Source organism: Protopterus annectens, chromosome 1.part1 (genome assembly GCF_019279795.1).
Source record: "Protopterus annectens isolate FY-2018-M chromosome 1.part1, PAN1.0, whole genome shotgun sequence".
In the NCBI taxonomy this organism is placed as follows: domain Eukaryota; kingdom Metazoa; phylum Chordata; order Ceratodontiformes; family Protopteridae; genus Protopterus; species Protopterus annectens.
The window spans coordinates 221,213,991-221,358,169 of record NC_056726.1 but is presented as its reverse complement, the minus strand read 5'-3'; positions in this window follow the sequence as shown (position 1 = coordinate 221,358,169).

Here is a 144,179-nt window from a genome sequence, read left to right as displayed (position 1 = left end):
GAGTCTGTTCCTTGTTATTTAAAAAATGCAAAGTGTATTGCATATTTAATTTCCTAGAGAATTTTTTAATATCAATAATAGTGTTAGTGACATTTGCCCTAGAAGTGGGAATAAAATTTAGACCATACTTCAACACATCTAATTCACAGTCTGAAAAACAATGATTTGTCAAATTAATGATATTAAACTGGTCAAAAGTCCCAACTAAGTTTCGTCGGTGGAAGAACTGGACCCCAGAAAGGTCCGACTGCGAGTCAGAACCGTGTTCCTGTTGCTTTGGCCTCCTCTTTTGTTTAAAAAAGTAGAAGCTGGAATAGAGGCGCTTTTGATGTTTCCTTCGGTGTTATTATTAATTCTGACCTTAGGTCGAACCGACCCTTCAGTAATGGTTGGTTGGCCATTGACATCACCATCAATGTTGTCTGGTTCAATGACTATTTCTTCATTGAACAAATCTTCAGCAACAGAAGAGTCTGTAACTGACTCTTTGATCAAACGCTTGTGATGTTCATTACCGTTAAAATTATTGTCAGTTCGCCTAGTTTGACATACCACACTTTCACTATTAGACCCATTGGTATACATTTCCCTGGAATTAGTAGTTGAGCGACTAAAGGCTCGGGTCATTCGCTGATCAGGAAAAGAATGATTGTTAGTGTCACCTGTTGACGCTTTAAAGTTATTCTTATTGGCAAAATTGTCATATGCCACTCCGCTATCATAAGCAGTAATGTCGCGGGTTAATTTAACCCGTTTGCGACTAATAACCTCGGCGGTATGTTGGTCCAATTCTTTATGCAAAACAGTGAACAATTCACCAGCCTTAACCTCACCCAAAAGATCTTTGAGTTCACTCTCTAGTTGAATGATCTCTGTTTTAAGTTCCCCCATTTTGGTAATGTTATTTTCAACAAGCAAGCCTAAAAAATCCAAGCCAACAGTGTTGAAAAAGTTTGTTAAAGTCCTAAAAAATGGCGAAACTCTGGTTACCCCATTCGGGCACTTGAAAAATCTAAGGCCTTTGGGAACAATCCCCAATTCAATACAATGTTTAAAATAACTGTTTTCCAAATCAAGGGAACGATGTCTCTTTAACAGTCTAACAAGTAACTGGCGCTTGTTGCTAATGTCTGTATAATTTACATCTCTTCTTGTTTTACCTGAATCACCAAACGGATTCTGTATCCCGTTGAGAAAAACTTGTACTGTTCTATGACCAGAATGATCAACCAAGGAAGACTTTTCTCGTGAACGAGACGCCGCAGCCTGGCAATGATCCCTCTCACGTTTGTCTTCAGCTTCGATAACAGTATTCAGTTCAACAAAAGATGTGTTCGGACTAGATTGATCTTCCGAACGTTGTTTCGTCATTGAAGAACGTTCACTCTGGTTGGTTCTCTCCATCAAAGTCTTCAAGGAACTCTTGATGTCCAGTAAGGTAGTCATTAGCAATTCACTTAAAGTAATGTTCGCCGAATTCGGCGTAGAATGTACAGTCAAATCAAATAGTTCCTCATCTCTCACCTCAGACATGGCCAGACAAAACCAAGTAAAAAATACGCCAAAAAGTGACTAAAACAATAAAAGCAGCCAAAGTGAAAGATGGAATACTAGGTAAACGTGATAGCATTTTTAAACCTATTATTGATTTCCCTGGTTCAATTAACAGTGAACCGAACCAGAGAACTATTGGGGGTGGTTATAACATTAACACCCTGTGTTCTTTAGACACCAGTTCTGATAATTTTTTGATCAGACAGATCATTAGTGATAACTGGAAAATTATTAACGGGAATGAAGAGATAAAAAGGACCTTAGGTGAGGGTCCCAGTTTTGTCTTCAGGAACCGTCATAATTTGAAGGGAATTTTGGAGAACAGGACACCACACGTACCTATGATGATTACCAACAAGGTAGGCATGCATGCCTGCCATTGTTGTAACATGTGTCGATTTATTTCAGAAGGTCCTTATATTAAAATTGACACTCTTGACAATACTTTTAAGGTACCCTGTTATGCTGATTGTAAAACCAAGGGGGTGGTTTACATTAGTTTATGTTCAGGTTGTCCTGCATACTATGTTGGCATGACCACTGCTGTCTTAACACCAGAATTAGAGAACATCTTTACAGCATTAGGATGAAAGACGAAAATAATGCCCTGTATAAACATACCAAAACCTGCAATAAATACAAAAAATTTTTGTTTTCTATTTTAGAAGTTGTTCACGCTGATCTCCGGGCTGGAGATTTTAAGAATTTTCTAGAGCAGCGTGAAACTACATGGCAAATCAAACTTAAATCAGATAAGTTTCCTGGTCTAAATGATTTTATTAACATTAAATGTTTTCTTAAACATAGGAAATTACAAGTGAATAAGGGCTTGGATTCATTTGGACTTTTATGAATAGGTTTTTTTAAATCATTGATTGTTTTATTCTAATTGAGTAATTGGTTGTTAATTATTTTGTTATTTAAATGCATTGGATTGTGGTTACCCTGTATTCTGATGAAGTTTTTACGAAAGCGGGTATTAAACGTTTTGGCTACGCTATCACCGTGTGTTTCATCTTTCACTTTGGCTGCTTTTATTGTTTTATGTTTTACAAGGAAACAACTGCTGCTATAACCAAAATACAAGTATAAGCTGAAAATAACCATGACTAAAGGGAAAAATATAAGCAACAGTAAACATGTAAACTGCAAAACAAGTTTCATAAGTTTCTCAAAATGAAGCATACAAGGTAGCTCTTCACTATATACAGCATATACAATAAAGGTGGAGATGTGTAGAAGGAAAGGGGAAGTTACAGAAGAGTAGAAGAAAGATGGGAGGTGGAAAAGATGAAAACGGTTGGGGGTGGGTGGAAGTCTTCATTAGTAGAGTAACTGAGTATATTATGAAGTAAATTATAGTGTAGGGGGAAGAGAATAGATTTACGTTTGCTGTGGTTTGCAGTGCACATATAGCAGGCTTTTCAAATCAAATATTTTAAAGTTAGCAGTGGAAGACTTGGGTGAAATGGAGTTATTGTACTTTTAGTAGAAGACATTCCAAAGTGGGTGGGGTTAGTATTGAGAGACCATGGTCAGCATGATAAATTCTATTTCTTTGGGTAAGTAAGGAGGGGATTTTGTGGAATTATGATCTTAGATCCTGAATAGTATATCTCGTTGTTAATCTGCTGGCAAAAAGGGAAGCTGTGTAGATTTAGAAGTTTATAGGTCAGGGAGGTTAAGAGTAGGGTGCACTTTTGTTTAATTAGATATCATTTTGTCTTATTATTAATATTGTAGTAAAGTTCTCTTTCAGAATACAGGAAGATGTGTCTACAAATATTGTTAGCTATGGTGTGGAGGGATGTACGAATTTTCTTGGAAGCACTGGATATGACTGGAAGCCAGTACTCTAGCTTTACTATTATAATCCATTTGCCTTTGGCAACTCTGGTAACATGGGAGAGAGAAAATGAGAGATCTTTTTGGACCAGAAAAGTATTTGATGATAGAGACATGCTGCTGTCAGTTTAAGTTTTGGCCAAGCTGGCTGGTTGCTAATTTGAATGACCCATTCACTGCAGATGGTGAAAAGTTTTTGCTTGTTACAGAAAATCATAGATTTTCTTCTTTTTGGTAATGAGTATAAATTTAGACAGAGAGGAGGGACTGTCTTCTTTAAGTTCTGTTTTGATGAAAGAAGAGGAAGGCTCAGCTTTGTAGATGACCATGCCATCTGCATCTAGAATGATATTGAGTTGTGGAAGGCCCATGGCTGGGGATTAATAAATACTTTTAATCCTTGAGGTGCTCCTTTGATTAGGAGAGAGGTAATGGAGAAGAAGGATCACATTTGTACTTTAAAGTCTCTCCTTTCCAGGAACTTTTTAAACAATGAAAGAGAGTTTTGGCTGACCAAATGAAACAAAGAAGGTTAATAGTAGCTGTGGTCTATCTAGTCAAGTGCTTCTGTCTGGACAATAAAGATAGCACCTATTAAAAGTTCCTTGTTCATGTTAATAAGGACATCTTTAGTGCGGGTGATTATTGTGAGAGTGAAAATGGCTATCATGATCCTGTGGCCAGTCTTGAAGCCATGCTGATACTGAGAAATGATATTGTACTTTTTGGTATAATCTCTGAGTTGGGTGTAAACAAACTCTTCAAAGATCTTGCCTAGGGTTGGTAATAATAAAAATTGTCCTAAAGTCATGGGGCTTTCAGATTTGGGTTGCTTAGCTATGGGTTTTTAAATATCATGTTTCCACAGTGGAGGCATTGTGCTGGAGGAGAGAAAGGTTGCATAGATTATGAAGTGGAGTAAGTGTAGAATCTTTGCATGATACAATAAATAAAGGAAGAACCTTATCTGGGACATGTGTGGGGATTTCATCAATGTATTTCTCAGTTTAGTTGTTATGTTTTGATATGGAAAGGAGAGGGGTGAATGAGGGTGTTGAGCCTGAGAACTGGGACATCTTTGTATTTTTGGGAAGAAATGGCAAATTCATCCTTTAAAGCTAGTAAAGAGGTTCCAAAGGTTTTTCTAGAATGTTTATCACTGCAGTTTGAGGTGAGTGAGCAAGTTAGCTTTATGTCTTTAGGAGGAATGTTTGGAAGGTTTGTGAGGGAATAAAATTTTGTCTTCTTGGTACTGAGTACAAATTTAGACAGACAGAGGGATGGACTGGTTTTCCATTATAGGTAAACTTCATCTCCCAGTTAGAATGTATTGTTAAAATCACGTGCAAACCATCTGTTATGTATGTATCTAGACAACCATATTACTCTGAGGAAATATTCATCCTACTGACTGAGTAGAGTGGCTTTTAGGGAGGCTGCAAGGTCAATATCATCTGTATTTGGGAAAGAAGATTGCAAGTTAGTGTGTGATAATTCATGTTTTAAGGTTGCACAATGCCCTTGGGTATCTTGGGGTAGAAGATGAAAAGTTTTGGAGGGTGCTTTTTATGTATTGCTATTAGATGAAGAAAAAGAAGGCAGTGATCACTAAAGCAAGAGTGCAGCACGGTGGTATTAGGAATCAGTTAAGTAATGTTTGTTATATGAAGATCTGTAAGAATGTGTTTTCCTGTTTTGAAGGTCTCAATTTGGGTCTGGTGGGCTCCTTAATTAACTAAATAAGGTCAAGGTCACTGATGTAGTAGATTGGTTCTGAGGTGGTTGTCTTGGGGAGGATTTTATTGAAGTCACTGATGATAATTTCTTTATGATTTGTTATGTATGGAAATATTTGATAAAGTACATATTTCATTTCTGTGACATATAGTGTAGGGGAGGGAGCTTTGCTAAAGCAAGGGTTTTATTTTTATTGATGTGCAGCTATGTGATTTACCAGTCTGAGTCTTTACCATGGGAGGATGTGTTCTAGGTTAAGAGGCCATGTACCTTGCCCATGGGTGGATGTGTTCTAGGTTAAGAGGTCATGTACCTTGACCATGGGTGGTCGTGTTCTACGTTAAAGGTCATGTACTTTGATCATGGGTATTTGTGTTTTAGGTTAAGAGGTCATGCACCAAGCTGTATAGCCACCACCGTTAACTTCATTTCAGTGGAGTTTCAGAGAGGCAACTGCCCTGCAAGTGAAAGAAGATTGCTGTAAACCACAAACAGACTTAGCATACTTTGTTATTTGCTTTCAAGGGCTACAGTAGTAGGATTCCCTTCCCACCTCTCTGAATTGTACTTTATTACTGAGTTCCAGGAAGTGAACACAGCAAATAGAGTATTGCTGTTTGCCAAGACAAGTTTTGATAAAATAGGCATCACTGATTTTTTTTTTTTGCTAGTTCCAGCATTTTGCTAAATCTCTCTCTCCACTAAATAGAGGAATATCATAAAATAATGGGGTTATGAAAAATTCTCCCTATCTCCAGTGTTGCTTCATCTCTGAGTTGGTGTATTTAGCAATATGGGAGTGTATGTAGGGATGAACGTGGCTTGTTTAATGTGTTTCTTTTCATTGCAGATAATGATATGTGCCATTGATGGTCTTTTACCAGTTCAAGATCTGACAAAAATTGGATCAATATTTATTCATAGACAGAGCAATAACTGGCTGTAAGTTACAGCACTTACGTTGCAAATGCAGCCCATTGTTTTTTAATGACTGCTTAGGTAATGTCTTACGTTCATAGGTGTTTACTAGGGTAACAACCACAAGGGCCTTTTTAAGCCTAGACATGCATCCCAAATCTCTGGCAAGTTCTGATACCCTTGATAAGTGTAAGCATGGGCCCAGGAGATGAACCATTTACAGGTTACCTGTGTCAATTAGAGATATAGGTGCCAAACCAGGGATGAATTTACGATTTCCCATCCAATTATCCAAGTTGCACTTGGATTGTGTTAGGGAGGAACTCTGCTTAACATGGATGGGGAGCCTGTTCCATAGATGGGGTAGTCTCTGGGATACATACCTGTCTTTCCAGCAGGTTCTATTTATACCACAGGCAAGGTTTATGCCTTTTGAATGGGTAAATCTGGTGCTGTTTGTTTTTGTGAATATGCAGGAGGTCCATCAAAATGGGATCTGACAATGCCCTGTATGCCAGACATAGATCTCCCCTCAAAAGTGTGTAGGAGACAGAATACAGGGACAGGCCCTTGATACGGTCTGCATAGGACATATTACTTATGCCCTGTATTCTTTTAGTGAGGAACCTCTGTGGACATTCCAATTGTTGGATATGCCTGGTTAGGTATATACCAAAGGTGGCACTGTATGCAATGATGGGAGAGGAGCAATTGCAGACCCTGGGAACTGTCGCCCCATTGGCCTGATGAGTCTGATATGCAATGCTATGGAATACATCATCATGGACCTAATAAACAAGGATATAGGGAATCTCCAAACGCTGGATCCCACACAGTTTGGTTTTGTGAAGGGTAGATCATGCCTGCTCAACCTGGTTGACTTCTTTGAGTCAGTCACCAGAGCTGTGGATGAAGGCAAGGTGGTTCATACAGCCTACCTTGTTCTGGCCAAGGCCTTTGATACCATTTCCCACTAAGGAATCATGGAGGAACTCACTAAGCTAGGCATCGGCCCCCATATCACTAGGTGGGTTGCAAACTGTCTCACAGATGGAACCCACCGTGTGAGAGTGGGTGACTCCAAGTCAGACTGCTGAACAGTCACGAGTGGAGTCCCATGGGGTTCGGTCCTGTGTCCTCTCCTGTTTCATAACTACTTCTCTGCGGTCCAGGCCAACACAAAGGGACTTTGGCTGACAGAGTTTGCAGACAATTGCAAGTTTGGAGCTATTATTGATTGATGTTGACATCCTGCAGAAAGACCTCACTTAGACCAACGACTGGTGTCAGAACCATGGCCTTAAACTCAATGCCAAAAATGTGTCATCATCCCTTTTGGAAAAAACAAATTTCCATGAATTACCAAATCAATGGTAATCCACTGAACACAGAAGATGTTATAAGAGATCTGGGAACACAGGTTGACAGCAACTTCTCTTTTGACCACCGCATTGCCACTGTGGTCAGAAAGTCCTTCTATTTGACACATCTCATTACTAAGGATTTGCATCCAGGAAGAAAGAGGTCATTGTCTCCCTTTACTCTTCCCTCATTAGGCCAATCATCAAGTACAGTGCCCCATTCATCGTGTACCTCACTAGACACCTGCAACAACTGGAGAGGCCGCAAAACTACCTCACAAAGAGGATCCTAGGCCTTAAACACTTGTCCTGTATGGGCAGACTCAAAAAACTCCAACTATTCTTTGTCTCATATCACCTACTTAGAGGCAATCTCTGCTTGACTTACAAATCCATAGGTTCATAGGTTCATAGGTTTATACTAGGCTATCTGCCCTAAGGCATTTATAAGCCTAGCCCAAATTATTGTGGCTTACACCACCCCTTATATGAAAAAATACTGTGCCCATTAGTTTGTTGTGCCTCTGTCCAGCAGTGACACAGAGATGATTCCTGGGGTAAACCTACGATCTCCCATCCACAGGTCTAGATTTCTCTTGAACAGAGTCAGCGAGGTGCTCTGCCTCACATGGACCGGGATTTTATTCCACAGCATAGGGAGTCTCTGAGTGATAAATCTATCCCTCCAGCACGTCCTATTTATATCCGTGCTAAGGTTTAAGTTGCTTGCTCTAGTGGTTTTGGTGGATTTGGATTTTTTGAGGTGGAGCATGTCCATTAATTCCGGGTTGGACATGGCCTTGTATGTCAGGCACATGTCACCTCTGAGCAGATGGTATGCGACTGAATAGAGCTGGAGTTTTTTCAATCTGGCAGCATATGACAGATTTTGGAGTCCCTTTATCCTTTTGGTGAGGAACTTTTGGCGTCTCTCCAATTGCTGCAGATGTCGGGTGAGATACATCCCAAATGGGGCATTGTACTCGATCATTGGTCTGATAAGTGAAGAGTACAGGGGAACAATGACCTCACTAGATCTGGATGTGAATCCCTTCATGATCAGGTGGGCAATGTAGAAGGTCTTTCTAACCACTTTAGCAATGTGAGTGTCAAAAGAAAGGCCACTGTCAACCTGGGTCCCCAGGTCCCTGATAACCTCTTCTGTGCTTAGTGGATTGCCACCTATATGGTAGCTTGGGGTTACCTTGTTTTTCCCGAAGGGTATGACTATACATTTTTGGCGTTTAACTTCAGGCCATGGCTCTGGCACCAGCTATCTGTTTCCGTGAGTCCCTTCTGAAGGATATCCGTGTCCGATGCACTTTCCACTATGGCGCCCAGTTTGCAGTCATCTGCAAACTTTGTCAGCCAAAGTCCTCCCATGTTGGCCTGTACTTCTGAGAAGTAGATGCCAAACAATAGGGGCCAAGGACCGAGCCCTGTGGGACACCACTTGTGACTGGCTTGGAGTCTGACACAGCGCCAGCAACTCTAACCCTGTGGGTTCTGTCCTTAAGCCAGTTTGCAACCCATCTTGTGACATATGGGTTTACATTTAAGCTGGTAAGTTTTTCTACAATACCCGAGTGGGGTATTGTGTCGAAAGCCTTTGCAAGGTCAAGGTAGGCTGTATGGACTGCCTTTCCTCATCAATGGCCTTGGTGACTGTTTCAAGAAGTCAACCAAGTTCAAAAGGCATGATCTTCCCTTGACAAAGCCAAACTGGGTCGGGTCCAATGTCTGCAAGTCCCTATATCTTTGTTTATGAGCTCCATTATGATCCTCTCCATAGCTTTGCAGACTAAACTTGTTAAGCTTATGGGGCGGTAATTACCAGGGTCCGTAGAGGCACCGCCTTTGTGGAGTGGGACCACAGTTGCCGTCACGCCACTCCTTGGGCACGTATCCTGTGGTAAGGCTAAGATTAAACAGCTGCCTTATGTGCGGGTTTAATTCCTCATTTAGCTCGTGTAGCACACAGCCGGGGACACCATCCGTCCCATTGATGCTGTGTTTTTAGCTTTAGAGAGCAGCTTTCACCTGCGCATTTGAGATGTCCGGGAGGCTACACTCGGCTGGGATAGTTATCTCTCCTTTAGGGCGCGAGAGGCGCGTGAAGTTTGCCCTGCACCTGTCTGCCACTATCTTGGCAATGTCTGTGGGTTCAGTGATTTTGTATCATTTTGGACTAATTCTGAGCATATCTGGGAGTTTCCACCCAGGTTCCTAACATAGCTGAAAAAGGCCTTATGATTGCCCTTTGAATCCATGGCAATTTTTCTCTCAAAATTGGCCTTAGTTGATTTTATGAGTGCTCGTATTTTTTACTAATAATGATCAGGGTGACTTCCCTTTTATGGATTTTGTTCTATCATGTAATAGCTTTCTCCTCTTATTGTAAAGTTTGTTAATGGCGGGGCGGCACCAGACTGGACGTTGCCCTTTGTGGAAAGAGTCTTGGTTTTATTTGGGATTGCCTGATCCATGCAGTCCTGGAGGTGTTCATAGAAGGCATTTGTAAGGGCTTCCAGCTTGGGTTGTGGTTTCCTCTGGCTCAGGGGCCTTGAAGGATACCACACCAGTCTTGAGTAGTGTGAAGTTTGCTTTAGAGAAGTTCTTCACTATGGTCTTTTGCTTGGGGTGGGGCGGATGTGGATTTCCAGTGAGATTAGTTTATGATCAGATCTCACCAATGAGGGATATACTTCCGTGTGGAGCATTTTGTCCCCATGTTTGTGACAATGAGATCTAGTATATTTTCTCCTCTCGTGGGAACAGTGACTAGCTGTTCCATGGCATTTGAATTTATGAACTCCAGGAACCGTTGGGCTAGAAAGTTAGGGCTTGAGTAATGTTCCCAGTCTATATTCGGGTAGTTGAAGTCACCCAATATGATGGTGTTTGGAGATACATTTATGCCCTCCAGTGTCTTCAGGAAGACTGTGTGGGGTTCCTGAGTTTGAGAGGGTGGCCTGTAGCATGCTACAATTTGTATAGCAGTTTTGCCTATGGTTAGTTGCACCTGGATGGTTTCCGAAGCTTCGTGCATTGCCACCAACCTAGAGGTGTGAGTATCCTTTATGAATATGGATACACCCCCTCCTTTTGTGGTGTGGTCTGGGTTTTGGGGCCGGAACGCATGATATGAGGTAAAACCTAATAGTGCCGGGGTGCTCTCAGGAGCCTTGAACCAGGTTTCAGTTACAGCACAGACATCAATGTTCTCCATACTGAGAAGGGCCTCGAGTGCGTGCATTTTGAGATTTAGACTTCTGGCATTGAGCAGCATTACCCTCAGTTTCTTCCCATTTTTGTTTTCTAGGGTGGTAGGTTTAGAATTTGAGCCTTGCCTAAAAAGGCACTATGGGGGTGGCAAGAGCCTTAGCCAATATCCGAATCCCAGGGTGACAGGTGCAAGCCGTCCCTTGCGAAGCAGCGTGGCTTGTCAAGCATGTCATCCCAGGCAGACAGACACTAGATCCCCTTTGAATGACACCAGACATTAAGCCAATTGTTAAAGCTGATCATCTTGTCTCTATATTGTGGCATCATTCTTGGTGAAGGAAGGATACTGCTCAGGGTTAGGGTCATACCTGCCTGGGCTACATAATCAGAGAGCTCCTCTATGTCTTTTTCATGTAGTCCAGGGAGGTACGTCTCAGGTCGTTCACACCAGCATGGACAATGACTGTGTCATATTTGTACTTGCCATGGAGTGACCCGAGTGCTTGTGTTATGTGGCGGATTCTAGCGCCCGATAGGCAGCTTACTGTGACCCTCTCCTTGTTCAGCCTGGTGAGTGGGACATCAGTGTGTCTGACTATGGAGTCACCTATGACAAGTATGTTTGGTGTTGTATTTGGCCTTAAGGGCTGTGACTGCTTTGCACACTGCTTTTGTGGTTTATGTGTTGCTTGTGGGGTGTCTTGAGGTAGCAGTTGTTTGGGTGTCTGCTTTGGAGGCCTCTGCTGTTTAGGTAAATTTTTACTCAGAGCCTCCGAGTATGTCTTTGTGTGTTTATGTGTTTGATTCAGTGGAGTGGTAGCATTATGTGAGGCTGGTTTTGTGGTGTGTGTAGTTGCCTTCTCCTCCTGTCTGGTCTTGCCAGTCCTGAGTTGAGAGAGCTCAGCCTCCAGTTTGGCTAAATAGCTGCATCTCTCAAGTATTTGTGTTATGTGGGAGGAGGAGAGGGTTGTCTGTGTACATGAGGCAGTTATAACATTGCCTCAAGATTCCCAGATTCACCAGCTGGACCGAGAGGAGATTGACAACTGACCTTTGGACATGCTAGAATAATATTGGGAAATCCTTAATTGAAAACAAGGGCCAGTGGGGAGTGAGGGTGTAGTGCTTTTAATTTTTAGTGCTGACTTATATAATTGCTTTAGTGAGCAAGTGCCAGGTAACTTGAGTGCAATGTGTTACAAGTAACTAAATGCAAAAACGACAAACAGTAACTTTCTTTCAAGTGAAACAAGGAAATAAGTACAGTAAGCAATGCAGATATCACTAGTGATCCACAGAAGCGCTGAGAAGTTGCGTATTAGGTGGAATTAGCTTCCAGGGAAATAACAAGCAAACAAACAACAAGCATATAAACAAAGCTAGATTCAGTAGGCCTGGATCTAGTCTATGCTAGAGCAAACAAGGTGAACCAATTTCAGTAAGATAACTTACCCAGCTCTGTTAGAAATGCTACATCTAAAGAAATCCCAATGTCTTCACACCACACACTCCAGAGACCTCAACCTCATTACCACAATCAACAGAACATGCTGGCGGGACAGGTTCATAACCCAGAAACTGCCCATGCTATGGAATAGACTTGCCATACATGTCAAACAGAGCACCTCACTGCCCCTCTTCAAGAGAAATCTTGATGAATGGATGGGAAATGAAGGGTTCACCCTGGGGATTCCTCCAGTGGCTCTGCTTGACAGAGGCACTGAGAACTGGGTTCGGGTGGCACAATACCAGGGTAATCCCATTGGCTGGGCTTGTAGGGGCTCCAGGGCCATTAGCCTAGTACACACCTATGAACCTATGAACTTATGAACTGCAAATTCCCCCCTGGCTTAGCACCTGTGATCCCCATGGATTGGGGCAACAAGTGTCCCAACATATCCTGCTCAATTCCCTCCTGTGGGTTGCTCATACACAAAACAAAAGAGCCAAAAAACTACTATGGGAATGAAAGGCTAGGCTTCTCAAGATCATTATAGATCAATAGCCTAGTAAGTACTTATAAACCTTATAAACCTTATGATAGGTCTGACAAATGCCAAATACAGTGGAACAAAGACTTCCTTTGACTTTGATGCCATACCTTTGTTTATAAGTTGAGCAACGTAGGATGATTTCCTTACCACTGTTGACACATGATAATCAAAGGATAGATTACTATCTATATATGTCCTCAAGTCCTTGACTACTGGGTCATCTCTAAGGGGTGTGTTGTCAGTATGATAGTTACCAGAAATGGATAACTTACCAAAGGATACTATTATGCATTTCATAGCATTTAGTTTTAGTCAATGGCTCTGTCACCAGTTGTTTGTCAGATCTTCCTGGAGAACATTTGCATCAGTGTGTGATTCAATGATAGGTGCTAACTTGCAATCATCTGTAAATTTAGTCATCCAGAGATCACTGACATTGGCCTTAACTTCTGAGAAGTAAATGCCGAAAATGAGTGGTCCAAGGACTGATTCTTGAGGCACCCCACTTGTGACTGGCTCTTTGTAGAGGTGGACTCCCCAATTCTGACTTTCTGGGTTTTGTCTGTGAGCCAGTTGGTTATCCACTGTGTGACATATGGGTTTGTACCTAACATCTTGAGGTTGTCAACAATGCCTGAGTGGGGTATTGTGTCAAATGCCTTGGCCGGGACAAGGTAGGCAGTGCAAATAATTTTGCCCTCATCCATTGCTTTGGTGACCTTCTCAAAGAGGTCCACCAGGTTGAGTAGGCATGATCTGCCCTTGATGAAACCAAACTAGGCTGGGTCCAGTGTCTGGAGGTTTACTATATCTCTATTGATCATCGCCATGATAATTCTTTCCATGGCTTTAAATATAAAACTAGTGAGACATATGGGTCTGTAGTGTCCAGAGTCTGTAGATGGACCACCTTTGTGCAGAGGGATGACTGTTGCCTTACTTCATTCATGAGGCACAAAGCCTGTTTGGAGGCTACAGTTAAATAGTAATTCCAGAGGCACTGATAGGTCATATTTCATACTATTTCGAAGGCATCCTGGGATATTGTCTGGGCCCATTGATGCAGTGTTCTTGGTCTTAGAGAGCATTAAGGACCTGTTCTCTACTAATAGTAGGAGGAGTTATATTTGATGATATTTCCTGAGGGAAGTTTGAGGGGGAGAGAGGGGTAAAATTGGAGCTAAATTTATCAGCAAGGAGGTTTGCTATATCTTCTGGCTCAGTATAGGTGCTTCCATTTACAATGAGCTCTGCACACAATTGTGTATTGCCTTTGAGGTTGTGGACATAGCTAAAGAATGCTTTGTGGTTGTCCTTGGCATAGGAGGCCAAACATGTCAAATTTGGGTTTGGTAGACTTTATTTGTCCTCTGAGTTGTTTGTTTAGTTTGATAAGAGTGTTTTTATCTTTCTGGGTACTGCACCTCCTAATTTTTGCCATGTTTTTCTTCTTCCTGTTATACATCTGACTGATTTTGTGATTCTACCAGGGTGGCTTGTTTTTTGAGTTAGTTCTGTCCTTCTTCCTGGTGTGTACAGCTACCTCTATCAGCTATTAACATGCTTGTATAGGGTTTCCGTGAACAGTTCTGCATAGGCAGAAGCATTCTCAGGGTTTATGGGAGCTTGGAATTTTACCAGGTTCTCATTTAATAGCAGGAGGTCAACCTTAGAATAGTTCCTGAATATTCCAAGTTTAGCTGGGGGTCCAAGTTTCATTTTTACTTCAAAGGAGATTATTTTGTGGTCTGACTTTACCAGGGAAGGCAATACAGTAGGGGATGTGCATCAGTCTCCCATATTAGGGCAGTATTCACGGGCCAGGGCTTTGCATTTTTATACTGGTGATCTGTGAAGGGCAGTGCTATGTGGACACACAAATCCCAGACTGTGCACATGCATATGAAGATGCAAAGGAATGGCAGTAAACATGCCCCCCTATCCCAGAAGCGCAACATTCTTAATGTGTAAGTGATAGGGAGACAGCTACTATTCTGTTAAGGGGCTTTACACATATGTGTGCGAATTCAGTTCATAAAAATGAATCTATAATGAGCTAATTTGCATACTAAGCATGTATACAGCCCCAAACATATGCTAGTAAGCAGCAGTTTTCAGGGGAATACAGATATGCAAGGGGAAATCAACTGATGCTTCTGTATACCTGGCCATTTTTACTGAAGACCAAACCACAGCCAAGAATCCTAACCTGGAAAATAACTCAAAAACCAACACAACAAGGCTTAGGAAAAAATCGAAAGTCACCTTGGTTGTGGTTTACAGTTTATTCCCTTGTGCCATCTTTTTGTTTTTTAGTTATTTTTACTGAAGAGGTCATTTGGGTAAATGTTTCATTTTGGTGTTTGTGCACACCTGGACATTTTACTGAAGGAGTTGCTTGGGTGAATGATTTATTTTGGTACTTGTGCATACCTGGACATTTTACTGAGGGAGCTGCTGGGGGAAATGTTTCATTTTGGTATTTGTGCATACCTGAACACTCATGAAGGAGATGATTGGGGAAATAATTAATTTGTGTGTTAGAGAAGTGCTTGTTGAAGTGATCGCTAGGCAAAAATAATTTATTGTATCATTTTAGGGCTTGTGCATACTTAATACAAATTAATGAATGGGTTGCTTTGGGAAATAATTCATTTGTCTCTCAAGGAAGTGCTTGTGCATACTTTGTGGATTGCAGCTCCAATATCAAAGGTGAAGAAATCTCACTTTAACAAATGATGCACGTACTACAGGGATGTCGGACTTTGAAATGCAAAACTGCTTCATTAGTATAGCATGCTTTACAATTCTCCTTTACATCTCTTTATTTTTAAGGCCTTTCACATTAGTATAAATTGATTCCTTGAATCTCACCTTTGCTATGCTTATTCATAATCATCAGGAATACCCCTATCACATTTGTGCAAGCAGCTATCAATACTGGTCTTACACTGTTACTATTGCTACTATACCAACATAAACTACAGTTCTGAATTTACTGTGTCAGCTCCTAGAATTTCTCAAAGCAAGCATCAGTGCTAATCAAATAAAATTACTAGAAACTATAAAAAGTGGAATTATATGTCAATAACAGCATTATTTGATGAAACAAACGGCAATACCATGAGTTATGCTGCATTCAAGTATTCTTTTTAATTTTTGAAGAAAGTTGTACAAAGGCAGATTTTTATCCTTAAAACATACACGTAATTAAACATTTGTCTTATTACATTATTATCACCCTCTTAAAAAAATTTTTGGAAAATTTATATCTGGTCAGCTAGAAGACATTTTGGAGAATAAGTATTACAAGATTTTAGACATGGTTTCAGATTCAGAAGTATTTTTTTCTACTTGGACAGTATTAGATATTATTAAATATTGAAACACTTGAATGGATTTATTCATGTCAGTTTAGGTCCCAGTATATCAATGTGTTTTTTTTTTTGTCTTTTAATGATTTTACTGATAAATTAAGTCTTTATGTATGTACTGTATTTATTCTGTTCTTGCAGCAAGTAAAACATACATAACATGAAATAAAGATGAAATGAACTGAGCGAGATTATAAACTTTAATGTAAACGTAGAGCAGGTATGGGTTTCTTCATAGCCTTAATAAAGACTAGAATGCAATGATGAGACAATAGCCTTGAAAAACTTCATGATCATTATGATACTCTTAAATCCAGTAAGAGTATCATTAACACAGAATCCATTTATTCTACAGCAGTTAGCAAGATTTGTAGGGTACTTGGAGTAAGAATAGTACTAAGAAAAATGAAGTCAAGGAAAGCAGCAGGATTAGATGAAGCCACAGCAGATATAATCAGGATTTTGGCTGGGTTGGGGAGAAATGGCTTCTGAGGGTACTCATAACAGCATGGTGAGAAAGGTGTACCCAGAAGGCTGATTCTTTCTACTAGTGCCAGTGTACAAGAACAAAGAGAACTGCTAATACACTTTATACAACTCTTCTGGTATCGCCTTTCCCAGTGAAGTCTGACAATAAAACTGTGACCTTCTTTAAATCCCCAAAGTTCCTACAGCAAACACCACTGAATTAAAGTGCTACAAACACACCAGCATCAAACATCTAATGACTGCACCTCCCTAGAACTTAAAATAGCAGCAAGTTTCACAAAGGAATTATACACCCGCTTCGAAAAGTGAATACAGCTAAAACTCCCTACTATAACCAAGTATTACAGGAAATTCAAAAACAAACCACCCTGGGGTCCACTGGCTTAAATAAACTTCACAACAAAAGGGAAAAAAATCCTTAAATTATTTAATAGATCCAAAACCCATCTTCTCAAGGATAATATTAATAGCAGTTTGAAACAAAACAATGGGGAACACTATCAAGTGCACTAAATGAGCCCATGAACTGAGGCTGGCCTCTGAACCGAAAGATAATTATAAATCTTTCATTAGCTATGTTAGAAAACTAGAAAAAAATACATTGCTTAGAATTTGTTCATAATGTAGCCACATATTCTGATCCAACTGAACCAATATCCTTGCAAATAAATTTAGTGCCAAATTCACCCCTATTCAAAGATCTGAAATAGCTGAATCCCTTATTCTCCTAGTTATATTTTAAGATCATTTACTTTCTCCATGGGAACTGATAATATACCTGGTTGCTTAATTAATAGTGTTAATTGTCCTTGCAGACAAACTCCTCAGAATGTTTAACTTAAGCTTTGCTACTGGTTTTGGCCATGATGAGTTCCACACAAGTGGTAATGCCCCTTTTTAAGGGTAGCCTTATAACCAACCTGTATAATTACAGACCTATCAGCCTTACAACCCTCAGCAAAGCCAGGGAATATTTTATAACTGATTTCATAACTTTTTACATCAAGAATCTTGTTGGACTTGACCCCCAATGGTTTGGTTTTGTGAAGGCTAGATACTATCCATTTAATCTGGTAATTTTTTTCAAAAAGGATGTGGAAGCTATAGATTGCATCTGTGCAGTACAAGTGGTGTATCTTGACCTGGTAAAGTCTTTTCACTGTATTCCCCATACTGGCATCATACAAAAGCTAATGCTTGAATATCGGGTCTATATTATTTACGTGAAGAAGCAGAATGTCTACTCACCTTTAGTCAACCCGTATTTGTCGAAGCTACACATAATCTAACGGCCAAATCATCAATTTCTTTCTAAGGGAAAGCAATCGGTTGGGTGTTCTTTTAAATCTGCCCTTTTCCTGACTCTAAATAGATCTTGGAGTTAATATATTTATTTAGGGGGGGGTGAGGGGGGACAGCCCCCTATGGGGGGGGGTGGGGGGCAAAGCCCCCCACTTTCATAGTGTTTGTTTTAATGTGGTGTGCGTGGTTGGGCTACTGATTTCTTTCCCTTAGAAAGAAATTGATGATTTGGCCATTCAGTGTTGTGCAGCTTTGACAAATACGGGTCAGTTTTAGGTAAGTCAACATTTTGTTTGTTTGACTATATAATATAGACCCTAAATATTAACCCATATGTGTTAAGATAGATATCAAACATGTTGAAAAACAGAACCCAAATAATGCATGTTACAGGTGCCTCATCAGAAAGTATGAAAGTGACCAACTGTGTCCCTTAGGGATGGTGCTGGGACCTCTCCTTTTTCATATATACCTCTCAGATCTTTAAACAACTGTGTCCCTTAGGAACGGTGCTGGGACCTCTCTTTTTTTAGTATTTACTTTTCAGATCGTCAAGAAGAAAGCACTTACAAACTGTGCAAATTATTACAAACTGAGTATTGTTCTTAATTTATCCTTTGGACCAATCCCCTTTAAAATCAACTCTTCCTAGTAAGCTCTTGGTGCCCTAAAATAGGCTCAAACTAAATGCTAAAAAGTGTGCTATCAGTATTTTTTGGTAGACAGCCCCCTCCCTCATCTAACTTTCTAGTCAACACACCTCTAAAAAACTTAAATGTAGTTAGGGTAGCAGGTACTTGGGTTGATATCTTCCTCTGTTTTGACCACCATTTAACAACAGCTGACAGGAAGACTTTTTATTTAGCCCAGCCAATTGCCAAAAGAATATCATTACAGTCTAAGGTGGCAGTCACTCCCATATACTCAGCTTTGATCAGGCCAGTTATCGAATTCAGCACCCCCTTTCAGATGTATTTCACTAAACATATCAAACAATTAGAAAGACTCCAAAGGTCCGAAACCAAAAGAATCATAGGCCTAATGTCTCTGAACTAGCAAGATAGCCTGGAAACCTTATATTTTTATTTATTGTCTTATAGACATTCAAAGAAAGATTTTTGTCTCTCTTACAGTGTTATTGGAGACCCAATTTTTCCTGTACCACCTGTTTCTCTGCAAGTCCACTGTCTCTACCTGTACTTGAACCAGGAATGTAAATCTTCAACAACAAATAGAATATGATATAGGGAGAGGTTTCTTTCTTAGCACCTCCCAAATCTCTGGACTAAATTTTCCCTGCATGTTAAATGGTGCAACTCACTATCAGCCACATAAACTAGATGACTAGATGCTTCACTATCATCCACATAAACTAGATGACTAGATGCCTCACTATCAGCCACATAAACTAGATCACTAGATGCCTCACAATCAGCCACATAAACTAGATGACTAGATGCCTCACTGTCAGCCACATAAACTAGATGACTAGGTGCCTCACTATCAGCCACATAAACTAGATGAGTATTTACAAATTGAAAAGATTGATCAGCATGGCCCTCTTGGACAAAGGAGGTGTTTGAGCAATATAACTGTATCAAACTGCTGTCACACTGCAAGAGCATGCTGGATAGAGTGACTGATAAATGAATATGCAGAGTAGTAAAAAGAAAGATGGTGGATGAGCAGTCCAGATTCTGATCAGGATGCAGCTCGACTGGTCCAGTGTTTACAGTGAGACAGAAAGTGAAGAAGAAGCTAGATATGAGGAAATAGTTCAACTGGACAAGGTCCCAAGAAAGATGATTTGGTGCCATCCTGCAATGGTTTGAAGTCCTGAAAACATTGGTAGAATTAGTGTAGGCTATGTACAAGGACTCAATGACACAGGTATGAGCAGTGTTTGGTCACACAAAGTGGTTCCCATTAAAAATGGAGTTGAATCAGGTTTCTGTTCTCTACCCACTGCTGTTCATTAAAAATGGAGTTGAATCAAGTTTCTGTTCTCTACCCACTGCTGTTCATTCTGGTGATGGACTAGATTATCAAACAGGTTTGAAGGGACAGATCAACAAAGCTGCTGTCTGCAGATGATGCAGCATTATAAGCAGATATGAACAGGAACTTCAGCAAATAATAGAGGAATGAATGCAAAACTGAAGGCACATAGGGTGATACTGCACACAGACAAGATAATTGTCATGATAGCAAATGAAGGAAATAAGAAGCTGAAATTTGAGATAGAAGATAAATAGTGCAACAGGTTAACAGCCTCAACTATCTTAGAGGGGGGAGCCATGATAAGGGAAGCCTGAATAAGAAGGTCAAAGCTAGAATCAGAGATGGCCCCACCAACTAACACAAATTATCAGGGGTAATGTGTGTGAAAGAAGAATGTCAAAGAAGCTGAAAAGTAAAGTGTACCAAACAGTGGTGCAATCCGTACTTCTGTGTTGTACAGAAATCTGGGCAGTGAATACACAAGAATTGGTGAAGTCACAGGTGATGAAGATGCTGTGTCTGAGAAAGGTAGTAGGATGAACATTGTGGTACAGATGAAAAAATGATGACACCAGAGCAGAATCCAAAATCGGTCAAAGAGAACATATTATATTGGTTTGGACACATGAGCAGGAAAGCAGAAGATTTGGTGAAGAAGTTTTTGGAGAGGCAGTAAGAAGGGAAGAGACAATTAAGGCATCTAGCAAAGAACTGAATGGATTGTGTGACAGAAGACCTACAGCAGTCAGGCATGATGGCCAGAGGAAGTAGGATAGTGGCACTGAAATGAGAGAGGTGGAATCAGTTGATACAGCATTTTACCTCCATACAGAAAATGGGGAAAGAGGGGCTGCTGCTGATGATGATAAAGCTATATCCTTTATTAACAATTATCCAGAGAAGCCTAGAAGCATATAATGACTATGGATTACTTTTCTTAACTTTTAAGCATTATTTTTTATTTTTATTCATTTATGTTCATATTAGTTGTAGATATCCTCCTATATTGGAATGGGTGTAGGGCACTGGATCAACTGTGCACCTAACCTAAAAGAGTTTGGTCAAACCATTTGATTGATGCACACAGATGGTCAACAGGTGTGCAAGATAAACAATTCTCAGGTAGGGAAATTTTCTCTTTCCCTGGGGATTGTGTGATCTTGGAGTTAGTATATATAATTAATGGGGGTTGTGCAGGATGTAGGGGTGCTTGCCCCCTGGCAAAAACACTTGTATCACTCTGCAGTAATCCCTGAGGCATGCACAGAAAGTGTCGGCATTTGTAATCTTGACATTTTCATGTTAGGATTCTGTGTGACAGATCAAGGGATCCCACATATAACACCATGAACTTCAAGTATGATAGAACTTATGTTATGCTGTTCATCGGGCTTCAATAATATGGTCTCAGAAAGTCCTCATCTTCTGACAACTTGTATAGTGTGCTACATGCATTCGAAATATAAGCTATCCTAAAACACAAAATATTTCACTTGCTATATAAACACATTTGCAATTCCCTTTTCCTTGTAACAAAAGAAGTAATTTATTTCAATTTCATAAGATTATCTTACTGAGATCTGTGAGCCTCTTTTCAGCAGTTTACATGGCACAGTAGAAAAGCATTGAAATAATATTGCATTTTTATATGCTTGTATACATATTTACATATGGGATTACACTAGTTTGTATACAGGCATTTCCATCTGAATGCTATAAAAGGAGTTGCAAAGGATGCTGTTATAGCTGTAGGAAATATACATTTCAGAACAGAAAGATTAGGAGAAAGATATAGCAGGTATATTAAGTTAATTCAGTACAGAGATCTTTTGACTGAAGAATAAGAAAAGTTTATTTATGTTTTAGGTAGTCTTTATATTAGAAGTGATGAATCTAATGAAGATCGGGTAGATTAACAGTTATTACTGCATTTGCAAGTATTTGCATGAGTTTTCATAAGTGAAGAATTACGACTATTTTTGGCAGAAGTCAGAAGAATGTGAGAAAGTATTTATTCAGCATTTAACTCTTAACCAGTTCCAGGTAGCTGTCACATGACCTTTCAGTTTTTTGTAAAAGAGATTTGTGTTTGATTCCAATCAAATGTGTAGTGATATTGTGTTCAATAGGTTAGTCTCACAAGGGAGTATGTCAGGTCAACAAAGGTAGTTTCAGAGAAAGACAAAAAAATTGAAATCAGGGAACTTTACTGAATTTTGGGTTGGGAGGGTGGCCTAATGGTTAAAGTGTTTGCCTTACAAAGACAAGGTTCAGAGTTTGAGTCTCACAAGGGATAATTGGCTAGGCTTAAAATGGCTCGCAACGGCAGTTAGCTTTAACTAATCTATGAAATAACTTTCACAGACAATGGAGATTGCTTTTTCTCCACTCTTGTGTGCCCTCAGAGTTGGTATATATAATTCTGGGGGTGGGGGTTCCCCACACACGGGGAGCAGGGACCATGCAAAAAATCATTTAACGTTCACTAAAGCTGGTTTCAGTGAATTGCTTTGAATATATTTTCATTCAGTGAAACTGCATTCATTGACTCGACATGTATCCAGCTACAATAACAGATTACAGGCAGACATTATGACTATTTAATTAGACAGCACTTTGGTTTGATTTAAGGACCTTACTGGCAGTAATCATAAAATCAATAAAATTACAATCATAATAAGTGTCACCCTCAGTAAATGTACCATTTGAAAAGACAATTTCTATGGAGCTTTTCTGTGCAGGCCTCTGATAAAAAGGGGCAGCGTGCCAGATGCACTATCCCAATTAACAAATTGAATCCAACAAACAAACAATCAAATGAATAAACATCTTCAGTGATCTTGCACAAAGCTGTAGTTAGTATTATTACTGATTCAAAAATTAAAAGAAAATGTATATGGCTATACCCATACAACAAGTTTTATACTACATACTGGCCACATTTCTGTAATGATACATAAAAATTAAGTTTAAATTCAAGGATTTTACCAAGTTATGGGTTCATTTTCAGTAAATAAAGTATGAAACTGTTACCAAATGCATGCTGACTGCTAACAGTTACAGAAAATAGATCTGCAGTGTTCACATTCTTCATAATGTATAGAAATGACAATAAAAAATGTAAGCGGCTTTCTTAATATTGTTCCTTTTTTCACCTCAGTTTTTTAATGACACTGTAGCTCTGTATAGATTAACCTAACTAAAGGCTAGTTCTGTGAATAGCCATTGGTAGATATTTACTAGACTTCTATAAACTGCTCTACAAGAAAATAAATAGCTTATTGTTTGCATTGTTAAAGATTTTTGTGTAAGGTATGATTTGCTTTCCTGTTATAAATGTAATTAAATAAAATAAATATATTTCTCTCACCAGTTAGTTCTAAGCTTATGGCAGTTTAAGTTATTAAAAAGTCACATAAATACAACTTTGTTTTTGCCTGAAGAATGCAATCACTTAAAGTAAAAAATAAAATAAAAATGATATTTTTATTTAAGTAACAAAGAGAATGAAATACCTACAGTAAAAAGACTGCTTCCTATGGGAAGACGCAACAGAAATTACTGCTCATTTTTAAATTGTGTGATCTAGTTCAGACATTCAATGAATTCATCATGCTCTATTTTTACTATATATATATATATATATATATATATATATATATATATTATATATATGTGTGTGTGTTTGTGTGTGCGTGTGTATGTTTGTGTGTGTGTGTGTGTGTGTGTGTGTGTGTGTGTGTGTGTGTGTGTGTGTGTATGTTAGTGTGTGCGTATGTGTGTATATATATATATATATATATATATATACATATATATATATGCACACATAAATATATATGAAATTGTGATCTTACGGCTACAGATAAATATATGACATTTAATAAGAAATGTGGGAATTACATTAAATATTTTAGCCCAAAGGTATGTTTATGCCATTCTCTGTGCAGTATTCAGTTTCAAGAACTCCCTCACATGCATCAACAATCTAGTTTTGCAGAAGGATGTAATAATAAATAAAGGTAGCATGGTCTTGTGTATATTTATTTCACTGCTGTGATAATGCAGCTAAAGTTCAAACTTAATGGAAACTATTTTTTCTCTGAATTTATATGCTTTCCTGTCAGCATAAAATGCAAAAAAACTTAAGAAGGGCCAACTACAATGTGAAACTATAACTAATTGCCTATTTCTAAGCATGCAATAAATAACGAAATTATAGATAGCTGCTGTCATTTATATGTTAGCAATTTAACATTCAATTCGAGTCTGGCTACTGCTTTTGTCTTTTCATGCACTAGAATAACAAAACACTAGCCATTGATTGCTTATGTTAAAGCAAGGTAAAAAGCAGCTAAAAAAAAGCTACTGCTGGGTAGAGACAGAAACAAGGAAAATGCACAAAAGACAGATGTCAATACGAAGCACCTTCATGTGTTTGCTAAGCAGTTTCCAAGCAACTTTTAATGGAAGGTCAGTCACAAGCAAGGTAAAAGGATGAAGAAAAAAGATACTCTTTTCATGCAATAAAGGGATCCTGAATGCTGCCAGTCATAAGAAAAAAATGTAATGGCATTGCTAGCATGTATTTATCTTTTCCTTGAATATAAATGAAAATCCTGCATAATGGGGATTATCACTTTGAGCAAGCACCAAGCCCATCAATATTTATTCATTTCATCTCAAAGATGCTGTTTTTGATACAAAACCAAAATGATCTGCCTTTACAATAAAACATTTCATTCTGCAGCTTCAAGGACAATGGCCAGACAATAGCCAAGTTATACATTCGCTAAATTGGCAACACATTGCAAAATGCACTAGTGTAGAGGTAGTGGACACTTCGTTCCCTGCTTTATATAGTAACTCTAAAAACTATGCAGTTGATCAAATAGAAATTGGGTTTTCTATCTGTATTTCAAAATTTTATTATTCCCACTCTTAAGTACTCATTTCACATAATAATTGTACATTTTTATCTGTGTGGGTCATGCTTAGTTGCTACATTTTGGGTCTTAGAATATTCATATTAGTATGGATTGCTTTGTAAAACAGTCAGTATAGCACAAGGTGTCATGGATGTGAAATAGTAATATATTTGCCAATACATTTTGCCTTATTAACCTGGATTTGATTTCTTTGATCTCACAGGTATTCAGGGTGATACTAACCAAGTGTTCTAACCAGACCACTTTTTCCAGATTAAGATATGCAGAGGGATTTCAGCTTAGTCAGCTTGCCTAGTAAACAAATGAACAAAAATAAAGTGCTCAATTTGGTCATTGTATTTTGGTTTAGTTTGCAATGTATAAACATTACATAAACAACTTCCAAGCCGCAATACACTATAATGGTTAACTAGAATGATGTAAAATTCTAGAGTGATTTGCATAGGAATCCTACCTATGCCTGAGTTTATGTTGCTTAATGCTGAGCAAGGCACTTAATTTCCTTTCAGATTTTCAAATCACTAATACAAGAAACATTAGTTACATTCTACATACTTAGATACAGAAATAAGGAAAAACATCAGACTGCATACTTTCAAATAAAGCACTAAAAGAAGGAATGAAAAAAACAGCAGAAGGACATTCAGAAAATAATGAACAGGCATTACCTTTCTAACATGAGATCTAAACTCACATGTGCAATACAAATTGCATTTTATTAGCTACGTTATGTGGTTCTAATCTACTTTGTCATTGCATGATGATCTACATTGTGAATATACAGATCATTCATATCCATATGCTTTTTCACCTACTCATGAGTACTCACTGACTTCTGTCACAATCTCATTTGTTCTTTGCACTGTAAGCATGCATATAATTTATCTATTTATTTGTCTTTGTTTACTGGGAAAGCCTGACTGGGTAAATACCCATTTTCAGCAGGGGCCTGGGGAGAAAAGCTTCATTTGCTAACATTGCATTATACAAAGTTCCAGTTAAACAGAGAGAAGTTACATTTTTATTTACATTTATATACAAGTAGTAGTTACAGTTACACATGCTAAGATTTTACAGGGATGGAAGTTACTAAAGAGAAAGCCCATGTGCAACTTAAGGGATTGTACAGGCAGCATTTCTGTACAAAAATTGTTTTGTCATTTCAGTGAGAGTTTGAGAGTATTCTGTTAAAAAGGTATTTGAAGAATATTGTATGGTGAACAAAAAGTCTTAATCTTGTGATGAGCATGTGCAGGACCAGGATTGGTTCAGATTTTGTTTAAGCAGTGGTTTAAAACTATTAAGTTTGTCGGAGAGTTTTATTTATCTGGGGATAGACAAAATATATAATATAGATATAATACAGATAGAGACAGATTGCATTACATGATTGTGATTGCTTACATGATAAAATATTGTCTGTGATTTGGCAAAAACTTTATTTAAAACAGACAAAAATAAAATTAATCTTTAAGAGAAGATCCAAGTTATTGTCAATAATAAGCAATGTGACAAAAATATAACATAGGTAAGTGACTCTGGACAAAGTAATGTACCATATTGTAATGTAGCCTTTTATTTAGTGGGCCTGTATAGTATCAGTGAAAATTAAATAGGAAGCTTTCACTGAAGAGTAACTTAAATTATACAGTAAGTGTAATCCAAACATCTGCCAACTATAAATTTCCCAGGCTCATCTTTTTTTCTAGTATGAGCAACAACAGTGGATGAGGAAGATGTTGGATAACTTATGATCTGAATCTGTTTGGTACAATCTGCCATAAAATGAAGGTCATGGTGCAACCTATTTTCCTTGCTATAAAAGTGATTCTTGTTACTGCGTATCCAAGGAATGCTGAGATGCACATTATATTTCTGGAAGAAAAAACTGTCTTGTGTTTATATCTCCTATAATCTGACAAGAATATTTCTGCTCCAAATATTTTTGTTTATTTACTTTGTTTTTTTTTTTCATTTGGATTTTTTTTCATCAGAGTTATTGTTTTCAATCTAGGTTACTTTTAATTTATATTTGGTTTAAACATTTGGTGGATATGTAAAATGAATATTCTTGTTTTAGTGTCCTTAGATCTTTTTCATACATGTCATGCTATTATTTTTCCAGCCATCATCTTTACATTTTGGTAAGGATTGGGAGGCTAAAGAAAGTGATCTATCTATATCTATCTATACACACACACACACACACACACACACACACACACACACACACACACACATATCTATCTATCTATCTATATATATATATATATATATATATATATATATATATATATATATATATATAGATATATATATATATATATGTGTGTGTGTGTGTGTGTGTGTGTATGTGCTTGTGTGCATGTGTGTGTGTGTGAGTGTGTGTGTGTGTGTGTGTGTGTGTGTGTGTGTGTGTGTGTGTGTGTGTGTGTGTGTGTGTGTGTGTGTGTGTGTGTGTGTGTACATAGGCCTATACTGGAGTTAGGAACTAAACCTTCTATTTAAGGGGTAAAATAAAATTTCATAGCTTTACTGGAAAAGCTCACCCAGACTCTGTCACAACTTGCTGAATGAAAGGTTAGTTTTCTTTTGCTTTCTTGTGTTTTGTATTACTTCATTGCCTTCTTCTATTTTGTTTATTGCAATTTGTTTTCTTTACACTGTGTTGTACTTATATTCTGCTTTTAACTGCATATTAAAATTAGGAAATAGACCAAAACTGTGTCCCTTGTGAGTCACACAGAAATGTTCCCACCCTCTCACTCTGGTGCTGTTGTGTTCTTAAACTCAATGTCTTTCTAGTTGCCTGTCCCTTATGTTAATTTGACCACGTATCTTCTTCCCTCTCTCCTTTCATTGGCTGTTGTGAGTAAGCACAAAATTGTCATTTTGTGAAATAACTCCCCTTCAGCTATTTAGATTTATTAGCCATCCCACTGTATTCCACAGAACCAGAATACAAAGTGTCTATCCCCTTTCAATCTATCTTGCTCTTTTAAAATTAGTGGCTCTCCACTTAGACAGCTAAAGCATAAGTTACCCCCTCTTTCATTTCTAACTGCTTAGTACACACTGCAGTGCTTAGGATATTAACCCATTTTTTTATCTTACCTTTAAAATCTGCAACATCTTTTGCAAGACCACCAATTATTGGAGAGCTTGCATTCTGCATCTCAGTATTCATATTGGGATTTGTGTTTCTGTTTTCTCTTGGTGAGAGAAGGAGCACAGGGACATTATTTTCTGGAGACTGCTGATCACTGGTAAGCCTAAGAACTGATTCATAGGTGACAGGTTGGAATTTATGCTTATATTCTGCTGGTGGTGGGAGAAGGAGCAGAGTGCATTGATTCCTGACTGTGTCTGGTTGGGCAGTGAGGGCCTGTGCTTGATGTTCCGGATTGGTCTGGTTGATTTTCAAGGCATCTACCAAGAAGAGGCTACAGCAAGCCTAAAGACTCTTGCATCAACTGGGACAAGACTGTGGATCACCAAACAGGCTGTGGCCTGCTTCTCATCTTGGGAGTGGTGCTAATGTTTTGCTTCTCGTGAGAGAAGAAACAAAGGACAGTGTATCCCAACTGAGTGAAGATGTGGTGAGACCAGCAATAATAGTACCAGACAGTAGCCATTCATGCAACTCCCCTCTTTTCAACATTCTTGACAAGCTAATTCTTTGTTTTCAGTAAGTACTGATTGATTTGTTTCTAACTTCACAATATCTGCCTAAATCTTCATTCTTAAATTTTCAGGGTCTACTCATTAGTTTCCTCTCAAGTGTTTGGCAGTGCCCTGTAAAGACACAGACACCTTGAGTGACATTTTTCTTCTAAAAGCATGATTGAAATTTCACCAGTACCTAGTTGCACACAAGACAACTAGTTTGCAGTAGCAAGCACTGTCCTCAAAGTGGCAAATCAAATACTCCTGACATTGGTTTGTATTCTCACTCCAACTGTTTAATCAATAGAAAAGGGTCTGTTGCCATAGATATGAACTTTCCCACTATCTTTGTTACTGGATCTATATTACAAACGCGAAAAAAACGTATGAGCAAATATGAAGACGTCGACCTGTATTGCGCGAAGTACGGAAATCCAAAAAGTACAAAACCACGAATTCCGAAATGTCGATTTGTTTTGGTTGGCCCATCTGCGGTATAGCTCCGTAAGGTTAGTGTGCGATAGACAGGACTTTAGTGTTAGGATTTCAGTTAAGGTAAGTGTATAGATACGTAATGTATGTAAGGTTTAGTGTAGTGTTAGAAGTAGGGTTATTATAAGTGTATGTATGTGTATTGTTTATTTTGTTTGGGTGTATGCTTGTAGGGGAAGTGTGTGGTAGTTACAGACCTTAGGGTTAGGGAGGAGTCAAGGATAGTGCATAGATAGTTGTGTACGTGGGGTTTAGTGTAGTGTTGGAGGTAGGGTTTTGTTAAATGTATGTTTGTGGATTATTTATTTTGTTTGGGTGTATGTGTGTAGGGGACGTGTGCGGTAGTTACGGACCCTAGGGTTAGGGAGGCGTTAAGGACAGTGCATAGTTAGTTGTGTATATGGGGTTTAGTGTAGGGTTAGAGGTAGGGTTTTGGTGCTTTACCTTAGGTTAGAAGTAGGGTTTGGTTAGTGTATGTGTGTGGTTTATTTATTTTCTTTGGGTAGGTAGTATGCAGCAGGTGGTGGGGTTGGCCGACTATGACAGTTCGATATTTTCTTTTTCGTGGTTTAGTGCGTTTGGGATTTTCACAGTTGACGGTATAGGTGTTGATGTTTAGGTATTTGTGAATATGGTTTTTCACTTTGGTAATATAGACCCTTGTTACCAGTGTGGTGGATATTGGCATCCTTAGGCAATATAGAGGCATCCTGAGGCAACCAGTCATTTCTCATACAAACTGATATGTTATGTGAGAATTGTATTTATGCAATGTTACTGGAGGCAAAGCTCTCACATAAAAGTACTCCTAATGTCAATAAGGTTGTCAGTAGTACACATGCTGCACCCATTACACACAATGCAAAGCAGACATATAGACCCACATATGCTGAGACACTTAAATGCAACCTTGCAAAACCCCAAAGACTTCCTAGACAAAGTACACATATCATATGTCCTCAACAGCTCCAAATGCATTCGTTTAAAACATCACCCACATCAACACATACAGCCACATCTCATGGAGCCTCTACTTCTAACCCATAAGGTAAACCACCATACAATCCAACATTCTGGTCATTGGAGACTCCATAATGAGACACACTGATGTCTGTCTCACTAGGATGATTAAGGAGAAAGTCACGGTCAGTTGCTTATCAGGTGCTAGGATCTGCCACATTACACATGCACTCAGGTCACTGAACCACAATTACCAATATGACTCAGTCATAGTCCATTTGGGAGTAAATGACCTAAGGTGTACCTCCCTAGACTATATGAAGACAGACATCATGGAACTCTTGGAATATATGTCCCAGGCTAGTATGAGCCTACCACTGAGCAGCATTTTACCTTCTCCAAGGATGATGCCACAATACGGGCTAAAGATGACTGACTTTAGTAATTGGCCTAGTTTCTGATGTCATTCTAAGGAGGTGCAATTTTTGTCAGCATGAAAGGAGATGGTCAACAGACTATGCTGCTTTGCTAGGGATGCCCTGCACCTCTCCCCTCTAGGCTTTTCGAATATGAGCTAAAGCATTGTTTTCCCCCATAGTGTCTTTTTTATGCAATGCCAAACTGAAAGTAATTCCAACATAGAAAATCCAAACCAAGAAAATCTAAAGGTATTAGTGCTCAATGATAGGCATCTAAACAAAAAACTCCACTCCCTAGAAGCTCTCTTCAACCTAGAGAGTGCTGATTTCTGTGCGGTCACTGAGACATGGTTTAAAGCTATGGAGAGCACACCGACATTGCAATGTTATAATGCCTTCCACACATTTAGACCAGCTACTACACATACAAGAACTAAAGGTGGAGGTGTCTCAATTTACATCAGAAATAAATATACCATCATTTTTGTAATTACCATTAGGTGCATTTTAGAGGTCCACTTTACATGTATAAGGTCAAAGTATTATAATTGTGGGGACTTAATTATTAGTATACAACAACGTTTAGCTGCTTTTTTTCAGTAGTGGTATTTTTATACTAATCACAGCATTATGGTAAATGTATAATGATTGTGAGTTTCTTGTTTTTAAAGTCTTTTTATATGTTGGTTTGGTGTCCAAGGCTGTCTTTTATATTTATATTCATATGTAGTGTGAATATTTTTCAATGCATTTAGTTTTAGGTCAGTTTCAGTAATTTTATAATAACTGTAATGAATGAAAATATGGGTAGGAAACATTTTTATACAAGGTGCTGTTTGTCTTTAAAATGCTGAATATTTAATTGAATAATTGATGGATTGGGCGTTTTTTTCAAGGGAGATGATATGTATATAAGGGAGTGTTTTTTAATAGCATGTGTTCTGAAGAAGTCATTTATACTTTGATGAAAGCGCTTAACCTTGTCTATTGTAAAACCAATAAAAGAGTTTTGTCTCTGGCACAGTATCCAGTTTTCCTGGTGTTTCATTGCTACTTTCCGGGTGGCAATATTTGTTATACATTTGGTTGGACCCCAGGACTTTGTTCATTCTATTTGTCGTATTCCATGGATTCTATGCAGGAGACTTTCAATTCTTCCGCCTCTATCACTCGTGAAGAGGTCGACAAGATTCACTCAGAGATGGCTATTATCAAGGGCGAAATCACTCGCCTTGTGGAACTGTTGACACCTCCTTCTGTTGTGCAAACAAACCTTGTACAGCCTAGCTTCAACGTTGCAACGTCAGTCCGGTCCTCAATTGGTCATGGCAGCGACGAGGAAATCCCGAACGGGCAGAGGAGACACTCATCTCCGTTCCTGTCGAACTGCACACCGAGGAAGGAAGCAAAAGAACATACGGTTGGACACAGGAGTATCATCAACACATCTACTTTGACTGGCAATCCTGATGATGATGTCTATTTGATTTCGGGCGCGAAACCAAAACGGCAACCTCCAACTCGAACATACGCTGCGGAAGAAAAGAACAGTGGTGTTAACAACACACACAGCAAAGGTACTGTTTTTCAGCGTTCCTCTTTGGGAGGTTCAGACAATGTCAGTATGTATAATTTGGACAAATTCATGAAAATGCCTTTGGAATTCAAAGACATTAATGGTTACAACTTTGGAAACAAGCAGGAAGGAGGTGAGGGAGGTTATCCTTCACTCAAAGAACTCATTTACACTTTTGGTAACAAGTTAAGTAAAATCAAAAATATACAGGTGGAGAATATGTACCTTCATAAATGTATTGATAGCGGCATAGTCCCTATGGGTCTACGTTTTTTCAAAGAACCCTTGGGGGTTGAAATGAACGTTGAAAATATTAAAGTGTGCAATGACATGTTTAATGGGTTTGGGAAGCAGTTTATGTTGTTTATTATCGACTGTAATGACTCCAAATTGAGTTGTTTATTGCAGGAGGTTGAACATATTAACAAGCTCATACATAAGGACATGTTGTTTTCACATTGGGAAAAGCTGTATTTTAAACAATATGAATATGCTGAAAATATTTGTAAGAAGACTTTTGACAGGAAATGTAAGAAATTGCAGAGGGATATTATTCAATATGAAAAAGGGTCTGCGTATAGGTGGAATGTCAAGAATGATAAGAAAGACATTGGGGTCATATCTGACAGGAAGTATTCTACTAAATATAGGGATACCACTACAGTCCAAGGTGATGATGAATGTTTTTTAGAGGAAGAGAGGGATTATTACAATTGGCAGACTGTGAAACAGAAGGGGAGAGGGAAAAACGGATGGAGGGGACGCAGGCCCCATCCATAGTTCACCCTGAATGTTCTAATAGTCTCACCTCTCTGGTTGAAGGCGATAACCAGTTAGCATGTATATTAGACAATGGTGAAGAACATACTATTGATGGGATACTACATGTTAGTGGGGAATTGAAAATTTACAACTATAGTACATATCAAGTTCAGCCTGAGCTTTTTTCCATATTTTCCAAGGGTATGAAGTTTATACCTGATAACACTTTGGATATAACTGATACCTTAGTGGAATTTAAACTTTTTTTAAGGAAATTGAATCTAGGTTTATTTTTCAATAAGAACAATACGAACTATAAGGAAGTGGGTGAGTTAAAGAAAAAAAGTGTTTTTACCCCCCCCCCCATGTCCAAAATCTTGACATCATTTGAGAATGTGGTTAATGCTCAAATCTATGCTTTATATAACAAACACAGACGTCCAAATGTAAACTGTGATTTTGGTTGACAGGTCTTTGACGTTGTTGATTCACTATGTGAACAAAACATCAGAATTATGTCAGCAGACAAGGGTGGGGGAATAGTTCTCTATGATCAGGAGAAATATACAAATAAGATATTTGAACTATTAAATAACTCCTCACAATACGCAGCTTGATCTTTGAATGAAGTCAATATAGCCCATGGTCGTATTGATTCATATTTAGAGGAATTTATTTTGGAAAATAGGATAAATGAGGATTTATATAAGTATTTGAAGGTTGAGTTTCCTATTCTAGCCACTATCACAGGTATCCCTAAAATCCACAAAAACATCTATGACCCCCCATTTAGACCCATCATCTCCGGTAGTGCAAGCAAAGCCTTTCCTTTTGGTCGAGTGGTTCATCACAAACTGAAGCACATGTATAACATGGTTGAGCACATTATGAAAGATTCATGGGAATTCTTAGGTATTTTCAAGCAGGATATATGGAGCCCTAACCTAGTATTTGTTACTATTGATGTCCAGGAGCTATTTTCATGCATCCCCAAAGAGGATGGCATGAACAGGTTCAGTAACAGTATGAGCAGATACAGTGGTTTGGGCCAGGATGATATATCTTTACTTATGGAATTCATGGACATTGTGCTTGACCATAATTACATCTATTTCGAGGGGGAGTATTACAAACAAAAAGTAGGCGTAGCTATGGGGACAGCGTGTGCCCCCATATACGCTAACTTGGTTTTGCTTGACTGGGAGATGGAATTTGTTTTAAATTCTAATTGGATGACACAGATCAAAAGATACGTCCGTTATTTGGACGATATTTTTATTTTGTGGGAAGGTCAAGAACATGAATTGTCACTATTTATGGACTATATTAATCACACCACAGAATATCTCAAATTTACACACCAATGTGACACTGCTGGGATTAATTATTTGGATGTCTACATATATAGTGAGGGAGAGGCCTTCCAGTCCCGTATTTACAGAAAGGACACATTTAGCAATGGTTACCTGCACTTCGATAGTGCACATTCTTATAGCACGAAACGGAGTATTATAAGGGGGCAGTGTATTTGAGCTGCAAGGATGACATCAGAGAGAGAGTACATGCTTCGTGAATTGTCATACATTGGTCAGTTATTTGCAGAAAAAGGATACCCCCAAGCCATGATAAAGGACATCACCTCTTATGTAGCTAACGAATGGGGAAAAAAATACATACCCCTTATAGGTATTGGCATACCGATTAATAATCAGACTAATGGTAATAACAATAATACCAGTAACAGTGTTTTAAGAAATGAATACTCCAAGGCCTGCATAATCAAATTTGGCAGGCACACTAGTGAAGTTAAAAACATAATTACATCAAATTGGAATATATTGACTAGCGATCCGTCAACTAAGGAGAAAATACCTGACAGACCACAATTTGTGTACAAGACCGGGAACAACCTGAAAAGAATTATTGAGGTTAAAACAAGTTACTATAAGAGAAATAGAACACACAAGATAGGTACAAAAAAATGTGGTCAATGTAATTATTGTAAATATATATTGGAGGTACCTTATATTATGTTAAATAATAGTATAAGAAGTAAGGTCAAATTCTGTCATGGGAATTGTCAGACCAAACATATAATTTATCTAGGTGTCTGTCAAACATGTAAGAATTATTATGTTGGAAAAACCGACCGGTGCTTGAAAGACAGGATTTATGACCACACATATTGCATTAGGAGATGTGATACTAATAATGCTCTGTCTAGACATCTGATTAAAAATCCACAATGTATTGGCTTTAAATTTGCAATTTTGGAGGTGATTTCACCTAACCCCCGAGGGGGTAACATAAAGGCAGTTGTGGGTGAAAGGGAGATTAGATGGCAGATCAGATTAGACGCATCTACATCCCCGGGGCTTAATGAAATGATCCCTACTAAACCACTTATAAAGACCTAAAATAATTTACCTTAATATATTAGTGGTGATACACCAAATATTTTTTTGATATATTGTTATTAATTTTCAATAATATACTTCAGATCATTTTTGTAATTACCATTAGGTGCATTTTAGAGGTCCACTTTACATGTATAAGGTCAAAGTATTATAATTGTGGGGACTTAATTATTAGTATACAACAACGTTTAGCTGCTTTTTTTCAGTAGTGGTATTTTTATACTAATCACAGCATTATGGTAAATGTATAATGATTGTGAGTTTCTTGTTTTTAAAGTCTTTTTATATGTTGGTTTGGTGTCCAAGGCTGTCTTTTATATTTATATTCATATGTAGTGTGAATATTTTTCAATGCATTTAGTTTTAGGTCAGTTTTAGTAATTTTATAATAACTGTAATGAATGAAAATATGGATAGGAAACATTTTTATACAAGGTGCTGTTTGTCTTTAAAATGCTGAATATTTAATTGAATAATTGATGGATTGGGCGTTTTTTTCAAGGGAGATGATATGTATATAAGGGAGTGTTTTTTAATAGCACGTGTTCTGAAGAAGTAATTTATACTTTGATGAAAGCGCTTAACCTTGTCTATTGTAAAACCAATAAAAGAGTTTTGTCTCTGGCATAGTATCCAGTTTTCCTGGTGTTTCATTGCTACTTTCCGGGTGGCAATATTTGTTATACATTTGGTTGGACCCCAGGACTTTGTTCATTCTAAATAAATATACCTCAAGGCTGTTCAAATCACCATAGGCAAAATACAATGACACTTGGTTGCAAGTTATAGGTCTCCCTCTATGACCAAGAAACCCATACCATTTATTTAAACTTATTGGAAACACTCACCATCCAACCTAATACCATATTCATGGGTGACTTTAATTATCCCACTATTAACTGGGAAGCCTATACGCCATCAAATGTGCAGGCACAGAGATTCCTGGACTTTGTAAACACAAACTCCCTGGACCAGATTATCAATTCACCAACCAGGGGTGCAATCATACTGGATCTGGTCCTCACTAATATGGGAGAGTGCTGCACCCCTCCTTGTGTAATATCTTCCCTGGTAAGGTCAGACCACAAATGGTGTCCTTTAAAGTAAAAATAAAATCTGGACCCCTTAGCTAACTCTGGAATATTCAGGAACTACTCTGAGGCTAATGTTCTACTATTAAGTGATAACCTGGCAAAATTTTAAGCCCCCATAAACCCTGAGAACACTGCTGCCTATGCAGAGCTCTTCACCGAAACCCTGTACAAGCATGGTAATAGTGGACTAGAGGCACCTGTACCTACTAGAAAGAAGTGCAGAACTAACTCAAAAACCAAGCCACCTTGGTGGAATCACAAAATCAATAGGCTGTATAACAGAAGGAAGAAAATTATGGCAAAATTAGGAGGTGCAGCACCCAGCAGGATAAAAGCACTCTTGTCAAACTAAACAAGCAACTCAAAGGGAAAATAATGTCTACCAAAGACAAATTTAAAGTAAATTTGTCCTTCCAGCCCAAGGACAACCACAAAGCATTCTTTAGCTTTGTCCGCAACCTCAAAGGCAATATACAATTGTGTGCAGAAGTCATTGTAAATGGAACCACCTTTACTGAGCCAGAAGAAATAGCAAACTTACTGGACAACAAATTCAACTCCAACTTTACCCCTCTCTCCCCCTCAACCTTCCCTCAGGAAATAGCATCAGATTAACTCCCCTTGCTATCACTAGGGAACAGTTCCTTAATGCTCTCTTTATGGCCAAGAACACTGCATCAATGGGCCCAGAAAATATCCTAGAATGCCTTCTAAATAGTATGAAACATGACCTTTCATGCCCTCTGGAATTGCTATTTAACCATAGTCTCATGAATGGAAAACAGCAACAGTCATCCCTGAGCACAAAGGTGGGCCATTTACAGACCCTGGACATTATAGACCTACAAGTCTCACTAGTCTTATGTGCAAAGCCATGGAAATATTTATCAAGGAAATGATCAGTAATGATATAGTAAACCTCCAGACACTGGACCCAACCAGTTTGGTTTCATCAAGGACAGGTCATGCCTACTCAACCTGCTGGAATTTCTTTAAGAAAGTCACCAAAGTAATGGATGATGACAAAATGATTCACACTGCCTATCTTGACCTGGCCAAGGCAGTGGACACAGTACCCCACTCGGGTATTGTTGACAAACTCAAGAGATTAGGTGCAAACCCATATGTCACCCGGTGTATAGCCAACTGGCTCACAGACAGGACATAGGAAGTTAGAATTGGGGAGTTCACCTCTACAAAGAGGCCAGTCACACATGGAGTCCCTCAGGGATCAGTCCTTGGACCACTCCTTTTTGGCATTTACTTCTCTGAAGTCAAAGCCAATGTCAATGGTTTCTGGCTGACCAAATTTGCAGATGATTGGAAATTGGGAGCTGTCATTGAATATCACACCAACACAAATGTTCTCCATGAAGGGCTGACACAGACAAACATTTGGTGTCAGAGCCATGAACTAAAACGAAATGCCAAGAAATGCATAATAGTATCCTTCAGTAAGACATCCATCCCTGGTAACTATTATACTGACAACACACCCCTTAGAGTTAACCTAGTAGTCAGGGACTTAGGGACACTCATAGACAGTAATCTAGCATTTTACCATAATGTGCCTACAGTAGAGAGGAAATCATTCTATGTTGTGAAACTTATAAACAAAGGTATAGCATCTAGGTTCAAGGAAGTCATTGTTCCAATATATTTGTCATTCATCAGACCTGTCATTCAGTACAGTGCCCCCTTTGGTATGTACCTAACCAGGCACATTCAACAATTGGAACTTCCACAGAGGTTCCTCACTAAAAGAATACAGGGCGTAAGTAAAATGTTGTATGCAGACTGCCTCAAAGCCCTATCCCTGTATTATGTTTCCTAAGGGCTGTTGAGGGGAAATCTGTGCCTGGCATACAAGACATTGTCGGATCCCACCCTGATGGACTTACTGTATATCTGCAAAACAGCATCAGAATTACCTGCTGTAAAACGTAAACCTTGCCTGTGATATAAAGAGGACCTGCTCTATTGACAGGTATGTATCCCAGAGACTACCTCTTCTCTGGAAGAGGCTCCCCATCCTTGTGAAGCAGAGTTCTTCCTTAACCCAATTCAAGTGTAACTTATACAATTAGATGGAGAACAACAAATTCATCCCTGGTTTGGCACCTATGTCTCTAATGGACACAGGCAGCCTGTTAAAGGTTCATATCCCAGGCCCCTGCTTGTAAATGTTTTATCTCCCAAACTCCTGCTTACACTTATCAAGAGTACCTGAACTTGTCAGAGATTTGAGATGCAGGGCTAAGCTTAAAAAGGAGCTTGTGATCATTAGCTTAGTACACACCTATGAGCCTATGAACCTGTTTGATAAACTGAAACACATACCAAAATATTCACACATGCACACAAACAAATCACTATACTTATTATCCCCTGACATACTCTAACCCTATCCCAGAAACATTAGTGCACACACACACACACACACACACACACACACACACACACACACACACACACACACACACACACACACACACACACACCACTTAAATATATCCAATAGCCTAATCCATATCTTAACCCTAAAATGCTCACGTTGTCTCCAAACCACTTACAATAAATAATAAAACTAGAACTTCTGCCTCTTGACATCAGATGTACTTGGTAATGAGTGCATTCAGTATATGTAACCACCTGAACAGAACTACAAACAAATGGGTCTATATTAGAACATCGAAGTTTCACAACTTTGAATGTTCTAATATCGACCCCTATTAAACAAACGCTGAAAATAGCGAAGCTGCAGAACACCAAATTTCTTCCTATGGAAGGAATTTGGTTGGCCATTCCTGTGGCTTCACTATGTTCAGCACTGTGGTGGAAAGTTATGGGTCGGGATCAGGTAAGTGTACGATTGTGTGGACGTGAGGGTTAGGGAGTGGGGTAGGTGAGTTAGGGTTAGGACGCGGGTCAAGTAAGTGTGCGATTGTGTGGACGTGAGGGTTAGGGCGGGGTAGGTGAGTTAGGGTTAGGGCGCGGGTGAGGTGAGTATGCTATAATAACAGACCTTAGGGTTAGGGTTTGGGTTAAGGTAAGTGGATAGCTAGTGGTGTGTGTACAGCTTAGTGTAGGGTCAGATGTAGGATTTTAGGTGCGTGTGTGTGGATTGTTGTTTGTTTGGTGTGTTTGTGTTATGTGTATGTGTGTCGGAACAGCAAATTTTTCCATGGGAAAAAATTTGCTGTTCTGCATGTTCGATATTGTCAGCGTTCAATGAATAGGGGTTGATATTAGAACATTCAACGTTTTAAAAAGTCGATGTTCTAATATAGACCCCAAACAAACTGCTATTTGAAATGTCATCTTACAAATATATATTATTTATTACATATTATATATTTATAAGTCTGAATGAGGAGCTCAAGACTAGAATCAGAAGAACTGTATCCAAGTGACACAGAGGTGTAGTCTATGACAGAAAAATGCCAAAGAAGCTAAAAAGTAAGGTGTGCAAAATACTGGTGCGACCAGTACTACTGTATGGTACAGAAGCCTGGGCAGTAAAGGCTGAGCAGTTGAGAAAGCTAGAGGTGATGCAGACAAAGGGCCTGAGATGGGTGGTAGGATGGGCACTGTGGGACAGATGAAGAAATGGAAACATAAGAGCAGAAGCCAAAGTAGCTCCAGTTGCAGAAAAGATTAAACAGAACAGATTACAGTGGTTCAGGCACATGTGTAAAAAAGCAGAAGAGAATCTGGTGAAGAGGTTGTGGGACAGACAGGAAGAAAGCAAAAGGAAATGAGGGCATCTAGGAAAGAGGAGGATGGATAGTGTGAGAGAAGATCTGCGACAGGCATGAGTGTCGAAGAAATGAGTACAAAAGTCCAAAAAACTATTAAATCCAAACAGAATCCACGGAAAGGAGAATCAGCCAACAAAAAGTGATGATAAATGAAAATGAAGACTTTTATTTGACCACAAAACCAAGTAAATCAAGCGCTTTCGCCTGGTTAATACCAGGCTTTATCAAGATAAAAAGGAAACAGTGAAACAGTGTAACATGGATTTAAATGTAATACTTGTAGTCACATGATATCTTGATTAATTCATCTAATAAACAGTTAAAAAGACATTGTTCAAAAAAACATTTGAAAGAATTTTTTAAAAATATAAATTAAAAGTTTCTTATTGAATAAGAACATTACTTAATGTATAAAAATTTTTATAAAGCTGTAAATATTAAAATTAACTATAAATGTTTATAATAAATGTAATAAAATAAATATATACTTATAACACCTAATGAAGTTATTTTAAACCCATCATTTAGTTTTGGTTATAACCTAGCCTTCCATCTAAGTTGCCATATACTCAAGACGTGTCTCCCAATCCCCCCCTCCCGGCATCTTGTGTCACCTGTTCAAGTGCAACAAATTTAAGCTGCATGTTGGAACAGGCAGTAAGATGCTTATAAAAGGTGTTGGTTTCCTTCTTCTTGGAGATGTCATATACATGCTCATAAATTCTTTTTCTTAAGGGTCTCTCCGTCTTCCCAATATAAAAACTTGGACATTGGGTACATAATCCTAAATATACAACGCCTTTAGTCTCACAATTGTAATAACCATCTGAGTCAAACCTGAAATTCCTAGATGGGATATATAAGGGACTGTCGTTGAATATAAATGCACACTGTTTGCATGCTCCACACTTGTATGTACCCAGTCTACCAGAATGATGTCTATGTTCTATGTATTGTTTTCTTTCAAATAACCCTTTTAAATTAACATCTCTCCTTTTCACAAAATTGGGACACTTCTGTATTATATTCTTAAAATCTTCATGAAGTGTTAAAACAAGCCAATGTTTCAACACTGTTTGTTCCACCTGCTGGGAATCTTTAGAAAATGTGTAAATGAAACTATTATGGATATCAAATTGCTCAACCACCTGCAAACCTCTACCCAACAACGGAAAGTATTTATGTTCTCTGTTTTCAGTGACCTCTTGAGCCAATTAATTAACTAGAGAAGCAGGGTAACCTCTTTCGAAAAAAAGATTTTTTAAAAAATTCACTTCATCAAAGAAATATTCATTAGTGCTAGACATCCTGGATGCACGGATGAATTGGCCTTTAATAATGCCTTTCTTTTGTTGGAAAGGGTGGCCGCTGTCAAAATTCAGATATGAATTAGAAAAAGTGGCCTTCCTATAAAGTTTAGACTGAAAATTCTGACTATCATGGTCCTTGAGCAGCGTCACATCAAGATAATTTAATTCTTCATTACTAACGGTGTAAGTAAAAGATAGAAATTGTGTGGTGGAATTAATGTAACTCATAAAATCCAAAAGATGGCTCAGAGTCCCATCCCACAACGAACAGATGTCATCAAGGTACCATTTGCAATGCACTATGTGCTGAACCCAATGAGTAGCAAAAATAAAATTCTTTTCCCAGTGGTATAGCACAATGTTAGCGTATAGTGAGGCGCAGGATGCACCCATCGCTACACCCTTCTTTTGCCTAAAGGTTTCACCGTTGAAATATATGAAATTATTTTGGAGTACAATCTCCATAAACACAACCAACAAACTAAAGATGCTAGAACCAAAGCCAGATTGAGAAACCAGGATCTCATTAAACCAGTCTAAACCAGTGGAATGTGGAATGCTAGAAAACAAATCCACAACATCTATAGTAACCATCAGAAGACCAGGTTTATAGAAATTACATTCAATACCTCTAAGGAAATCCCAGGAATCCTTGCAAATGTAATGTAAAGTAGAGGTAAATTTTTTAGTAGTATAGTCAATAAACTTGCCCAGGGGTTCTGTAATACCACCTGCTCCTGAAACAATGGGTCTAAACTTCAAAGGGTCCAGTCCTTTGTGGGTCTTAGGTATCCCAAAGATCACCGGAGTTCTGGGTTTGTTAACATACAGGTAGTTGTATAACTTCTCATTAATTGCACCTTCCAGCAAATGGTCAAACAGTGAAAAATTAATCTTGGAATAAGCTAGGTTTACCTCATTCCTAGAGGTCAACTCATATTGTTCAGTGTCATGCAACATATTATAAAGATAGGTGTCATAAGCTACAGTGTACATCAAAACCACCCCACCTCCTTTATCGGGTTTCATTACCCTGGCACCCTCAATTCTAAGTAAAGTAATTAAATGTTGCAACTTAGGGTCTAAGTTGGTAAAAAGAGAATGGGGTTTAATAGAAAACTGTTTCCTTAAATCCCTCTCAACCAACTCCTCAAACACTTCAAGAGAGGGGTGTGTAGGGGGGTTGAAGGTACTAGCCCTTGTAAGTCCTTCTTGGACATTAGGTTGCCCTTTAAAGTACAGTGCAAGGTTTAAATGCCTAACAAATAATTTCAAATCAATCAGAACGTTAGTCAAGTTCAAAGAACGTAAAGGCACAAACTGAAAACCCTTGGTAAAAAGGTCAAAGAAATCGTTGGTCAATGTTAAGTCAGTATAATTATAAATAGTGAAATTGTCCTTCTCAACTGTATAATTGTTACCAAATATTTGCAAAGATGGAGAAATGGACTCAGGACTAGTCATAATACTGAATTCCTCTATCTGCGTATCTTGCCCCATGTCTGCTGTTGGTATGACATACCCCTCCCCCCTGGTCTGCCCAGGGGATAGTGAAAACCGTGAAAAGTACTTTTGTTCCCTTTTTGGGCTAAACGCTCGCTTCTCCTAGGTAAATCTGCAGGCGGTGTGGATACATTATGTACATTGTCAGCATCATCGACTCTGTCTGAAACCTGCCCCATATTTCTTCTAACCTTACCCGGTGTTGGATAAGCAGTTCCCTCTCTGTATTCAATGAGGTCTCATTCTAACTTTCTTATTTTACGGTTGGCAATCCTAAGACGATATTGGTCAACCTCATGAAAAATGTTGTCATAATTCTTTTTAATACTAATAAAATTATTATCATTAACCAAAGTATCATTCAATTTATTAACTTCATTCAGCAAAGAGTCAGCTTTGGCTTCATAGTCCTTAATCATGAGGTCAAGCATTTCCAAGCCTGCTCTGTCAAAGATGTCAACTAGTTTATTATATAAAGAAGAACCAGGGAGGGCGTTATTGGGAAATTTATAACAGCGTAAGCCCTTAGGAACATGCTGTACATGAACACATTTTTTCAAATCGTCAATTTCTAGTTGTGTACTTTTATATGCGTAAAGTTTGTCACTTAAATCTTCAAAGTCATGTTCAGCGTGACAACTGGAAGTAGAATTAGTGGAAAAAGTACCTTGTTTAAAAGAAAACTGTTGGCCAGTCCAAGCGCTGAAGTTAAAATTCTTTTTCGGCAAGTTCGTTTTGTTAATCAAGTTGGTTTGAACTCTACCACACTCTTCCTGCGGATCGGTACTAGCCAATAAATGAGTGTCGAAGAAGCTAGGAGAGAGGCATTGGATAGAGAGAGATGGCAACAATTAACACAACACCCTGACCCCATGTAGAAAAATTAGAAAAGGGAGGTTGATGATGATGATGATGATGATGACCTTACATATACATACATACATAGGTTTACCTTTACAACATCGCAAATAACGTGTGACTTGTCATATATCTGACTCTAAAGGTCAGAAACTGCACTTTCAAATGCTGAAAACACCGAAAGTGCTAAACAATGAATTCAACATTCCATAAATGTCGAATGTTTTCGAAACACCCGACATTTCTGTATGTCTCCAAACACCGTTATGCATGTGGGCAAGCCCACCTGCACCCCCCATGAGGGGGCTGCGCCCACACCCCATGCTAATTTAATACAGTAACTCTGAGATTGCACTATAGTGAGGAAAAGGGTACATGTTCCGATCCCCATTGTAGTGCGATCTCCACTCAGAATGCCAAATCCACATGAGCGAATGCACACTGGCATTCAGTCATTTGTGATTTTGGCAATTCATAGTTCATTATTATGAACTTTTGAAATTGTACTTTCACACATGTAGCCATCGCATATGTGCACTTCAACCTTGCAAAGGTAAACCACATACCTGTACATACATATATAATATATAGATGCATATGTGCATGTGTGTGTAAGTGTATGAATAAAAAAACAACGTAGACCAGCAGACAATGGTATACTGATAAATAATATTCTTTATTATGCCAAAAGGCACATAAAAAAGGCAAAAAGCCTACAGTTCAAAATCCAAACTGGTTTCAGCTTATAAATCAAACCTTCATCAGTGAAGAACAAAAAACATGGTCTTGATGGTACTTTATGTGCTTATACAATGTTTTTGTGTCTAGTTTTGTACAAACATCATCACTTTGAATATTTTTCTGATCTGGTCGATGTATAAGTATGTTTTATCAGTAGTGTACTGGTACAACATTAGGTAATTGTTAGCTTTAGACTTCTGTTTTTACAGTCCATTGTGTATAACTATTTAGAGTAGGTTAGGGGTGTATTTAATTATTTACTTCTATGTCTTTAAGCTATTTTATTTAATATTAGGCTTTTTCCAATGGTGGTCCATATCATTCCTTTTTGGGGGTGATATCCTTTTCCTTATTATATTACTTTTATTTTCTTGCCTGGATTTTGTAATTGGGTTATAGGGGGCTTGTACTTTGACTCTGTATTTGGAATTATAAGAGTTTGCCTTCGATCTATTTATTATTTTTTTTTTTCTTATCCAATTAACAGTATTATTATAGACTGTTGATGGGTGATTTTCTCAAAACTTTCTGGGTAGTATCAAGCACACTTTTTTGACTGATATTGTCCCATTGATCTTGGGACTCAGTATTTTGGTTGATGTTATTGATGCTACATTAAGATTTTTGTATTACTTTACTGCTATTGTCCGGCCCTAGTTGCTGTTTAGCTGTTTGACTGGATGCAGTTTATAATTTTGGAACATGAAGATAAGGTTCCTTTGATCGGTCTTTACAGTTTCCAAACAGATATTTTGTAAAGTGAGAATCATATTGATGGTCATTATCTCTTTCAATATAATATTTTGGATTTTTTATATATTTTGGATATGGATATTAATGGACTTTTACAAGGGCTTGCCTCTGATCGTAATGATTTGGCCTTTTTTCGGCTACATGATACACATCTTGAACAGGATCACTGTACTCCTACCCCTGATCAAGAATCATGTACCTCCCTCTTTTCCAAATTGGCAAGAGTATGAAACTATTACGTAGTAACGTTTGGCACTTAAGATTATTTGAGGACTATAAGGCTAAGGATATCACCGCTCAGGGCCTTAGGGTTAAGGTCCAACCATTGGTTCATAACCCGAATGAGAATTTAATGAAGGCTTGGGGTGCAGCCCAACATAAGGCCACAATGGGACTTGTTGAGGTTCTAATTAATCATTATGAGGCGACCATTGATCAGGACTTAATTGAGGTTATTAATATGTGTGAATCCATTAAGAAATTTGAGGGGCAACCTTTATTTGTGTCCCTTCTCAACAAACTTAGGGGTGAATTGTTGGTACATGAAACACAACTTAAAGAAAAGAAAAAAACACAAGTTTTTGAGAGATTTAACTGACTATTTGAGTGGGGATCCTTTTTCTAAGACATATGTTAAACATGTTAGATTTCAGAGTTCACCTCGGTCTGTTCCCAGGAGGAAGAGACCACATTCTATTTTGAAACAATCAGGGTGACAGTATGATACTTCAGTTGAGGATTCTTCCTCTGCTGTTGAATCTGATGTACAGGGCACCGCAGATTCACCCACACCCAAGAGAAATAACAGCACCCCTTTAGGCATACACAAAGGGGGGGGGGGGCATAAGCATGGTGCAAGACATGGAGGGCCTGTTGCGCATGTTTGCCCAGAAGTAAACAATTGTAATGTGTTCAATATTTCTTCTCACATCTTCTCATCTACGCAGATTAATATTCTCAATAAAGGGCTGTCTTTTATTCCTGGTTTCTTTGTTCCTGAGGACAATTTTGCTAATAATATTCTTTCCTTTTGTAGGCTTTTGAATTTAAGACTTTTCTTTCAGGACAAACCTACTATTGGCTCTCATGAGGATTTTTGCTACCATAAATCTACATTTTCACCACCTATGAACCCTAATGTTTTGCTTTTTCAGAGAAGTGTGTTTAGGGATTTACATTTTGATGGCAGGGAACACCAAGTGGGCCATAATAATGTCTCAAAGATTGAATTTAAATGTATATAGGAGTTGGCTTCCAACCATGAATTAGTGATTTTGGCTGCTGATAAAGGAGGGGCGTTGGTTGTACAAGATTGGGCCAAATACAATAGGGAGGCATTTAGACACTTATCTGTTTGTTATTATACACATTTGCCTTTGGACCCTATGACTTCCTACAAAAAACAAATTGATAACTTTTTATCTATAGCTGAGGAAGAAGTTATTATTTCTCAGTACATCAAACAGCAATTGACTGTCTCTGACCCGGTTATGCCTTATATCTATTTTTCACCTAAAGTGCATAAAAATTTGGGCAATCCACTGGGAAGGCCTATTGTGTCTAGCCGTGGTTCATTAACTGAACCCTTATCTCAATATTTAACTAAATATTTAAAACCCTTGTTCCCACTTGTCAGATCTAGGATTCAGGATACAACCAAATTCCTACAGATTGTTTCTGATTCACAACTGGAACCTGATTGGTTATTGTGTAGCCTTGATGTATCATCACTATATACGAATATTCCCCATTGAGCTGGTATTGAGGCTTTGAAATATTTGTTGGAGTGCTCTGAACTATACACCCCAAGTTTTAACACCTTTCTACTTGAAATGACTGAACATGCCCTGACGAAAAATGTGTTTTTTGTATCAGGATACCATTTATTTACAGATTAGGAGGACAGCCATGGGTGCTTCTTTTGCCCCAATTTATGCTGATTTATTTATGGCTTTTTTAGAACTTCAAATAATCTATGACTCTAATCATAACATTTTTCTGCAGAACATGGATATATGGAGGCGGTTTTTGGATGATTGCTGGTTGGTTTGGAGGTCTGATTTTTTTGTATCTTCAGGAGTTTGTTGATTATCTTAATTCAAACAAGTGGGGTGTTCAATTTACAGTCAACTACAGTAAGAATTAAATTATTTTTTTGGATGTGTTGGTCACCAAGAATCCTGACAACACTTTAAAAACTGTGGTTCATTGGAAGTTCCCCCCAATACAACTCCTATCTCCATGCCACCAGCTATCATCCACCTCACATATGTTGAAATATACCTAAGTCTCAGTACATGAGGGTTAAATGTATTTGTTCAGATAATTCAACTTATTTAACACATCGGGATGACCTTACGGCTAGGTTCATTCAAAGGGGCTAAAAATTGGGACAAGTATTGTCTGTGAGGAATTTGGTTGATTCTATGCAGCGGGAGCAACTGTTAAATTACAAGACTGAGTCCAATAACAGTTCAGTACTGTGCTTAACTACTACTTATGGTCGGAATACCACCAGACTTATTAATAGTGTAGAACGTAACTGGAACATTCTCCTGGCTGACGAAAGATTATGTGACTTTATTAATCATAAGTGTGAGTTTTCTTTCAGGAAAGGTAGGAATTTGGGTTCCCTCTGTAATCATTATAAGAAGCGGCATTATCCCTTAGGGACTAACATTCAGAGAAAATTATTGGGTGATCATCTTAGTGGGTATTTCCCCTGTGGCCACTGTATATATTGTTGTAAGATTAACAAAACCAAGAGTTTCACTAGTTGTAATACTGGTACAGTCTATAATATTTCTGTGTTTGTTAATTGTCAGTCTGATTGGGTCAATTATTTAGCTACATGTAGTTGTTCTGCATTCTACGTGGGGCAGACATCTCGGCCTGTCAAATTTAGAATTGCAGAGCATTTAGCTGACATTAGACATTGACGTACCAATAATGCTTTATACAAACACATAAACACTCCAGTGCTCATTTTAATTTTACTATCATTGATAAGATTCAAGGCAGCAGAGGAAAGGTTTCTGGTTGGCATGATATTCTTAATAAATTAGAGAAAAGATGGATTATTAATTTGGGTGGGTTATTTCCCCCTGGTTTAAATGAATATTTGTAGTTCATCAGCTGTCTGTAATGATGATTGACAGGTGATCCCTTTATAAGGCAAGCAGACTTTTTGGTTCGTTTTTGTTTTTTGTTTTTTGTTCTTCACTGATGAAGGCTTGATTTATAACCCAAAACTGGTTTGGATTTTAAAATGTATATTATTTATCAGTATACCATTGTCTGCTGGTCTACTTTGTTTTTTTTAATTGCTTTTTGAGACCTGGCAGTTGCCTTACGTGCAGTGACTGTGTTTTGCTGTTAAGTGTGTGAATACATATACAGAAATTGATCCACTTTGATTAATTGCCTATCCTTAGATAAACATGCAACTAATCACTGGCAAGACATCTATTAACTGGAAGTTGCTCTTTCAAGTAGAAACACTGATCATGTCATATAACACTCACATAGTCACAGGCTTTTTTTCATAGATGGGGAGCCTCCCTAAATCCTCTGATGTTGGAGTAAGTGCCCTTGTTGTGCACACACAAGTACCTTCTTTATAGATATAGATATATATATATATATATATATATATATATATATATATATATATATATATATATATATATATAGACATATATATATATATATATATATATATATATATATATATATATATATATATATATATATATATATATATATATAAACTCCAAGTTCACACAAACTCAGAAAAAAGGAAAAGGTGCAAAACAACTAAAATGTCACCTTCTTTTCTCTTCTCCAAGTCCCAAACAATTGAAAGTGAAAAATTTGCTGCATGACCACATACTGAACTTTTCATTATAAAAAACATAAAAGCTGTAAGTTTCTCACATTAACCATCGGTGTGTGGTGAGGGATAGACTATCTTAGTTCTACTGAAGAGTATCTTCCCTTTGGATCAGAATTTGAAAACATAACACTTGTTGATTAATATTAGAGACTTAATAAACTTCCAACATGCCACAGGATACAAGACAAATCACAATAAAACACATTAAAAGGGAAAATTGCCACACACCAAAATAACGTTAAATGCTTCTATTATTTAATACTAGAACATTTTCAGAACAGCAATGGCATTTTCACTCAGGTTTGAATAATTTAAAACTGAAATTATACCACTTCCTCCAAATGGCATTCCTTCCCCTCATGAAAAATTAATTAAACATTGTTAAGACACACTTAATATTTAAATTCTCATTCAGTCCTTAATAAATATCTGCGGCCAAAATGTTGCCACTTTATTTCTCTTACTTCCAGAATAGTATTTATATTTCTTAAACCCAGACAGGGGTCAACTTGTTCTATCAGAAAAACTCAAACTTATGAAAATCCTTGCAGAATGCTTTGTGTTTGGTCAGTGCATTGTTTTTATCTTTATTCTAAATAGCTCGCTTGTGTTCACTAATTCTTTTATAAGATCTTCTACTAGTTTTTCCCATGTAAAAATATTCACATGAAGTGCATACAGCCAGATAAACTATGTTCCCCAATTTACTATTATAATAACAGCAAGGAAACATTTCCTGTTGATTATGTTTCAAAGTAACACTTATCCCAATATTAATAAAACTAGAAAATTTACAGTCTTCACATTTAAAATTTCCTGTAAGTTTAACCACCTCAATCTTTTTAGGAAAGTTACCTGTGTGGCTATAAAAAAGATTTCAATGTCTTTGTCTTTTTATGACAAAACTTCAGACTTAAGCCCATGATGTTACTTAAATTATAATTACCTTGGATTATTTTCCAGCTGTATGCCAATATTGACTTAAGATCATATGTGCATGTGTGTGTATGTGTTTGAATATACATACAGAAATGAATCCTCTTGGATTAATTGCCTTTCCTTACATAAACATGCAGCTAATCATTGGCAAAGTATCTATAAGTACAAGTTGCTCTTTCAAATAGCAACACTGATCATGTCATATAACACTTGCACAGTCAAAGGCCGTTTTTTCACAGGTGGTCAGCCTCCCTATATCTTCTAATGTGGGGGCAAACTCACTTGATGTAGACATATTTGTACCTACTTTCTATATGTATCAACTCCAAGTTCACACAAACTCAGAGAAAAGGAAAAAGTGCAAAACAACTATACAACTCACCTTCTTCTCTCTTTGCCAAGCCCCAAATAACGGAGAGGGAAAACACAGAATTTGCAGCACTGCCATTTCCAACATACTGAACCTTTCATTACAGGAACCATAAAAGCTGCAGGTTTTTCATATTAACCATCAGCAGGTGTTGAGAAAGACTGGATTGGCATAATGGTTAAAGTCTTTGTCTCACATATAAAAGGTGTGAAGTTCAGTCCTGGCCTCCAGCCAATGTCTGTTTGGAGTTTGTATGTTCTCCCTGTGTCTCTTCTCACCTCCAAAAAGCATATGCCTAGTTCCTAAGAAAACTAATTTGGGTCCTGTGGAGGGTTAAAGTCCCAGAAACATTGGTAGAATTAGTGCAGGCTATGTACAAGGACCCGATGATTCAAGTACAAACAGTGTTCAGTCTCACACAGGGTTTCCTAGTGGGAGTGGATGTGCATCAGGGTTCAGCTGTGAGTCCACTGCTGTTTATACTGGTGATGGATTACATTAACAAACAAGTTAGAGTGGACAGATAAACAAAGTTGCTTTATGCAGATGATGTGGCATTACAGGCAGACTCTGAGCAAGAACTTCATCAAAGGTTAGGGGAACGTAATTCAAAACTGAAGGCACATGGGATGAAACTGAGTACAGTTAAGACAGTGGTAATGGCAGCAAATTGGGGAAATCAGAAGAAGTTGAGAATTGAGATAGAAGAGTAAGAAAGTGGAATAGGTTAACAGCTCCAAGTATCTGGGAGGGGTAGTTGAGGAGAAGGGAAGTCTGAAAGTAGAGGTCAGAGCTAGAATCAGAGGGGCTGCAACCAACTGGCATGGAGTGTCAGGTGTAGTCTATGACAGAAGAATGACAAAGAAGCTGAAAAGTAAGGTGTACAAAAGAGTGGTGGGACTAGTACTACTGTATGGTATAGAAACCTGGGTAGTAAAAGCAGAGCAGCTGAGGAAGCTAGAGGTGATGGAGATGAGGTGGTCCACACAGCCTACCTGGACCTCGCAAAAGCCTTCGATACAATACCCCACTCGGGCATTATAGATAAGCTCACCAGCTTAAATATAAACCCCTATGTCACTAGATGGGTTGCAAACTGGCTCAAGCACAGAACCCACATGGTTAGAATTGCTGGAGCCATGTCAGACTCCAAACCAGTTACAAGTGGAGTCCCACAAGGCTCAGTCCTGGGACCTCTCTTGTTCGGTATATATTTCTCGAAGGTACAGGCCAACACGGAAGGACTGTGGCTGACCAAGTTTGCAAATGATTGCAAACTGGGCGCCATAATCGACTCTCCAGCCAACACAAGCATCCTCCAAAAGGGCCTCATAGAAACAGACAACTGGTGCCAGAGCCATAGCCTCAAGCTAAACGCCAAAAAGTGTATAGTCATCCCCTTTGACAAAAGCAAAGTGCCCACAAATTACTACATAGGTGGTAATCCATTAAGTACAGAAGAAGTAATTAGGGACCTGGGGACCCAAGTTGATAGCAATCTCTCATTTGACAACCACGTGGCCAAAGTGGCTAGAAAAACATTTTATACAGCCCACCTAATCATGAAGGGATTCACATCTATATCAGGGGAGGTCATCGTGCCTCTTTACTCATCCCTCATCAGGCCCATAATTGAGTACATGCCCCTTTTGGGATGTACCTTACCAGACACCTGCAGCAACTGGAAAGACCCCAAAAGTACCTCACCAAGAGGATCAAAGGGCTCAAACAGATGCAATATGCTCCCCGGTTAAAGAAACCCCAGCTCTACTCAGTGGCATACCGCCTCCTCAGTGGCGATCTGTGCCTGACGTATAAAGCCATGTCCAACCCGGCATTAATGGACATTCTGCACCTCAGAAAATCCAAATCCCATCGAGCTACGCGCTCAAGAGACTTGAACCTCAGCACTGAAATAAATAGGACATGCTGGAGGGACAGATTCATAACCCATAGGCTCCCTTCACTCTGGAATAAAATCCCAGTCCAGGTTAGGCAGAGTCCCTCATTGACTCTCTTCAAGAGGAATCTTGATGAGTGGATGGGAGATCATAGGTTTACCCCGGGTATCACTTCTGTGTCACTGTTAGACAGAGGCACATTATACTAACCTCGAAAAAGGGCATAGCAAAATTAATTTAAAATGGGTGGCGAAAGCCAAACACACTCTGGCTAGGTTTATAAATGCCCTAGGGCAGATAGCCTAGTATGAACCTATGAACCTATGAAGTGCCTGAGAAGGGTGGTAGGATGCAGACTGTGGGACAGACGAAGAAATGGGGACCTAAGGGCAGAAGCTAAAGTATCTACAATTACAGAAAAGATCAAAGAGAAAAAATGATGGTGTTTCAGGCACATGTGCAGAAAAGCAGAAAACAATCTGGTGAAGAAGATTTGGGACAGACAGGAATAAGGAAGGAAGACATGAGAGCATCCAACAAAGAAGTGGATGGATTGTGTGAGAAAAGATCTGCGAAAGTCAAGCATAAGTGTTGAAGAAGTTAGGAGTGTGGCATTGAATCAAGAGAGATGGCAATACTTAAAATGACACCTCAACCTCATGTAGAAAAACGAGAAAAGGGGGACTGATAATGATGTGTGCTGATGAAGATACAAACTGAGTAGTTCTACTGAAGAGTATCTTCTGTTTGGATTAGAATTTGACTGCACATTACTTGTTAATTAATATTAGAGAATGCACTCACTGTATATCATTACCCTGATTGAAAAATGTTCTGCTAAGGTGTAGGTTAAGCTCAGTATAACTCTATCATTTCATGGCAGCATATTAAGCTGCCATGAAACCTGGGCAAAAAAAGCAAATATCCACCATTTGTTATGCTCCATAAACCTAGCTTTGCTATTTAGTGAGCATAAAATATAAAAAAAGTAGTGTGTGTGTGTGTGTGTGTGTGTGTGTGTGTGTGTGTGTGTGTGTGTGTGTGTGTGTGTGTGTGTGTGTGTGTGTGTGTATGTGTGTGTTTATATGTAGGTGTGCACGTGCGGCATTAAATACTTGCATAACTTATATTCTGAATGTAAAATGCTTCCTGCAACAAAAATTATATATGGTACAGCAAGTTTGAAATATTAGGTAGAAGAACTATTTTTCATCAAGAAATGTAAAAAAGTATATAGTAATTAAAAAAAAACACAAAACATTTGAATAGATAGTCTATGCTTTACACATGCACAATAATGTCCTCCAGTGTGCAGGGAAGTAATGCTCTTCCAGGGGTGATGAGGCCTGACACAACCATGGGCATCTGTTAGTTGTCTGATAATGCCCACCCTGTCATTCCTTATTGCTTACTTGCTGTATCTTATTATTATTAACATTACTAGTAATCAGACCACTGTGATTCTAGCATGTGTAACTCTTGTCATAATCCAGTATCAGCTGTGGTAAACCTCTGAAATGTTCCAATGAGAAAAAATATTCATATTGCTGTCAATATGTAGCTCAAGTCGACTTCTCAGTCTCCTTATCCTCTTTACTGTCATGATGCTCAGCTTGAGCTAATAGATCATATGTGTGCAATAAGGCACGTGGGTATGTGTTTTATAAATACTACTTCAGGTGCGTTATTGATACACCTATTACAGCAAACTCCTGAGTGCTTGTAATCCATGTGCATGTACCAGTATAAGCATAATGCATATCCCACAATTTTTAGTTTAAAATTTACTATACATATATATATATATATATATATATATATATATATATATAAATGTTTTGTAGTGTTCCTCAAAACAGTGTTGCCAAACTGAAGTTCAGCTAATTAGATTTTGTTAATTGTAATGACTGTAATTCGCTGAGGTATATTTAAGTAATTTGCAGACCGATATGTTTCATCCAGTTGTCTGTACGCTATCTTATCAAGCTTCCTCTTCACAGTTTCATTTTTCTTAACAAAGGTATGTTGCAGAATCACAAATCCTCTTGAGCATTTGTGAATTTTTGATGGTCTTATATTTTTGTTTCATTGTGTCACACCCTGATCCCCAAATAATTATTTGACATGTGAGACTCAGAAAAAGGGAATGGATGTCAATGCATTTGATTCCTACAGTTAAGCTTCTGTAGAAATTTAAAGCATTTTATTTAATTAAAAGCCTTCAGCCTTATAAAACTGCACCAAAATATTCAGTGCCTCTATTATTAAATTACCCATGGCTGCATATTGTCTTTCTTCAGGTGTTTCTAAAATACTACTATCTTAAGATTGTATACTTCACATATACAATACATAGCAATTAAACAAAAGTTAAATATTTTTTTTGTAAATATTGAAAATTATTTTATGTTAACACTTGCATATAGTAGGATCATGCACTCATTACATTTTTTTCTGATTGTTGTATTTAAATGTTTTCTCTTGGATTTTTATTCCTGCTTTCATTAAACAGCGTGTACAGTATCAGCACACTGTAGATGAGATCAGTGGTCTTAGGAAAAGTAAAGGGGTGGGCAAAAGGCCAGGGCAAGTTTATATCTGGTGCCTGCTGAAGTGACAGCTCACAAAAAATGAAAAAAGTCAGACTCTTGACAGTCTGATGAGTGTTATAATGTGATTTCAGATAAACACCTGTCTTCATCTGTAAACGCGAGATAAGATATGAGCATTACAGCCTGTGGTTGTGTAATCTTTTGTCAGCAAGCAGTAATTTAAGTAGTGCATGAATTGCATACATCCTACTAATGGCAGTCTTTTATATTAAAAGGTTGCCTACTGATGTGAAAACATGAACTTTGCAAAATGGAGGTATAAAATGATGTTACTGTGAATTCTTTCATAATGAAATTACTGTCAGATACTCATTTCCAAAATTCTTTCTATTGCATATTCAAATTTGACACAAGGATCCTTACAAATATAAAAGAAGGCTTGTCCATCAATATTCTTCCACACGTTTCAAGTTCATTATCTTACTTTTACTGAAATCAGTCACCTTCTGAAACATTTTAGTCCTGACTTTGCTACATTATTCACAAATATACTGAAAGGTATTCTTATCACACGCCATGCTGTTTCATTCTTGTCAAGTTGTTTGCTTCATATTGTTGCTCATTTGTTAAGTATGCAGAAAGTATTCAACTTGTATGAGATCTTTGGAAAACAGCTTTTTTATAGTCCCACCGTTAATAACCTATCCTGGTTAAAAAGGAATCAATCAATAAATAAATGCATAAAGAGAGAAATTATGCTGCTTTAATTGACTTCGGTCTAAACAGACAGGAATACCTACAAATGAGTTAGTGTGTACAGGTTAATATTTTTTTCCAAATACTTTGATAAAAGGCATGGATTTCTAAGAATTATAAATAAGAGGTAATTTGATTTTCATTCTGTGTTGCTTGAGCTCACATATATGTTTGCAATCATGCAACATGAGTATATTTGTGCATGCAAGTGCAAGCTCACACACACACACACACACACACACACACACACACACACACACACACACACACACACACACACACCCTAAGACAGAAGCACACACACATAAGAACATGATGCTATTAACACAGCTAATGTATTTCATACAGGACACCATCTTCCCATAGGGATTAGCAAATATAAATGCTCTTAAATATTAATCAACACTCAGAGAAAGGAATCCTCCCTGGTTGCAGCTTCATACTTGACAAGAATGTTGTACAAGAGATTGCAATCACCATGTGTCATAACATTAACTACAATAAGAAACTTGACAGCACTGCCTAGAAACAAAGTCAGAGGAAACATTAAACACTACAGACATTTCAGTATCAAATGATTTAGGTGAATAAAAAGAGACGATTGCCATCATATGTAATTTAACTGCTTTATTATATGTGACATTCCATTTTATCGTACTAGAACTTCTTTAAATATTCTAGTGAAAAGAAAGACAAACATTCTTCATATGCCACAAAATATATTTGTTATCATAAGAATTATATTTATAATTGTTAGGTCTTTAGAATGTTCATCTTTTAAAGAATAACTTGAAATCTGCTTTATGTCTCATTTACCTCGTACCAGACTGATGTCCAAATGGCACCGATATAGGTAAATCACCCTTCACCTCTTTTTTTCTGTCTGGGGTTGAGTGAAATAAAATATTTTTAGATAAACTTCTATTAGCTTCTGAGGTACAAGCCCTACTCTAGTGCAGTGTTGTGGGGCTCAGGGATATGCATACCTCCAGGGCAGAAGCTGATTTTATGTGAATACATGTTCCCTGATAATGCTGGATTATAATCTGGATTCTGATCATAACCATGTTGTTATGTGTTGAAGACATGGATGTCAAGAATTCACCCTGACAGTGGAGCAAATAAAAGTTTGATGAATCTTGGCATTCAAGACAAGAATGTATAACAACTGAGGTATCACTTGAGACACTTAATCATATTTCTTTGTAGCATATGAACCTTTAATTGTTCCAATGTGCTACTACTCCCAGTTAAAAAAAAGAAAAAAAAAAACTGAACATGAAGTGTTTCTCAGCTCTCAAAGCTGTGAAATACTTAGTGCTACCATGCAGACAGTGGCCAGAAGCTAAGTATCCCTCATAAGAAAAAACTTTGAATGCTGATAAGACATTTTGTCAAACTTTTGTGTGACAGGGAAGACCATTATATCTCTTAAAGCAGTTTTAACTTCTCACCAGTGTTCTGCGATGGGTGACAAGACTACAGCTTAACAACACTGAGAGGTACTTAAACAAACTGAGAAGTATCCTTCTTATGTCAGAAAGATGATCATGAAAGCTATGTTTCTCGGGAATTCGAAGAGTAGTTGCAGTGTTCCATGTGCTGCAATGAAATTACACATGTGACTGTATGAGGCCTGAGCATATAGCAGCTAAAACTGGCATGAGATAGAATCATTCTGATGTACTGAACCACTGATGGTTAGCACTGTGCTTTCTATTAAAGGATATCTATAGACGGGCTGTAATTTGGGTAGTTATGAACTTCTGCATCCTAGTATTCTAGCTGCCAAGTAGACCAGGTGATAATGGATATAAAGGTTTCTTGTAAGTCAGCATTGTTAACTACAATGGATTTTATCCAGGGAACAATGCCAAAACTGACTGCACAAAGTCTCATTCTGAAATATCTTTGTTTCTTATTGGTTGTGCAGACATTAGGTGCATTCTTTTAACTGTCAGCACTTTTGTTATACTGTATCTCTACAAGATACAAGTGTATGCAAGTCAGAAAGATACATTACCTAGTATGCTACCTAATTTATCCCTTTGTGGGTATGCTGGTGCCAAATGACATATATGTGTAAAAGCAGCATACCAGATGGGAGTTGGATTTGCAGCTGATATATACATATACATATCTATATATCTATATCTGTCTATCTGTCTATCTATCTATCTATCTATCTATCTATCTATCTATCTATCTATCTATCTATCTATCTATCTATCTATCTATCTATCTATCTATCTATCTATCTTTATTGTTTACTGTATTATTTTTCTGTTCTACATGTTACAATCTATAATACATATTGTTTGGCATAATGCACAGTATCTGTTATAACCTGTGTTATCACACGTTGCTGGATACTATATCGTTAATTGTGACACTCAGTGAGATTGACAGGCTCCAAAACAAAGTAGTTTTAAATGACACAGTAAAGCAATTTATGTAAACAGAATTAATGTTATAAAAGTAAGTTGCACACATCCTGGGAATCCATCAGAAAAGCATGTTTTCAAATATGTAGTGTATATCCCTTCAGCTATGAATTCCCATTGGTATCCATAATGTCCTTTTCCATGAGTCCTACCCCATTTTGATGATGTTGAATTTTATTGCCCACATTCATATCATAGTGTTTATGATATGTATTTGAAGCCAGTCTGGGGGCCTCAATCAATTTTGTATGTTCATTCACAGTTTAGGCCGGAGCAGGACTGTGATCTACTGTTTGCTGTGAGCCTCATTTAGTCATTTATTTACAGTGTCACTCATAAATTTCTGCATAGGCTAGTGCCATAGTCTGTTGTGGGACTGCAGTAGTGGTTGTACTTTTTATAGCTGTATGTACCTGTGTCACGTTGCATTCCAATGCCTTTCTGTTAACCTTGCTACTGTTTTTCCCCTGTTCTTAGAGTGGGTGCTACCCCCCACTGAGACAATACACTGCACCTTTCTGAAATTCTAACCATAGGACTAGAACTCCAGTTTGATTTTTCCCCTCACCCTCCCATCTTTTTTTGTTGTGGTTTTAAAAGGCTGTATCTCTCAATTCCACCCCTTATGGTAATCTCACTTCCAAAGTAGCTCCCTTCCCTCATTTATTGCTATTGTCTGTTATGTAACCTATGTAAGTGCATTCTCACCCATTGTCTTCCATATATCCATAATACTAAGTGCCTTCCCAGCAAATGTCTATTACTACAAATTGCTGCTCATTTTCCTACAGCTCCCATCTGCTGGGTGCCCTTACCATGCACTGAGAGGGGCCCGAGTTAATCCTGCTCCAGCCTTGGCAGATAAGACATTTATTTTACTGTGTTGCACTTCTGTTAATAGTTTAGAGTACTACTGCTTTATTTTAGCTTTATTTGTTGAGTTAGCCTTTTAATCATTCTAAAGGTCCCTGATACTCCAAATTGCCTTGTAAAGGTAGTCTAAGTTGTTCTGTTGTAACATTACAATTGCAACAATCTTTTTTTGGTGTTATTACATCAAGAGGTTGGCAGTACCTTGTACAAACACAAACACCCAGAAAGTAAATTGTATCCATGAAATGTCCCTTAGAACTGAAGCCTGTAACTTAGTGTGGCTAAAACAAAGCCATTTCATAGAGACAAGCTTAGAGCAGCTAGTTAGCACATTAAACATCACTAGTATCAAATCTTAGCACAGAATATCCTAGTCCAGTGCCAAATCCCAGAGATCACACAAGGAGACCTCTGTATAACCCAGTCCATGACCTTCAGTAGCCTCCCTAAATACAGGTCTGGACTACATGGATATGCAATTTCCAAATGTCTCCATAACCAGCTTGGTAGATATGGGCATCATGAGACAATGTATCAATTGTTTCATGTTCACATACAGCCATTTCATCTATAAAGAAACAGGCAGTATGAGAGAGATGCACATGCACAATTTCACTGGAGGTAAGAATCCTGCATACAAAGAAGGTTGTCAGGAACACACACACACACACACACACACACACACACACACACACACACACACACACACACACACACACACACACACACTACATACACCACTCATAGTGTCCACCACACACACATAGAACAACTTATGCTGAAGCACTAAAAAACAATCTTCCCAAATCTCAGAGGCCTCCTAAATATATAAACAACACCTACCCTCAGCAATTTCTAAAACGCTCATCAAAAACAACAATAAATACCACACATACACCTATGCCCACTGCAAACCCAAGAGCAAAGCCCATAAGGCAAGCAGCACATTACCCAGGACTCTTCACACAGCTGCCCCACTCACCAGACTGACCAAGAAGAAGATAACAGTTACCTGGTTATCTGGAGAGAGGATCTGCCAACTTATGCAGGCTCTCAAGTCACTACACCACAGATACCAGTATGATTCTGTCATAGCCCATGTGGGCATTAATGACCTGAGATGGACTTTCCTGGACTATAATGACCTAAGACATACTTTCCTGGACTATATGAAGAGAGACATTGCTAAGCAGCATTCTACCTTCAGCAAGGATGATGCCACATTATGTACAAAAGATGATTGATTCAATAATTGGCTTAGCTTCTGATGTCTGTCTAGGGGAGATTCGATATTTGCCAACATGGGAGGACATGGTTAACAAGCCACATTGATTTGCAAAGGATGGTCTTCACGTGTCTCCACATGGCTTCTAAATATTGGCTAAAAGTTTATCCACCCTCTGAGAGCTGTTTCTAGACAATGCCAAATTGACAAGCCTACTGACATAGCAGATAAAACTCAGAGAATCCTATGGTTGTTACTGGGCAATGCTAGGAGCCTAAACAAGAAACTTCATACCCTACATGCTCTCCTCCCTCTAGAGAATATAGACATCTGTGCTATTACCAAGACATGGTTTAAATTCACAGAAAGTACTCTGGCAGTGCAAGGCTTCAGTGCCTTCCACACATTTAGACCAGCAAGTGCGCAAAAAGGGACTAAAGGCAGGGGTGTCTCGATCTGTATTACCTACAAGCATAACTCTCATTGGTTAAGCAAATGATGTCTGGAATTTATCCACGTGCACATCATCATAGACATGGTCCCATATCATATCCTAGCAAGCTATAGGTCACCCTCTATGTCCCTAGAATCACATAGCTTGTACCTAGAACTACTGAAGACATTCACCAATAAATCAAATACGCTATTCGTGGGACACTTTAACTACCCCTCTATAGACTAGGAAACATAAACTGCCTTATACTCAAAGGCACAATGATTCCTAGACTTTATTAACATAAATAGCCCTGACCAGATAGAGTGCACACCCACCAGAGGTACAAATATACTGTACATGGTACTCAGCAATATGGGAGAGTGCTGGTGACATATCTAGACAGTAATCTGGCCTTTGATCAACATGTGGCCAAGGTAGTAAGAAAATCATTCTGTCTTCTATGTCACATGACTTAAAACTAAAGGCATGAAATACAGGTTCAAGGAAGTCATAGTGCCACTTTTATTCAGCCCTTATCTGACACGTCATTGAGAATAATGCCCACTTTGGCATGTACCTGACCAGATATATGCAACAGTTGGAATGCACACAAAGGTTCATTACCAAGAGAATCCAGGGTATAACCATGGATGACCTTAATCCCTATCTCTGTACTCTATCTCCTACAGGTTACTAAGAGTCAATCTATTCCTGGCATACAAGTCATACTTGGATCCATCTCTGATGGACCTTTTGCAAATCTGCAAAACAAACAGCATCAGAACCACTAGATCCAAGGATTTAAATTTTGCTTGTGACATAAATAAGACATGCTGGCAAGACAGATATATATCTCAAAGGATCCCCATGGTCTGGAACAGGTCCCTCATCCATGTGAAGCAGAGTCCATCCTAACCCTATTTAAGCATAACCTTGACTAATGGATGGAAACTCAGAGATTCACCATGGGGCTGGATCCCATGTCTCTCATAGACATAAGGTGACAGTAATGTCCAAACTAACGTGTCTATATCAGTTAATTGACTGCTTGCAGTGTTATAAGATAATACTGAATTTTATTTTTTCTGTTTATTGTTTCATTAAATATTGTGTTAAAAATAGTACTACATTTATCTATTTATTTGTTTACTGAAAATTGGAAGCTGTCTCTCTGTCTCTCCATGTCTGCAGTTAGTTTATTCATCTCACTTCATTGTTATTCGGTGTAGAAGTCTTAGCCTAGAGGGATTCTCTGTGCCTTAAAGTCTTAGTCCCTTATCTCTGAAATTATTTCTGCTGAATAGTTGCATACTGGAGCTGTTTGGTATTCCCTACATCAGCTTTATTCCAAGTTGAGATAAGTACAAACTTGCAGTGTTATAAGATAGTACTGAATTTTATTTTTTCTGTTTATTGTTTCATTGAATATTGTGTTAAAAATAGTACTGCATTTATCTGCCTATTTATTTGTTTACCGAAAATTGGAAACTGTCTCTCTGTCTCTCCCTGTCTGCAGTTAGTTTTCCTCACCCACCCTCCCTGCTCTTGTTGTGGTATTAATCTTGGTGGCTTTGGAATTGACCGCCCCTCATGTAAAATTGTGTTTGAACACTCCTCCTGGGCCCATCTCATTTGCTCACTCAACCGAGTACAGTGAGATCATATTTTGATTTCATACACTCCTACCATTCCCATCTGTTCAGCCCTATCCCAGCTCTATCCTAGTCTAGTCTCATTAGCTTATCCTGCCTAATACAGAGAGAACATTTGAGTAGGCATACCCATTTAGGCCATAAACCTGTCTGATTGAAGACTGCTGGAACAGGGCTTGGTTCTGAGGTTTTTTACCAGTTAATTGGGTCATTTGTTCTAATCAGTTTGCTTGTTTTCTATTGTTATATATAAAAAAAACATTTTGCACTTTATCTGCTTTTAATGTATTTGTGTTTTTTCCTACTTTATTACCTTATTTTGCTTTTGCCTCTTCTTAAAAGTACCCAATTGTGTTTATTCTGCTGCATTTATTACTGCTTGTTAGTAGCCTGATTAAATTGTAATTGTTATTCTAAGTCTTTTGGCTATTGCACTTGGGCTTCAGACCAGTTGTTTTACATTGAGAAGGTTTGTGGACTGCACTGTTGTGGCAGGACAGGTAGCTTACATCCTTCTAAGTTGGGAATTGCTGATTGAAGGCTCAGTGTCTGTTATTTTAAAAGTGTATTAGTTCTGGTTTAAGTACTTGGGCTCCAGGCCAGTTATTTTACATTAAGAAGGTTTGTAGTCTGCACTCTTGTGGGAGGAGAGGCTAGATTATATCCTTCTGAGCTGGGAATTTCTGGTTAAAGGCTTACTGTGCCTGCTCATTTGAACTTTTTTTTCTGATATTGGTGCACCTTGTCTGCTGTAGCATAGACTAGATTCAGGCCTGCTGAATCTAGCTTTGTTTGTATAACTTGAGCACTAATCCAGGCCATCTTTTTAGGAGAAGGTTCCCCTGCACCCTCGTGGCAGGAGTGTGCGGTTAGAACTTGTCAGATTGAAGACTGCTGGAACAGGGATCAGTTTTTTTTTTTTGCTGGTTAATTGGGTAATTTGTTTAAATCAGTTTGCTTGTTTTCTATTGTTATATATATAAAAAATTGCACTTTATTCATCTGATTTTACTGTAATTGTGTTCCTTCCCACTTTATTACCTTATTTTGTTTGTGCTTCTCCTTAAAAGTACTCAATTGTATTATTCTGCTGCAGTTATTACTGCATGGTAGTAGCCTGATTAAATTGTAACTGCTATTTTAAGCCTTTTGGTTTAAGCACTTGGGCTTCAAACCAGTTGTTTTGCATTAAGAAGGTTTGTTGACTGCATTGTTGTGGCATGACAGGTAGCTTTCATCCTTCTAAGTTGGGAATTGCTGATTGAAGGCCCAGTGTCTGTTATTCTAAAAGCACGTTAGTTCTGGTTTAAGCACTTTGGCTCCAGGCCAGTTATTTTACATTAAGAAGGTTTGTAGTCTGCACTCTTGTGGGAGGAGAGGCTATATTCTGTCCTTCTGACCTGGAAATTTCTGGTTAAATGCTTATTGTGCCTGCTTATTTGATCTGTTTCTTTCTGAAATTTGTGTGCCTTGTTTGCTGTAGCCCTGAACTTAGTAGTTTATTGGCCATTTTGGGCTAATTTCTATCTCTTTTCATTTCCGACAAACTTTCAACTTAAGCACTCAAACCATTCATTTCACAGCCCAGCACTTGCTCAAAGCTCATAGCAAGCACTAATTAACCCAAGCACTGGACCTCCTATACTGTCCAGAAGGACAAGGCTCTCTATTCGTCCCTACCAGCTAATAAGTAAAACAGCTCACTTTACCTATTCAGGCATGTCCAAAGGGCAGTTTCAGGTGTACTCTCCAGTCCAACTGGTGAATCTGGGCATTTTGAGGCAATGTTACAACTGTCTCATGTACACAAACAACCCTCTCCTCCTACCACCAAACACTAATATATGCGAGAGATACAATTATACAGTCAAACTGGAGGCAAAGCTCTCTCAACCCAAGACTGGAACTGACAGTCAAGAGGAGAAGGAAAATACTTGCAACACACCACCAGTCTCACATAGACCTACTAAACCAACACTGGCAAATAACACACATAAATACACGAAAACATACTTGGAGGCTCTAAATAAAAATCTGCAAAAGCAAGAGAGACCTCCAAAGCAGACACCCAAGCAACCTCCACACCCCAGCACAAACCATGAAACACATACTTCACATAATCAGTGTGGCATGCAATCACAGCCCTTATGGCAAAATAACATACCCAACACACTAGTAATAGGCGACTCTATAGTCAGGCACACTGATGTCTCACTAACTAGGCTGGACAAGGAGAAGGTTACAGTTAGCTGCTTGTCGGGTGCCAGGATCTGCCACATAATACAAGCACTCAGGTCACTCCAGAAAAGTACAAATGCGACTCTGTCATTGTCCATGTTGGTGTGAATGACCTGAGCCGTACCTCCCTGGACTACATGAAAAGAGACATGGAAGAGCTTTTTGATCATGTAGCCCAGGCCGGTATGATCCTGACCCTGAGTAGCATCCTGCCCTCACCAAGAATTATGCCACAGTATATAGAAAAAAATGATCAATTTTAACAATTGGCTAAGTTTCTGGTGTCATTCAAAGGGGATCCAGTATCTGTCCACCTGGGATGACATGCTCGATAAGCCACATTGCTTCACAAGAGATGGCTTGCACCTGTCACCCTTAGGCTTTTGAATACTGGCCAAGGCTTTTGCCGCCTCCATAATGCCTTTTTTAGGCAAGACTGAAAAGGCAAACCCACCACCGTAAATAGCACAAGTAACCAAAAACTGAGGGTAATGCTACTCAATGCCAGAAGTCTAAACCTCAAAATGCATGCACTCGAGGCACTCCTCAGTGTGGAGAATATCAATATCTGTGCAGTAACAGAAACCTGGTTTAAGGGTCCTGAGAGCACCGTAGCTCTACCAGGCTATAACTCATACCATGCTTTTTGGCCACAGAACCTGGACCAAAACACAAAAGGTGGGGGTGTATCCATATTCATCAAGGATACCCACACCTCCAGGTCAGTGGCACAGCAAAATGCCTCAGAGATCATCCATGTGCAACTAACAACAGGCAAAACTGCAATTCAAATTGTAGCTTGCTACAGATCACCCACCATGACCCAGGATCCCCATTTTGCATTTCTGAAGACACTGGAAAATATGAAGGTCCTACCAAATGCTCTAATATTGGGTGATTTCAATTATCCAAACATTAACTGGGAGAACTACTCAAGTACTAACACCCTTGCCCAACGCTTCCTAGAATTTATAAACTCGAATGCCATGGATCAACTGGTCAACACCCCCACCAGAGGTGACAACATATTGGACCTGGTCATCACCAACATAGGCGACCAGTGTTCTACACCGGAGGTCAAACCCTTGCTGGTTAGATCAGACCATAGACTAATTACTCTGGGTATCCACATTCTGCCCCCACCCCCAATCAAGGAAACCACCATGAAAAACTTTTCAAAAGCAAACTTCACGTTACTTAAGACCGAGGTGGAAAGCTTCACAGCCCCCATGGTAAAGGACAATGCTGTCCAAGCTGCTGAATCCTTTACAAAGGCACTCTATGAGCACCTGCAAAAATGCATGGATCGTGCTATCCCAAGCAAAACCAAGACTCACTCCTCCAAGAAAAGGAAACCAGTCTGGTGGACCCCTGCCATAAACAAGCTATACAACAGAAGGAGGAAACTAGTGCAGAAAAGAGTAAAATCCCAAGAAGGAAAGACATCCCTGATCAGTATCAGCAAGAAACTACGATCCCTCATAAAATCATCCAAGGCTAGCTTCGAAAAAAAAATTGCCAAGGACTTCAAAGATAGCCACAAAGCGTTCTTTAACTATGTCAAGAACCTAAGTGGAAACTCTCAGATCTGCTCTGAGTTAGTGCAGAATGGCACAAAATACACTGAACCGACTGATATTGCCAACATTTTAGCAGTCAGGTTTAATGAAAACTTCACCCCCCTCTCACCCCCTAAAGGGCCCATAACCATACCAGAAGAATGTAGTGCCCTGGCAATCACTGACACACAGGTTAAAACAGCCCTATCCAAAGCCAAAAATACAGCTTCAATGGGACCAGATGGTGTCCCAGGCTGTGTCTTACATGAGCTCCAAAATGAACTAACCCCTCACCTAAACACACTGTTCAAACTCTGCCTCACTACAGGCTACATACACATAGAGTGGTGCACAGCAACCATTATCCCGCTCCACAAAGGTGGAGCCCAATGGACCCCGGGAACTACTGCCCTATAAGCCTGACTAGCCTGGTCTGCAAGGCTATGGAGCGCATCATCATGGAATTCATTAACAGAGACATTGTGAACCTTCAAAACATTAGACCCTACCCAGTTTGGCTTTAAGGGCAGATCATGCCTCCTAAACCTGGTGGGCTTCTTTGAGACAGTTACCAGGGCTTTAGACAAGGAAAAGGAGGTCCACACAGCCTACCTAGACCTTGCAAAGGCTTTCAACACCATTCCCCATTCTGGTATTATAGACAAGCTCACCAGCCTGGACAATAAACCCCTATGTCACAAGATGGGTTGCCAATTGGCTCACAGATAGAACCCACACAGTGAGAGTTGCAGGCTCTAGGTTTGATTCTAAACCAGTTAAAAGTGGCATCCCCCAGGGCTCAGTCCTGGGACCCCTCCTGTTCGGTATATACTTCTCAGAGGTACAGGCAAGCACAGGAGGACTATGGCTGACCAAGTTCGCAGACAACTGCAAACTGGGGGCCATAATTGACTCTCCAGCTGATACAGACATCCCCCAGAAGGGTCTCACTGAGACGGATACCTGGTGTCAAAATCATGGCCTCAAGCTAAATGCCAAAAAGTGCATAGTCATCCCCTTTGGAAAAAGCAAAGTACCCATGAACTACCACATATGTGGTAGTCCCCTAAATACAGAAAATGTAATAAGGGATCTGGGAACCCAAGTAGATAGTAATCTCTCCTTTGATAATCATATTGCCAAGGTGGTTAGAAAATCCTTCTATGTAGCCCACCTAATCACAAAAGGGTTTGCATCTAGAACAAAAGAGGTTATTGTGCCCCTCAACTCATCACTCATCAGACCCATCATAGAGTACAATGCCCCATTTGGGATGTATCTTACAAGATACCTGCAACAGCTGGAAAGACCACAGAAGTACCTCACCAACAGGATTACTGACCTCAAACATATGCCCTATGCAGCTTGACTGAAGAAACTCCAGCTGTACTCTGTTGCATACTGCTTACTCAGAGGTGATCTCTGCCTGATATACAAGGTCATGTCCAAACCAGAATTGATGGACATGCTCCACCTAAAAAAAAACAAATCCCCAAAAGCCACATGCTCTAGGGATCTAAACCTCACCACAACAATAAATAGGACGTGCTGGAGGGATAGATTCCCAGAGTCTCCCCATGCTTTGGAACAGGATTCCAATCTACATTAGGCAGAGCCCCTCACTAACACTCTTCAAGAGAAACCTTGACGAGTGGATGGGAAACAGAAAATTTACCCCAGGGATCACTGCAGTGGCTCTGTTGGACAGAGGCACAGGGATCTAATGGCTCTGCTGGACAGAGGCACAGGGAGCTAATCTAAGGGGGCGGCGAAAGCCAACACATTCTGGCTAGGCTTATATATGCCCTCGGGCAGATAGCCTAGTGCTTACCTATGAACCTATGAACCTATAATTGATTGTTCACTTAACCGAGTGAATTGCTATTTGTTGAACTGACTTAAAGCTCAATTAAGTGAATGATCAATTAAGCAAATGTTTTCCTAGGGAAAGGACATAGTTGGCCATCATCAGGAATTTGCCCTTTTCCACACTGTAGTGCGATCTTGGAGTTGGAATATTTAGTTAGGGGGATGTGGGGGGCACAACAACCCACATTGAGGGGTGTGGAGGGCAAATCCCCCCCCCCCCCAGTCTGCAGAGTTTTTAATTTTATTTTGTTTGTTATGGTCAGAGGGTGAGCAACTGTTTTTTTTTCCCTAGGAAACTTTTCGCTTAACTGATCATTCGCTTAATTGTACTTTCGCTTACGTCAGTTCGACAAATAGTGATTCACTCAATTAAGCATTCGATTAACTGATATAGACCCAACTAACATACCCCCTCCCACATCCTTCCATCCATCCACCCACAACCCCTTTTCCCATTTTTGCACATGGGGTAGGGTATCACTTCAACAGTGATAATCATCTAGAGCCAGGGTAGAAACTTCTTAACTAACATACCCCCTTCTAATAAATACCCATGTTATATAGGGATACAATTAGGTTGGAGTGTATGGCTTGGCTTATAAAGGCGCTGGTGGTCATTTTCTTAGTAAATACCTATAAATCTATGAATCCATACTATAAGGCTACAGAATATATGCAACTAGAACCTTCCTGGCTGTTTTTCCTTTCATGACTATATGACCATGGAGTAGGTATATTTAAGTATGTAATATGTTTGGAGCTTGAACCCGTGCAAAGCATACTGCTGTACTATGTAGCATTTTTGGTACTTTGTGATCAGAAAATTAGCATGCAAGCATTTGGGAATTAACCATTGGTAGTGAAAGTATTTTTTGTCAAACTGATGTATGAACTCAAAGGATATGGAAGACAAATAGATAAAACAATGTGATAAAAAGGAGAGTGAAGCCCAACTAATAAACATTCCATGTGAATTATAATCAGTGTGAGTTTTTTTATAAATTAGAGTCTTCCTGGAGTTATCTGTCTGTTACCATGAAATGAAGGATAAACGCAATGTAGATAGCCAGGCGAAAAATTAGATATATAATTCATCATCATCATCAACCTCCCCTTTTCTCATTTTCTACATGAGATCAGGGTGTTGTGTCAACTGTTGCCATCTCTCTCAATTCAATGTCACTCTTCTGCCTTCTTTGACACTCATAAAACACGAAGAACGTCACCTCTCAAAAAACATGAAAGCATACCACCATGAAAGGCACGATGCAAGGAAATGCTGTAAACTTTTATTTTACACATTCTGGTACCTCGGCCTTTCGCCTTCAATGGAACAACAATTCATTTCCTTATATACCAAACGTTATTAGTTAATACATTCAATTAATTAATTAATTAATTAATTAATTAATTAATTAATTAATAAAATTAAACATTTAATCTTCACAATTAGCTGATTTTCTTAAAGTGCAACCACATAGTGCAACCACATAATACAAACCCCAAGCATTAAAAAAGAGAAAAGAACAATATGTATACATCAGAATATAATGAATTGAAAAGCAGCCACATCTATATATTCAACATAAATAGATAATTCATATGTACAGAAATATACAAAACAATTCTTATTCATATATAAAAAAGTTTTTTTATTTTAAATTTATTTTATTTTGTTGTATATTTATATTATTTTTTCATATCATAATGCCCTTACCATGATCCTATAAATTGGGGTACTCATGAAAAAATCCATCTTACCCTATCAATTAATGAAAAACATGAATTTTATAATAATAAATATTTAAATTTATAAATATACCACTAGTTAATTCAAGTATTGATTTTAATATTACTGTACTTATTCTTAAAACATGCTGTGTTGATTATTATAAAAGTATGCCGCTATCTAAATTAATTCCCATAGGACTTAATGTATGATAATTAATTATCATCCTATATTCAAGTTTGTTCAATTCCCTTTTAAAATTGCCATTATAAACCTTGGATCGTGCTAAAACACTAAAAATGAACCCCCTGTACAACCTTTGTGCACTGATACGAAATGGTTAGCCACAGGGCTATCCATATTTTTCCTTTTAATGTCTCCAATGTGTTCTAAAATCTGAACCTTGACCTGTCTTTTAGTCTGCCCTATATACCAGAATGTCTTAGGACAATCACATCCAATGACATAAATCACTCCATGTGAGTTGCAATTAAATTTCTCTTTGTCAAAATATGGTTTTCCATTAATCTTGCTACCATGCAAATTTTTGATCCTGTCACATACAGAACATCTTCCACATCTGTACATGCCAATAGATGTACCATCCCTACCGCCATAACATTTTCTATTTAATAGTTCTTTGATGTTACTATGCCTGCCATATGAAAAAGTTATGTGTCTGGGAAAACATTTTCCCACCATAGCATCCTCAGTCACTATGCCCCAAAATTGTCTTATTATTCTTTCCAAAATTTCAGAGAAATCAGAAAACTTGCTTACAAAAAAAACAATCTTTCTTTTTCTTGCAACCTATCTCCTTCTGCATAGTGACTGCCTGCTCTATACCTCTGTTTGCAAACCTTCTGTTGGGCTCTAGACAGTGTAATCTCAGAATAACCTATTGACAGTCATCTTTCATGTACTTCACCCATGAAGATTTCCCTACATTCTTTTTCAGAGGTATTAAAGAATATTCTTCTGAATTCACCATATGGTAGTGCTTCAAGTAAATGTGGGGGGTGCATGCTGTCAGCATGTAGAAAATTATTCACAGAAGTGGGTTTTCTGTATGGTCTGTGTTGAACTTTGCCCTGCCCGTTTATATAAAACTCTACATCTAAGAAAGCTATGTTATCATCCATACATTGCCAAACAAATTTCAACCCATGTGTATTCTCATTGAGATCTTCCATAAATTTATCAAACTGCGATTTGTCACCTCTACATACAAAAATAAGATCATCTATGTAACGTTTGTAATATACAACATGATTTACAAAAAATGACTTTTGGAACATAAATTTTTTTCAAATTCACCCATATATATGACAGCGTACGAAGGGGCAAATACTGCCCTCATTGCTGTACCTTTAGACTGTAAATAAAATGCTTTTTTCCACGCAAAATAATTGTGGGTCAAAGTGAACTCTAAAAGGGACAGCAAGAAGATTGTACGAGGTCCTTCTCCCATTATTTTCATCACAGCCTCCAAACTCCATCTTATCTGTATGTTGGTATACAACGCTGTCACATCAACGGTAGCCCAAAAATAGTTCTTTTCCCACTTCATGTTACACAGATCTTTACAGACCTCACTAGTATTTTTAATATGGGATACCACTCAAGTCAGATATGTTTTCAAATGAAATCCAAAAACTTGTTGACTTTTTCTATGTATGAACCTATGCCTGAAATTATTGGTCTACTGGGAGGATTTGTAATGTCTTTGTGAATTTTGGGTATAGCATACAAATAGGGATGTTTGGGTTCATGAACAATCAACATTTAAAAATCATGTGATTTAAGAAATCCCAAAAGTTCCCCTCTTTCCAATAATTCACAAAGCTCCTCACTGTACTGTTGCACTGGATTACCAGGCAGCTTTTTATACACAGCTTCCTCAGATAACAAATCTAATACCATGTTGTCATAATGTTCAACCTTCAATGGTGGTGTGCTTTCATGTTCTTTGACACTCATGCCTGACTATATCAGGTCTTTTTGCACATAATCCATCCACCTCTTTGCTGGACAAACTTGTTTCCTACTGCCTTCTTCCTGTTTGTCCCAAATCTTCTTCACCAGATTGTCTTCTGTTTTACTGCACATGCATCTGAACCACCGTAATCTATTCTCTTTGATCTGTTCTGCAACTGGAGCTACTTTGGCTTTTTCTCCTATGTCCCCATTTCTTTGTCTATCTTACAATGTGTACCCTGCCACCTGTCTCAGACATTTCATCTCCATCATCCCTTGCTTCCTCAACTGCTTTGCCTTTGCTGCCCATGTTTCCATACCATACAGTAGTACCAGTCACACCACTGTTTTGTACACCTTACTTTTCAGCTTCTTTGGCATGCTCTGTCATATACAACACCTGACACCATATTAGTTGGCTGCAGTCCCTCTGATTCTAGCTTTGACCTCCTCATTCAGACTTCCCTTCTCCTCAACTACCCCTTCCAAATATCTGAAGGTGTTAACCTGTTCTACTATTTTCCTTTGTGTCTCAATTCTCAGCTTCTTCTGAGTCCCAGTATTTCTTGCCATTACAACTGTCTTTTCTATGCTAAATTTCATCCCATGGGCCTTCAATTTTGCATTTCATTCCCCTATCCTTACTTAAGTTCTTCCTCAAAGTCTGCCTGTAATGCCACATTGTCTGCATGCAGTAATGTAGTCCATCACCAGCATGAGCAGCAGTGGGCGCAAGACCTGGACCCTGATGCACGCCCACTCCCTATGGGGACCCCTTCTGTGAGACCAAACATTGTTCGTACATGAGCCATTGGGTTCTTGTACATAATTTGCACTAATTCTACCAGTGTTTCTGGGACTTTAAACCACTGCAGTACTTCCCAAATCAACTTTCATGGGACCTTGTCATATGCTTTCTCCAAGTATAGGAATGCCCAGTTGGACTCTTTCCTCGTCTCTAGCTTCTTCTCAGCTATCTTTCTCATTGCATGTATCAGTTCACTTGTGCTACATCCTTATCTGAATTTGAACTGCTCATCTCCTATCTTATTTCTACTGTGCTTATTTGTTTATTAATCACCCTTTCCAGAACTTCCATGCAGTGTGACAGGAATTTGATATCCGGAGGGAAAATTCAAGGTTCCAGGAGTTCATTATTTTAAACTTTCGACAATGTGGTCTCAATAATATGAAAATTGATGAAATGGCAAGTCGACGATATGAAGTATATCCATATATATATATATATATATATATATATAGAGAGAGAGAGAGAGAGAGAGAGAAATATGTGTATATATATATATATATATATATATATATATATGTGTGTGTGTGTGTGTGTGTGTGTGTGTGTGTTTGTGTGTATGTGTGTGTATGTGTGCGCGTGTGTGCATGTATTTATATGTGTACACACATACACACACACACACACACACACACACACACACACACACACACACACACACACACACACACACACGGGTGGTGTTAGATAATAAAATAATTTAAAGTTGATATCTGTTTAGTCAACATGCTTTAGTTGATATAAAAGTTACTTGACAGATGTTGGAGACTGACAATTTTCAGGTTAGGGCAATATGCCATTTTCTCTGGGGAGTGTGCATTTGAGAAGTTACTGTATATAATTAACAGGGGATAGAGGGGGTGCATGGTCACTTGCCTCCCTTTGGAAATAGTGCTTAATACTTTACTTTCTCAGAGGATTAACTCAGAGCATGCGCAGAAGGGTTTTGATATTTTACTGTTAATGTGTTGATATCTGGAATGCCGATATTTTGGCCATTCTGTATTAGGTACTAAATCTATATTTATCTCTCTAGCCATCTGTCTATCTACTTATCTATCTATAAGCTATCTACTTCATATATATATATATATATATATATATATATATATATATATATATATATATAGAGAGAGAGAGGTATGAACAGATAGATATAGGTAGAAATAGAGAGATATACTGGGTTTATGCATCCCACCATAATCATGGTGTAAAGGAAAGAGTTGATTATTATGTATGATTCTTCGGCTCCTTGTTTTGTTGACTTTGACAATGTGTTTATTATTTGGCTGTGAAATCTTGGACTGCATGAACTCTACAAGTTTAATGTAAATATTTTAATTATGAAAATTTCTTATTTAGCTTGCTTTCTGCAGGCACACAGGTGTGAAATGAACAGTACTGGGCAACAACAGTCTGTATGGTACTTAGTGCAGATGAGTAAGGCTGTGAGCTGTTAATGACCAGTTTTTGTAGTGGAGGGTTTGACTCACTCGGCCTTTGTTTGATCACTTTGTGACTCTGACCAAGAAACTTCACCAGACAGTGCTCCTGGACTGTCCCTGAAATGGAACATTTACATCCACTGGGGGCTGTGTCAAGATGTTAGCAAATGCATCAGACATTCGTCTTTTGAATTTTTGCACTGTTCACATAGCTGCTAATTAATGCTTCATTATTTGCTATTTGACTATGAATCCCAACATGTCTTTTGTAGTTCAATGCATTGGCAGATTAATTTTCAATAGATGTGATTTTCAATGGAAGTAGAGATTTACGATTGCTCATGCAAAGTTTGTTTTTAAAGAGATTGTTGGTGGTTTTGTTATAAAATGTGAAATTAAAGTTTTAAATTGTATCTAATTCTCTGTGATTATGTGTTTTTGTGTTAAAATAAACATTCTTCAGTTGCATCACTGGCTAAATTTCTATTTGATGTAAAAAAAAAACAAAGGTCATTGTATTTGGCGCCCGTAAATGATTATCCAACCCCATTCCACCCCCAATCCTTTAATTTCCCTGATTGTAATAACAATCCCATTGAAATCAGTACCTGCTGCAAGTATCTGAAGATTCAGCTAGACCAATCACTAAACTTCCATGAGCACATGGAAAAGATGAGAGCCAAGATCCTTCTTGGCCATCAAAATATCTTAGCACTTCTCAGGTCCAGCAAGGATTACTGTAGGAAAAGCCATCCTTCCTTACTCATCTTGAGTATGGTCTCCCTGCTTCTGCTTACATCTGCCTCTCAAAAGCATTACCACCCTTCAGACCCTCTCCAATAAAATATTTCAGTTCATAGCTTACACACCCCTGCCTTAATTTTTCGTAGAATAACTGGATCCCAGTACAGGCCAGGTGAAATCTACTTCTTGGTTCCTTACTCTTCAAGATACTCTTGACATCCTCCTTTTCAATCATTTTACTGACATTCAATCTTATAACCTAAGAAGACAAGATAGAGCTAATCATATCCTACAAACCAGTTGCCTCGGAGTGCACTCTATTCTCTATTGATTCTCGGTTCTTACATCAGAACTATGATAGTCACTACTTCCTGATTTAACTGATCACACAAATTACTTCCTGTTTAGGCCACAGGTTAAACAATATTTACTAAATAGTTTGAAAGCAACTGTCCATCTAAAGGCTGCATTATCTAAACTGATATTTCTGAGTGCATAGTACCTTTAGTTGTCATATACTTGATCCACCTGATTAACTCGCTTATCCTAAACTGTGATTCAGGATACTACAACATTACTGGTCTAAGCCCACTATGCATAATGTTGTCCTCTCTTTCATCTTACTCATCTCTATTAGCTTTTCTGGCCTACCTACTACTGCCATATATCCACCACTTCTACCTTTCCTACTTTAATTGTATTCCCCATTTTCTGTTCCACTTATCTAACTGTACATATAGTTGGCTTGTTATATCTTCTACACATATTTTCTATACTTAGTCATAAAATAAGCCACGGTTATTTATATACTGTACATTGTTTTGTTATATTATACTGAAACCTAGGCTGAGTGTGTAATTGGTCATTGTTTGATAAGTGTTCTGCCCTGGTAAACAAATTTAAATAAATAAATTAATAATACAATCATAGTAAAAGTAAAGCAGAAAACAGTATGCACACTGACAGATTTGAACAATATTTTAGGGTAAAGAGGAGTAACAAAGATGTAAAGTGATGCTGATATGCTGCAGAGAGTGGCGCAGTCCATTACCCTGCCTAGGGCCTTATTTGCTGAAGCTCTGCACACGTCTACTCAACCCCAAACAAGACCCACACTGTCAATCAGATTTGTTATTATGCATTGAAAGATTACTCTTTGAAGGACAAATGTATAAACATGATTCTCTGAACCCTCCACCTCGCAAATTATATATGCCAACGCCCTAGCCACATAACTGTGGAGAATGTGCAACTCCCATACACTCATATACTAAAAGCAGTTTTCAGAGATTCAGTCATCATGCTGCATTCCATCAAAATATAACCCTAACTAACATTCATGTTCCCAGTCAGTCATACTCACAGAAACTCTCATTTACCCACAAGCATGCTCCACTCTCACAGACACACACACACACACACACACACACACACACACACACACACACACACACACACACACACACGTATTTTCATCCAGTTTTATTGACACACCTACAGACATTCACACACATGATCATGCGCATATACATGCACACACTGTCACACCCTACCTGCATGCCAACTGCTTCCATAGGAGTGAAAGGGCAGCTGCTGCTTTTTGATTGTATTTACTTTTCATTCCATCCAGACATCCACAACCCCCTTTTCCTATTTTTGCACATGGGGTCAGGGTGTCACTTCAACTGCTCTTGAGCAATTAACTTGTTGACATTTTCTGGGGGGTAGTAAATGGCTATTTTGTACTAACCCCTTCCCTGGATTGCTGCATTAGTGTGGAACTCTACCAGTGAAACCACCTCTGTGCTGAGGATCCCACTATCAGAAAACCTCAGCAGCAGTCTATGAATTGGAAGGGTTACTGAGAGGAGGAAACCACAAGTGATAATGCTTCTTATTCACAGTACTCTTTATTAAATCCCACCCAAAGTCTGTCCCAATCAGAGTTGAGCACACTTGTCCCCGCCCCCCCCCCATATTGGAAGTGATAGTGGTCCAGAGAGGCTATCACCTAAGCAGCCATGAGTGCACAACTTTGAACTGTCAACCATTTTACAGAATGTCCAGATTTGTGCATCATATCTTTGGAGTATTTCTGATAAAATTCATGGTATTCTGGTAAATCATTGAGAATTGAGGTTATTAAATAGTGTCAGACTTATTAGCTTCAGACTTCATATCTTTTAGAAAATGCATAATAATGTACAACCTGTTATTCTCTCAACTTTCAAAGTTTAAAAGAGCAATATTTAAAATCTCTTCCATTGAATGCATCACCCACACAACCCTGCAGACTATCCTTAATAGTAGTCCATGAACCTATAGTGGGATCTGATAACCCAATTGTGACCCCCATTGCAGCAGCCCAGATGCTCAGCATATGTCTCATCATTCTCACGTCACAGCCAAAACTCAGTCTGCAGAAGGGTCCACTGTAAAGCTGTCATTAATATGGATGGATGGGTATTTCTACAGGCACTAAAGCCAACCCCGGTGACTGATGTAGACACTGCCTAATTATAAGGTATCCAACAATATTCCCTGAGATGTTCATCCTCCCACAAACTTGTCTCCTGAGAGATACTGTCACCAGCTTGTAATAACAGTCTGACATTCCCCTAGTCAATGACTTTAACTGCAAGCTTCTGCTTGTACTGAGGCACTTGCCTCCAGAAAGCCATCTGCCCATCCCCCTTAAACTGGCGATCTGAAATTACTTCTTACTTCATGCCCATCCCCCTTAAACTGGCGATCTGAAATTACTTCTTACTTCATGCCCACACCCTTAAACTGGCGATCTGAAATTACTTCTTACATCATTTCCTTGCCCAGCTCTTCCAGTACATGAGCTGCTAACTGAAATTGGGCCAATTGGGTCATAATCAGGGCTTCATTTGTGAGTATATTATTAAGTAAGCATGCACTTAAATTGATACCCATTATATCAATGCCAGCATGTCAGCAACATACATACCTAAAATCCAGTATCTTCAAAAATATACAGCTCCCAAAAGGAAAATAATCTCATTTTGTGATTGGTGAAACAAATTAAAAAAAAATCATTAACTTGCAAACACTTTTTGCATTGTGGTCCTGTTAGGAAAGGGTGTTTTGTAACCTAATATGTAGGTTTGGAGTTAAGGGCAGGGGTAAGGTTAGGGGTAGGATTATGCTTAGCTCATATGAGTAAGGGAGGACAGGGAGGCTTCATAAAACATGGACAGTAAGATTCAAACTGTAGCTGTCCAGTGTCAGTAATAATAGAATTGTAGCTGCTCGAGCTGTTTACAAATTAAATTAAGCTAATAAAAAGAGTTATGAAGCATTAGCCTAATTAAATGCCTCAGTAATAATGTCTTAGCCTCATTTAGTGCCATTACAAGTAATACATTGTGCTGTCTCTAGTACAACATAATATGTCATGGAAGGAAAGAGAAATATACTACTACCATTCTGCATGATATTGGGAGATGGCTTGTTGTATAAGCAAAGTATGGTATGATAGAAAGCACCCTGAAGTTTAATTTAACCAGATCTAAAATACAGAAACCTCCCACCAAGGAATATATCAGAATACTATATACCTAATGTGCCTGCTTAGTTCTTTGTTAAGTGCTTGAATATTGATTTATAGCTTCATAGGCTCATAGGTAAATACTAGACAATCTGTCCAGTAGATGATTTGCAGCCTAATCACTGCATTTCCCACTACTTGTTTCCCTATCTATAAGGGTTGTGGATAGATCAGAGGGCAATTCAAGGATCCCCACCCAATCATCGAGTATTTTTAGCAGAGTTAGGTAACTACTTTGTAAGATACAAACAGGAAACTTATTGTGTGAGAAGGGTATTCTCTGAGAGAGCTACTGATTACACCAACAAGTTTGGTTTATGTTACAATGTAAAGTTTTGTCTCTAGACTGAGTATAAATTGTGCTACCAGTTTTATGAATGAATAAGGGATTAAGCAGACAGGGTAATTTCCTACCTTTTAGTTTAGGCAATATTCATCACACAGAATGCTGTAAGAGGCAGGATACCTACAGAGGGGTTTTGGTCACTCTACATAGAATAATGGAGATCATTCACAAGATTTTGCTTGTATTTCCCTTACTGAACCTAATTACAATGCAGTAATGTGTATAGGTGAATCAAGGGCAGGGTTGGCATAATGGTAAATAGAAGGCATAGGGTTTGATTTTGATTTCTGGTCATTGGCTAGGCTTGTAACAGCCTGTGGACCAATAGTCTAGTATATATATATATATATATATATATATATATATATATGTGTGTGTGTGTGTGTGTGTGTGTGTGTGTGTGTACACACACACACACACACACACACACACACACACACACACACACACACACACACACACACACAGCTTTGGCAGGTCTGTTGCATGTAATCACTTTCTTATATCCATAAAAGCACCAAAAAGTATCTATTTTCTAATGGGCACCGGAGTCTTTTATGTGTGTCTGAATGTAGCTTCTTCTAGGAAAATGCATCTAATTAGAATAATATAATCTACTCCAAGTATGTATGGTGAATGTGGTTGATCTTTACATGGTCTTATGCTCTTATCAAAAAGTGGCATTAACCTCGGTTAAAGTTGAAGTTAGTTTCATTAAATTTATAATAATTTTAAATTCTTTGGTTGAAGAACTGATCGCATTTAAATTGTACAGAAAGGGTAGGCAGTGTTGCACTGATCATTAATTTATCTGCTGCTCTAAATGATATAAAGACACGCCAAAGGAGTTGAGTAAGTTTGTAAACAGATTTCATTAGAATCTCATTGACATTTATAAAAATTATTTTTTTCTCTTGAAACATTTTCCATACAGGTAAACAAAACAAATGTTATTTTACACGTTAGCTTAAAAATCTAAGCAACATTCTCTGTTTATAACCATTTAATTAAAAATACAATAGCACATGAAGGGCAAAAAAACATCTTTGGATAAAAGTTTGCTCAAAGAAAGATATTGTAGACAAATATCACTAACATAGCCATTAATCTATTTCAGGCTATAATACTATTTTTAATTACCAATGTTTTACACTGATTTTCCTGATTAATTGAATATCATTTTGATGTGAAAATAGTGTTCCCATTCATTGTAGTATGATTCTGTACAGTAATTGTGGTAGTTTCTGGAATGTGGTATATGGGCATTGTGGAAATGGGCTTCACAAACATGCCTTGAATGGAAGGAAGGTTCACTTCTTCTAAAAAGGAATGAACAAAAACAGAAAGACAGAGAGACAGAGGCAGAGAGAGAAAGAGAGAGAGAGAGAGAGAGATGGCTATGAGAGCATAAGTAAAAAACTAAGAGGCTAAACAGATATTTTGACAAGCTCTGAAACCAGAAAGAGAAAGAGAAAGCGAGAGAGTTATGGATGTGCCAGTCACAGCAAAGCCACATGGAAAGGTAATTATGCTTTATGCATGGAAAATACGACTGTAGTGAAGATGTGGTTGTCTTGTTTAAAGGAACTATGCTCTGTAAATAATATTTTTGCTTTGGACTGGATGAACTGAAAATGCTTTAAGTTATATGGAAAGCTGGAAGGATGAACATTTGCTTTATTCTGTTAAAAATTGTGCATTTGTCTTGCTCCTCACAAATAAACCTGTTTTAATTTTAAAGAAATGTGGAAAGCTTCAACATACTTCAACAACTGAGAATTTGGCAGACATTGATCCCATGCTATTAAAATATAAACATACTGCTTCTCACTGTGACTCTAGCAAAGTGAATTTCAGCATGCATATATAATCAAAGTGGGGAACATCCTTCCCAAAGACGCATTGTTGGATGAATTCTTGAGTATTGAAATAGAACCATTAAGCTTCTATTTGTTGCAACCAAGACAAAGAGCATGAAACAGAAGCTGAACACCGAGCGTGTGGTATGAAAAATAATTATAAACCAAATTTAAAATAATTTTATGAGACACAGTGGTGGCATGACAAGAAATGTTGACTCTTCTAGCACAATGATATGAAATGGTGAAAAAGTTCCTTACCAAAGATGTGCATGGTGAATGTATTACTGTAATGAAATAAATATATTCAGAAAAAATATTTCTGCAAGTTGAAGTCTGCACTCAGGAGTATTTATAAATGAAGTTGCTGAATCTGGATAAATGCAGGTAGTAAGTGTTCAAATTTGTGTTGAAGTCTCAAATTGCAAAAGAGAGCTTACTGCAATTAAAACAAAGCAAACCCAATCAATTGTGAAAAACCATGTTTTTTAAATTACGTTTTACATGAAGAAAGCTGTTAAAAGTTTCTAAATGTAACAATCAGTTCCTAGTATATACAAAATATGGAAAAGGGGCTTGCTTAAAGAGAGCGAAACTGTAACTGATGTGAAACCTTTGGGAAAATGTATATGTGACAGTACAAAGTCTGTGCTCACTGGCATAGTAGATAAAAGATGTGACGGGGAAAATTGTTCCATATAAATCAAATAATTCTGATGTGTGTGCATTGGAAAATGGTGACTGCAGTGTGCTCTAAACGAAAGCCTAAACAGTATGTGAAGAGCTAACAGCTTTCAAGCTAGATGTTCAGTGGTGTGGTGCTTCTGAAACAGTTAAAATACACTAATGAACAGGTATAAATCGAATAGTATTACAACCTTATTCTGGTTATTTGTGACTATGCACAAAAAGAGAAGAAACACCCTCTGAGGAAATTGAATGGCATTAAAATGAACTGTGTTTTGAAACGAGAACTCACACAAATGGGAACATTTGCGTTGAATAAAAAATATTCCAGCTTGCTGAGTACAAATCTAATAGTTTTATGGTGTGCAGAATAGGAGTGTATCATGCCTGTAGAGCATAATGTGCTATAACAGTGAGAAAAATACTATTTATATCAACCAGATATTATTAATTACATACGATAATTATCTTGTGTTTAAAGGAAGCAACAATTATTGTCTGTTAGAAAATTAGTAAATGATTTATGAAGAGAATTGAGTTGTTCTTTAAATACACTGTTTGGTAGAAATTGTAATCAGCCAAGAGCTCTGTGTGTGTAAGCCAAGCTTGTTGGAAATGAAAAATCAAAAGAAAGGTGTGACTGTGCAATATGCAGAATTAGCCTGCAGGTAGTGGAACTTTGTACAGCACAGATTTTTCTGAAAAGTAGTAAGAAACCAGTTGCAATTTGTATGAAAAGCAGAAAAGGCAAGTCTTCCTGAGAAGTGAAGTGTTAATAATGAGGAGGTATCGTGCATACAAAAAGAAAGGCAATTATCATGAGCCCATACAGAAATTTGCTCTAGCAATAAAAAATGAGTCTTCATGGCAGTTAAGGATCACGTTGGAAAACAGACTTAGAACATAAATTTTCACGTGCTGTAAAAGGTTATTTCCATGACTGTGTGTGTGTGTGTGTGTGTGTGTGTGTGTGTGTGTGTGTGTGTGTGTGTGTGTGTGTGTGTGTGTGTGTGTGTGTGTGTGTGTGTGTGTGTGTGTGTGTGTGTGTGTGTGTGTGTGTGTGTGTGTGTGGGTGTGGGTGGGTGTGTGTGGGTGTGTGTGTGTTTGGAATTTGACCTATACCATAATTCTGATGACACCCTTTAAGTTCATAGGTTTATAGGTAGGTACTAGGCTATCTGCCCGAAGGCATTTTTAAGCCTAGCCAGAATGTGTTGGCTTTCGCCGCCCCCTTAGATTATTTCCATGTGTCTCTGTCCAGCAGAGCCACTGAAGTGATCCCAGGGGTAAACTTTCTGTTTCCCATCCACTCGTTAAGTTTCTCTTGAAGAGTGTTAGTGAGGAGCTCTGCCTAATGTAGACTGGAATCTTGTTCCAAAGCATGGGAATTCTCTTTGACAGGAATCTATCCCTCCAGCACGTCCTATTTATTGAGGATACTTTGATACTAAGTTTGTGTGAAGTGCTACCTCTACAAAGCAAAACGATCTGGTAATGCAAAATGTGGTCCAGTGCTGAATATTAAAAGAAAAAAAAATGTGTGCAAACCTGGGGAAACTGATTGTAAGGTTGTAAATTATCTGAATTGAAATATGAGAGGTAAAAGATGTAAAACTCACAACAGTAAATATGCTGCCATCAAGGAAGATGTTAAGTTCTCCTGAGACACTGCAACACGGATCCACAAAATAAAATAGTGTTGGCCAACTAAGTCTGGCCACAAGTAACATTGCTATGCATCTGAATTAGGATGTTTTAACTTAAAATGTTTTTGATTGACAGGAACAAGAATGTATTTTGCAGTCAGTGTTACAAATGTTCAACTTAGAACTTTATGTTTACACTGAAAACTAGAGGTGAGTCATAATTTTAACATTCAGTTATCAACAAGAATGAAGAACAATTGATGGTATAAGATTTGTTCGACAACATAGTAATGGGGAAACTGGACGAAGAATGGTCAAAAATAAAATGTACAGCACTGCCTTCACATAAAAACACAAACCACACACCCACCTTCGGGGAGGCTCTCAATAAAAATCTACCCAAACAGCAGAGACTTCCAAGGCAGAAACGCGCTCAGCCACCATAACAACACTAATCATGAGACACATAACTCTCCTAAACAGTGTGCCACTCAACCAAAGTCCATAAGGCAAAACAGCATGCCCAGCACACTAGTCATAGGTGACTCGATAGTGAGGCACACTGATGTCCCACTCACTAGGCTGAATAAGGAGAAAGTCATTGTGAGCTGCCTGTCAGGTGCCAGGATCTGCCACATAATGCGCACACACAAGTCCCTCAATAACAGGTGGAAATATGACTCAGTCATTGTATATGTGAGTGTGAATGACCTGAGACGTATCTCCCTGGACTATACGAAAGGAGACAAGGAGGAGCTCTCGGATTATGTAGCCAAGGCAGATATGACCATAGCCCTGAGCAGCATCCTACCATCACCCAGAATTATACCACAGTACAAGCAGAAAATGATTGATTTCAATGATTGGCTAAGTTTCTGGTGTCATTCTAAGGGGATCCAGTATCTGTCTGTCTAGGATGACATGATTGACAGACCTCGATGCTTTGACAGAGATGGCCTGCATCTGTCACCCCTGAGCTTCCAGATACTGGCCAGGGCTCTTCCCAACCCATAGTGCCTTTTTTAGGCTGTGTTCCAAAGACCAAATTACCACCATAACAGCTACAGACAAATGCAATCTGAGGGTCATGCTGCTCAATGCTAGAAGTCTAAATCTCAAAATGCACTTGCTTGAAGCACTCCTTAAAATGGAGAACATCAGCATTTGTGCTCTAACAGAGACCTGGGTCAAGGTAGCAGAAAACACCCCTACAGTACCAGGCTATAACTCATTCCACACCTTTTGGCCCAGAACTTGAACCGAAGCTCCAAAGGCAGTAGTGTTCCATATTCATAAAGGATGCCCACACCTGCAGATTGGTAGCTCAACATAAAGCATCAGAGATACTTCAGGTGCAGTCAACATTGGGTAAGACAGCAATTCAGGTTGTAGCCTGTTAGAGGTCCCCAACCATGTCCAAAGACTCGCACTCCATATCATAAGCACCCTCAAGAATACTTGGGTCCAACCTAACACTCTCATACTAGGTGACTTCAACTACCCCTCCATTAAAACTACTTATGTACCAATATACTTGCCCAACATTTCCTGGAATTCATTAATTGCAGTGCCCTGGACCAGCTCGTTCTTACCCCCAATAGAGGTAGCAACATCCTTGACCTGGTCATTATTAACATGGACAACCATTGCTCTACACCAATAGTCAGCTCCTCCCTGGTTAGATCCAACCACAAACTAATCACCTTGGAACCCCCCCCCCCCCCCGTGAAGGTAGCCACTATGAAAAACTTCTCCAAAGCTATCTTTGGGCACTTAAAAGCAGAGGTGGCTAACTTCACGGAAACCCATACAAATGGAGAATAGTTGCATGACCGCTGAATCATACACCAATGCACTGTATGAACACGTACACAAATGCATGGATCTTGCCATACCCAATAAAACCAAGACACGCTCCTCCAAAAAAAGGAAGCCAATCTGGTAGTCTCCTGCCATAAACAAACTCTACAACAGAAGGAGGACACTGGCAAAAAGCTTTGTCCCTACCAAATGGCTCACTGCTACAGTCATCCCTCTCCACAAAGGAGGAGTGACTACAGACCCTGGGAACTATCGCCCTATTAGCCTGATGAGTCTGATATGCAAAGCTATGGAACACATCATTATTGACCTAATAAACAAGGATATAGGGAATCTCCAAACTCTGGATCCTACATATTTTGGTTTTGTGAAGGGTAGATCATGCCTGGTCAACCTGGTTGACTTCTTTGAGTAAGTCAACAGAGCTGTGGATGAAGGCAAGATGGTTCATACAGCCTACCTTGATCTGGCCAAGGCCTTTGATACCATTCCCCACTCAGAAGTCATAGAAAAACTTACTGAGCTAGGCATAAACCCCTATATCACTAGGTGGGTTGCAAACTGGATCACAGATAGAACCAACAGTGTGAAAGTAGCTGACTCCAAGTCAGACTGCTGAATTGTCACAAGTGGAGTCCCACAGGGTTTGGTCCTGGGTCCTGTCCTGTTTGATATCTACTTCTCAAGTCCAGGCCAACACAAAGGAACTCTGGCTGACAAAGTTCTCAGACGATTGCAAGTTGGGAGCTATTATTAACTCCCTGAGTGATGTTGACATCCTACAGAATGGCCTTATTGAGACCAATGACTGGTGTCAGAACCATGGCTTAAGCTCAGTGCCAAAAAATGTGTTGTGATCCCCTTTGGGAAAAACCCAGTTCGCATGAATTACCATACTGATGGTAGTCCACTGAACACAGAAGGCATTATAAGAGACCTGGGAACACAGATTGACAGCAACCTCTCTTTTGATCACCACATTGCCACTGTAGTCAGAAAGTCCTTCTATGTGGCACATCTCATTATTAAGGGTTTTGCTTCCAGGAAGAAAAAGGTCATTGTCTCCCTCTACTCTTCCTTCATTAGGCCAATTATCAAGTACAATCCTCCATTTGGCATGTACCTCACTAGACACCTGCAACAACTGGAGGGGCTGCAAAAGTACCTCACAAAGTGGATCCTAGGCCTTAAACACTTGTCCTATATGGACAGACTCAGAAAACTCCAACTATTCTCTATCTCATATCTTCTCTGCTTGACTTACAAAGCCATGTCTGACTCAGCTCTGTTAGAAATGCAACATCTAAAGAAATTCCAATCCCTCCGCACCACATGCTCCAGAGACCTCAACCTCATTAACACAATCAACAGAATGTACTGGAGGGACAGGTTCATAACCCAGAGACTACCCATGCCATGGAATAGACTTCCCATACATGTCAAGCAGAGCACCTCACTGACACTCCTCAAGAGAAATCTTGATGCGTGGATGGGAAATAGAAAATTCACCCCGGGGATCTACTTGACAGAGGCACTGGGAACTAAGCTCTGATGACACGATGCCAGGGTAATCCTATGGCTAGGCTTGTAAAGGCCCCAGGGCCATTAGCCTAGTACACACCTATGAATGTATGAACCTATAAATGTACATGTAGCTTATGTGGGTTGATGATATTCCCATTGATCAAAACTAATTAATGTATTTCCTTCAGCACTGTGAAAATGGGGTTTTGAAGTCTTGCATTTGGAGTTAACAGATTTCACATCCAAAGAAGGGATTAAGGACTTTGGACTAGGTGCATAGGTTCATAGTATGATAGTAGGCTATTGGCCTGAAGGCTCTTATAAGCCTAGCCAAGAATTTTGCCCATGTTCTCTCAAAGTCAGCACCTGTTTCCCCTGTCCAGCAGGGACACAGATGGGATCCCAGGGGTATATTTTCTGTTTCCCATCCAGTCGTCCAGGTTCCTCTTAAAGAGGGCTAGAGAGGTACTCTGGTTGACATGCAGAGGGAGTCTTCCATAGATGGGGGAGTCTTTGGAGCACAAATCTATCCCACCAACAAGTTCTATTTATGTCACAGACCAGGTTAAGGCCTTGTGTGCAGGTTGCGCAAGTGGAGTTTGTCTTATGGATATGCAGCAACTCCATGTAGGCTGGGTCTGAAATGCCCTTGTATGCCAGACACAGGTCACCTCTGAGCAGTCTGTATGAGACTGAATAGAGAGACAGGGCTTTTTGTCTATCTGTATAGTGATAGGTGTTTGAGACCCTGGGTTTTCCTGGTCAGGAACCTCTATGGTCTCTCCAACTGCTGCATGTGCTTGGCTAGGTACATGCCAAAGGGGACATTGTACTCAATAATGGTTCTGATAAGGGAGGAGTACAGGGATGTTATGACCTCTTTGTTCTTGGATGAAATACACTTATTTATGAGAAAAACTTCCATACAATGGAGGCAACGTGGTGGTCAAAAGTCAGGTTGCTATCAACCTGGGTGCCCAAGTCCCTTATGACTGATTGCATGCTTAGTACATTGTTATTAATGTGATAATTAGTGGGGATGATGTTTTCCCCAAAGGGCATAATGATGCATTTCTTGGCATTTAGTTTGAGGTCATGCTTCTGGCACCAGTCATTAGTTTGGGTAAGGCCCTCTTGGAGGATGTTCACATCCCTAGGGCAATTTAAGACCACGCCCAGCTTGCAGTCATCAGCAAACTTGGTCAGCCATAGACCACTGGTTTTGGCTTGCACCTCAGAAAAGTATATCCCAAACAGTAGAGCCCCCCAAGACAGATCCTTGGGGTACACTGCTCGTTATGGGTCTACTACTAGAGGTGGCTTCCCCTACTTTGACTGAGTGTGTTCTATCAAAAATAGTCAAAAGAAGTTGGATTAATGGGTAAGGAGTTGGTAGATCGGGTTAAGGTCTTTACCTTATGGATATAAGACACAGGGTTTGAATCTGGCCACTGGTTGTTGGCTAGTAGTCTGTGAACTGATAACCTATTATTTACCTATGAACCTATACATATTATAGGAGAGAGTTATTAGCCTGGAGGATGACACTGTGGTTAGAGAACTTACTTCACTGAAAGACCATTATTTAATCTATGAAGAATTCCAGGTTACTCAAAGGACAAGAGGGAGACTGTTAAAAAAAACACTCCATTTACAAAAGTGTCAGAACAGTATGAAAGGAAGAGAGATTGTGATATCTATGGACTAATTCTGACCGTGCAACTTCCATCAAAGAATTGCACATTAGGAGGCAAAAGTTGCAAGATTTGAATTTAGCAGACAATCCACAACAGTAAGTCTGCTGAGCGAGAGATACAGAAGTGGAATGTGATATGGGATCATCATGTAAGAATGGTGAACTTTAACCCTGGATAAACTCTTTAGAGATGGTAAAAAAATCAAGTGAAGATGTTACAGAGGTAATGCTATGGAAGTCAATATAACATATATGTACTGGTTCTGCACGGAGTCTGCATTTCCTCCCTGTGGTCAAGTGAACTTTAAAAACATGCAGGTAGAATGAGTGTGTGCCTTTTGTGAAGGTTGGGTGCCGGGCTGGCAACTTGACACTGTAAAAATCCACTGCCAATCAACAACGAACCAGTGATTGACTTTGGCAACCCCTAACCGGGAAAAGCCGAAAGTATTTTATATCATTTTCCTAATGATGTAGAAGGAAATTTTTGGCAACCTCTAAACTTTTCAGGGAATCCTGTATTCTGGCTATTTAACATGTTTATTCTAATTGGAATAGCAATTGCAGATTTAGATGAGTTGTAGCCATAGCTCCAATGTATATTTTAGCCAGAGAAAGGAAAACTGTTTTGTATTTACTACTTGGTGACTAAACACATCATTATGGTAAACCATTAAGAATACTAGAGACCATAGAAAAAGAAAGAAAAAAAACAGAATAAAGCCTTACCCTGTTCAATGTAACAGACAGTCTTTAGCTAGTTTAAGTTTTCATTGATTAACTAGAATCTGCAGTTTAGATCCTATATGTATCCAATGAACCCGGTATATAAGCCTTATATGTACAATTATTTATTGTCGTTAGCCTGAATGGTTTGAATGCCTGTTATTTTTCACCTTTCAGCAAATAGAAACTTGTACAAATGTAACTTTAAACAGCCTAATTATCCTCTTATAGTAATTTAATTGAATGAAACTTTTTTGCTAGATCTCCTTCTCCACTTGATAAAACCTGCAGTAAGTTACATGAAAGAATATATATATATGATGATATGAAGTCACAATATTAAGAACTTAGATGGAGATATTGCAAAAGATTCTATTTCAGTAAGGTTCTACTGATATGATTTATTCAGAGGTCAGCATTAGTTAAAGCTTCCTCAGTCCTATATTACAGAGGGATTAAGTCCTTCTGCAGCCCAGATTAGCTGTGATTCACTAGAGACATAGGCACTGGAAGGATCTTGTGGAGGACAATGCCTGTGAGTGGTCAATGCTTTCTCATCCATCCTGCGGGTGAGGGGCTGCCCAGGCTCACTGCAACAGCAGCAGCATTACAAGCAGTATACCTCTTGGTTGGGAGATTGTGCATGGGCTGAAGCAAGCATGCACCTCCTGAGGTAGCCATTGTGAAGTTCCCAATGCTGTCATTGCATGGTATAATTTAGGGCACACTACTTCTCTGCAGCAATATGACACTGCACTAGCATCCTCAATCCCCTCTTCAGCCCTGGATGTGAGTAGTGTTAAGCCTGGAGGAAGCTAATGCAAGTTTAGTAGACCATATAAATAAGCAGAAGATCTGGGTGCAGCTGATGATTACCGGTGAGTGTACAGAGGGAGAAAAAACATTTGTCAAGTGCTGCTCTGCTGATTTTTTTTGTTGCTGCATTAAAGTTTTATAGTTTACAGTTAAACTGCTCTGTATGCTCATTTCTTGTTATTCTTCATTATTAAATCTATAAGCTTTTTCAGGATAATAAAACATATGTAAACCAGAAAAAAGGGGCAGTGCATTTGCTGCTTCTGTCTATATCAATCATATCCACTTTCTAGCCGATTTCCTATATGGTTTCACTTGGCTTGAGGAGATGCGAAAAACATAGCCATTATGAACAAATGCATCAGATACAACCTCAAAAATAGTGATTTTACTGGTACTTTGTACCTTGACCCATTGAAAGCCTGCAAAACCATTAAGTACAGATGTCTACTATAGAGACGATAGACAATATGCAGAATGCAGTCAGACAAATGTACCGACTTTTACAGTTCCATGACTAATTGTGACATTCTATTCTACAGGAACTACTGATGTTCAGCATGGCTTGTGGCATTCTATCCTATGGGGACTACTGACATCCATCATGGCTTGTGACATTCTATCCTAAGACGACTACTGACGTCCATCATGGCTAGTGACATTCTATCCTAATGGGACTACTGACATCCGTCATGGCTTTGTTACCGACCCTCCTGTTAGTTCCTCATAATATGCACTGCAGTCAAAAAATCTCATGATGCTTCAACCAGATGGTCTCTGTATTCTCAATTTATAACAGCTAATAACAGTATTTATTGGAATTAACTATGATTATCTGATGCAAATGCATGAAATTGAAGAGTGTAGATGTCTCAACATTCGAATGATTGTAGGAAAAATGGAAGCTTTAGCTGAAAATGTGATGTAGAAGGAAAAGATTTATAAGGATGATAACTAAGAGGTGTGGGGACCACAGCAGTAGTGTTCCATGGAAGATGAAAACTTAGTTCAATTGAATGTTAAAAAAGTTAACAAGAAGTATAGAAGAAGTTAAATATGGATTCAGACACATTTCTAGAAAGTTGGAAGGATACACATAAACATTACACATAACTGGCATAGATGATATTGAGTTTCTTCATATCTCTGCACCAGAAAGTGCTTGAATACAGTTTCTCAGCAGCTGGCAGTAACTACCCTCCCCATCCAATACTGAGGCATCTACTGTCCAACTTTAGGAGAGGAGTCTTCACCCCACAAAAGGCGGACACCCAGTACATGTGTGATTGATAACCACCAGAAGAGAAGCCTTAAAACCCTGCTGCAAGATAGACCTGATGGCCAGGAGTGATCTTATGCTGGACATATTGACTGTCAGAGATCAGGGTTGTTTGGGATGATCCTCCTGTTCCACAAATGGATCAGAAGAAGGGTGAAATGATCATCAGTCACACATATGAGGCACCAATGTAGATGAAAAATGGACTGCCATTCAGATCATACACACCCTGCTAATTGTACAGGTGCTCCCCTATCATGCATCAGCCAACAATATTCATTTGCCTCTCCACCACCACTGGAAAAATAACTATGTGCAGTTTAACATACATGTATAATAGTTAATGTAGTAGAAAACAAAGGTACTAAATACATTTTTACATTTCCAGCTCCTTTTCCTAAGCTCCTGCATCTTGTCAGTGAAGCAGGTCAGTGTGGCTTCACTTCAAGTTACAGTAATGATGCCAGCATTCCTCACTCAAATTGATGACAACAGTGATATCAGCATTTATGCCACCACTTGCCAGGCATTTCTTTTCTACAGTGCAACATCTTAATGACCCAGCGGGTACTTCTTGAAGTTCCTCTGCATGCACAACAGAAAATATTGCTGTTCCTGGAACACCAAGCTAGACCACTGTATTGTCTACTGCCTAACACTGTTATGGCCATTCACTCAAATTTGTTCATGGAGAACTAGCCTCATGTTTATGGATGTTGGTGTCTGAATCAGGTGTCCCACAAAGTGCTGCGGCACAAACAGAATGAGACATTGTTTTAGCACTACAATACAGCTATAGTACTGCACTGTGGCATTACAGATAAACATATGCCTTGGCTCAGACATACAGGTTTCATACTTTATGCCTATTGTGATGTGCTTGGCTCATGCTATCTGCAGACAGAGTAGTGCACACCTGCAGCAATTCACAGACAGTGGCACAGACTGGCTTTATTGGCATAATCACCATGCTAACTGGCTCTTGCTAGTATGGTATAAAGTATTTGAACTATTTAGTGCTGTACTCCTAACAACTGGGCAGCTGTGAAACACAGGTCTTTTTATAAAGCCTCTGTGGACTTAAAGCTTTTCAGAGTTAAAGTAGGATTCCTGTCTAGAAAAGCACTTCAGCAGCATCAAACCCTCTGCTGGACATCAGTGACAGTAAAACAGATTTCATGGTGTATGTGTAACTGGGAACATATCAAACTGGTATGGCACTGCAACCCCTGGCTGTGGCTGGAGGAGTTCAAACCAAGAACATATGGACATGCCACGTCCCAGAGTCATATGTTAAAGCATGGTAACAATATATAATTAGAGAGAGAGAGAGAGAGAGAGAGAGAGAATGAATGCATATCATTAATTGCAGCTGAGAACCAGGTGCATGCATAAAGGGGGAGGCTTTGTCTTTAGTTGTGTGCATCCCACAAAGTTCTATGCTCTCCCACTTACTGACATGCTTTGCCCACAGTTGAACTGTTACTGGCAGGGCCACATGAAAGAGGCAACACTTTAAAACATTATCTAGACTAGAGACTAAAGTGCTACTTCAGGACCTCTGGACACATGGCATACACCTCCTGGGTAATTGGCAAACCCCGGGCTCAGACGCAGTACCTAATGTGTGGCTAAAAGCATTAACATCTTTACACAAAGATTTAGCCCTGAGTAAGAATTACATATATGCACATCCTGAGCAGACACCAGCCTGATTAACAACAGGAAAACACACATTACTCCTCATGAGTGAGCATGTAAGCCATTCTAAAAACTATACACTAATAATTTACTTTCTAGCAACATACAAAAAATATGCTGTAAATGATGCAGACAGAATTTATAGTCATTTAGAAAAAAACTCAATCATTTCAATAGAACAAAAGGGAACAGAATAAAATCATGTATAACAAAGGATCATTTGTTGTTAAATAAAGTGAAAACAGAATTGTAAAAGGGGGAAGAATTTAAATATGGCAAAGACAGATTTCAAAAAGCATTTGACAGCACCCCATATTTATGGATCAAGGAATGCTTACAGATGTACAAGATATAACCTACATTGCTCAATTACATTTCAGTGGTCATGTAACAGCAACAAACCACTCTGCAGTTGAGCCATGACAAATAGTAAATTATTATCACAGATAAAAATTCAAAGGTGAATATTCAAGGGTGACTTTGTCACCAATGTTGTTTTGTCTAGGCCTTAACCCCATACCATTCACTATACACATTTTTGTAGACTGCCCAGATTTTTGCCTCAAATATATGGTTTGTTCCTCATAAAATCTGTGGTTTCTGGCAAATAACAGTGGATTGAAGTCACTAGAAAAAAATAACCAAATAATGACATTTGAGTTTCAGACTTCATATTATTCAGAAAAAACATGGTAACACAAATCCTGTTATTCTAGCAGTTTTCTGAGTTTTTTAAGAGCAATATTTTAAATCTGTCTTTGTCCAGATTTCTTGTGCTAAGAGGTTGAGAGGTATGCCTAAACCATTAGTCTGTTTACTTACAGATGAGTTTATGGTTACAATTTGCCTCTTAGTAAACAACCTTGTTTATAGATTTCTCGTCTACTTTTTTGCGGATGCCTTAAAACTGTATAGTTCATCAGATAAAGAGTTAAAAGCACAACTACAAATTGTTACAATGTTCTCAGATAATATAAGAATGACATTTGGTCTTGATAAATGTGCAAAAGCAACATTTAAAATAGGAATACTGCAACATGAAGAAAATACCAACCTGGGACAGAAATGTGATATAAAAGAACTTGAGCAGGATGGAGTGGATAATTGGTTGGGAATAGCTAAATGATCAGCAATAAAACATGAACAAATGTGAATAAAGCTCGGTAAGGAATACTTCAGAAGACATGAATTAATATTGAAAACTGCCTTGATATCTAAGAATACTGTTCAAACTGTAAATCAATTTTATATTCCTATTCTAACTTACAGTTTTATGGGGATTGTCTGGCACCAAAGAGTATTGGATCAATTGGACAGGAAAACAAGAAAAATGATTCACTCATATCAAAGATATTTAAAAATCAGTGGATCTCAAGATTATGGGGGTAATTCAATAAAGCTTACATGGAGCGATTCTCCATGTAGGAATGGTGTTGTGGCCCGAACATGGAATATGGCCATCGAGCAATCCAGGAAACAGGGTTGGGGGCGTGTACGAGTGTGCGGATACTGTGTGGACACGGAGGTGTCCGAACAATGCAAATCACCTCATAAACTGGTGAAAACCATGCAAACGAGGTGAATTTGTGATTCAGCAAGCAGAAAGGCACCTGTGTAGGTGCTGTGGCAGTATAAGAAATGTAAGTGGTTACAAACTGTGTACCGGAGTATAAATTTTAAACAGGGGCTGTAAAAGCCTCAAAAAAGGGTCCATATTGCACAGTAGGCATGCAAATGGCCAAAACTAAGGTCAGTGAGTTAAAAATCAATGCAAATTATAAAAAATACAGCTACGTGCAAACATGCCTTTTTGAAAAAAAATAAATAAAAGCTGTAAAATATGAAATTTATACATATGCAAAATATTGCATTATAGTGCCCAGCATGCAGTCATACAATGGCAGGTTACAGTGGTTGTTAAGGAAATAGGGCCTGGTGTAGTGCCGTATCCAGTGTATACACAATTAGGTGTATTTAAATGAGCCAGGTTTATTGAATAGCAAAAAGGGCCAATGTGTCCATAGGTACTAACCGTGGTAGGGCTAGAACAGTGTTAGTGGAGGCAAAAGAGATAGCTGACATCAAAAGGCAGTGTGTCATGCCATGTTTAAGCAGATTGAAGCTTAGCAGCACCTGTTTGCACTCAGCTAAGCTTAGCCCCACTGTATGTGTTTTAGCTGGTTAAACAAAAGCTAAGCATGCCCATGTACAGGGGAAGGTACAAACTGCTGAGCAATGTTTACACTAGCACCTCAGGTTTGTACAGTGTGCTGCAGGCTTAGCAGTTGAAGAAATTAAAAAAAAATAAAATAAAATAAAAGAAATAGCCTGTGAAAGCAAATCAATTATAAATGAGTGATAAGCCCTGTTCCACTGACACTGGCCCATTCAAATCCCTCAATGATATACTTGGCAGGTGGAGTGTATTATAGTCAGCCAATCACACAGGCTGCATCTGCAGCACATCATCAGTTATGCATACACCCTTCAATCTGATTTTTCCAACATACTCTGCACCACTGGAGTACACACTTGGGAATTTTAACTGACAAAATGATAGGGGCTGTTGCTGCTCTGCTACATCTGTATGCAGTACAGGCTGAGGTCAGTGATGATGATGATGCTGACAATAGACCCAGACTGAGAAGGAGAAGTGTGTTCAGGACCAGAGTCACCTTTCTGGGGCTATATGAGCTGGAGATATTAGAGCGCTACAGGGTGGACAGGGACATACTACAGGAATTCACCCAGCTCTGCCACGCTCACCTCAGACTGAGAGTTAACAGAGAGGAATCCATTCCAGTGGAAACAAAGGTATGTGCAGCCTTAAGAATACTAGCTACAGGTACTTTCCAAAGACCTACTGGGGATATGACGGGGGTCTCACAACCATCCACATCCAGGGTACTCCATTAACTGCCAGGTTGTGTGCAATGCAGCCCTGGCAGTTGTCACTACTCCCATATCTGGCATGCATCAGACCTGTAAAAGACATTTGCCAGGGGGAACATCCTGTATGGCCATCTACTGGGGGATGCTGGCTATACACTGGAACCGTGGATGATGACACCCATCAGAAATGCACACACACCAACTGAAGAATGCCATAATGAGGCACACGCACAAACTAGGAACATAATAGTGCATGTGTTTGGCCTGCTCACGTCACAGTTCTGCTGCCTTGACATACCCGGTGGAGCCCTGCAGTACTGTCTAGCCACATGTGCACACATGTTCATAGTATGTGCCATGCTACACAATATGTAGGGTGGCAGTGACTGCAGTAGCAGCAACCAGTTCTGATGGACATTGCAGGGCTGAGTTATTTCTATGTTGTATTGACAAGCATGTAGTTGTCATGCAACAGACTGAACTGTGGGTGCCCAGATGTCACATATGCTAGGAATGTAACACATAGAGCTACTGAGTCATTATTATGACAGGTGTAGTTGCAAGACATATGTGCATGCATACAGTGTGTTACAAAGGATTGGTATGAACATGTGTGTTCAGATGGGTATGACTTGTGACACTGACCCGTCTGTTATGATTTTGTAACCTCAATCTGCACTAACTTGTCAGTACATCAGCACACAGAATAGGTTTTATGACAACCATGTCATAAGTAGGTGGCACAACTGTGGACATTCTGCAACATTCTGTACAGTTGTCAGCTCTACCTGATATCATAGGCCTCCCATATATCCAACAACATGTCTTTGGCTGTGCACTGGTTTGGTGTCTGTATCACAGTCCCACACATGCTGCCAGTTATCCCATTATCTGTAGAGGTAGTGTGTCACTGGCCATCAGGATATCTTTGCAAAAACACCAGTTTTTCTTTACAGCTGCGTTGGCCTAGTGGGCTAATGCATTATGCCATAGCTGACATAGTCCTGAGTTCAATACTTGGCAGGGGTGTATATTTTTTGCTGATGTGACACCATGTAATGTGTGATGTATTTATGGGAACACCATTTAATCTCAGAGCTGAGTTGCCTTCGTGGCCTGATACACTATGCTGTAGTTCAGAAGGTCCTGGGTTCGAGATTTGGCAGGGATGGTTATTTTATTGATGTGTATAACAGTGTCAAAATCAGATATGGTGATTAAAGCAGATTTAAGCAGTTTTAAGTGGGTTTGCGTGGGTTTGCGTGGGTTTCCGTGATGCGCCACAATGCTAAGCGGTGCTTACTCCTGCTTAACCCACGCTATTTCCAAAAAAAGAAAAGAAGAAAAGGTAAAAGAAAAGTGGTGAAATGGGGCAAGCAGGAGGAAAACAATATGATAGGCATGCAGGGATGTGCAGAACAAGTGTATGAAAAGACCACAGTTCTCCATTTCTTGTACAGCTCTGCATGTTGTGGACAATTTGAAATTTGGAGCCTCACACCTCACAAGGAGGGGTGTGGGTGACACACCTTTGTTAATTAATTGCTGGGATGGTTAATTGATGGCAGTGTATATGGTGGTGAAATGGAGAGCTATGTATGGGACAATATTTTTTGGGGGACAGATGCCCTTTTTTTTTTTTTTTTTTAAAGGTGAGAGTGGGATGTTGGGGAAGGGTCATAGGTATATTTGGGGAGGTAAGTTGGGTAGTTGAGGTTGCATTTGCAAACAGACAAGACAGACAAGATGGTGGACAGGGCAGTTTATGATACATGAGGGGGTAAACTCCTTGGATGAGGATGGGGGTTTTGGGAATCGGAGGACCAAGTGCCCCCAGATGGCAACAGTGGGACTGAGCTCCCCACCCATGGGCAGTCACCACTGCCTCTTCATGGCCTCAAAGGTGGCTGTACTGGGAGTTGGGCAATGGGGCCAGCCTGCTCCTCGAGGTGCACCAGTCTTCCCTCGATCTGGCGCACTCTATCATCCAAATCAAACTGGATGACCCTGCGCACCATACCTGAAAACTGATTTTGGGTGATGACCTCCTTTCTATGCCTGCTCCCGGGGGTAGAAATGGGCCCCATCCCCTGAGGCAGTTCCACCCATGACTGGTGCAGGGCCAGCAGAAGAAGCAACTCCAGGTTGAGTCCCAGACATGCTGTGACCCGGTGCCATGGCCAGATGAGGTGGGACAGGCGAATCTGCTGGAACCAGCCTACCCATTCTTGTTATGGTGTTGAGGATTTTAAGGTGTATAAGTTAGTCATGAACAGAACATTTGAACATTCATTGTAACAGCATGCATGGGTGTTTCAATTAACCCAGAACAATAGAATTGCATAACATACAGAACGCAGGCATAATTGGAATAACAGTCAGTATTGTAACAGCATGCCAATAACAGTTACGGCAAAAGGCCAACAACAGTGGAATTTCAACAAGGTATGTTAGTATGTGACCATTGTAATATATTAGCAATAATACAACACAAGGCCCAACATTAGGTGGTAAGAACAGCATATGTAAAAATGGAACCATATCTATAGTATAACAATAATAATTTGTGATGCAGATAAGGGGTGGGGGGAGAGAAAGACATTCCATTACCAACTGTATAGGCTATATTTTGCACAACAGTACTGCTCAATACTCTACAGCTCTGCCCTTACTTTATGTGTATGAGTGCCCTATAGCTTCTGTAGCACGTACATACCTCTCAAGCTGTCCGCATGGGATGGTATGGACTAAGCTGTAAGAACTATAGGTACATAACTACAGGGGACTATTACATGTCAGACAAACATATATGACTAACAAGGTGTACCCTGCACTGATGTTGTGTGAGTGTGATACTGGCATACTTCAACTGGGTTTATATCTGTGTCCAAGGTTACTGGCAACAGTGATCACTATCCATTACAGAGTGACACTTGAGAAACATGTATCGTGTACAGTACAGGGGAGTTTATACCTTTCCTGCTGTCATTTGTAGCATAGAGTTAGACTATCAGCAGATATTCACAGATGCACCAGCCATACAACTGTACCAACAGTAGAACATTTAAGTTGTCTTATTAAGTTTGAATAGTAGTATACTTCATGACGTTTTATTTAATGGTGTGTTATCACATTGCTAAGCAATACTGTTTACACACTAGTACATCTGGACACAGAAATTGGTATACCATTCATACAGCTACTACAGACATTTATTTACCCATTATTCCTATGGGGAGAACATCTGTTAACAATGCATAACTGTTTCTATAAATATTCAGTAGTACTTGTCTGTTTCTATAAATATATAATAGTATTTGTCCCTGGATTTAAACCCTGGTCTGTGTGTGCGAAATGAACAACATACATATCATTTATCAAACCGAGCTACTGAGCCACTACTGTGCATTGACTGACTGATAGATGCCTAGAGCTCACCTGGTAACAAATTCTGACCTGGTAATGTAGGTAATGTGTCACACAAGACTGCAGTGACACTTGAACACGCATGCATGAAGTTCATGCATGACAGAGATAGTAGGTGAACTGTGTATTACTACTTAGAATACAGGTGTACACATTTAACCCCTAGTGGATGGGAATATGTGTGATATGCACAGACCATATTGGGATTGTGGGATGCCTACCTGACCCATACACAGTTGCAGATGGTATATTTGCAGTCTACAGCTATTACATTTTCTTACTTGCCTGCATCAGCATAACTATGTGAGGAATGCATATAGCTGAAATGCAAAGGTTAACATAAGACAATCCTGAGGGAAACACACTATAATGCCTTATACATTACTATTCAAGGTTCAGAGCTTAGTGCAGAACAAATATCATATTGCATTATATCTGTAGTACAGCTCCACATCTACACTTTAGCATAACAGTTCTTTATCAGGCAACCTTCAGTCACTGGAGCGGCCTTAGGTCAACTGGTGCCCTAGGCAAAAGGGTGCCATGGTGCCCCCCACCACATCACCTGCTGCCCCCATCCTGGTCTACTAAGACCAAATAAATACTGGAAAAGTGCCCCCAGTAGATCTCCGTCCTAGGCGGCTGCCTAGTTGGCCTATGCATAAGGCCGGCTATGCTTCATGGTGTTATACCCGTGTTCACTTCACAGCACCTGTAATACTGGATTTCTTCAACAACATCTCAGAATAAACACAACAATTGGCAGAACAAAGCTTTAATGAGGGTAACATGACACAGTGATTGATATACATCTGACAATATTTATTGTTTTGCACTTTAAATAATGCATGCATTGAAAGATAGCTGTTATTTCACAACCTATTCAATACTAACTTTATTTCCTTCCCAAGTCTGACTGCAGTTGTGCTGTATTTCCTGTAGATCATGATTGAATCTCATTTATTCGCTTCACATTTTGAATCCTGGTGTACTTTATTACCAGATCTTTAGTAGCAATACAGTATACACATGTCATTCCTACACATTATTAATGTCAAATTAGCTTTATTTCATTAACATTAGCATGTTTCATGCTTTCATCTATATTGAACTGTACCTGGCATTACTCAGTTATATCAGTCCATGTCTATGAACACATTCATTGCAGTACACTCAGAACAGAATATACCTACTGGTCATTACTACTGTACTCTTTCTTATTTATATTACTATATATTATAAGATGCATCTGTACTCACCACACTCTGAGTGCATCATATCTAGGCACCTTGAGTGGGTCTCCAAGTTGTGATCCCTCTCCTATGCAGCTGTGGGGAGGGAAAACAGACCATTATGCATACCTGTCTATCAGACAGTCATACTAGAATTTGGTAAATCAATAATTCCGATACTTACAAACATCTGGGGCATTTCAGTACCAAGCATTTTGGATCTACTGGGCCAAGAGACACCCCCTTTCTATACTTCAGAACATCATAATGATGACACACCTGCTTACCAGTGCGGGGGATGCCAGTTACAGTGGTGAGGTTGCATGCCGGCCGGTCCCGGGCCTCTGATTTATATTTGTAACCCTAGTACTGGCCCTGCAGCAGCTGATCATCATGGTCTTTAACAAGAAGCCCAACCATGACTTGGTCTCCAAAATGCCTCGCACCCTCTCCAATTCCAACCATAGTTTCTGCAATGATCGAACTCCAACAGGTTCTGGTGTATTCCCACCAACTGCACTTAAATAAGGCAGTTTTCCTGCCCTTTGCTGCTACTGGCTGCTTTTAAAAATGCTCAGCTCTGCTTAGCACTGTGCATACCTGCTGAGCTCAGCCGAGCAGTGCTTAAACTCAATGCTTAGCAATGCTTAGTGGTGCACAAGCCAACTTAGCTGAGCTGCAGATTGCTTAAACTGGGATTGCTTAGCAGTGCCCAAACCAGCTAAATGGGGCTGTGCATTGCTAAGTACTGCTAAAACAGGTCCTGTTTAAGTATTGCTTGGCCTGGTTTAGCATTGCTTAGCAGAGCTTAGCTAAGGGCAAACCAGATGTTTAAATAATAAATAGAACATATTTTGACATGAATTGTTCATTAATGATACTTTATTATTATGTGTATGCATTTAAATTTACATGACCTAACCCTATGCATTTTAATTACATTATCTTGGGGTGTGACTCTACTGAATTGGACACTTGTGTGTAACTGGGGCTTTTCTCCTCATATCTCCACTGAAAATGGGCTACTGGACCAGCTGGAATAACCCAGTTAACAAATATCAATAACTACATCGATAAAAAAAAATGTATATATTAATGCTATCAGATGTAAAAGCTGAATGGCCTGTCTGGGTATTTGAACTATGCACCTACTGCTCATGAGGCCATGACTCCAACCATTCAGCTAATGCTGATGTGAAGATTTCCAGCTATACATTTCTATATAGTTTTCGGCTACGTTTAAGAACTGCTGAGTGCCGTACCATGCAAACCCACCAAGCTATGCTTAAACATGACCTTTTCCATTACAATTGAAAGCATCCCGTTTCTATTTTTATGTGTCTGACATGTGTTCATTGCTAAGCACTGCGCTGCGCAAACACAAGAAAAAAATAAAAAAAAAAGGAAATGACAATTTTAACATTTATATTTCAGTACCATCCGGCACATTGACGATACAGGGGGTGTGTAATGGACACTGTAGCACACCCCCTACAAATAAAACAAAAATGGCCACGTTAACACATTTAACTTTTCTATTTTAGTGCCGTCTAGCACTTTGACAGTGCAGGAGGTGTGTTACACATCTCTGAGCACTGTAACACACCCCCTACACTGATTCAGTAACCGTGTACACAGCTCTCCCTCAGTAGTGCGCCTTCATTAATATGCAAGGCGCGCTGCCAAGGGGGAGCTTCAGACACGGTCATGGTACACTCAGTGTAGGGCTTGCACTATTCCTACATGGAGTTTATTAAATCTGGGGGTATATCTTGTTCACTTTGAAGGATGTGTGAGCCTTCTCGAAATTGATTACATGTATAGATCTGCAGTTGTGGGACTGCATCTATATCTGCTAACCTTACCAAATCCAAAAATAGTAATTTTTTTAAAACACAAGGAAAATAAGTGTAAGATTATATCCTTGCTTACCAGAAGCATTTTGGTGTGAATTGGGAATAGAAACAAACCATTAGGAGACAAAAATAATAAAGCAACTGAATGTGCTAACAAACAAAGAAAAGGATATGAGGAGGAGGATCAGATGAGAATGAAAAATGTGGAAAATCTATAAATATAGTAGCATGTACAGAAATCTCATGGAATAACTTCTTTTTGACCAAAATTTGACACAAGAATGGTTAAGGAGAGGTGAACTGAGACCAATAGATGAAATAATGATGGCCCAGGATAGTGGACTACATACACATTGGTTTACAAAATCCATTGAAAAGGAGGGAGAAACAAAACAAATGCAGATTCTGTAAAAAAAGAAATGGAGCCAGTTGTATATTTTATTTGTTGGTGTGATACACTCATGGCAGAGAACTTTAAGGCACAATAATGTGTCAATACTGTTGTATTGGGGATTGTGGAAATACTACAATATAGAAGTAGCTGGGAAGCATTGTAGACGTGAACTACAAAGTATTATAGAAAATGATGAAGTGCGTAACAATTAATCATCAGATGTGAAGGCCAGTAATCCATGCACAGACAGTTGCTATCCACAGTATTGTGAAGATGGTAGGTGTGCTCGATGACTTGCAGGGCAAAAGTGTATCAACTCTACAGTGACATGGAGTACCACAGAATGCCATGACACAGAGTACCACAGAATGCCATGATACAGAGTACCACATAATGCCATGAAATAGAGTACCACAGAATGCCATGATACAGAGTATCACATAATGCCATGGCATAGAGTACCACAGAATGCCTACCATATAGTGCCACATAATGCCACTGAGGTTACTGGGAGCAAAATGTTGCCTCCATAAGTGCCTCCATGAGACACATTACACTTGTCATCTGGTCTATCACCAGACCATGCAAGCGTTCAGAGCAAGACACTAAAATGTCAGATTAAATAGTGGATCACTGAGAAAACATCACTTTTGCCTTTGATTGCACAGCTTGCTACTTCAGTCATGGGTATCTTACGGGTCACAGGCATTGATACTCCAACAGATCAACATCTGGTACCTCATCAGACTGCAGACATCTGATCCCATACTTTTACCCGTTCTCTGTCACCTGGTGCACAGAGCCTGTGAAGCCCAGTCATGTACATCATCCAGCTTATGGATAATGTGGCTGATTAGAGTGAATACATATAACACTTGAAATGGTGCACACACATTGTCATGTAGTTCTACCCCTTCCTTTCTATCCACATCAAGGAGTCTTAACACTACAAGCAAATATAGTGGTCACTGCCAGTGGTCATTTTACGGAAGTCTGATTGCCATTGAAGGAGGTGATAACTGACTTCTCACAATCTTACAGATTACATGGTTATTACATTCATCTCCTATGATCATACCCCATATTACAGTGTTGCAGTCACCAGTCACATTGTCTCCTCAACTGTGCAAGTAATGATGACTGTTTCTTGCCCATTTCATAACCTGTGCAGTATGGTAATATCTAATGCATAATATGCATTGCCTTGCAAAGTCTGAGTGTGATACCCCAGGCATCATTGTATTCTATGTTATCTGGGTCATGGCCTGTAGCTGTAGACCAGATGCTACTTCTTTGCCAGTGCTGCAGTGTACTGTGCTAACGTTTGCCTTGTCTGTGGTATTACTTCCATATGGTCCTCTCCTGACTCTCCATCCACAGTGGGCTGCATTACTGGCACTGGCTCCTACAATGGCTCAAAACACATGCAACTGTGTTACTGTTGCTGGTATTCCCAAAATGGCTTCAATTGTGCAGCATAAATCATGGCATTCAAAATGGGTCAATATGGGAACATAAAATGTAATGGATGCATACACAGAGTACTGAAGGGATGCTTCTGAAGTGTTGGCACCTTATAAGGACACTGCAATACAGTCCAGACAACTGCTCCAGTTGTTTATACAATGCCATGTGGAATAGTATGGCATTCACAACATGGAGGAATATGAGCTGCTCGCCAATTCTAACTGACTTATTATGTGTTTGTGACATGGATATAGGAAATTCGTCTCGAGATTAAACTTAGGAAGGTGAATCTTGGCATCCATGTCAAGAACACATAATATTTAGTTAAGATCAGTGACCTGATTATAATTCTTTGTAGTGCATGGATCTTTATCTGCTCCATGTACTACTAGTTACAGGGAAAAGCAGTAAAGCATTTAGCCCTGTCAGAAAGACAGTGCAACTCAATCCTTTATATTTACACTCACCTCTCATGCCCCTCAAATATCCAGATTTGCATAGATTCTTCATATGTTTGCCTCACATGTTTGGTCTGTTTCTCATAAAGTCCATATTTTTCAGATAAATTACTGAGGATTGAAGACACTAAATAATGACATGCACTTAGGTTTCAGACTTTGCATACTTTAGAAAATACGGGCAAACACACATCCTGCTATTCTAGTAACTTTCTAACAGAAAGTGAGGACATTTTACTGATGGACAGCAGGCAGAAAGAAATCTTAATCTTTTACTCTGCCACTGTCTTTTGCTGGTCAGTACTGGCAGATTTTACTGCTTAGCCTAAGACCCGACCTTAACTACTTAAGCAGGGGGTTCTTAAAATTTGTTATGGTCAGGTTTCAGGTCTCTCTGGTACTTAACTAATTTGTCTTTTTCTGAATACTAGAAATTAATCACCCCACTCCATGCAATACAAATATCTTACAGTATATGTCTGGACTGTATTACAATGCCCTCTTGAGGTGCCAACACTTCAGAAGCATCTCTTTAGTACTCCATGTATGTGATCCACTACTTTTTATGTTCCTATATTGGCTGCATTATTTGCCATTTCCTGCATGTCTGGGCAGTTTCTATGAGAGTCATTAGCCAGGTCTGCAGCCAGCTCATATCTGGTACTGCCACCAGTATCCAACATATTATATGGGGGCTGCTTCTTGGTTAGACATAACTGATGTATAGACCTCTTTATCTAATATGTGTATGCACTTACAAAATAGATGACTCTGAGGCATCACCCTCACCAGATGCATTGGCATAGATCAGACATGTACCAAAAATATGAATCATGTGAACTGCCCAGGTGGGCATTATAGACCACATGACAGCTCGGGGAGTGGTCCTTCCTGGTGATATACTGCAGTCCCTCTGGAATAGATAAGGCCTTGACAGCATCTTTTGTGTAGCCTGTAGCTACCAAACCTTCAAGAAAATGGGCTGTGTCATCCAAGGCTTGCATTGTGGTTGTTCTTTCCTCCACTTCTGGTATACCTCTAAACTGTACATATTTTCACAGAATATCCAGATTTTTGCCTTATATTTTGGTCCATTTTTCATAAAATTGTGGCTTTCTGGCAAATTAGTGGCAAATCATTAAAGATTGAAGTTAGAAAATGATAGACATTTGAGTTTTAGACTTCATACCCTTCAGAAAAGTCATGCTAATGCAAAATTTGTTATTCTATTAACTTTCTAAGTCTGTAAGAGCAATATTTCAAAATTGCCCCTATTTGTACCACGTTTTTATGGCTTTGTCCAGATTTCTTACTCTAAGAGATTGAGAGGTATGACTAGATATGCTCCCCCACATGCTGTAGCATTATATCATTATATCAAGAACTGGTTTAGGATTCACAAGGCATATGTTTATGATATCGATAACATGTCACACTGTAGGTTGCTAGAAGGCCCACATAGCTAAAGTGAGCAAGGCAACATACACCTTTGTATACACCAGGTTAGGTATACCACTCATCCCTCTCAACTCCATCTGTTGGTGACATAGTTCACCAATATCTCTTACAGCATGGCTATCCAGAGTTTGTTAGTATGTGAGCTGGTGGTATATCAAGCACCGTCTGTACCACCTCCAAAGGTGTGGATGGCCACAACTTGTTGCATTATGGACACTGGTTCCTACACTAGCTTATGGCACATGCTGCTGTGTTACTGCTGCTAAGATTCTGAAAATAGCTCCAACTGCACACCATGAATCATGGCATTCAAATGGATGTATGCCCTAGTACATTTCCACCATTTTATATGTTTTAGAATCGCTCTGCCATTTTGACTACCTTTATTTACCTATCCCAAGTGGTTCACTTGCATGGCGTTTCTCATTTCCATGTAATTCTGTATTTATTTCCATACACTGTGTAGCTTACTATTTTGGCCATTACACAACCACACTATCTGCCTTTAAATCATCCACACCATGTATATGGCCATTAATTTGAACAGTACAATGAACTAAAAGTCTGTGATTCCCAGTGCAATTCTCTTAGAGGGCGAAACTGTGATTGAATTTCAGTATAAATATCTGTTTTGTCCTGGGGAGAACATTTTATCACTGTAGAGACATCAAAGTGTGTTTCAACAGGAAGGACTTTCCTGTGCTGGGATTTACACAGAGCTTACGAATGTTTAGCAAATGCGCCATTGTTATTTGAATTTAACTGCTTGAATCCAAAGCCATCCAGGCTTCGTGAAAAACTCTACATTACTAAATTGCACTTCTCCTTTGTTATTTTTGAGTAAAGTTATATTTCTGTAATATTTTTTGAGTTTCTTCAATACTTTTCATATGTAAGTACTGTAGAATAACAATGCAGTAACTGCTGGGTTCTGCACTTCTGCATTATGAATTCTACGCTTGCTAGTTCTTTTCTGGTGACTGCTGTGTTTTTTATACTTTGAGCTTAGTCTTACAGTGCTTTTACATTAGGAATATTTCGAGTCTACACTCTAGTTGCAGTATAGGTCTCTTTTGAGATGGGCAACACTGTAGAAACCGCAGAGTGTGTTGCTTTTGAATGACCAGTGGGTTAGTTGCTTATTTATTCATTTTCTGTGCCGCTATAAAATTGCTGCTTTTGGCAACACTTAGTATCATGCAGCAGTGGTTAGTATTGTCCTGTTTAGACACAGGCTGTAAGCCTCTAACTTTCTGCATAACAATAAGCTTTGGATATTTTCTGACCAGCATTTGATTTGTGCACAGAGCAGCTGAGCTCTATGAGAGCACACTAACAGTGCAGTCCTGATCTCAGTAATATCCAAGCAAACCTGCCATAAAACCCCTAGACTTCCTCACTACTAAAGTTTGCATGTACAGAAACTTCAAACTAATGGTCTTTTCCCCTTGTAATCAACCTGAAATCATGGATAGACACTTTCCTTCTGCCTCTGCATCCAGCTTGGTACAGGTGGACATCCTGAGACAATTTAGCAATATCTCCTGTTTATGGACAACCAACTAAATTTTAAACAATCTAACACAGTTTGTGACATATGTACCTATGCAGTATCAGTGGAAGCAAGGCTCTGTCATGCAGCCTCTACATCTACCAGTCAGGTTGTCCAAAACATACAACACCATTTTCTTCTCACCATTCATACTATAGACTAAGCACATAGACTCATGTACTGTACACTGAGGCCCTAAAAAGTAATCTACTCAAACCACAAATCCCTTCAAGACAGCAATAACATTAGGGTTCCTCAACAACTCACAAACACTTGACCAAAGCAACACCCACCATGTCACATACAGTTAAATGCATGGTGCCTCAACATAAGGCAAATATCAATACAAACTAATGCTCTAATAATAGGTAATGCCATCATGAGGCACACAGTCATTCCACTCAACAAGCTGAACAAGGAAAGGGTTAGAGTTAGCTACTTGTTAGGGGCTTGGATCCGCCAGATCATGCAAGCCCTCAGGTCATTGAACAACAATACAAGTACTACTCTGTCATTGTACATGTGGGTGTAAATGACTGGGGATGTACCTTTCTTTGCTATATGAAGGGAGAGATTATGGGGATATCAGACTGTGTCCCAGGCTGGTATGAGCCTAGCATTGAGCAGCATTCTACTTTCTGTAAGGATGATTTTGCAATATGAGCAGAAGATAATTGACTTTAACAGTTGGGTTACTTTTTGGTATCATTCAAAGGGGCTACAACATTTGACATCTTGAGAGGATATGGTTGCCTTGTCAAGGATGGTCTGCACCTATCCCTTTATGCTTTAAATATTGGCTAAAACTCCATCTGCATAGTGCGTCTTTTGGACCATGTGAGTCTGATAAACCTTCCAACATAGGACAACAAACCCAAAACAGCTTGAAGGTATTGCTGCCCAATGCCAGGAACCTAAACATAAAATTCCACTCCATCCAAATCCTTCTTACCTAGGGAATGTAGACATCTGTGTAGTTATGGCGACATGGTTTAAAGCCATAGAGAGCACCTTGGCAGTGCAAAGATACAATGCCTTCCACAAATTTTGACCAGGTACTGCACAAGGAGGGAAAAAGGTGGAGATGTATCAATATTCATCAAAAACAGTCAGACCTCAAGACTGGACAAGCAGTATGACCCAGATGAACTACTCTGTGTCCAACTCACTATAAGGAAAGTCCCAGAATATTTATATAAAACAGTCAAACCTCAAGAGTGGACAAGCAGTATGACCCAGTTGAACTACTCTGTGTCCAACTCAACATACAGAAAATCCCAGAACATATCATTGCAAGTTATAGCTTTGCCTCTGTGACCCAGGACACCCATATAGCATGCCTACATGTACTGGAGCCACTCTACATTGAATACAGCACAGTAGTCCTGGGTGACTTCAGCTACCCCACTATAAAATGGGAAACATACACAATATTCAATGAACAGGCCAAGAGATTCCTAGACTTTGTCAGCACGAAAGATCACACTCTCTAAGGGTGCTAGCATCCTTGATGTGATCCTCCATGAGGAAACTTTGCACTCACCCAAGTGTTACATCCTCACTTGTCAGGTCAGATCATGAAGCAGTCTCCTTAGAAATCAAACTAAAATCTGTCACCACATTCAACCCTTTTATGTTTAGAAATTATTCCAAAGCAAATCACATGCTACTGAGTGACCCCCTGGCAAAATTTCAAGCCCCCCAAAAACACTTGTGTACCATTAGGAATTTTTTACAGAAACCCTAAACCACCACATAAATAATTGCGCTGAAGCAGTTATTCTCACCCAAAATAAGCATAAGACTAACATAAAGAATAAAACACTCTGGTGAAATTCAGTATTAAAAAGTATATAGCAAAAGAAAGAAATTCATGGTGTGTCCTGGCAATAAGTTGTCTTGTGGAGTTGGTAAGGAAGGGGTTGACTCTGTAGAGAGAGCCTAATTTAATGTGAACTTTTTTATAGTTAGGGTAGTATGTTTGTCTAATTTCATCTTGTTATTGATAGTAACATCAAGAAGCTTAGTGTGAGAAATGGGATCTACTTTAGTGTTATTAGAAGAATGTATCGTGAAGGGGAACAGGAGGTCTGATGGTTTGCTGTGTGAGAAAATCATGTTTATTTTTTTGGGATTGAGGATTAACTGAACATCAGAGAGCCAAGACTCAATCTCTGTTAAAGATGTTTGGGTTATCCCTTGGAATTTAGAAAATGAGGGGGCTGTGCATATGAGTGTGGAGTCAGTGTATTGTATGGTAGTGGTCTGGTGGGTGGCAGTGTGAAGCTTGTTTGTGAAGATGGAAAATAGGAGAGGACCTAGAATGGATCTCTGTGGGAAGCCTAATGGGACAGAAAGTAGAGAAGAGAGTTCATGTTGCCATTTTACAGCCTGCTGACTGTCAAGTAAGTAATTGTGGAATCATGTAAGGGCAGAGTGGCTTAGTTTAAGGGATGGAAGTTCACTGAGGAATTTCTGATTGGAGATGGTATCGTATGCTATGGACATGTCAAGGAAACTGGAGAAGACTAGATGGCCGTTGTTTCTGAAATGGTTGATAGAGTTTGTAAAGCTTAAGACAGCTGCAGTGGTACTGTGGTTGCATCTAAAGCTGTGTTGGGAATTAGATGATTACTGGAAATTAAGTAAGGCATGAGTTGGGAATGGATACATTTCTCTAGAATTTTGGATAACAGAAATTTTGAAACATCCCATTGGACATGAACTTGTGAAGAGCTGCAGCACTGCACTGTATAGGATGAGCACTGCCATGATTTTTCATATGATGAGACTTAGCTAACATATGTCCACTGTTGGTTCTAGCAGTTTGTCTTTTCCTGCCTACATTAGTCAATTATGATAACAGAAAAAATATGAACAAATTCATATACATTTTTTGTGTTTTATATATATATATATATATATATATATATATATATATATATATGTATATATATATATATATATATATATATATATATATATATATATATATATATATATATATATATATATATATATATATATATATATATATGCTTGTCTTGAGCAAGTGAAAAAAAGGTGATTGTTTTAGAGTGAGTCTAAAATGATCCAAAACAACAACAAAAAATATATATCTTTTATGCTGGGGTCAAGCCCCTCTGTTCATCCACACCCCCTGGTAAATATATATACCATCTCCAAGATTGCAAAGCGTTAGTGTAAGGACAAATTCTTACATCCTGCTGAAACACAACCTAATACAAAAAGCAGATATTAGGCTGGAAAACAAGCAAAAAAAGAGCATTCATTCACATAGTCCGATAAATTGCAGCAACACACAGACATACACAAACACACACACACACACACACACACACACACACACACACACACACACACACACACACACACATACACACACACACACACACACACACACACACACACACACACACACACACACACATATATGGGTTCAGATAATTTAGTCTACTGCAGAAAATGTTGACAGAAAAGCAGATCCACACTTCTGTGACATTGCAGTGGTAATGGAGTTAGGGAATATGTCCTTTCCTTATTAATGTGCAGTCTTGGAGCTGGTATATTTAATTTGTAAGGGGTGTTAGGTTGGAGAGAGGCTTCCCTGCAAAAACATGCATTTTTTGAGTTGCATGCTCAGAGGTAATTTCCTGAAGTAAGCACACTTTTGACTGAAGAATCTACACCCACACACATTCATTGGATCACAAATATGCAATGTAACATCAAAAAATCACACACACACACACACACACACACACACACACACACACACACACACACACATATATGTATATATATATATATATATATATATATATATATATATATATATGTGTGTGTGTGTGTGTGTGTATATATATGTCCACGATTATACTAGGTTTTGTCAGCATTCACTTAAGTCAATGTCCAAAATAGACACCACAATAGCACTTCTACCACATATACACTGAGAAAGAATGTGAACTTGTGTATAGCTTAAAACTAAAATAAAAATGTATATATATTTTTTTTGCAGTTTACATTGCCGCCTACAATCCTAGCCTCCCACACCCTCTGCTAATTATATATTCTAACTCCAAAATCATACAAAATTGCAGAAAGGGAATATTCTCAAACCCCCCCCCCCCCAAAAAAAAAAAAAACAGACCAAATGCAGGTGACTATACAGTTGCTGACCAGACATACTGCCGAATGAAGGCTCTACACCCATACATAGACACACACACACACAGACACACGCCCATATGGGTGGCACAGTACTGAAGTAGTTAATGTTGCCACCTCACAGCAAGAGGTTCTCCAGTTTGATTCTCGGTTGGGGTGCCTTCTGTGTGGAGTCTGCATGTCCACCCTGCATTCATGTGGGTTTCCTCTTGGTACTCCAGTTTCCTATCACATTCCAAAGACATGCATCTGGAGCATTTCCCCACGGGCCTCTGATGAAAATAGGCTCTGTCTTAGTTGGACTTTCCTGGTTAACAAATGTTAAATAAATAAAATACATTGGATATAAAAAGTGTACACCCCTGTTAAAATGCCAGGTTTTTGTAATATAAAAAAATGAGACCACAATAAATAATTTCAAAACTTTTCCCACCTTTAATGTGCTTCAACAAAGCATTAGTTTAAGGGTGTGCACATTTATGCAACCAGCTTATTGTACTTTTTTTATTTTTTATATTTTCCCCTAACAGATTTTTTTTGTTTTTTCAATTGAATTGTACAGGTTATAGGTCACATTAAAGGTGGGAAAAGTTTTGAAATGATTTATTGTGGTCTCATTTTTTTATATCACAAAAACCTGGCATTTTAACAGGGGTGTGTATACTTTTTATATGTACTGTATATCTATATCTATCCCCGGGATTCATGAAGCTTGCGCCAGGTGCAGGCGCAGCGTAGGCAGTATAATGCCAAATATGGCCATCGAGCGATTCAGGTAAGATCCAATTCCACGTGCACTATGCCAGAACTGCGCAGCCCTTGGCTTAGGTATGCTAATTACCCCATGCGCAGTGCCGCACCATGCAAATGAAGGTACATAGCGATTCATGAAGTGGTGCAGGCGTAGCGTAAACCCACGGAAATGTAAACCAAAAAACACGGTTTACATTTTCCCAAACAGAGCATCGGAGCTATGGAAGCAGACCAGACTCATGTATTACAAAGTTAACATATACCAATAGCTAAATGCACAGCCAATGGCATAAGAAAAGATGCACAACACCTAAAAAACAAAATTTAATGTCATGTCCACAGTAACGCAAAATACAACCGCAGGGCATGTGTGCGCAAACTGGAACACAAAGAAAATATATACAAATGTCATAAAATCACAATGTAATATAAATCAGGATTTCACCATAATACGCAATGGTATGCATGGTATACCACAACCAAGCTGCAAGGGTTGCTAAGGGTCTGTGACAGTGTTTGGCATGGTAACTATGAATTAGTAGTCAATGCCATGCAAATGAGGCAGGTAATACTGAATCGCAAATGTCCTGCCGGATTAAAGATGTACCATACGGTGCAGAGCTATAACACCAAGGAGTGGCTCAGAGGTATACATGACATCAGCAGGTGGGGTGTGCCACCGTAGCTGTAAGCACATGTGAGCAATGCAAATCTGGCCTGGCCATTGCTAAGCAAAGCTGCAGGACAGGGTTGGGGAGGTAGGTATAGAATCATTTAGCTGAGAGCACATATGGTGCCCGAAAGAGCATGTGTACGGGGATGAAAACATGCCCGAAACCCGGTAAGTGGATTCACGCACCATGAACCATAGCACAAACAGGAAGGTCAGGGGAAGAAAAGAAGGAAATGCCGCAGTAGGTTAATTGGAGTACAACTGAGCAATTAACACCTATTAACACACAGCGGGCAATCGACGGCAGCTGACAAGTCTGCTCGCAGAAACCTGCAAAACAGGATAGGGGAAGCATCAGATTGCAAAGAAAGGAGAACTGTCATAGCAGAGCAAAGCAAACCTACAGTAGACTGGCAATAGAACACATTACGCAAGATAAGCCAGGTCTAGGAAAGTACAAATGAAAGCAGGCTGCTGGATGCATGCCAGAAAATGGTAGGTGAAACATGAAGAAATGTAAAGGGAAGGGGAAGAGGTAATCCATGGCAGCCAAATGTAATTCAACACCAAAGGCACCACAATAGTAGTTCCTGTAGTAAAACACATAAGATACCCTGTAGCTACGATCGCACATACACACCCTATGACATCATCGGTGTTCACAGCACAGTAGTATAAAGTGTGAAAGCACCCTACACACACCTGTGTATTCCCAAACACTGCACCATAGGTGTAAACACATGGGGAACTTTTAGAATGTACATGTTGGGAGCTGCCATAGCTGTGATTCATCACCATGTGTTAGAGACTGACGGTGTTGTGGAGGATGATGCTGACAACCACCACAGGCCCCGGAGGAGGAGAAGAGTGTTCAGACCAAGGGTAACCTAAGAGGCTACATGATCTGGAGATAGTAAAGCGTTACAGGGTGGACAGGGACATCTTACAGCAAATAGTTGAGCTGTGCCAGCCACACCTGAGAACCAGAAACAACAGAGGGGAACTCATCCCAGTGGACACGAAGGTATGTGTAAGATTGCGAATACTAGCCACAGGTACCTTTCAAAGGCCAACTGGAGATATAATGGGGAACTCACAGGCATCAGCATCCAGGGTACTACACCAGTTCCTGGATGCCATGTTACCACATGCCAATGAGCATATATACTTCCCCCGAACTCAGGAGGAGTTGGCCAGCAATATGCGTCACTTCCACCATGTGGCACACTACCTGGAGGTACTGGGTGCGATAGACTGCACGCACATACATATCAAGTCACCACCCGGTGAGCATGGTAGGTGCTACATAAACCGCAAGGGATTCCACTCCATCAACTGCCAGGTCATGTACAATGCCCAGGGCATTATCATGGATGTGTGTGCTGGCAGCCCTGGAAGCTACCATGACTCCCATATCTGGCATGCCACATAGCTGTATCAGGTATTTGTCAGGGGGGACATCCCACATAGCCACCTTGTGGGGGATGCTGGCTATGCACTGGAGCCGTGGATGATGACTCCCATCAGAAAAGCACACACACCCATGCAAGAACGCTATAATGAGGCACACGCACAAACCAGAATCATCATAGATCGTGCGTTTGGGATGCTGAAATCATGGTTCCATTGCTTGGACACATCTGTTGGAGCCTTGCAGTACTCTCCAGGCACGTGTGCCCACATCTTCATAGTATGTGCCATGCTACATAATATGATCCTGCGGGAACAGCTGCAGCAGGGACAAAATGGTGAAGGCCCTCATAGCCCACCACAATTGCCAAGGCCATCACAGGCACAGAGGGATTCAGACCACGAACACCCTGTGCCAGCCCTAGTAGGCAGATGGAGGCATGCCCAATATGCCTACACCTTGACAAAGAGGGAATGTATAGCACATACTCTGACAGTGTAGGCCCCTACGGACTGACACACCTCTCCACCTGCACACACAGTAAAATGGATGGCACACACACACGACCACCTGTAAATTGTAATGTATAGGTGACCTACTGTGTGAATCCTACATAGGCAGCCCTCAAACATTGTACACACAACAGCTATTTGAACAAGGAATGTCAGCACCTGAACAGTACATGCGCCTATCAGCATATGTTGGTGCTGTCTGTATAGGTTCCTAGGTACATCGGTAGGTACACACCCAATTGTCAGAGGTCATATACCAAATGAGGCAAACAGTGTCTGCTGTTGCCACAACATTGAGTAGCCAACTGTAGCTCAGTGGAGCAGAGGCAATTGTGGGGTCACATGTGTGTAAGCACTGTTCTCCACACACTCTGCACGGATTCCCTGCTGTGTTAATGAGGGGCTCCACATAATGTAATCATGGATGTTGTGTCAAGGCATGGGGTGTACTCATGACAGGTATTCGTCACCTCAGCATGCTCCACCAATGGTCGTTTGAAGGTGTAGCACATTATCGTGTGTGGCTCACTGTGATATACATACCCAATGCTGGAGCACATCCAGTAAACATCACATGGACATACCATTATTTGGACTCATCCATATGTAAACTAAATGAGTTACCCATGTGAGTGCAGTATGGAGTAACAGCCATAGTATACTCCACATATAAAACGCCATAACACGTGTACAAATCCCAGATGGCCAAGTGGTAAATGCAGTGACCATCGTGCATGTTCCTGGTCCCACGTCCTGCAAGGGATGTAACGTAATCCTGGAGGCACAAATAATCATGTCGGATGCAGGACATTAGATCATGTTTAGCACACATTAGCGGGAATATGCGTTGCCCAGTGCTGGTAAGCGTCGTTTAAATATGACTATACGGATATGTGTGTAACAGGGCTAAGCTTCTCTGAATATTGTGCAGATCACAGTCATTGATGTCCAGAACAGGTGAAACTAGCGTTATTCACCTCTGTACTAATAGCATCTGCTCTGAAGGGTAAAACGACCACTGCCAGGAGTAGAACACGCAATCATGTATACAATCACCTAACACTATAGTAGCCAAGATGTACCTATGGCAGGTGTGTAATGTGACAGGTTCAGACACAAACGTGCGGAGTCCAGGAAACAGTATACACCGACAAATACACAATGAAAGGCAGATAGAAAGGGTGATAGAGAGATATATGTTGATATATATGGATTCACCGATATCTGCAAATATATAGATAGGTCAACGACATTCATAAAACCTTGGAGGTACAAATAAATAGAATACCGCCAACTATGGAATGTGTCACATATGGACACGTGTAACTACGAGGCTGAAAGACCGAAAGAACACAGTACCGGAACACTAGAACCGCGAGTAATAGTATCACGATATGAAGGGACATTTAGTTACCGCTGCCGGTGTTGCGGTCCACGTAGGTACTGTGTTCAACTGTGTTTGTGATTGCCGTAGTCTGTGTATGTGTGTGTTGAGGGTGCCTTGTGCATTTCCGTGTGACTGTAATGTGTGTGTGTGTGTGTGTGTGTGTGTGTGTGTGTGTGTGTGTGTGTGTGTGTGTCTGCATCGTGTGTCTGTCAGTGCCAACTCGAAGGTAGATCATTACGGTAGATGTGGTTATAGCTAGCCGTAGGCATACCGTTACCACCTGTCCCACACTAGAAGAGACAGCCCCTCCCTGGGCAGTTGTGTCCTGACATAAAACACTACAAAGGGCAACTGTCTGAGATTGTAGGACATTATTATGTCCCATATGTTATGTAATAGTTGCATTAAATAGTTATGCCTGTATGTAAGAAACGTAAATGTTGCATGCAATATGATAAGTAGCCAAAGTCCTACAACAATAAGTATGTATTGAGGATAAAATTATGTGCTATCCTGTGTACTGACCATGGGTATGTGTCGGCCTGTAAACACCGATGTGTGTCCCACACGTGTCCCACAATGGCCATTTGAAAAGGTGGCAACCCATGCCAAAGAGGTTCAGTTACCAACACAACTGCAATGACTGCAAATATCTGGGTCAGAAAAACACGGGACAGTTGTCATTTAGTAACATTCCTTTACATATTGCTGCAATTCCAGAGGGATGGAAGTATCAACCTCACCTGCATACTATATAGAAACCAATTAACAACGGCCCAATGTATATGCCCGTAACAAAAGTCTACTAACTGATAGCTCTTTAATTAGGGAAGGAGCCCACACACATATATGGAATATGTAGAAATGCAAGCCTCACAAACCTGTATATGCTACGTACACCCACCTACATCCCCCCACACATGAAACTATAGCAATACAGACTGTAATTACAGCACAAACATCCAGTCAGTCAATTACATCTGCAGAAGCATTAACATATCTTGTGAGAGACACATTTAAAGGTGCCATGTGAAATCGTAGCCGTTGTATAATGGAACAAACGGCGATGTTACAGGTTTTGTTTGCAATAGTCCCTTATCAGACGGTTGGGATGACAGGTACATTTACATGTAGAACCACATACTCTAGCCGTCACACACAATCCATGGGGGACATGAATCCAAACTATGTGTGTCTCTACACATAGCAGTTGCAATTACTCACAACAATACAGGCCGTCTCCCCAAAGGTAGGGCAAATGGGCAACGCCCAAGTGGAGAATTCAATTATACCCCACTGTTGCCGTGTAATTGGTGAATGGAGTAGCTGCACAGCTGATGTGCAAGTAATAAGTCACTCAGGAACACCAATTGGCGGCAGGAAACCACATGTTACAGGTATCAATGTATATAAGGATGACTTGCCAGACATTCAAACCATATGCTCATACCATAGAACTGTTTAAACAGTGTAAGAGAGATAGTCACGAAAGTCCGGAATGATAACAAGGTATGTAGAACACTCGGTATGTAAGTGTATGTATAGCCTGTTTTGTATTAATTATGTTAGTGTATGTATAGCCTGTGTTGTATTAATTAAAAGTTTCCGCAATGCATAAAGTGGGAAAAGGTATTATGTACTGATGTTTTGCTGAGCATAGTAATGCTTGTAGAAATTGTATGTCCAGCAGTGGGCCACAAGGTAAACATCACAGACACCACAAGGGATGCTACATGAGGGCTTTAAACAGAACAATTCCATACCACCCGCCGTCAGTGGTAGGGTATATCCAACAAGTATGTGCCATAGCAGGGGATAGTATATGTCGATATACTGTCACAGTAGGCATGTCTATGGGCATATAATGACAAAGAGATGTCTAAGGTGGTCCCGCTGTGCAAGTATGCTTTGCATTATGGGATACTATGTAAAATATGTGTAATGTACAGTATTGTAGGTAGATATGTCAGATATTCTACACGGCATAACAGGCATATAATGCATACCAAAGGTATCGTCTATTGGCATATACAATATACAATAACAGGATACATATGGCTTGTATTCATGGGACACTGTAATAGCATGATAGCTAATCTACATGGAAGAGCTACTCAATTAACCATGCACAAAGGACATGTAATAGCTTCACAGGTTCATAGTGGGGTACTATGCAGTCTGGCAAGTCTATGTGTAAGCTCAACTACAGTGTTCACACCAGCGGCACCTCTCTAGGGTAGTGTCCTGTCTGTGAACAGCAGAGCCATGTGTTACCTGCACCTCTGCACAGTACAGCCACTGCAGTGATCCCTGGCGTACGTGTCTCCCATCCACCAAGTGAGGTATCACATGAACAGTGCTACTGAGTGTCCCTGCGTGATGTACATAGGAATCATGTTCCAAAGCATGGTGAGTGTCTGGTTTGGGTATGTAACCCTCAAGCACATCCCACTCATCATTGCGTGTGTGCACATATCCATGAGCATGTTGCTGACAGTGGCTTTTGCTTATGTCGCTTATGTGGAGTATATCCATGAATATTGTTGTGGACATGGGCCCTGTCTGTTCAGTGGAGGTCACCCCTGAGTATGTAGTATGCAAATGTGTACAGACATGGTTTCCGTCATTTTGCCGCATACGTCAACTATCGGAGCTGAATAAACGTCATGGCATGTTAATGTTATGGTATGTAAAGCCGTAGCTGTTGTGTAAGGTACACCCTAAATGGGGTGTTGTACCCTTGAATGTGTGTATATGTCTGGAGTTCAGAGGTACAATGGGTGCCTATGTTCCAGCTACAAACCCAGTACAGATAATTGTGGCCATGTAGAAGGATATCCACGCCACAGTGGCAATATGGTTATCAAAGGAGTGGGTGCGACATACGTGTGTACTACGATCATGTTCAATGTGACATGTATGTAGGTGACTACCACTTATGTGATAGTCAGTGGGTGAATGGTGTAATGCAAAGGGGATGTTCATGAACCTTGTGTCATGCAGCTTGAGGCCAAGATATTGATATCAGTCAAGTCAAGTCAAGTCAAATTTTATTTATATAGCACCTTACAGACATAAAAATGCCACCAAAGTGCTTCACAAAATACAATAAATACAACATTAAACATAAGCAATCATCCCACACTATTAAAAGCTAACTCATAAAAGTAGGTTTTTAGCTTTGATTTAAAAACTGCCACAGAGGAAGACTGCCTAATATAAAGCGGAAGCTCATTCCAAAGCTTTGGAGCTGCAACTGAGAAGGCTCTATCTCCTCGCATCTTTAATCGTGTCCTCGGAACTACAAGCAGGGACAAATCTTCTGAACGAAGTGCCCTAGTAGGAACATAAGAATGCAACATCTCTGCCAAATATTTTGGGGTTAAACCATTCAGAGCCTTATAAACCAATAACAAAATTTTAAAATAAATCCTATAAAAAACAGGTAACCAATGTAAAGCTGCCAATATAGGCATAACATGATCAAATTTACTCTTGCCTTCCAAAAATCTCCCTGCAGCATTTTGAACAAGCTGTAATCGAAGTAAAACACCATGACTCACTCCAAATAAAATGGAATTACAATAGTCTAGACGTGAAGTTATAAATGCATGCAACATAATTTCAAGATCATGTCTAGTCAAAAATGGCTTTACTTTAGCCAAACGTCTTAAATGATAAAAAGAAGATGCCACAACCCCATTTACATGATCCCTAAAACATAAATCTGTATCTATCTTCACTCCTAAATTAATAACAATATCCTTTAAATAAGGAGTCAATTCACCACAATCCACTATAGAGGAATCAGTGTAACGGCTTGGACCAAAGAGCACTACTTCTGTCTTCCCTTCATTAAGACTTAAGAAATTTTCCATCATCCATGTTTTAACTTCACACAAACAATCTAAAACCTTCAATATTGATCGATCACTAGCCTCATCCAAAGGCAGATAAAGTTGGCAATCATCAGCATATAGATGAAAATCAAAATCATACTTCCGCAATATATCCCCCAAAGGCATGATATATATACAGAACAATAAGGGCCCCAAAATTGAACCCCGTGGAACTCCCCAAGGAAGATGCAAAAAATCAGAAAAATAACCACTCATTTGAACACACACCATTCTATCAGAAAGATAAGACCGAAACCAGCTTAATGCCGGACCAGTAATTCCCACATAATACTCAAGACGATGTAATAACACCTCATGATCTACTGTATCAAAAACAGCTGTCAGATCCAATAGAACTAACAACACAGATTTTCCACTATCAGTTGCAAGAAAAATATAATTTAAGACCTTCAATAAAGCTGTCTCAGTACTGTGTAATGGCTTAAAACCAGATTGAAAATTTTCCAAAAGATTACTTTTACTTAGAAAATCCAATAGCTGACGATAAACACACCTCTCCAACACCTTACTCAAAAAAGGTAACTTGGAAATTGGCCTATAATTAAATGGCACAGATGCATCTAAACCAGATTTCTTCAGCAGTGGATGAATAACCACCTTTTTAAAATCATTTGGCACAGCACCAGAAACTAAACTGGTGTTAATTATTTCCAATATAACTGGTGACACTGTTAGAGATACATCCTTACATACAAAAGAGGGTAAAATATCATAAGGAGAACCACTAGGCTTAGCCTCAGCTATTAATCAGGTATCCGTCACAGTCACACCCTTATGGAGGGAGTCAGTATCAGCTGGTGGATCAATCATGGTGCTTTGTATGCAGTTGTCTGTAAAGCTAGGCAGGGAAAGTCCCTCTATGCTAGCCTGTACCTCAGGGAAGCATATACCGAACATGAGGGGCCCTATGACTGAGGACTGTGGTACGCCAAGTGTAACCGAAATGCAGTAGGTACTATGGTATGCTACCCTCATTGTGTGTGTCCTGTCCGTGAGCCACTTTGCATAACATCCTGAGACATAGGGGTTGATGTGCAGATGGATGTGTATGTTGTCAATACCAGAATGGAGAACGGTGCTGAAAGGCAATGAGAGGACAATATAGGCTGTGTGGACCCCCTTACCACCATCAACTACCCTGGTAACTGTATCAAAGGAGTCCACCAGGTGTAGGAGCCATGCTATGACCCTAACAAGTCCAACCTAGGTGCCATCAAAGGACCGGAGCCCACCAATGTCTCTGTGAATGACTTCCATGATGATGTGCCCCATAGCCTTGCAGAACAGTCCAGTCAGGTGTATAGGGCAATAGTCCCCCTCGTGCATTGTGGCACCACCTGTGTGGAGTGTGATAACTGTTGCTGTGTGCCATTCAGGGGCCACAATGTGTGATACAAGGCTATTACTGAATATGGTGGCCAAGTGGGGAGACATCTCGTTCAGAGGTTTGTGTAAATCACAGCCTGGGATGTTTGACGTTCACATGGGGCCAGCGTTCCAGGCCATATAGAGTGCAGGTTAGTACTGTGTAGGTGTGACTGCAGGGACACCACAATGTTCCTGCATGGATTGTGGCCCTGTAGGGAGTGAGAGGGTGTAATGTTAGCATTGAACCCATCCGCCAGCATGTTGCCAGCATCACCTGGTTCTGTAATGTTCCTGAGTAACTGTTGTATGTCAGAGCAGCTGTGGGTATTGCCATTGACTACTGACATACCTCCATAATGCCTTGTGGTACACCCTGGAATGTGTCACAGTAATGTTTACGTAGCTAGTTTTGGAGTATGTGATGAGGGATCCTGTAGCCCTACTGAGGCTGACCAGTGAGCTACCCCACCCATGGGATTGTACTACACTTTGCAACAGCCTCCACCTGTTGTTGTAAATTATGTCCATGGAACTGGACCCCCAGAGTGGCATCTGTTATCTGGTGGGTACCATCATGGCTCTGTGTAGAATAGCATGATCCATGCAGTCGTGTAAGTGCTAATGAAGTTTCAGCACAGGTGTCATGATGTTACCTACTGCTGTCATAAAACATCTGTAGTAGGCGTTGTAGTACTCTTGTACTGTGTATGCCATGAAGGGTGTGGTGCCGGGATGTGGATAACAAGGGTGATTAGCATATGTTCGGAATCCACCAACGAAGGGATAACCCCAGGTGTGGAACACCAGTCACATGTTGGTAGTGTCCATGTCAAGGATATTGTTGGTCTTGGAGGTGGTGTGTATGGGTTGATCCAGCGGAGTGGAGGTTATGAATCCCGGACAGCATTGGCCTAATGTGTCGGTACATGAGTGGCTATCCCAGTTAAGTGTGGGGTAGTGTCAGTCTCACATCAGTAGTACCTGTCTGAGCCCTACTGTCCAGTACACCAAGAAATGAGGTCTGGTAACCATGGGGTATCATGTTAAATCCGTAGGTTGTTACAATGTGTATAGCAGTTCTGGCCACAGTTAGTTGCACGTGGAGCACCTCTGATGCATTGTGCTAAGTAACAAGCCAGGATGTGTGTACAACATAGTGGAATATGGGAACACCTCAGCCGTGGGTGTGCCGGTCCAGGTTACATGACTGAAAGGTATGGTCTGTGTATAACCCGTCATTGCAGGTGTGCTCTGCACAGCCTAGAGGCAGGTCCCAGTCACTGCAGAGATATTGAAGTGGTCCATTATAAGGAGTGCCTTGCCTGCGTGCATCAGAGATGAAGATGTCAAGCTTTGCATCACATGACCCCATGTTTTGCTTGCCTGTTCCCATTCTGGTGGTGAATGTTATGGGAAACTGTGCAAGACATGCAGTGTAGAAGCAGCAAAAGCCTTACATGTTATCTGTACTCCCAGGACTGACAGGTGCAGGTCATCTGTGCCAAAGCATCGTGTTTTGTTGACCATGTCAGTCAAAGCGGACAGATACCAGATGCCTGTGGAATGACAACAGAAGCATAGGCAACTGTTGAAGTGACACAGTCAGTTGTTGTACAGTGGTAACAGGTCCGGATGAATGCATAATGCTCCCCAGGGCTTGGCCCATACCTTCAGGGCTACAAGACTGGTGAGCTATTGCATGTCCCTGCACACATAGTTTGTGAAGTTGCATCTCAGGGCAGTCACACTAACATGGAGAATGACAGTCAAATTGTACCTGGTGAGGTGTGGCATGGGTGCATAGGTTATGTTGCAGAACCAGTCACCCAACAGCAAGATGTAAGCGACTATCACTTTGTGTAGCCTGCTGAGTGGAACATCAGTGTGACCACCTACAGAGTCACCTATGACAGGTGTGTTGTGTATGTTATAACACCCTGTTGGCTGTATGTGATGGACACACATGATTCTGTGGGCTATAAGTTATTGTTGTTGTGTTTGGTGATGGGGGCTGCCTTTGGTGCCTACACAGAGTATGGAGAGGTACTGCACAAGTTGTACTCATATGTGTGGCCTGTGGTGGTGGAGATCTTGTGAGACTATGTGATGAGTGGGGTGTGTTGTGAATGTTACACATCCCCACATGATTGTCAGGTTCAGTCAGGGTTGGTGACAGCATTACCCCCAGAAGGGCTGCATATGTGCATCTCCCACAGGCTATAGTGTCGTAGGTTGGGAGGTGAGCATTGACTGTGTACATGAGACAATTGCTCTATTGCCATATGTATGACATATTCATCATATAGACAGGCAACAGCACTGGCACGTGACAGTTGGACATGCCTGTATATACAACAATGTCTCACAAGATATGTGAGTTATGTGTGTACAACAGTTGTTGTTCTGTAAGCAAGCTGGAAATGTAAGGACAGACAGTTTACTTGTGAGAAATGGTGTGGAATGGGTGCTATATTGATCTGTAGCTCATGAAGTGCTCACAAGTTCTGAACAAGTGCTGAGCATGAAAATACAATACAGATAGGGTGTTGGATAATATCAACCCACAAGTGGTGACAACAGTCTTAATTGGTGGCACCACACTATTGCCCTGCTGAGTATGGTATGCAAGTCCATGAACCATTATCAATGTAGATGTTAGCAGTACAGATGTACATGACAGTACGGATGTTTGACTGCATATACCTTCGTATGTCACAGGAGTGTTCTACCAGTGGCCTGTTGACAGAATCAACACCACAAAAGGTGCCAGAGTGACATGTGCATATCACACCAGTGCCAGCTACAGTAAAACAGGGTTAATGTGTTGTACTCCACCCTCATTGTAGCCCATACCACACAGACAAATGTGAGGCATCTGTGTATGTAAGGATGTGAATGGCCATGACCTATGAGCAATAGCTGTCTCAGCGTTGTGAACAACATACAGAATGGGCTTTGTGGGTGAGGTGTGTGACATATATGCACATTCTGACAGATGATATCAGCATTGTCACTGCTAGGTGAATATCCCTGTACCCATTAACTTCCACCTAGGCTGCGGTAAGCATTATGGACACTGTGTAAGGGATGGTGCTGTGCAGTTCACCTTCCTGAGTTGGTGATTCTCCAGGCCCCTTAGATAGTCATACGAGGTACCCATGTCATGACAGGGTGCCATCCATGAGCATGGAGATCATTGGACAGGCATACACAGTACTCGGGTGACCAATATTGGATCACATATCACCTTTAAGGGGTATTGGCCATGCGTGGATGGGCGATACCAGCCTTCACAATCCTCACCTCCACTATGCAGCATGCTGTCTACCTTGCATAAAGACATATGCTACACTATAATGTTGGACATGCTACATATCCATATCCTGATCTGAAAGACATACGTCATGGACAGCTACTGACCTACTACTAGGATCACCACATGCTGGACAGATCCCTGTGTCATACATGTGACATACTCCCGCCATACCATGCAACCCTGTCCATCAAAGCTGCACATGTCATCTCTGTCATACATGGTGTGATGACAGCATGGTAGATGTAGTATCACCTGTCTGGATCAGTAATGTGGCACTGATGCACCTCGTGGTGGCAATATGGCTGTCGGATACAGATAGGAAAACCTGCCCATACATGCTATAGTTGATAACCATCCCTGCGAATGACGTCTGACTAGCCATTGTCTCATGATTATCACATGTGCAACACGAGCGATCCGTGGCAGGATGTTGAACAGCTGTACAGTGCCGTGTAGATGTATATGGCAAAACACATGCATGTAAAGGTTTCCATGCGTATGTGTGCATTGTCACTGCTCAAGTCCATTACGGCAGTGTATGTGTTGATATGTGACATATACATGGCATCAAGATCAACAGCATTACTGTGGACACATCCAGGCATGTGCTGATAGGTAAGAACACCAGTGCAGGCAAACAGACATGCCCACATCAAGACAGCATTCACATGGAGTATGAACAATGTAATGAGGTGACACACATATATGGTGATGATATCCAATGCATAACAGGTGTTACATGTGTGTGACACAAACATGTCAGTCGTGTCAGTGTCATAATGATCTGCAAAGATGACTGTGCAGATGTACTAGATTTACTAGAAATGTATGTGCAACAGTATCTCTGTACATCTCTGATACTGTGACCTGTCACCATCATTATGTCTTACAGATAATGCCTCATACACGCCTGCCAGCGTACAGCCGCCAGGAGGATGATGTCCTCATCCCATACCTCCATGAGAACTATGAGGTGTTGTTCAGCCATGTGCCACAGCATGCCCAGCAGTGTGACGACCTGTAGCAGGATCTTTGCAGGAGGGTGAATGATGTGGGTGGCCATAACCACACCAACCAGCAAGTGCGCAGACACTGCACGGACTTGATACAACATGCAAAACAGCATGCCACTGCAATCACCAGGGAACAAGGTGGAACAGGTGGTGGGCCACCAACCCAGCCCCCACTCACACACACTGAGGAGCTACTGGCCAGTCTGGGTACACCCTCAAAACAGCATCCACAAACACTAGCTATCATTGTGGAGGTTGGTGTCTCCCAACCAATGAGCCTGGAGTTGCCTGGTAAGTCAGGACTGCACATATGACTATTATTTCTCATTTAGTTGCATGGGTCACTGTACATTATGTAATGTAACATCATATGCAAGGTATGTGCATGTGCATACTATATGCTATTGTACAGGCGAATGTGTTGACATGCACAGTGCACCCTGTGGCTGTCATACAGTCATGGATAATGTTCAAACTGCTGTGTCACCCCTATACAGGTACCTCTGGTGTGCCGCACAGACATCAGTCCATTGCAGGTGAGACTGTCATCAGTATCAGGCATGTTAAAGCATAGATCTATTCACCATGTGGCCAGTTAACACTTGTACACTTGATGTTTGGTCCAGTCACGATATACAGGTCACATCACCCATCATTCACACTGGCTACCCATGTGCAATATATACAAACGAAATGATACACCAACATGAAACCACAGTATTTGTCATTGCTACATGTGTGGACATATGTACTATACATTGGAACAACACGTGTGGTATGCAAACAGTACCACACAGTGAGCTGTGATATGGGCAGCCCACAGGAGTCACCATTGTGTTATATGCCCTTGCAATGGGTGCACACATTGTGATGTGCCATCTGAAATGTCCCAGACATGTAGTGTTCTGGCTGCAATATTGTCACACTATCCCATAACCCATACCCCACATACCAAACATACAACCCATTGTCTGCATAGCCCTGCGGATGGTGACATATCTGACATCTATGGGTGTATGTCATATGTGACAACTCAGACATGTGAGATAGATGGCCATCACACACATTTGGCCAACACATGTGCACACATGGCCATGGGAGATGGCCAGAGACACGTAGCCACACAGTAGATGTGATGTATATACACCCTGTTGCACATTGTCCACACATGGTCCAATTATAGCCTTAGTTGACTGATTATACAGTTGATGTGGTACACTGGACATCCTAAAAGCCTGTGCACAGCTAGTGGAGGTGTCACTGAAGTCTGCCATATAAGATGTGTTGCACATCACAACTGTGTCATAGCATGACAGTAGTCATCTGTACAGCTTCCACAGACATTGACACCACATCAGACCACAGATACTGTACATTTCTCTTGCTGCTGTATGATATCACCGTTAGCTGTGCACCTCATGTGTGTGGTACATCAATGTCATGTGGGACATGGTGAATTGACAAGTCTGCTATGTGTGGACATGGTTGCCAGGCAGCTGAGACTCTGTAGTAGTTGTACAGGGGTGTCATCTGTAGGTCCTCCAGTGACCTGTCACATGACACAGCATGGTTTGGTGTGTATACACCTCAGCATTGTGGGTCACAATCCACAGTTATGTCATGGGTATGCATGCAGTTATGGCTATGCAATGTGTACATGTTATGCACTATATAGCAATATAGATGCCTCATGATGCCATGCAATGGCATAGTGTCTGTACTTCACACTGTATAGCAATGTAGATGGCTCACACTACCCTTCCATGCTCATGTACATTTGCTAAACATGCATTCTATCTGTAGGGCATACAGACAACATCTCAATGTGATGCCCATTACGATGCTGTACATGTGTCAGGACACCATTGTGTCAGACATGTATGCATGTTAATGCACACATCAGCAGATTAAATGTCAAGGTCATGTCAGCCATGTGTACTGTTATCCTGTTCTGGTCCACATGGTGTATCGCGGGGATGCATGCATACTACCATGATTGTGTGAACTGCATGGCTACTGATATGACACCTGCTTGCTGTAGTGTGCACCCCAGGGAGGTATGCTAACTAACACTATTAATGTCTGAGCTGCATGCCGTCTACTGTATCACATGCATGCAGCATGCCGTCTGTCAAATCACATGCATGGTGTGTCTGTGTGTGTCTGTGTGTGTCTGTGTGCCTGTGTGTGTCTGTGTGTGTCTGTGTCTGTCTGTCTGTCACTGTGTGTGTCTGTCTTTCACTGTGTGTGTCTGTGTGTGCGTGTCTGTCTGTCACTGTGTGTGTCTGTTTGTGTGTGTCTGTCTGTCACTGTGTGTGTCTGTCACTGTGTGTGTGTCTATTGTAATTTAGAGTCTTTCTTTGCATTCACAGGTGATGTAGGTGCGTCACCCTCCTGCAGTCCATCTGATTTTAGTGTCCCCACAGATACTAGCAGTGATGAACATATGCATGAGGTACAGGCAGGGTAGTCAGGGGCTGAATCTGTGCCAATGGTTGCCATCCCAACTATGTCCCCCTCTTCCTCGCATACAGTTCTGCTTTCTGGTTGGGAGGGTGGCCTAATGGTTAAGGTGTTTGCCTTACAAACACAAGGTGCAGGGTTTGAGTCTCACAAGGGATAATTGACTAGGCTTAAAATGGCTCGCAAGGGCAGTTAGCTTAGTACTAATCTATGAACCTATAAACCTATGAACACATACCACATCACCAGTGGCCATAGAGGAAGGGCAGTCAGCATCTGTCAGCGTGGAACAGGAACGTGTGGTGGCTACAGAAGGTATGTCTCCACACCATGGTGCCAGTGTAATGACTGCAGATGTGTCACACAGGCATGTGGCTGGTGCTGCTCATAGGAGGACCTCTGGCAGACATGCACCTGCAGGACAGAGCGCAGCAGCTGGTATCACCAGACGCATGTTCCAGACTGTAATGGCGGCACAGGCATGTGCTGAATGGCAGAACAGAGAAGGGCAGAGGCTGCAGAGGGCTGCTATCCGTACCCTAAACGACAACATCCAGGCATTGGCAAATGTTCAGCAGCAGATTGCTGATGTTCTGGAAAAGCAATTGGGTGACATGGTTGGAATCCTTGACTGTGGCATGGCAATCCGTGAGCATGAGCTGTCTGTGCTGGAACATCTGGTAGGAGTGAGGCATAGGCCACTTGGATGTAGGCCAGCTACACCACCTAGTGCAGGTCAACGTGAGCGTGCCACCTCACATGCCCGCTTCCATAGTGCTAGCAGTAGCAGTGCAGCTGATGCTGCGCTGTCCACACCAGGACACAGCAAGCCATGTGGACGTGGCCCTGGATGTTCCCAGTGGGGACATGGTTCCAGTGGACATGTGTCGTTGGACAGAAGCCAATCTGTACCTCTGCCTGGTAGTGCCCGTGCAACCCCTGGCAGGCACAGGTCACATGGCCATGGCCGGACACAGTGAGCTGTACAACCTGGTCTGTACAATCTGGAGCTGTCAATAATACCCCTGTCTAGGCCTCACAAAAGGAAGAAATGTGTGCACACATACACGCACACAGCAAATACATCTGTCGGGCATCACAACACCCACATGCATACTGAACAGACATGTCCAATCATATCACCGGCCCTTACACACACACATGATGTCATCCATTGGTGCAGCTTATGCCCCTGGCAAACATTATCACCCTGTAAATATGATGAAGCCTGTGCCACATCCCTGTCATCCACACCATCGGTGCAGGGACATACTCAAATGCTCTGATGCACAGGGTGAACAGAATAGTGAGAGAAGTGTATCTTACATTAGTTGTGTAAGAATAGTGAGAGAAGTGTATATTACATTACTTGTGTAAGAATAGTGAGAGAGGTGTATATTACATTACTTGTGTACTGTTGACCCGCACCAAACATACCATGTTGTACAGGTTTAGCATGCATTGTTATATGTTCACAGTATGTGTCTCAGTAACAACAGTAACAGCATGTTGGTAATGATGCCCTGGTTCCCTTCTTATGTTCTACTTGCATGTGCCTACAGGTAGCAGTGTTTTCAGTCTCCCATGTGTAACTTTGGAGTACTCACAGGCACGCATGGCAAAATCAGCATGCTATACGTAGCCTCAACCTGACTGTTGGAAAGGCTAACATACCACAGATGTCCACACATATACTGATCCAGAAGCATGTGGGCAGTTTATTGGGCTACAGTGGCTAGAGACGTGACATCCATACCAGGTCACATCACAGGTATGTTGTCATGGTGCAGGGAATGTACACAGCGGTTTGGCCGATGATAATGTTAGAGGCCACTTGATAGCATGAGGCCTCACTGTGTAGCAGTAATACCCTGTCACATTATAGGAACATGCCCACACTCACGGGGTCAACAACACTATAATGCACACCCCATAGTGTTGAGGTGAGGACCCCTGCCTATGTAGTCATTACCCTCACAGTACTGTGCACCCACATGACGCGACACAGAGAAAGAACATGTACAGGTAGCCAGTACGGCTGAGACCGATGGCATCAACAGGGTAGTAGACTGCATCACCATGAGGGGTTAGGGATCATGTGTGTTCTGTATGGTAGCATACACCCTCATTGCATGCACCAGACAGCCATACATACACACACACACACACACACACACACACACACACACACACACACACACACACACACACACACACACACACACACACACACACACTGTGGAGACAACAAATGTCATTCACATACGGATAGCTGATATATGTGTGATACACACACCACCCCTGCCTACGTCATGCTTTCCACACTTCAGTATGTACAGATCTCTACAAGAGTGTACAGGGGTGTGTAACAATTGGGATGTATTCCCCACCATATGTGGCATATATGGTCACACAAGCAAACACCCATGGCAGTACTGTGAATGATACACCTGCTAAATGATGATACCTCTGACAGACATGCAGCAGTATTGGCCGCATTATGTGTACCAATGCTACGTCCGGCAATTGGGCTGCTATATGCACATGGGAGGATGTAAGTGTTACAGGTGTCAAGTGATTTACAGTCAGTAACACCTGACCGCTGTGCAGGTTTTATGTCTTCACCGTCAAGTAACAGTAACATAGCATACTGTTTGCACATGTAATGGTAGGATGGCGTGTGACACACCTGTGAGCCATCCCTGGCAAACATCCATCTGCACAGGTGGATCACCACTTTATGTACACACATCCATCCATACCTGATGTACATCCTACTGTACTCTCAGTATGTCACCATATACAGGTGTCAATGATGGGGCTGCATTGCACCTGCATGTTGTAGTTGGGCACAGATGAGTTACATACTGCTACTGCACATGCATGGTAGGTGCATGCACACTACAAATTGTACATGTGTGTTGGTCCTACATGCCTGTCATGTAGCCATGTTTGTATGCATTGCAATTGGTGGATATGTGTGATGACATACATAACACATGGACTGTTGTATGATATGATGGGTGTCATGGGTAACTAGTACAGCGGGAATGTGTCCTTGGTCAACATTGCTACCTCATGTACTGTTAGCATTCAACAGCCATGGACCCACCTTCCATTTGCATGCGTGTGATTGCTGTAGCCACTTGTCTGCACGGAGGACAGCAAAAGCTATGCTATGCTATGTACATATGTGTTGTGTGTGTGGTCCATGCACATATCCACTGCGATTACATGTATGTCATATCCAAACATGTGTGTTTTCTGGTGTACAGTGACAGTCATCTGTCACAGCTGTGTAAGAACCAGGGCCCCTGGTATGTGTAGAGCCGACCTGGTTATGTACAGTGGTATCATTGCAATGCATAACACATGATGGAACCTGTCGGTACATGTGTAGTCTGCACAGTTGCTGTAGACCTATGTACAGTCTACTGGTCATAAGTCACATGGTGTTGTGGTAATGTATGGCTGTGTATTGCTGGTCCAACGACATGTTGATGTCTGAGGGCTACATTGTATACTGCAGTGTGTACTTCTGTGATCTTGACATGAGACATCTGTGATGGCTCCTGAGTGTGTACTGGTCAATACATGTGACTGGCCTTCATGTACATGGGGACAGTAACACCATACTGTGCCCTTCCGTGTTTAGAATCCATGTGCATGTGAGATGGCCCTTTGCAACTGCTAAGTGTGTGAGCATGCCCAGTACACCATTGTGTAGATGGACACAGTACATTCCAAACTGCGCCCTTCCATGTTTAGAATCCGTGTGCATGCAAGACAGTCTTTTGCTACTGCTAAGTGTGTGAGCATGCCCAGTACGCCGTTGTGTAGATGGACACACAGTACATTCCAAACTGCGCCCTTCTGTGTTTAGAATCCATGTGCATGCAAGATGGCCCTTTGCAACTGCTAAGTGTGTGAGCATGCCCAGTACACCGTTGTGTAGATGGACACACAGTACATTCCAAACTGCGCCCTTCCATGTTTAGAATCCATGTGCATGCAAGATGTCCCTTTGCAACTGCTGTGTGAGCATGCCCAGTATGCCGTTGTGTAGATGGACACACAGTACATTCCAAACTGCACCCTTCCCTGTTTGGAATCCATGTGTATGCAAGATGGCCTTTTGCAACTGCTAAGTGTTTGAGCATGCCCAGTACACCGTTGTGTAGATGGACACACATTACATTCCAAATGGACGTGTGATACTAAGCATGTGGGCATGCCCAGTGACACCTTGTGTTGGTGATGCATCTCTGTGTATGGGCATGGCCATTGACATCCTGTATAGTGATGGTGGTCATCCAGGCAACAGATGTCCCTTTTCAACGTCACAATGGATGTCTACATTGAACACACTGGTTGACTGTCTTGAAGGGTGTACTGTCTGTGACGCATCCCGTATCTATGTAGTGTTGTTGTAGTGCTCTGTAGATATTTATTTGCCCCAATCATGTCTGCCTTGGGACAGTAATATGCTTTCAGACTGCTCACTCTCTATGCAGTCCCTATCGGCGTCCTTGCCTTTGCGGATGATGTCATCCACCTAGAAGTATGCCTCTGGGAGTGTTGTGTTCAGTAATCTCAGTAGCTCGTTCTGTAACTGAGTAATGCTGTAGTGTGATAAGGTAGTTAGGTGTATGTTCAACTCCCAGCCTTGCCAAGTGTGTGTGTGTGTGTGTGTGTGTGTGTGTGTGTGTGTGTGTGTGTGTGTGTGTGCGCATGTGTTTTTCCAGCTGCCTGGGGACACAGTAATGCTTTTAGACACCTCACACCACATACATTCCCTATCGGCGTCTTTGCCTTTGAGGATGATGTCATCCACCTAGAAGTATGCCTCTGGGAGTGCTGTGTTCAGTAATCTCAGTAGCACGTTCTGTAACTGCGTAATGCTGTAGTGTGATAAGGTAGTTAGGTGTATGTTCGACTCACAGCCCTGCCAAGCGTGTGCCTCTGTGTGTGTGTGTGTGTGTGTGTGTGTGTGTGTGTGTGTGTGTGTGTGTGTGTTTTCAACTGCCTGGGGACACAGTAATGCTTTTAGATGCCTCACACCACATACATTCCCTATCGGCATCTTTGCCTTTGCAGATGATGTCATCCACCTAGAAGTATGCCTCTGGGAGTGCTGTGTTCAGTAATCTCGGTAGTGCGTTCTGTAACTGCGTAATGCTGTAGTGTGATAAGGTAGTTAGATGTATGTTCGACTCCCAGCCCTGCCAAGTGTGTGCCTCTGTGTGTGTGTGTGTGTTTCCGGCTGCCTGGGGATGCAGTCATGCTTTTAGACGCCTCACCACATACATTCCCTATCGGCATCTTTGCCTTTGCAGATGATGTCATCCACCTAGAAGTATGCCTCTGGGAGTGCTGTGTTCAGTAATCTCGGTAGCACATTCTGTAACTGCGTAATGCTGTAGTGTGATAAGGTAGTTAGGTGTATGTTCGACTCCCAGCCCTGCCACGTGTCTGCCTCTGTGTGTGTGTGTGTGTGTATGTGTGTGTGTGTGTGTGTGTGTGTGTGTTTCTAGCTGCCTGAGGACAGAGTAATGCTCTTAGATGGCTCACACCACATACATTCCTTATCGGCGTCTTTGCCTTTGCGGATGATGTCATCCACCTAGAAGTATGCCTGTGGGAGTGCAGTGATGCCAGAACTCGGTAATGTGTTCTTTTACTGCATAATGCTGTAGTGTGGTAGACTACACAGTTAGATGCTCGATTCCAGGGCATGGCAGGTGTGTGTTTGGCAGTTATAGCATATGTGTTGGTATCTGTGGGTGGCTAGCTGCAGGATGTGTCCAGTTTGTTTTGTTGCTGACCTATTTAGTGTCCACAGCCCGCATATTTTGCCAAGACACTGGGTTGTCAACATATACAGTCACCAATAGGTCTGATGAGTAACTGTCAGCAGCCCTCCTCTTACCCTTGCTACAGTCTGACCCGTGTGACGCAACATAACACACGTGCCTTGATATTAACAACACTACATGATGCAGGTGGCACATGTAGTTTCCTTTCTATTCCTGTCTAATGCATTGCTGTCATGTGGTTCGCTGTTGTGATATAAATGCCATATCTACATATGTGTGTACATGTATATATGTGTATGTATATATACATATATGTATGTCCATGTATATATGTCTACAAATAATATATGTGATATATGTAGATGTAGAGGTGGACATAGATGTGAACATTTCTGGGGACATCAGCACTATTGACTATTTGTGCCAGATGATCTGTACGTGATAACCTGGGATCTATGTATATCTGCCATGGCGTGGTGTTAATGCACATCATCTGTGGTGTGCAGGGCCACGGGTTGTAGTCGTGTAGACACCGGTTATTTTGTTGCTGGGCAGACCATGGGACATCGAATATGATGATGGTAACGCACCTGTTGCCACTTGTGTGTGGATCTGAGCGACACTGAGCAGTGGTTAATATGTTGGAGGTTCGGTATGGGTCCTATAACTATTCATTAGAAGACTATACTATGCAGATGAGGTCGACTATGGTGTATCACATTTATCACCAGTGTGTGCTGCTGGTCCCTGGAGTGTATGTGTGTAGTCAGCCAGGTGCAGGTCTCGCATATAGTTGACAGCATGGGAGGGGTGGTCAGGCATACTGTACGTACATTGCAGAACAGTGCCTCGGGACTGCTCCTGCCTTAGCAAACCTAAGCCAGGGGTGTGTCTATACCTACCTGGTGACGTTGGGAGGGATGACAGCAGTGGTGAGGTAGTCAGAGTGTACAGGCTGCACATGACATGGCATGCCCGCACATGAACAGTACATCAATGCAAGCAAGCAGCATACACACATGTTTCGTTCACAGTCTACACCACCGGTTTATACCTGCAGGGACATTTCAAGACACAGTCCAACCAAATGACACAGGCTGCAGCAGGCAACATATACCAACGTGCAGGAGGCTGGGGCAGTGCGGATGTGTATGCTGCTGAACAACCCTTACTGGGGGGACATAAGACTTTATAGACTGGGGGTGACTTACCAGGGTCTACATGGGCTGGGGATGTTGGAGCACTATGGGGTGGACAAAGACCTCCTACAGCAGCTTATTGACCTGTGCCTAACACATCAAACAGGCCGAGGGGAACGCATCACAGTGGATACCATGGGATGTGTTGGCCTAGGTGTACTAGCCACAGGTACCTCACACAGCACAACTGGGGATATCATGGGTATCTCACAGGCATCTGCATCCAGAGTATTGCACCAGTTCACAGATGCCATGTCAACACATGCTAGTGAGCACGTACAGGTCCTCCACACACGTGATTAGTGGACCAGCAATATGAATCTGTTCAACCACATGGATGAGTACCCTGGGGTACTGGGTGCTATAGCCTGCACACGTAGCACCACCCAGGGAGCAGGGTAGGGCCTACAGTCAGTGCAGGGGCATACCCTCCAACAGTTAGTCCTTATGCGATGGCCACGGCATGAGAGTGAATGTGTGTGCTGTCTGCCCTGGAAGCTGTGATGTGTCCGATATATGGCATCTGACACAGCTGTAGCACACCAATGCCTATGTGGACATCCCCTACAGTCTCCTAGTGGGGGATGCTAGGTAAACACTGGTGTAGTGGCTTATAACACCCATCAGCAATGCACACGCACCTGAACAGTCACACCATACTGAGGCGGATGCACAGGCAAGACATATACATGTGCATGTGTTTGGGATGCTCGGTTCACAGTTCTTGTATCCGGACACATCTGTTGGGGCTCTGCTGTATTCACAAGCTACATGCATACATGTTGTTATGTTATATACTATGCTACACAATGTTATCCTGCAGTAACAGTTGCAGCAGGAACAGCATGGGGCAGGGCCACACAGCCCAACACCATTTCCAAGGCCTGTACAGACACAGTGTGACTTGGTGAAGGAACTACCTGAGTAGGGCAAAGTCAGCGGCAGCCCGTGCACAGTATGACCTGCCCTTGGCAAAGAGCCAACACAAGGCATATGCACTGACACAGTAGGTACCCACGGATTTCCCCTCTCTGACCAGCACACAGTACAATGGATGCCAAACATGACAGTACCTGTGCTCGGCCATGTATGGGAGGTGCACTGTGTGCATCCGACATAGACAGCACTCCAGCACCGTCCCCCAGTCCGTAACACAACCAGTGTATCTCTATTGACCTAACAAGTGGCAGTTGTATTAGAATGTGTACTTATCCATTGCTCTGGTATGTATGTGAGCATACAAGTGACTGTGGTGGCCATATGTTAGGGCAGCAGACAGTACACATCCATAGTGGCACCATGATCTCTGTAGCACATACGGGGGTCACAATGGTAGGCTGTAGTACACAGGGTGTCCTAACCCACTACAGATTATGGGCTGACCATCATATGTGTCCGTACAGCTCACACACGTTCCATACAGCTAGACAGATGTGGACCAATACAGACAAATGATATACGATGGCCTATGGATATGCCCAATGACTGACCCCAACCCCCTATGACACACACAGATGACAGCAGGCCAGGCTGTTTGATGTAGGATGTGTAATAGGACATCCAACACCACTGTGCTGGTAATTAATGCTAGGAACTGACATACCCTGGTATCCCTCCAACCAGCAATTTAGGTAGGTCCACACACTGACATGGAGTACCCGGCAGACCAGTACAGTAGTGGCAGATGTGTACAACTGTTGTCTGTGCCCCCCGTCACACCTACACATGTGAGAGTCATGTGCACCACCCACGGTGCTGTGTAGGACTGTGGTTGTGGTTGCATGTCCCCCCATGCCATACAGACATGTAGCAACTGTCAATGCCACATGACCATTAGCTACCCTGCAGACACAGCATGTCACCTGTCTGTGTAGAACGGAGGGGTCAGCAACACAGTACTAACTATCTAGACATGTGACACATGTAATACAGTTGACCATACTTTGCATGCTCACACACATGACGGTATTGTCAGTCTACAACATGCATAACAGTCATACTGGGCATGCTCACACACTGAACCACAGGACGGCCAGGTATGCACACACCAGTGGTCCTGACATATCTGCCAGTACATTGCTATACTGTTGGATGTCTGCGCTGTATGGTGTTTGTGGTCTATTGTCTGTACATATGCCATGGTCTATTGTTAATTCACATGAGCTATGTGCGCAGGGTACTTCTACCATCAAGTGTATTGGGCGGTTCTTTGTTTGTGGACAGGCCGAAGCCTTTGGATACAAACCGAGTAAGGCACAGTCCAGCAGGTGGGAGCTGTTGTGAGTGGGTTTGCACAGTGTTAAGCACTGCTGACCTCTGGTCACAGCACCTTATACATGTTTACACTCCACATTTCTTTGACAAGGCACTACTGGCATACTGGTAGACAAACACGCTTAAAGCCGCTCGCTCGCCGACATTTCCACTTACATTTGTCACTCACGTTGGGTGTGTGCGATCCTTTGTGATGCGTATTACATCGGACTATATGACTACAGTATCAGGTATGTGTAACCATTTTGCAACGGCAGCAGTTCGACTGTACGGACTTGGCGGCCTGTCCAGTGATGTACTCATATTATATGCGTGTTCCTCATACGATCTGCTCCCATCTGCCTGCTACATGGGAAATGATACTCTGCAATGCTGACATGTGACTTGAGTTTGTTAACGCAGCTGTCTGCCGAGTCATGCTACCGCATACCAACTGCACGTTGACCACCTTTCAGATTGCACGACGGGAGACTGTAGGAGTGACACCTTTCCCACTTTGCATGGGACAGTCCCTCATCACACATCACATGTGACAATACCAGAACTCTCCACCAATCGGGGACACATTTCTGCAGACTCAGGGACAGGTCATGAAAAACAGGGACACTTTTACAAAGGTAGTGCTATTAACTTGACACATTGACAAAATCAGAGCATATGACATAATACACATATTCTGAAGTAACAGTTGTTTATATCTCTTACTTATTGTCATTAGTCAGTAAGTGTAATTCACCACCTTTCCTTCAACCGCCACTTCATTTAGGAGGGATTAAGAAGGACACAGTTAGACTTTCAGTCAAACTCAGGGAAATACCTGACATTCAGGGACAGTTGAGTGGTATGGACAATACTCTAGCCATTGCAACTGTCCTGATTAGGGGACCTTCTCATGTTGTAGGTGTCTGTACTGGTTGCTTGTTACGGGTCTTGTACACCTGACACGTCAATATGTCATATGTAGTAGCATAAGCAACTATATTGCTGCTAGACTATGCTTTGATTTGCTCCGATATATATATTTCTGTACTATGCATGGCTGCAAGTATGTTCTGCCCTGTACATCTGACAGTTCTACAGAGCAGGTTCCACTTTGGCTGTTCAGACTGGTGGCGGCCCTATAGACCCTATATGTAGAGCTATCACATGTGTCGAGGCAACACATACCCACAGCATACCTATCAACTGTCCCTGATTTTCAGGGCCGTCCCTGATTTTGACTCAAATTTTAACTCTGTCCCTCTTAATCCCTCCTAAAACTAGTGACGTTTGGAGACAGGTGGTGAATTATACTTCATGAATAATGACAATAATTAAGAGTTACAAACTTCTTTTACTTCAGAAAATGTGTATCAATTCATATGCTATGATTCTGTCAATGTTTCCAGTTAATAGCTCTAATATTTTAAATGTGTCCCTGATTGTCCTTGTGTTTTCTTGACTTGTCCATGATTCTGTTGAAATTTGACCCCAATTGGTTGAGAGGTCTGACCCACAGCCAGTAGTACATGGACGACCTCCACGGTTTGCATATGTTAAGGTTATTCATGTAGCATTATAACTGATAATACTGTTTCCTATTACATGTAGCTGTTACTGATACAACAAATTGATGTCTGACACCACTACACACACTATATAGCCTCCATTCCCGAACTCACAGGCCCGGACCTCTCAACCAATTGGGGACAAATTTCAACATAATCAGGGACAAGTCAAGAAAAAAATCAGGGACAATCAGGGACACTTTTAAAATATTAGTGCTATTAACTTGAAACATTGACAGAATCAGAGCATATGAATTAATACACATTTTCTGAAGTAAAAGAAGTTTATAACTCTTAATTATTGTCATTATTCATTAAGTGTAATTCACCACCTTTCCTCCAAATGTCACTAGCTTTAGGAGGGATTAAGATGGACAGAGTTAACATTTGAGTCAAAATCAGGGACGTCCCTGAAAATCAGGGACAGTTGAGAGGTATGCACAGGCCATGTGCCATAACTGTCATTTTGCAAGACACAACTGCCCAGACAGGTGTGTCCCTCGCATGCGTATGGGTGTTTAACCTCTTCTATTATGCTATCATCTACTTGAGGTGGTCAGCAACTTATGCACTTTTCGTCAGTAGCAGAACTCACATACCAATGGGTGTGAATGAACACTGTATCAGGAACAATGCATAACACCCTGCGGGACACATTTAGACAACTACTTCTATTAACCAGACACATTCACAGTCACAGAACATATGTATTCATTCACGTTTGTCAAGGTACATGCTGCTTATGACTCATACATGTTGTCATCTGTCATTACCTGTATTCCACCACCTGTTAACCTAATGTCACTAGTTCTGGAAGTGTTTAGTTGGACTTTGTTACATTCTGATACATAACTATGGACGTCCATGCTAATCAGGTACACGGCACTGATTTGGTCTCTATGTATTCCCCGATGGTTTACAGACTATCCGGTAGATGTGCTCTTCAGGTTTGGGAGGTGCAGGCGTATGCTATGCCCACATAGGAATATTAATGACTTCCACTGGGCGGGCCTACTACATCTCTGCCAACCAGCACCTGCACACTTAAGCCCATTAATGCATACCCATGGTCCACCTACCTGGCACCCCTCTACAGCAGTCATGACAAATACTTACTGCGAGCGCAGCTGGGGTATGAGCACACCCCTACACATTGCCCACTCTCCCCATCTCGGGACACATGTCATACATTTTGCCAACCCATGTATTATCACACTTGCACAATCTAATGTTCCATGTACACCTACATCCTGCTCGTAATGTCAGCAGATTCTTTCATACCCTGAATTTTTGGGGTCCAGCAAGGGACACCGTTATCCATGTTTAAAGTGTAGACCTTGCAGAACTCTACCACTGGTCCTTTCCTACTGGTGTTTTGGACAGCAGCAGTGTATTGCTCTGTATTGCCTGTCTGTATGTCTGTCTGGCCTAGCTGGGCAATGTGGGGGGTACAATGTTTCTTTACTGGACCTCCCAGTCACAAATGCCCGGGCTGGAAATATGTTACCCCTAATTGTTGTGAAGTAACCTATTTATGTGAATGTGTATATCTACACTGACATATAGTTTGTTTTGTGTGTATGTGTATATATCACTACCTGTTGTTTGTGTATATATATCTATCTATATATATATCCGTAGTATAACATTGTGTGTGTGTGTGTGTATATATATATATATATATATATATATATATATATATATATATATATATATATATATCCGTATGGATATATATGTGTATGTAAATTCATATAGCTATGTGTATATATACGGTTTTATCTATATATACATCTGTGTGTCCATTAACCTATACATTTCCCGGACATGGACACTTACACATACATATTGGTTTTATTCCTGCTTCAACAGCATACTATTGCCTTAGTCATTCTGACACCGACACTTCACTCCGGTGAACTTGTGCTCAGTATATTGCACGTTATGCAGCGGACAGATGTCGCTTGTTTTTCATGTTTGGGGCGCTGCTGCTAACTGGGTTGTGATAGTGTCATTCGACATATTCCTCGTATGCACAGCCTATTTTTCCTGTTTGTTTCTGTACACATTCATATTATTACTGTTGAAAGGATATGTGCTTGTGTTACTGTGACTGTACATTGACAAATTGTTGTCTTCATGTAGTTGTGTCTTTCTGCTTTTCCCGGTTTGGGGTTGTCACAGCAGAACTCCGTTCCGCTCATGGGTGGCATATAGGTTTTATGTGCCGGGCTGCCAGACCTGACGCACAACGTCCAACAATGATACGCCCATTCACGCATGTCTCCACGCAAACGACGCTCTATCTGGGAATCGTACTTACGTACTAGCTGACCTCCACGGGCCACTCCATTGCACCCGTCGCAATATACCCTATCACTCCTGTGTCCATACTCGCATATCCATAGTTTCTCCTGCACACCCGTGTTGAGTTTCCCTGCATAACAGCCATTATATACCTGATATCGCAGCCATGACACACCTTTACACATTGCCTCTCATGAGCGTTGGGGCCCTACACACATTTTGTACCGTCTCTTGTATTCACAGGCTCACCATCCATTCATATTTGCACATACGTGCCTTTCCTGGTGTTATGGAGTACGAACGATTTGCGGGTTACAAGTATAGGTGGCCGCAACATGTCCTACATTCCATCTGTTTACAATGTTGACATAGCACTTCAACAATGTTATGGCCACTGGTATAGCCCTGCCTCTGGTGTGGAGAGTGGTGCTCTACTCACACTTGTGCAGCTTTATGTGACATACGCTGCGAGCACTTCATAATTCCTAACTTTCTCTGGATTCCCTTCACAACCCTTAGGTTTGCTTTCATCTGTCAGCGTTCCTAACATATATATATATATATATATATATATATATATATATATATATATATATATATATTTATATATATGTGTATATATTGATAAATATGTAGATATAAAATTGCATATTTCTGTTATGTCTGTGGATATTTATCTATACACACATCTATCTAACTCTCTCTCTCTCTCTCTCTCTCTCTATATATATATATATATATATATATATGAAAGTCACAGCTGTAGAAGACAACATACATTTGCTATGCTAATAGCTGCATACACTCGCGCAGGCCCACTTGCATCTACTTATTCTGAGTTACATATGTTTACAAGCACGTCTTTAGGATTACCTGTGCCTTATTCCTTATGACAGTACCACTTTGATGGAATCCGGTTAATGGAGCCATGCGAATGCAGTGACCTTTACATGTATAAATGTTGGCTTTACAGCACAGAGGCATTCATCACACAATTAATATGTGCTATAGTCGTACTTGGACTGGGAATGCCTTTACGTTGGGCGGATGCTGTAACCACTACACTATTGATGTTCTGGCTCATTTATATGTATACCCATGGTTCATAGCTACTCTGACATACGCCTCACCGCTTCCCTTACACAGCAGGCATCCATTCTCCTGCTGGGAAAACTGCAGTACTACAATTAGGACATTCCCTATTTCCTACTGCTCTGGACCCGTGCTGCAAGTCTACTCACTCCAAGGATATTCATAACTCCTACGCTTATAGTCCTCGCACATACGCGTATTTGATTGTTAGGGTTTTCAAGTGCTTGTCCGGGTTTAGGCTTGGCCAACTGGTGACTAGCACTGCCCTGGCACTGTTTAAAGTTCAGATGTTGCACATGGACAGAGTTAGTCCAGAGTTTAACATTCTACCTGTGTTTACAGACGCAGGTGTTTGGGCACCTCTCACCACATTATTGGGTCGGCGCTACATAATTTAGGGCAGGGAGTGGTTCCACTACATAATGCATGTTGGGAGGGTGGTTTCCCTTCCCATTTGACTATTTCATTCATTTATACATACAATGAATATTATTCTGGACATCTGTTATGAATTCACTAGAGGTATGCAATAGTCCTGTCAACAGATGGGACAGTTGGTTGGTGTACTTCTGTGTACCGACCTCTCTGATACTCGGGGATTCATGTCTACAGGGACAAGGCTATGACAACTCAGGCACAATCACGCACACTTCTATCATATTAGTACTATTAACTTGGAACGTGTTGACAGATTCGTAATACTACTAATTTTCTGCAGTTAAATGCATCTATTACTCTTCATTGTTGTAAGTAGTCATTCTCATTCAACACCTTTCCCCCAAAGGTCACTGGCTTTGTGAGTTTTAAGGGTCTGGCCAGTTATTGTGGGAATGCTCTGACCATTGGTATTGTTGACATTGTCATATGTACAGGTTGTGCTGCATTCTGGTGACTAGGGTTGGCTCCTTTTCAAATGGCCAAGATGGGACATTTTCGGAACACACATCAGATTTTACAAGCTGACACATACCCACGGTCAGTACAACAGATAGAACTTTAGTTATTTGCCTACCTAAAAGCCTATTGTTGTAGCGGTTTGGTTGCTTATTCTGTTTCTTGTAACATTTAGGTATTGTAGATACTGCAATAATTATTTTCTGCTACTATTACATAACATATGGGACATAATTATGCCCTACAATCCCAGGACATTTGCCATTTGAAATGTCTTTTGTCAGAACACAACTGTCCAACGATGGACTGTCCCTCGCAAAGCGGGACAGATGATAACCCTACTGCGGACACCAGATTGTTTGGGCCAACACATAGCCACGGTCAGTGCAGGTTTAGAACATTCATTTGTTTCCTAGCTGTGTGCCTTATACCTTTGGCACTTTTGTTGTTTGCCTGTTTCTTGTACGAATTACGTTTATTCTGTCCTGACGTGACCGCTTTAGGCAACTGTTACATGCAGTATGGTGCATAGTTATTTCCTATGGTCACATGACATTTGGCATTGTACCATTGTTGGTCAGGTCACACCTACACACACATTAATTGTCCCTCACACAGTGGATCAGGGGTATCCTGTTTACGTCAGTGCCTTCATCACCCTTATACCATGTGCCACTATGCGAATGTGTGCAATATATTCTCTCGCTTATTCATGTCGGGACATGTGCGTCACATGGGCAGGTGATTGATCCTGGGTAGTAAGTTATGCATGACCATTTAGGGCTGGACAGTGTTGTGCACAACTAATGCACATTCCAACTTGTGTCCAGATATCTACAGGACTGGACTTCGTGTCTTCCATTCTAATGTTTACACAGGTTACTTATCCCATGAGGAATATCCCAAAAATTGAACAAGACCAAAACAAGAGCTATACCGAACATTCTTCTGGCGTTAAGAAAATGTGCTGGGGGTTTTACATGCAAGGGATACATTGTGTGTAATCCTGCAACTGCCTAGGGTGACACTACCGACTACATATTCACAAAGTATTTAAGGAGAGCTGCTCCATAAGATAATTACTCTGATGAAACCTGGTATGGAACTGGGTGAAAGCGCTTAGTGTTTTATGTATTGGGTCTGAATTTTACGGAATAAAC